Source organism: Seriola lalandi, unplaced genomic scaffold (assembly GCF_002814215.2).
Source record: "Seriola lalandi dorsalis isolate HSWRI2012SDOR001 ecotype SW California unplaced genomic scaffold, Sedor1 jcf7180002054256, whole genome shotgun sequence".
NCBI lineage: Eukaryota > Metazoa > Chordata > Actinopteri > Carangiformes > Carangidae > Seriola > Seriola lalandi.
Window position 1 is genome coordinate 813,582 of NW_019524809.1, and position 144,179 is coordinate 957,760.

Sequence of the window (144,179 nt, forward strand, 5' to 3'; positions counted from 1 at the left end):
CCTCCACTGCTAGAGCAGCCTTCTTCTCTCAGTTAATCAGTAACAATAAACACAATCACACATTTCTTTCTGACATTGTAGCTAAACTCACTCAGCAGCAGCCATCCCTTAACTGCTCACACGTAAAATAGACGAGATTAGACATAAAATCACCTCTTCTTCTCCAGTGTCTACAGAACCAGCAGAGCATTACATTGAGTCCCTGTTAACTTCTCCTTTAACAAATTTCAAGACACTGTCTCTTGAAGCACTATCTAAGCTGGTGTTGTCTTCTAAACCCACCAACTGTCTAATGGACCCTCTACCAGCTAAGCTCTCCAAAGACCTCTGGCCAATCTTGGGACCTTCAGTGCTTAACATTGTTAATTTATCACTCAATTTTGGCACAGTTCCCAGTAGCTTTAATATTGCTACTTAAAAAACCACACCTTGATCTAGGATCCTTAAATAATCATCGACCAGTCTCGGAACCTTCCTTTCTTTTTTAAAGTACTAGAAAGAGCTGTGTCTCAGGAGCTTTTGTCTCATTTGTCTAATAATAATCTGTTTGAACCGTACCAGTCTGCTTTCAGGGCCTGTCACTCCACTGAGACAGCGCTCGCTAAAGTAGTAGATGTTCTTCTGATCTCCATGGATTCGGACTCCACCCTCTGTGCTCCTTTTACTGGATCTCAGTGCAGATACTATAGATCATTGTATTCTCTTAGACCGACTTGAAAGCAAATTCGATGTTTCTGGCCTGGCCCTCACCTGGTTAAAGTCCTACTTATCTGACAGAACACAGTGCGTCTCCTATAATAATACTATGTCAACATAGTCTGCTGTGAAACATGGAGTACCCCAGGGCTCTGTTCTTGGCCCTCTGCTATTCTCTCTCTCTCTTGGTCAAATTATTCGCAGTCATGGAATTAATTTCCATTGTTATGCTGATGATACTCAGTTATACATACCTATAAAGGCTGATGATTCCTCTCAGATTGCGAATTTAGAGGTCTGTTTGTCTGCTGTGAAACGCTGGATGTCTCATAACTTTTTTGCTCCTAAGATAAAACTGAGATGCTGGTTGTTGGCCCGATCCGACATAGACACCAGTTTGATCAATTAACATTAACTCTTGATAACTGTGTGATCTCTCATAGTCTGACAGTCAAAAATCTGGATGTCACTTTCGATTCTTCCCTCTCCTTTGATCAACACATTAAAGATATCACCAAGACTGCCTTTTTTCATCTACGTAACATAGCTAGGATTCGATATTTTCCCATCTAAGACTGATGCTGAAATCTTAATTAATGCTTTCGCTTAATCAAGACTCGATTATTATAACGTTTTGTTTTTTGGCCTGCCATGTGCTCATATTAAAAGCCTTCAAATGGTTCGGAGTGCCACAGCCAGAATTGTTACTAAATCCAGAAAATTTGACCATATTACACCGATTTTAGTCTCCCTTCATTGGCTTCCTGTTCATATCAGATCAGACTTTGAGGTACTTTTTATGGCATATAAGGTTATAAATGGACTTGCTCCTTCATAGCTGTCTGATCTGCTTAAACCTTGTACTCCATCTCGTGCTCTCCGTTCCCAGAATTTAGGGCTCCTGTCTGTTCCCAGAGTTAAAAAGATGTCTCCTGGCTGCAGGGCCTATTCCTATTTGGCCCTTCTGCTCTGGAACAACCTCCCTGCTGATATCAGACTGTCTGACTTCATTCAGACTTTCAAATCTAAACTTAAAACATATTTTTATGCCTTAACTTTCAGTTAGCTTCCTATTCTTTTACAAACGCAGGCTTTGTAATGAGATCACTGTAAACTTTCTGAATATGCTTCATTCTAACCGTTTGCTTTTTCCCTCAAGCACATGAAGCGCCCAGGCTGTGTGCCTCTCTCTCTCCGTTTTCTTTCTCTATCTCCTCCCTGTTAATCTCCGCAGGTCCTCCCGCCTCCAGAACTGTAAAGTCTGGACCTGCAACTCCAAACCACTTACTGCCCCCATGATCCTGTTTAACATTTGCTGCTAAACCTGCTAAAGTTTTCTATAATTAATAATGATTATTATTAATGTTATTAGCTGTCATTACTATTTTTATCAGTATGAGCACTACAGTTGCCACTACATTACTATCGCTGTTACTACTATTACTGTTATTATATATATTGCTATCACTGTACATTCTTCTTGTCTGTGCTCTCTCTTCCTCTTTCTCTCTCTCTCTCTCTCTCTCTCTCCAACAAAACCGGTTGAGGCAGATGGCCGCCCATCCTGAGTCCGGTTCTGCTCGAGGTTTCTGCCTCTGAAAAGGAAGTTTTTCCTTCTGTCGTCTAGTGCTTGCTCTTGGTGGGAATTGTTGGTTCTCTGTAAACAATATTATAAAGAGAAGGTCTAGACTATTTGGAAAGTGTCTTGTGATAATGTTGTTGTGAATTGGCACTATACATATAAAAATTGACTTGACTTGACAAATAGTATTGCTAGTTGTAGAAGCAGCAATAGTGGCATTGCCAAATATACTACAAAAAGTAGTAGTACTACTCATGATGGTTTTAACAGTAGCAGTCCTTTGACGTCTGCAGTGAAATGCTGCACATGTTTTATCAGTCAGTGGTGGCCAGCATACTCTTTTATGCTGCAGTCTGCTGGGGCAGCAGCATGTCCAACATGAATACAAAGAGACTGGATAAGCTGGAAAAAAAGGCTGGGTCTTTGCTTGGCAGGAGTCTGGACTCACTCAGGACTGTTGTGGAGAGACGTATGCAATGTAAGATGGAGGCCATCTTGGACAATACCAACCATCCTCTCCACAACATTCTGGCAGGACAGAGAAGCAGCTACAGCTGCAGCAAACGTCTCATCTCTGCGCTGCAGAACAGAGAGGTTCAGGAGATCCTTTGTCCCCACTGCCATCTGGCTATACAACACCTCATTATCATTATTATTATTATTATTGTTATTATCAACAATGAGCTAATGGACACATGAATTTCACCTAGGGGATAAATAAATTATCTATCTATCAATCTATCTATCTATCTATCTATCTATCTATCTATCTATCTATCTATCTATCTATCTATCTAATAATAGCTGAGTCTTTAGGATCATGAAAGTCTTATGACCAGGAACTTTTATTTTGGGACAATCCACTCTTCTTCGCTGACAGTTAAGAGAGTATTTTTAGGATCATTACTCTTAAACAAGCCAACGACCCGAGGACTCTTTAACCCCACCTCCCTCTGTCATTTCCCCCAGTTTCTTTCCCATATTTCAATCACTCAGCACTGACTGGTGTGTGTGAGTGTGTGTGTGTGTGTTTTCTCAACACACTGGCCTAGCTGGTAACACCTAGCATGATGCATTGAACAAGCCTCCACTGACAAAACTACTGGTTGATGTTTTTTTTCTAGAATGTTAAAAGACACACAAGTATTTTTATTTTGTATTTATTTATTTTATTTATTTGTTTTTTTCTGTCAAACAAATTTCATACAAAAAGAAGATAACAGTGAGTGGGCTGGTGCATGTTAAATGATAACAGCACTGTCAAATACTCAAAGTGACATTGAAACGTTAAATACATTCTTTGGGCACGCAATTTTTATTAGTCTGCAGGTGCCGTTATTGACATTAAAATAGTAGAAACTAACTTGCTACTAAACATTTTATATCCATCCTTCAAGAATAATTAGTTGCTCTTTCTAAAGTTGTTTACATCTTTCTGCTGTGGTATCTTCTTCGTTTGTGTTTTCTGCTACAGTGAAATGACAAAACATTTGACTTAATTTTGGTTGACAGCCGGTTCTTTCTCCAGTGAGATGTGTCACTATATCATCCATGTATTAAGGCACTTTGTACTGTAGTAACAATCCACTCCATCACAACTACTCATTTTATCTACTGTAGTCACATTCTCCCAGTCTGACCTTTATTTTTACACATAATATATTTAATAGCTGTATGTTTATGAAGAGAAACATGCAAGAAACATTAACCCTTGGTTATTTGTCTTAAGTTAGCCTCCTGTTTAATATCAGTCCCACTTAACAATCCCACTGTAACAGGTATGGATAATTTCAGCCAAATATAGGGAACTGCGGTGTGTCTTAGCATTGTATATATCATTGTATTTTCAACAGTAAGTTTCCAGTTTGTACATGTGTAACTGTTGGTTGAGAGATCAATAGAGAGAAAATAGAGAATAGATGAATAGGAGAGAAAACAGTACAGGCAACTGGGAGAAATCCTACTTTTAAATGAAGGAAGAAAAACTTTTTAAACATGCATTAGACTTTTTAATGATCTGCATTAAAGCATTAAAATAATTAAATTAAAATATTCATCTAACTATTAACAATGTCCTTAGTGACAGAGAAAAAGTACAAAGAGACATGTCCTTAAGTTGCACTTTAGAGAATGTTCTCATACTTTCTTTTAGGTATGAACAGATTTTATGAGTGGTCCAGACCTGCCTTGCACTTGTTGAACGCAAAAATTATAATGCCTTTTGAATTTAAAGTTTAGGTGTGATACCAAAATTAACTGAATTAAAAACAAATAATTAAAATAAACTTAATTCAAAATGTGTACTGTTCTCACCATATCATCATCATTGCAATTTACTGTGACTCTTTTAAAAAAAAAAATTAAAAACTTTTTTTTATATAATAGACATTAATTTTCAACACATTTTTCAGCATCATAACATTTTCTTGATTTCAGTCATAGTATGGCCCTGCTCTGATGACACGTTGTTGAAGACTGTAATAATTATTTCTTTGGGTCAAACAATGTGACTGACACTACTACGTTTGTTATGTTTTCAGTTGCTAATTCCTGACAGCACAAGTCTAAGCTCTGCAGCATGACATTCTTGTTTTTACTCTTGAGTAACATTTTTGTGAATGAAACGTATATATAACTTCAGCAATGTGGGGGTGTAGGATATGCTAATGATAAAGTTTTACAAACACAGTTGCTCATTAACTGGTGGCATTTGTCAGGTTGAAACGGGATTTGTTCAGTTAAAGCTTGGAGAATCTGCTTTATAACACTCATATGAACAAGCCATACAAGGAAACAAGACATGAGGAGTTTGAGGACTAACCTATCATGAAATAGAGTTCACTGTGACCTCAAAGACAATATCATAATGGACTATGATGTAGTCTTTCAGTGGGTGTATGAATATGGACGTATGTGGATATTTTGGGGCCAAATCTGGACAAATTAAAGTACCTCAAGCATGAGTCATCCATATTGTAGACTTCAGACTTTTAGTAAACTATACCACTTCCTATACAATTTTACATCTCATTTTTGAACAAAAAGGCTAATATGGTGATAGCTACTTTCTTCATTGTTTGTTAAGGCTGATCTAAAATCATCTAATCAGTTTACTCATCAATCATAGTAGTTGATTTTTTATAGTTGCTATTCACTATTTTATATTATATTCAGAATTTGTGGTCAATCATTTACATAGTCCAAAGCTCTACAGCTCACATTCCTTCTGTTTTGTCAGTATTTCACTTATACAGTGGTCATTACTTTCAGTGAACCAGTGCGGAAGCGCAGGATCTTCTTCTTTAGGGCATGTGAGGCCTTAATCTTGACAAAAGCCTTGGGCTGCAGAGGTGCTCCAGGTGGGGCAGGTGGTGATGGGAGGGAAAGTTGAGGGAGTAGTTGTTGGGGCCAAACCAGACCACCACTTTCATCTGAGTCACTGGACAAAGAGCTGGAATCTGGAGAGTCAGCCTCGCTCATGCTCGACTCAGACTCACCCTGGCCTGGATGAGAGTAGTCCTCACTAGGCTTACACAGTGGCACTTGATCCCTCTCTAAATGGGACTCCAAGTGTTGATGAGGGTGGGAGTGGTGGTTGTGGCTGCGGTGTTGGTAGGTACATGATGCATGTGTAGAATGAGTTTTGCGTGTGCGCCTTGCACAATGTTCCCTTTGGTTTGAGGCTGATGAGCCTTGCATGGGTGCCTGCATGGGTGGCTGGTCAGCTTCATCTTGGCTGAGCTCAAGGGTGGACTGCCAGCGCCGGTAGCCACCACTTCCCTGCTGTTGTTTCTTGCTCCTGAATTGACTACTGCGGCTTCCCCTTCCACCGCTTCCACTTCCTCCACCGTCCCTCTCTACCGTATTGTACTTGCGCTCTGGGACCCTTTGCAGGCTGTTCTCTGACTGAGACCTGCATGCCTTCTTCCCAGGCTTCCTGCTGGCACCACTTCTGTCTTCATTCAAACGACACTTCTTTGGGCCCCCTCGGCATTTTAAGGGTTGAATCTGAGATGCTGTTGGATTCTGTTCTTCGTGATGATGACCTCTTTCTGGAGAAAACATGCTTTGGTTGGTTTTGGGCACCACAGCGCCCTTGTGGGGGTTTGAGTGATGATGGGCATAAGCTCTGGTGGAGGCTCGGCAGGGCTGGGCTGGAATATACTCTGCGTTGACCAGCTGCTCATCAGAAGATGGTGGATGGTGAGGCTTTGACAGAGCTGGAGGGGAATTGTAGTTGTGGAAATGTTGGGCTGAATCAGGCTCGCTGTTGCTGGAGTCTTGATGGACTTGCAGCATACTGCAAGACACATAGTCTGGTGAAGTTGAGTGGGAGGTGTTAACCATGGAGGCCTGCCTCGCCTTGTAATAAATCCCTGGTTGACGCTTTACACTTTGCTGGAGGTGGTATGGGTGTGATGCATCTTCATTAGATTCTATTCCTAGATAACGTTCCTGATCCACTTCATAGCAAACCTGTGGAGCAGTTCCCTCGGAACACTGGGATGGAGTTGAGATAACTTGAACAGACACCTGCTTTGGTGAATGTTGCTCCTCCTTGTAGCATAAACTACTCTGCCTCACCACATTGACAGCTCGGGCATCATGTGCAAGGCTGGTGCGGGGCTTTGAAGGGCGTGTAGGTAAAGCTCGGCGTTGGATCAACCCATATATATAAGTCTCTACCTTTTGGGTTTGTTGATAATCTTCCTGACTGGGATCAACATCCTTCATCTCCCCAAATGTATCAGTAATCATGGCCTGTTTCGTTGGGTCTGCCAAAAATGATTCTTCTGTCTCTGTCTCCCCTGTCCCCTCAGGGGCTGAGAGGGAATGTGGGACCACAGGGTGGTAATTTGATTCAGTAGATCCATTTTGCTTGTTTACCAGGACCTCTCCTGACAAAGAGAGTAAAGACAATGAAAATGACCAGGATTATTTTTGCTGTTACCACTTCAGTAAGCATATTCTCCTTTTGATGAACAACACACATCCTCTGAGTTGAGGGTGTTGAGGTGTGCTTTCTGTCTGCCAAAACAGCTATATAATCGCTACAAAAGCTCTGTATTTCCAAAATACAAAACAATTACATGGCTTTGTACTAAGGATATGTGCTTAGTACAATAGTTAGTAGCTGGTAGCTATTACATGAGTACTCAGTAGTCACACCTGTACAGTTTTGTGACATTATTTTGGACAGTTATGATGCTGCCATGGGGACAACATCTGTCCAAAGACAGAAAAACATATAAGTACCTGCAAAGTACTTAAAACCACCTGTGTGTTTTAATGATTACTGAGTGCTCATGTAATAATATGGTAATGACTATTAAGTACTTATGTAATAATGTAGTAATGACTACTGAGTACCTATCACAAGACGGTCTCTCCAGTTTTACTTGTTTACTTTTAAAATATCACAAATATGGACTCAGAGCTGTTTTATAGCAATTATCAATTGGAAATTGTACATCTGTTATTGAAAAACAACACAACAGTCTTTACATGTTTATGAGATAAATGGCAAAATAGTACAGCTGAAAAATCAGTACATACCCATTTGGTGAATACCATTTTTAGTTACTGTATATTCCACTCATAATACCCCCAAGTTAGTCACTTTCTATGCTACAGCAATTAATTTTCTTTCTGTGTACTCACACACACATTTCAAGCCATTTGTGATCTTACCAGACACAAATGTAGTTGAATAATGGTTATGTGTAACCAGCACCATGAGATCACTGCCTCAGTGTTGCAACTGATTGAAAGGATTGTCATTTTAAATCCTTGTGCACCCAGATGTGTGTCCCAGCTACTTTATAAAAATGGGCTTAGATGTGATGGAGGATGCTTAACCACCCAGGACGTGTAATAGATTTGTTTTCTTGATGTTTGTTTGCCAAACCCTAAACTGCAGACTTAATGACCACAGCAGGGAGAAAGAATCATTGGTCTTGATAATGACTGAGTTAATGAGTTATAGTGCACTACATGTATGTGTTGGTGCAACTACAGCATGAAATAACTAATGCTGACTTCATGTAGCATGGAGCTGATCCAGACTGTTAAATGAAGTCAGTATTAGAAAAATAATAATGAGTGATTAATTCATTTTGTTCAGAATCTGTATTCTACACACAGACAAAACAGACTAAGCTATTTCAAAAAGAGAGATAAATAACTGTTACAAAGTTCAAATCCTTGGTTTTTATGTTGTAAAATGAGCTGACACAGTGTCCACCTTCAAAGTGCATGCGCTTTGCTGTAAAATTTTTCTATTCAAAGTTAATGATTTTACCTGAACTGAGTTGCCTGTCCTCTGGATCAGTATAAGATTCTGCTGCTTTGACCTCAGTGTTCACGTTCAGCTCTGCCACCTGCTGTTCTAAAGATGATTTTATACCACAGGTAGTACACCGGACACTGTTCTGAAATACATAGAAAGAGACAGAGCACTAAGTCAAGAGTTTGCATTCTCTTAAAAGCATGATCAAAACACCCAACTGAACATGCAGACAAGAGACACATGTTTCTATTCTGAGGTCCTCTCCTTCTCTGTATTCATTCCAGTGCTTCACCACCCACTCTGTCATATTATAAAGTCCACATTCATCATTCTTCACTTCCATGAAAGTAAAGAAAACTGGTCCCTGTACACAATTTAATATTTGTATTGCATTCCATATAGATTTTACTTCCTACACAAAAGGGATCGGTAAAATATCAGTTTTGCTCTTTTGAGAAAACAATTGCAGCTAATTCTAATATCTAAATGCTAAAATGTGCTAAAACTGCATTGGAGGAATTATTTGAATCTCCCAAAATGAGCAGTAGAGATACAGAGAGCAACAACCTTCCCATTCACACTGGAACAATAACAACCCCTCCCATCCCCCACCCACAGACAGTGAGTCAGAACCACCCAAATGTAAGCTGAAGGATGGGAACAAATCCTGTTATTACACTTGAGGAAAAAAGGAGCAAAATTTGCATTACTGAAGATAAATATTTGTACTAAAGGACAGCTCTCATTCGTATTACTGTCACTGAATGAATTAAATTATTAGTCATTAGCAATGACACAAAGACATCAGATAATTCATGAGACACAGCAGTTGGTCATCTGGTTTCACAGCCCTCACATGTTTAACCAAACCCACATGTTTCACATTTGAGATGTTTTCACAAATTCCAAACCTACCCTTTGCAGAAAATCCATTAATGTCTCCCTATGGATGATTAATTCAATGTATTTGTAGCACTACTTTCACACAAAAGGACTGTTGTAAACCAATAAACGATGGAATGACATTATACAAGTACTAGTTAACCTTTTTTTTTTATCTCCTGCAGGGTTTGCTGAGGTGTATCACTTCTGAAAAATAGTAGCTGCACTATAAAACAAAATTTAAGTAAAGGTTATATATAAACTCAGTTGGGAAACATCTGTAGTACTTGTAGTACTTCAGTTGGACTGTGCCTGCCAACAATTAATGGATAAAAATGGATAGCTGTTGCTGTTGGAAATTTTCAGTAAATAGCTGAGGAACCCGTCCCAAACTTCAGATCCAATTCAATTTTCCAAACACCTGAACACCTGAAACCAGAAAAGAAGCTGTTTGGCAGAATGAAGAAAGAAAGAAGAGAATTTGGTGGGTGATGGGGTGAAATCATTGAACAGCAGAAATGCTTTTAAGTCCAACTCAAGTTTCAAGTCCGTAAGAGCCTGTCAGCTGAACATTGTCTTTTCAAACATGTGCTGGTCAAGGAAGAAATGGAAGTTTCTCCCATCTCCACATAAAATCTCTAGAGCTCAGCCAGAGGGACCATCTTTGTTATGAAGGCCCTGATTGCTCATTCTGGCTGAGAATGTGGCCACTTCTAGAAAAAGTCACGGTTGTTCCACACTTCTTCCATTTAAGAATGATGGCGGCCACTGTGCTCTTGGGAACCTTCAATGCAGCAGAAATGTTTTTGTAGCCTTTGTAGTCCATATGACTTGCGTTGTTGCAGAAGGAGCCTATCAAATTTTTCACAATTTTGACGGGATCATATTTTTATTTACGATTAACACATCATTTGTAGCTATGATCCCAAGTTTCGTGTCTTTGGCTCATTCTACCTCTATGCAAATTGAGCAAAGGCTTAAGATTGCACATCTTGATGAATAGGCCCCGCCCACTTTCATCAATCAATATGGCACTTCAGATTTTGCTTAATATTCAGAGCCAGAACATGTTTACCAATTTTAGTGAAAATCTGTCCACCAGACATTTTTGGTATTTGTTGGCAACACTAGATGTCAGGCTCAAAATACTTTGGTAGGCCAGTTCCCTATCAACGCTTGAAGATATCTACCCTGATTTATGATGATTGGACAAATAGTTGATGAGTTAAGGCTCAAGATATTTTGGTTGATGCCAGCCATGTTTTTTGACCAATCTTGGTCATTTGTAATCTCTCAAATTTGGTATTGCTAACCTCAATATTCATAAAGTTCTATTCATTTTACTGTTTTCCACATTATGCTAATTAGCAACAAATCTATCCAGGGCGACTTTTATGGTCCAGAGGCTTTTTTGTAGAGCACCATGAGTTGGACATGTGTGTCAAATTACAAGTCAATCAGACAAACTGTATGAGGGGCATGACCTGTCAAAAATATGATTTCAAATCCTTGATTACAGCACCACCATGCGATTGGGCTAATACTTCTTGAGCAGGTAATGCTCATCATTTCCAGTCATTGGTCACTGTGTGCTCTCAGTAGGCCAATTAAAGCAGCCATGCATCGTAGCAACCATCGGACACCACGCTCACAAGTCAGATTTCCTGCTTGAACTGTGTGGCGATGGACAACATGTATTGCATGTTTCTTTACACTCTTAATTGTGTCCACTGTGTGAAACCTGAGACCACGCAACAAGCACAATTTATGTTCCTGTATATCAAGTGTAGAGGAGAAAATGAAAATGTCATGTAAATCAAATGATGATTGTCCCTCCAGGGATACTTCCTGTTTTCAGTAGGTGGCACTGTGACTATAACTTCATATTAGCATGCAGATGTCTTCAGGGTGAGACTATCATCAAACAAGCAAAATTTGGGGCAGACTGAGGAATGCACAGCCGTGGCCAAAAGTTTTGAGAATTACACAAATATTAATATTCACAAAGTCTGCTGCCTCAGTTTTTATGACAGCAATTTGAATATACTCCAGAATGTTATGAAGAGTGATCAGATGAATTGCAATTAATTGGAAAGTCTCTTTGCCATGAAAATGAACTTCCACAAAAACATTTCCACTGCATTTCAGCCCTGCCGCAAAAGGACATGCTGACATCATGTCAGTGATTCTCTCGGTAACACAGGTGAGAGTGTTGACGAGGACAAGGCTGGAGATCATTGTGTCATGCTGATTGAGTTAGAATAACAGACTGGAAGTCATCATTGCTTTGCACAAAAAGGGCTTCACAGGCAAGGGTATTGCTGCTAGTAAGATTGCACCTAAATCAACCATTTATGGGATCATCAAGAACTTCAAGGAGAGAGGTTCAATTGTTGTGAAGAAGGCTTCAGGGTGCCCAAGAAAGTCCAGCAAGCGCCAGGACCGTCACCTAAAGTTGATTCAGCTGCAGGATTGGGGCACCACCAGCTTGCTCAGGAATGGCAGCAGGCAGGTATGAGTGCATCTGCACACACAGTCAGGCAAAGACTTTTGGAGGATGGCCTGGTGTCAAGAAGGGCAGCAAAGAAGCCACTTCTCTCCAGGAATAACATCAGGGACAGACTGATATTTTGCAAAACAACTTCCTTTCATGACTGTTGTTTCAAACTGTTGTTTTTGCACTGTCTACCGCTGGGTTAACCAAGATAAAGTGAGCTAGAGTGCTGTATTACACAACGGATAAAGTCAAACAGGCTACCACTCAGGACTCATGGATATCATGATTGATTAGAATTAAAATTAGATCTAATGAAGCTGTCTTCACTTGAAGAATAGTAGTTGCAAATAGAAGAATTTCCACTATGTACTTCGTTTGACATTCAAACTAAACTCAGTCTGTGCTTCACAAGACTCTTCAACACATAGGAACATAAGATTGAACGTGTGTGTGTGTGTGTGTGTGTGGGGGTAGGTGGGTGAAAAATTAAGATGTGCTTATGTCAGGCATGCACTTTATAAAAGGACCTGTGTGTGGGTTTTAGCATCAATTTATGTAAGGCTGCTGACTCAATGGCTACTTGTTTCCCTCCCATGAGTGCACGTTCATGCACAACATGCCCATGCCTTTGCATAGACTGACATGCAGTTATTCATGAATGCACACATACACTCCCAGAGTACTATTGAAGCCTTGCACTGTAAAATCTATAGTTGGACTGTCAGTGGTTCTGCAGGATGATTTGATGGTTCTGCAGGAGTCCCAGACAATTAAAATTCTGTACAGTCAAGTTGACTTCAGCAACAAAAACACACTTGGCAGGGAAACACGTTTGTGTGCAGAGTTAGCAATGTTTGTCATAATCCCTTAAATAAGCACCATTTGTTCTTAATTATAGTGTTAGTCTTGTTGGGTCTATGCTCTGCCTCATGAGTGGGACACCAAAATGTTGGACCTTCGGTTGTTTGTCAATTTATTGGCTATCATAAATTAAGAAAATATTAATATTAAAAATATAAATATTAAACTTGTTGCATGTACTTCACTCCTCATGTCTCAATCTGTACAAAGGACGTTACTTTTAGTTGCATTCATGTTATAGACACTTATCCTGACACTGACCTCAGTCACTGCAGGTGTCCCTCAAAAAACCTTTTGAAGCTGTCATGACTGGCCAAAATAACCTCACACTGATGGTTTAAAACCCTAATTTGTCCCCACAACCATAGCAAGACATACAAACATGTACATGCCCTAACAGAAGTTAATCTGTGATAAAGCTCTGTGCTTCTGTGTTTGGCAGTATAAATTGCATAATGTTTTGTTTTGTATTGCCTCTTACCATGTTGAGACTTTTATTTTGGAGGTTAATAATCCAATTCATGGAGATGGTGTTTGTGTGTTTCTGTCTACATATATATATATATATATATATATATAGACAGATTATGCCTGATTAAAGAAGACTACACAAGATGTTGGTAAACAAAGAAACTACTCAAAATGGCCACTGAGACTACCTGGTGAGTGGGGGAGGGAAGGTGTGAGTTTCTTTGTTAGCCTAGTTTATGTAGTCTAAAGGTACCAGCTGGAGGGAGAAGGTTAGCTGCATGCAGGTTCTAGAACTGAGGGTTACGGTTAGGGTTAGTTACAGGTATGTATGTAAACATGCAAGTACTCAATTAATTATACGAGTAACCACAACCTAAGCAAACATTGCAACAACAAAACATTAACCAACATGTACATGTATATTAACAATGGTCAAGAGTTCTGCTGCTTAGCTGTGCTGTGCTAGGTGAGGTTAGGCCCAGTCAGTTAACTTTACCCAGACTAATGGCGCCTGAACTGAATATGCATTCTACAAACAAGCTCTCTATTTTCACATTAATGGATCTGACAATAATGTACTTATTTTGGCAACAGATTTGATTTGTTGTTTTCTCTGCATGGTATAATGTGATTGTGCACAGTTGGATGGTGATTTCATGTTTACACTAGCCTAGTAAAGACAAATAAGATAAGCCATGAAATTTATAGTTGATACAGGATATTATTAATTAGGAATGTAAGGGTGTGATGCAATTTGAAATGTAAACTGAAACATAAGCCAGTTTGACACATGAGCACAGATAAATAGATAAACTACCTGTGTATTAGTGTATGGATGGGTATGGGGGTAGGGAATTCTGTCTCAATGAAAGGTAATTTCATAGTGGTGGACTTGCAGTTGTGCTGCATTTGTAATTACTGTTTATAGCAACATTAGACAAAAAATATTTAAGACATGGCAACGTGAAACGTCTGATTCAGCCCCTGGTGAATCTGAGGACTAGCTAGGCCCAGAGACTCCCTACAGTGCCCAGAGCGTGCAGGCACCATGAGCAACACTCCAAAGTACACCAGAAAATGGCCCGGTTTTGTGGCCTGCCACCAACAAAGAGTCAGTGTGGTACCAGTTCAACAAAGATGGACCCCAGAGGCCAGTGAGGAAAATTATAACAGCAAGGACACTGACCCTGACAGAATGGTTGAATGCACCACAGACTACATTAACTTAGGGCTGTGCAATTAATTGAATTTCGATTTCGGCTCCCAACGATCACCAAAATAGTACAATCGAGCTCTTATTTTGTCTTGCGTTCTGAATGACATGCGCACGCGCACATCCGCCCCTCCCGAAGCCACAAACTCTCTCAGCCAGAGGGAGGCAGGTCGTGTGCATATCACCTGCTGGAATTTAAAAACTCAGCGCGAGTAAAGATGGCAGAAGGAGGGCAGCTACAGCAGCGTTTGGTGAGCAAAAAAGGCAAAACCAACTCGGTTGTCTGGGAACAGTTCGAGGCTCCGAGGAATCCAACGACGAGCAGAAACATGCTATGTGCAAGATTTGCTACATGGTAGTGGCTGCAACGCAAGGGAACACCACGAATTTAGATGGCAAAAAAAGGTGTCTTTTTAATAAATGCAACACGTTCCCAAAGTCATGTGAAATAATCGTGTTACATAATCGTGATTTCAATATTGACCAAAATAATCGTGATTATGATTTTTTCCATAATCGAGCAGCCCTACATTAACTTCTCGAAACTGTAATATCAGCAACTACTGTACACTGCTTTCCAAACAACAGACCCTGGATAAATAGTAACATTAAGATCCTCCTCACCCAGAAAAAGGAGGTGTGTGCAACATGAGTTGAAGAGGAGGCAAGCAGGCAAATAAGGACTACAAAAGGGAAGCAGAGAGCAAGCTGCAGCACAAAAACACCAGATGTGGAAGGGGATGAGGCCCATCACTGGCTATAACGAGAAGAACAGCCAGGCAAAATCAGTTGATGTGGACATGGCCAATCGGTTCAAACTGTTCTACAACAGATTTGACACAGCTTGACCTGTTCTCTCTCCCACTGCTTCAACTGCAGCTTCTCCTACGCCTCACAACCGACACTGAAGCTGCAACTCCCTCCACACTGGGGTCAAGTCTCCTGTCCTTTACAGCGGAGGAGATGAGGGTGGGGCTCAAGAGGCTATGTCCTGGAAAAGCAAGATGTGTGTGTGCGTGTGTGTGTGTGTGTGTGTGTGTGCGCTTCCAAGGCTGCTTAAGGACTGTGCAGCCCAGCAGGCTGAGCCTCTCTGGAGGAGGATCTTTAACTAAAGTCTACAAACAGGGAGGGTCCTGGTCCTGTGGAAAACATCATGTCTTGTTCCAGTACCTAAAATAGGGTGACTGACTACAGACTGGTGGCCCTCACATTACACATCATGAAGACCCTGCAGGGGCTGCTTCTCTGCATTCTTAAAGACAAGTTCGAAGGGATGGGGGTGGATCCCTGCTTCACATCCTGGATTGTGGTTTACCTGACAAGACGACCATAGTACATCAAGCTGGGTAACTGTATCTCAGGTGATGAGCAGCACTAAGGCTAAACACAGGACCTTTCTGGCTCCATTCCTTCACTCTGTATACAGTGGACTTTACATACAACTCTGAGTCTTGCCACATCCAGAAATACTCGGATTAAAACAGCTGTTGTGTTGTGTATCAGGAATGGGAAGGAACAGGGGTACAGGGATGTAATGATGGCCTTCACTGAATGAAGTGACAAGAACTGCCTCCTTCTGAATACCTCCAAAAGCAAGTAGACGGTCATTGATGTTCTGAGGTCTAGGCACCACCCTTCAGCCAGTCGACATTCAAGGCAAGGACATTGATTTTGTGCGCACTTATAAATACCTAGATGTGCACCTGGTCAGTAAACTGGACTGGTCCCTGAAAATGGATTTCATCTATCGGAGGGGGCAGACCTGGCTCTTTTTTCTCAGTAGTCTCAGGTCTTTTAAATTCTGCAAATTTTATCAGTCAGTAGTGGCCATTGTCCTTTTTTATGCTACAGTCTGCTGGGGCAGGAGAATGAACACAAGGAGACTGGACAAGCTGTTCAAAAAGGCTGGGTCTGTGCTTGGCAGGAGTCTGGACTCACTGAGGACTGTGGTTGAGAGATGCATGCAATTATGCAAGTATCTATCTATCTATCTATCCATCTATCTTATCTATCTAGTTAACACTATCCACTAGTTTCAAGACAAACTGTACTCAATAAAGAATGTGTCTGAATATTAATATTGAAAATTTTGCTTAAGCCTTCGCAATGGTGTGTGCTGATCCATTTGCAAAATAATGAACAGTCTGTAAGCCTAGTTTCAGTGTGAATGAGGTTTTCCTGAATTTCTAAGTGTACATTCCTCTTAGTACCACCCACCAAGCATAGCAAGTTGTTGTAGCTTCAATGACAAGCTGGTCACAAAGAAGCAAAGGTTCTCACTTAGAGACTTGCAGTATGTTGGATAACAGCACAAACACACTGAAAATACATACAGTACACCCCAATACCAAATGAGCACATGCGCTCAGTCCAGGGAAGCCACAGTATTTAACTGTTGACCACTGGAGCAGTTGGGCATTTCAACAGCAGCTGCTGAGGAGGGGAGAGTGTCTCTGCTTACTTTCCTCATCTTTTTTTGCCAGCTGCTCTGCTGTTTAAAGAAGCAACTCTACACTCATGATCCTGTACCTCTATCATCACTTCACTATCATTGTGACTTCACTAATGAACAACATGTATTTATTTGAATTCTGAAGAGTTCAGATTTATACCTGATGCTGTTATTGAGGTCAACCAACTGCAATAGCCTCGGCTCTTAAAAATTGTTTATACATGTGTATGTATAGGTGTTTCTGCATGTACACTATTACGTACAGTATATGGGTGTATACCATATGGATATGCTATGTATGTATGAGTATGTATGCATGTATGTTCATGTTATGTAAACATTTATGAACATGTTATTCGTGTTAGCTAATGATGCAGATACAGACATAATATAAAAACACATGTATAAAAACACACACATATATTTATAATAGGGTATGATAGGGGTTTTTGTGATATGACTGCTATCTGATAGTGTGAGGATATAGTAAACATATAGAAAAGAAGAGAGACACACACACACATTGAATCAACATTTCAATGCACCCTCTGATTAGTACCTTGACATAAACAATGCCACAGTGAAGGTTGTCCTGCCTCTCCAGCAGCTGTCAGCTGTCACATGCTTGTCAGCAGCTCCTGCTGAGGGATAAATACATCTACTCCCTCATACACACACAAACATGCATTCCTTCTTTCCCTGGCTCTGTTTTTTCTGCATCACAGACAGGAGGTTTTTCTCTTCGTTCCTTCACTTTTTTCATCTCATCCACACCATGAACACATATACATACACAGGCAGGCATAAGGGGGAACTGCTACAGAAGGAATAAAGTCTAAATAGCGTTACAAAAGTGGACGTTTAAATTAGTCTGTTATGTGTCAAATGAAACATCAAACACATGAAAAATTAAATTTTGGCCCTTGATAGAGCTAAACCAAGAAGATCACCACGAAAACTTTGTGAGACATACAGTAACCTTAGTGAGGACCCCATCTTAAGCCCCTTTTCTACTGGTCAAAAGACTTGCTAACATCAGGCTTTTTGTCAGCAATGGAAAAGGGTACAATCAGTATTCAGTTCGGGGTCAAGTGACAGTGGACGTGGGTATTTATTGGCTCAAACTCCAATCCGCACTTATGTAAGCAAAAAACCTGGGTCAACAGTTTTCCGTGCTGTGACGGTGTCACCTGCCTAACACGGTACTGTTAAACCAGAAACACCACGGCTACACTGCACTCGGGGATGAAAGAGTGAGCACAGCCCCAAAATAAGTTTTAAAAATACATTGATCGAAGCTTCTCACACGTAGGCTCCAACATTGACAGGAGCACCAACCTGGGGTGATGATCCATTTTAACAGTCTTTATGTGTGTTTCTGCTCTGTAACTGCATGTGATGACATTGCTCCCTGCAGTTTTGTGTGTCCTCTCAGGCAAACCCGGCTAGCAGTGTAAAGGGAGTCAAGCCTTTTTACCGGGTTTATCCATGTTTGCTAATTATGGTGTAAAAAGGGTATTAAAGGTATTAAGGGGGGGATGTGACGGCCCCTGCCACCCTGCCTGCCTGCTACTTTTGTTCTGCTACTAGTTTTGCAGATACTGGGAGTTAGCCAATAGGTGGTGCTTGGAGGGTCATCTGTTCTACTTGCCCATCTAGGCGGAGCTTCCAGCAGTCATGAGGGACTGCCCCTCTGGCAGTCTAAGGGCTCTATTTTAAAGGTCCAAAGCGCATGGTCTGAAGCGCATGGCCTCTAGTGCGTTTAGGGCATGTCCATGTTCACTACGCCAGGCGCATGTTTCAAAAGGGTTGTGCTTAGTCTTTTAATTATTCATGGGAGTGTTTTGGGCACAACATCCAATAAACCAATCAGAGTGCCATCTCCCTTTCCCTTTAAAAGCCAGGTGTGTGTGAATGATATCATGGGAGAAATAAAAAGCTTTATTCACATAATATCACTCAGTGGAAACACAGACCATTCGTAATTGAGTTTTGTCATCTTTTCTAAGAAATCACTTATATTTTGCACAAAACTGCAATGGAAGCCCGGTTACTGTGTGTGAGTGAGTGCGTGGTATTAAATCACTCTGTTCCTTGATTGTAGTATAATTTTAGTTGTAGTTAATGTTTGTTGTGTTGTTGTTGTGTCAATATTTGTTAGTAGTGTGGAGTAATAAATGTTTTAACCCTTTAACACTGAGTGTGTCATGGACGACACATTTGCACTGGCGCACTTTGGATTACCCTAACTCTGTCACGGTTTGAGCAATCGGAAAAATTCCAACGGTTTCTGAAAGCTAAGACCTTGCGTTTTATAGGCATATAGGTGTCATTACGGTAATTTCACTCCCGCCTCTAGGGCTTATATATAAGCCCGGGAAAGTGCCCTTTCTTTACCGGAGAATACAGAGATAGCAGAGTGGAGAAATACAGCTAAGTTTTGATTGAAAAAGATGGTCCTCCCGTGTAACAAAACCTCTGCGGAGGTTCACAGCTGGGTGTGAGGACGAAGGAGCAACTGAAGGAGCAACTTCTGGGGAAAAAAGGTAACGTTAGCCGAGTTGAATTTCTAAGTTGAATTTCTGAATGAATGAAGCTCTCTCTAACTTTTCTCTATCTAGTTTTTACTTTCTTTACGTTATTGTATGTGTAAATCGACGCTTGTATTGCGTGGTGACTTTTTTAGAACAGTGTACCAAGTCTGTAAGTTTGTAGTATGTGTGTATTTGTACTTTTTATGGATAAATGTGCGCTTCATGCACTATGAAATATGGCGCATGCATTGTTTGTTTGGTGACTTTTTAGAATAGTGCAACGTTACGTTACCAAGTCTTGTTTGTGTAACAAATTATTCTGTGTGTTATTATATGCACGTGTCCACCACATTTTTATGTTTTGATGAGCTATTAGATAATTGAATTCCTCTTCGGGGATGAATAAAGTTCTATCTATCTATCTATCTATCTATCTATCAGAGGTCACATTCAGGGCCGTAGAGGGAGAAGCAGTGGGGATGCTGGAGGCTCCGGTGCTGGTGTTAGAGGCCGTAGCCACTCACCACATCATCAAAGGTGGAAGACTGAGGCAGAGCCTGATGATGGAGTCCCTCAACCACCGAGGTTCAACCCCAAACGCACCCCAGGTGTCCAACCCCCTCTCAATATGGGAAACCCACCACCAGGTGAAATCTTTTCCCACTTTTTTGATGCTGCAGTTTTCATACTCCTCTGCGAAAACACCAACAAGAATGCAGCCAAAAACCTGGAGAAAGGGAAAAAGTTCATCTGGACTGAAATAAATCCAGATGAAATGAAGAAATTCATTGGCATGTTGCTGTACATGGCAGTTTTGAAACTGCCGAAGATTAATGACTTTTGGCGTCAGCAAACAATTTTCCATGTTCCATTCCCCGCCACCGTCATGTCCCGAGACCGGTTCATGGCCATCTTGTCTAATCTTCATTTGAGTGACCCAGAGAAAAATGAGGAAAATGACAAGAAAAAGGGCACAGAGGATTATGACCACCTCCACCGAGTCAGACCTCTCATGGAGGTGCCTTGCGTGAATTGCAAGGCCATCTACCACCCAAGACAGCACCTTGCAGTCGATGAGAGGATGGTTGGGACCAAGGTCGGGCTCAGCATCAAGCAGTACATGAAGGCCAAGCCAACAAAGTGGGGGCTGAAGTTTTTTGTGCTTGCTGACATGAACGGCTACAGCAATGACTTCATGCTCTACACGGGCAAGTCCAAGTGGGCATCAGGGAAGGGGCTCTCATCTGATGTTGTAGCAGGACTGGTCAACAAAGACTATCTGGGGTCTGGATACACAATATACACGGACAATTTTTACACCAGCCCCCTCCTCTTCCGACACCTGAGGCAGCAGGGATTCGGAGCTTGTGGGACCTGCAGTTAATGTGCAATGGCTGCTCACTGCTCCTAGTGATGTGTATCATATATAGTATGGGTCAAATACAGAGAATAAATTCAGTGTATACAAGTACTATGAAATGACAAAGTAATCTTCTTCTTATACAGGCAGGGAAGAGTTGGTGTCCCCACCACCCAAGAAAATGCACTCACGAAGAAATCACCACGAGGCAGCATCCGGTGGATCAGGGACAGAGATCTTCTGTTTGTGAAGTGGATGGATGTGAGAGAAGTCTCCCTGTGCTCCACCATCCACCCAGTCTACAGTGGGGACACAGTGGAGCGCTGGTCAAAGACAGGTGATGGGCCACAACAGAAGATCTCTGTCCCCAGACCCACCTCAGCAACAGAGTACAACAAGTACATGGGGGGAGTAGACACATCAGACCAGATGATTGGCACAAACACTGTCCACCGGAAAACGAGGAGATGGCCTATAGAATATGTGTAATTTCCAAAATGGTGACTGTTTCCTTTAAATATAAGTGCTAACCATCAGTGTTAACTAGATCATATATACTGTACATTTCATGATATTTATCTGTAAATTGTTCATTTAAGACAGACTTCGAAAAGGGAACTTATCCTCTAAGGACTGACTGTGAATGAGTTTGTCATTCTCAAGTCTCTCTAAGTGATTAAAAAAAAGAACAGGATACAGAATGAAATCAATGTCTATAACAGAAAGAGGCTAAAAATTTTAAATTTGCATATATTTAAATGTAATCTAAGGGTCAATGTCTTTTTCTCTTAAATCTCCCTCTAGACAAATACTCAGCTGGTGATGATTAGAGGACAATCATGTGGTTCAGTTGTTTTGTGCTTATGCATTACAGCGTTTGGTTGTTGTTTTTCAAAGTTTCTTTATTTGTTCATAAAATATACTGCAAGAGAACTTCAAGAGAGGCGCAGCATGAAAAAAAAAAATTAAAATAACTGTAAACTTCTGGTTAGCTAAATTCAACTTCTTAGACCCAGTGCAAATTGCAAAGCAAGTGTCTTTGCTAATTTCAGACTGACGCAGTAATTTTTCCATCCAGCACCTACATTGTTTAAATAGCAAATACATTTGCGCTCATCTGTGGGGGGACATGGGAATGTGGGTCTGAAAATGAGGTGTGGTCAGGCACATTGTTGGAGTAAACGACCAACAAAAACCTAGTCTGAAGTCAGTGGCGCAATATTTTAATGTTATTTTAAGGGTGCATCTTACACATCTTACTCTCTTGTCACAAGAGAGTAAGATGTGCCAACACAGGGAGGCGCAGAGTGAGCTGAAAAGGCACATGTGGATAAGCCAAGTAGAACAAGAAAATACAGCTCACAGAAGGTTGGAGCATTCTTTGTGGCATATTGTATGTTGCACTAATTTGTGCCATTACTTCTTTGTAGAGCTGTGTGCAGCGCACTGATTAACTCAGCCCTTCCTTGCCCCTCAAGGCCACATAATAAGGCAAAATCACTTTTTTGCTGATTTACGCTGTTAAGAGTTCACTGTGAATGGTGCACAGTGAAGATTTCATTTGGTGTCCAACTCACTTTGATCTGTTCAATAATTATTTGACTTAAGTAAATTTGCACAAAAACGCCTTGCAGTGTATTATATTATTATATGGGATTTCGTTTTTTATTTAAGAAGCAAAGCTAAAGATGATAAAAATGTTTTAAAAGGAAGTTTTAAAAAGACATACAGTCCGGGGGGGGGGGCTTAGCTGTCTTTATAGTGTCTGAGGTGACGCTTACTTTCTCACTTTGAAAATGTAAACGTAAATGTAATAGCTACATAGCCTACTCCAAATATTTTACAAAGGCCAACCTGCAAGATCAGTAAGACAACATCCATGTCTGCCGTCAGTCCCTTCTCTTTTATCAACACTGTCCACTGAGGGAAATTCACACCAATGGTAATCTGTATTAGTCCTCGCTGTTGATTACTTTCTTTTTTAGACTGTGACCCTTCCTCTGAACACAGAATTAGTTAAAGTTAAAGATATGAGCATAATACCCCCGCTACCACCAAACTTCCAAGGTTCTCTCATGCTCCTAGCTGCGGTTGTTCCTTCTGACACCATGTTCTAGATACATTATAACACATCTGGAGGCTAGGGCTGAACCATATGCAAAAAAATCATTTTGCAATTATTTTGGGGAAGATATTGTGATTGTTGCATGAGTCACAGTTTCAGTTTGGAATGTTTCACTGAAAACATGTAATAATGATGATATGATTTTTGTTGGGGCTTATACCAAACAAGCATGTTACACCTTTAGAGAATATGATTTATAGGCTAGTGCATCTCCGTTGCACCACAATGCATAATTTATAGTACGTTGTCAATGAGAAATCGTGCTGAATAATCTTGATCTCAACACTGATCAAAATAATCGTGATTATGATTTTTGCCATAATTGAGCAGCCCTACTATCTGGTGCTTATTTGAGCCTCCAGATGTGTTTGCAATGTACATATAGCCAACAGAACACCCTCACTGGTTGGTACACAAAGCATTATAACCGATGTACAGCTCGGGAAAGTCGCCAAACTCAGGTATACTAAGGACTACAGAGAGATTTACCTGTAGCTGATAGGCTTGATCAGTATTGTGTGAACTTATTTGGCAACTGCTTCAATGTAACAGATGTTTACATATATTTAAAGGTCCTACACTCCCGCTTCAAAGGACTCAATTTGGCGTTTAATATATTAATTGTTACACTTCGTTGAGCAAAAAATTTAGGCCAGAAACACACTTGATGTGTGGCGTGGGCTGCAGAACGTCTTGGTTTTCATTTTGCTGCCCATCTTAATGGGTTAGAGCGAACAAACTGCCTGTGTAACACGTCTCGCGGCTGCGTCGCATGATCTAAATGCGTGACACGCGCATCAACAAGCAAAAATAAACAGGAAAGAGACCTGTTTACAGTCAGTTTTATGTAATGTTGCTGGTATGATGTCAATATGACATAATCCATAATAGCTGTCTATGTCTAGGCTGAATCTGAATATGTCACAGCCATGAAAAATTACAAATATATTTTTTAACCATTTTAGCTGCTTCATCTGCTGCATCCTTTTTTCAGGAAAACATTTGTCTCACTATTGCTACACAAAGTTAAAAGCTTGTATCCTCACCAACCCTTGGGGAAACTGCAAGTATCCTGGATCATATCAGTTTCATTATATGCTTAAATTTTTTTTTCAATTCCAATAATTTACAAAATTTTCATTAAGCACATGTGCAACTGTGTTCTTTGGTTGGGGCTGTACAACTCCTGCAGAAACCAAGTGAAAAATACACACGTCTCATTTTATTGTTGTAATTAAAAATCAAATCAGATGGCATCCAGTCTTGTAGGTCTGCTTCACTATCTCAAACTGCAGATGTTATTTCAGTGCTACATTGTGAATTTTACTGATATTATGTTGAAATTTCGGCAGCAATGTCATTTGCCTGCTTGAGGATCCAAACCAGTCTAATCTGAGGGTTGTCTTTCATATTTGTGAGCATCATCCGCTGAGGACATTAAGCTGATGGAAAACAGGCCCTAAAAGTATTATGTCTACCATAAAATAGGTTACTTTATGTTGTTTTCTACCAAACGTAGAAAAAGTTAATCTGGAAACACTGATGTTGATTTTGAAATAGATTTCAGAGTCCCAAATTGTTGATGCAATCTACAGTGTGGCAGTCTTCATGAAAAAACAACAGGGACCTCCAAGAAGAAACTGAAAGACGTAATTAACCCCTTACTAAATATGAAGAAAAGATCCCTGTCTGATGTCACTACCCCGACTCCGCACACTCCTCTGCCCACAACAAACGTAAAGGCCAAGTCATATGTGACAACGCAAAACCTTCTGATAAAACCAAACCTAATCAAGCAGAAGGGTTTTTTCAAATAAGTATCACTTCGTCCTTCAATTGCAAACACATCGGGAAACAGACAGGCAGGATATTGATTTTACCAACTTCAATACCAAAGAACCATCATCAAGCGAACAGAACTTACATTTGGGAGTCCGAGGCCATTTTCGTTGGACGCGTTGCCGTTTGGTGCGTCCAGGGCGCAACATGCCGACCGTAGGGCTCCCCAAGGCGGACGCCCAGGAATTGGAGCGTCCCCGAGGCAGAGGGCGCTCAGCACCCTGCATTCTTGCCTCTGTTTGAGCAGCTCTAACTCACACAAACCGGCCAGACTGGCCTCCAGCCGCTCCTTATTTCGACTGCGCTCCGCTTTCATGGGCAGAGAAAACGCTGGGAACATCACTGCAAAAGAGCCTGGTAGCTCAAGTAAAGACATAAAGCCTCCCGTTTTCTTTTACACTTTCCCAACAAAGGGAGGATAAATACATCCACCAAAGACTTGAATCGCTCCTCTTAGTCCCTGGTAACCTACAATGAAGCGGCATCGGCTGTAGGCTTCTGCTGAACTCACCGCTTTCGGACTCGAAACAATTCCCCCCACCCCCACTCGAGCTTGCGCTCTGCTATACACGAAGCCTTTACTTGGCTCTGCCAGACACCCACCCTCAGACACCTGAGTCCACTTTTGTCTCATATAACTCTAATGCTAAGATCAATAGAATACCAAACAATCTATCACTCAAAGATTTGCAACATAAACACACTGTCCATAATGTAATTAAAGAGTGATAGAATATTGGTGTGTCTGTGTTCAGCAGTAAGAGTGGAATTTTCTTTACTGTGATTCATTTCAGTCATTTCAGTATCAACAATGTATTTTTATCAACATTGCATTTATGTCCACTGCCTCTAAAGATAGATGGAAACATACAGAGGCACTGAAAGAAGTGCAGGATATGTGATGGGATATGCAGAATATATATATTGTAGATATTCAACACACCTGTGGCAGGCAAATCCAGGAAATGATGGTAAATATTAGCAAATGTGAATAATGAACAAAAATGCTATTTTCCAGTGATTTTGGGAAAGTAATCTAGAGCAGTCTGTATAGATTTAAAGCTAAGCACGCCACCCAGTGGTTGTGACTATGAACATTTCAAAGGTGCTATATTTATATTTATCAATCAGTAGTGGTTGGTTTCCTTCTTTATGCTTTTTTTTATTACATGAACACAAGGAGACTGGACAAGCAGGTAGAAAAGGCTGGGTCTGTGCTTGGCAGGGGTCTGGACTCACTCAGGACTGATGTGGATAGATGCATGCACTGTAAGATGCAGGCCATCTTGGATAATACCAAGCACCCTCTCCTCAACATTCTGGCAGGTGAAATGTCTCATCTTGCTGCACTGCAGGACTGAGGTTCAGGAGATCCTCAGCCAAAGGAAGTGGCTGAGGTAAAGTGGGCTAATTTTATTGAATTTTGTGTTTTCTTTATTCTTTATTATGTGTCTGCAATGCAATACCATTGAAGGGATATATTATTATTCTGCATACTTATTATGTGCCTGCAATGCAATACCATTGAAGGCATATATTATTAGTGTGAATGCTGAGGCAAACATTCAGTTTATTGGTGGGATTGCTGAACGAAGTAATCCCACTCTATGTTGTTGTCAGGTCAAAAATGTTTCTCTTTATTAGTGTGAATGCAGAGACACACTATTGTTCTTCAAATCTTTATTATTATTGGTGGGATTGCTTCATTCAACAATCCCACTATACGTTGCTATCAAGTCAGAAATGTTACTTTTTATTATTGGTGGGATTGCTTCACCCAGCAATCCCAATATATGTTGTTGTCAGGTCAAAAATGAAACAAACCAGCACTGTGTAAGTTTGTGTGTTCATGTCACATGTTCATGTGAGCTGTGTGTCTTCGGCTGCACACAGGTGATGCTCGTTAACAGCCTGATTGATCTCCATAAGTTTTACAAGCGCAGCCAGACACACACAGCCAGATTCACTCTCTCTCACACACACACACACACACACACACACACACACACACACACACACACACACAAACAGTCTGTCAATGGACTCCATTTGAAATCGCTGCATAGGCCACATTTTTGGCATCACAGACAAACAATTTATATGACTGCGATCAGCAACGTCTCCTCTCTCAGAAAATCATTAAGTTTACAGTTAAGTTTCACTGACCAGCCTCAGTTCGAGACGTATATGTCAACTGAATCTCTGTCCCTCTCAGTAAAACCTAAGCAGTCAAAATCACAGGGGCAACCTCTGAGTGCAGGAAAGGGGTTACTCTGGTGGATCAAATGACCTGATTAGAGACTCCTCTGATATCTGTGGTGTTTATCAACCACTTTAGTGACATTTCTGTCAAAGTCCAACTACAGACTGCTCCAACACTAAAAACAGACGATGATTTACACACATTTCAACTGTATTTACTGGAAATTTCTGGTTTTATTCAGGAAATATTCGGCAGTTAATCTCAGTTTGTCATTCTAACTGACTCCACATTACATATATTGTAATTGGTAGATTACTTTGGAGCTACTTTTGACTCCCCAGACAAGTACTTTATATCAGGGCGTTGAGTAGAGTCTCCATTCTCAGTAAATACAGGGCTTTAGCTGATAGGATTTGATAGTCTTTGACTGGCAATCTCAGGAATAACTATTGTTATTCAAATCTTTATTAGTGCCACAGGTGCTCAGCTCCAAGGCACTCCTCTACAGCTAGAATAGCTGAGTGCTTCGGGGCAGGGTCTGCACAAAATTTAAACGGGGGTGCCGAGTCCGGCAGCAATACCTGTCTCACTCTCATTGACACCTAATGTAATCGTCTTTTTTTTTCAAAAGAATCTCACTCTGTCTTCGCACTGAGCTTCCTCACTCATTTTAAGGAATATCTGAATAAAATAGAGACTGTAAGAAACTTCTGGCTTCAGTGTTTGTCACGGTGTTTTCGGTTTTTGAAAAGAAGTAACGGTTTTCTCATAATTTGCAGTTGTTTGAAGCCATGTAGAAGCCAAATTCTGGGCAGATTTTCACATTGCCATGGCAACGGCAGCTCCTGACCTGTGTGCGTTGTGCCTAGCAACCAGATAACCAACTCTCCAAGCGCCGCTAGCTTTACATTAGCCGCATGTTAGGTCTTAAATTACATTTAGTTAGGTCTTAAATATGTAAGTCCATTTACTGCTTCCTTCGTTGCTTTTTGTTTTGTTTTGTTAAAAGAGTGAATGAAGTTGTGACGGTCTCCGCTGAGACAGAGGAGAGGAGAAGCTACTAGCCCTCTCTCGCTGTCACTTCTAGCCACGTTGCTCTCCTCCCCAGTAATGTTAAATTATTATATTTTTTTCTGCTTTTTTTTTTTGCATACATCCCTTAAACCACTTCAGTTCTGCTCAAACCTACCAAATGTTTATTAGTTTTCCCTTCATAATTTTTCCTACAGAAAACATTGAACTATCAAAACGTTCGGCTTTTCCTGTAGATTATCGGATGTATTCAACTTTTTGATATTATTCATGAATTTTGTCTTGAAAAAGTCTGTGTTCTCATCTCCAAGGATGACAGGAAGGCCACAGACGACTGCTGTTCTCTTCGCAGTAACATCTGTACTCTGAAAAATCACAAACACATATAACTCCTGTGGTAAAGGACAATCAATTAATAGCTCTGCATACACAATGGGGCATTTTTTGTTCCCCACATGATAAAAAGAATGTATTACTTTGTATCTGAGAAACTTACCTCTGGTGTGACTTTTTGCAGATACTTCTGAAGTTTCTGGCCAACACTTCCCCCCTAGAAGAGAGTGGTGCATGACTGGGTCTGACTGTTCAACTAATGAAAGGTCAAATTCATCTGTAGTTTTTTTCTTAATGCCTTGTCCTGAAAGTAAACGTAGTGAACGTGTTAACCAAAAAATCAGAACACTCCCATTATAATCAATGAGGTTGTTTGAACAGGTTGCAAGCGTAGCAAGCAACGCAACATCTTTCTCCAAAGCGCCAACAGATGCTTGGTGTCTATTTTTGATGTATCGTGTTGCCTTTCCCCTGCTACTCACCAATTTTGCCATTGCCAAAGTCATATAAATCAAACCCATGGTTTGTTTTGACTTGACATTTGCAGTGTAGACAGCAGCAGATGTTGCAATTCCGTGCTGCCAAGACACACGGATGCAGTAAGGACAAGGTGTAACTGAAGAATTAGGCCAGTAACACACGACTCAAAATCCAGTACACTGACACTTACTGATAATAAGACACAGTAACTACAAAATGCACTCCATAGAGCGCAGACTTCTGCCAAGGAGGCATATCACATTCATAGTCACGTTTCTGTTTGTCCTTGCTTTATCTTTAGGGTCATTGGCATGAAAAGTTCTTCTTCCTTGGCTCAGGGCCGAGTTTCATGTAAATCCATTCTGAACTTTTTGGCTGGACCGTAACAGCGTGGCCAGCCCTACAACCGCAGTTATCCATGAGTGAGTGAGTGAGTGATGAAGCTACACCATTGGTCGGCCGGCCATTTTGGATTTTCCCCATTAGTCATTGCTCTTTCAAAATGAATCGGCGCGAGATGATGGAAGTGGAGGACAGCAGCGATGCAGAGAGACTGTGTTTCTGCTCCGAGCTCTGAGCTCTGGTGTTAAATGCAGTGAACTTTTGGATTATCATTTGGATTGGGCTATTGGTTTATTAAAGTGATTATTCATTGAAAAGCAGAGTGGTGCAGGACAGCTTAATAAGTACTTAAATATTAAATCCACATACATTTTTGAATGTGACTGTCACTGTATTCACTATGAAGGGGCTGTTTTGCACAGGCACACACACACACACAAACTAATACAGCAACATCCTATTTTCACATACCACTTTCTTTCTGTGAGCTGTGTCCTTTAGCTTTTCAGAAGCCTCTTCAAGTTCTGCTGGAGTCTTGAGTGGCCTGGTGAGCTCTTCAATCTCAGGATCATCAGACCTCATGCTTTTGGTTAAAATGGACTTAATGGTCTCCAGAGATTGTTCGATCTTGTCCAGCCTCTTAAAAATGGCCCTATGCTGGTGTGCAGGAATCATTCAAAATATAACAATACATTTGAGCAATTGTCCTATGGCCCTTTTTGACTACAAGAACTTAGCAAGGCATACTGTGTTTAGAAACATTGTGTGAAGCATTGTGGTCTATCATGTGATATCATAAGAGGGCTACTACACAACACTGCCTCTAAATCCTGCCAGGGCCGAACAACAAACTGAAATAAAATGGCAAAATGGAAATTGAAAGTTGGACAAACAAAGAGGTGCAGGTACTAATTGTTTGAATTTGGTAATTTTATAGTCTTCCTGTCTCAGGGCTTTTGATCCCCTATCTTTCTTCAGTGTTGTGGAAGGTTGTCGGTTGGATTTCAGGCTCCTACTGTGAGTTGCGCTGTAGCTGAAGACCCTCGGCTGGAACCCAGGTGGCTGTGGTTGCCGTGGTAACCCCGGAGACGTGGGATCTAGGTGGATTCTCCTGGAGGACGTGTCCCGTTATGTCCACGATGACGGATTCTGCCGGTGTCTCAGCGGTTCGGCTCTGGTGGAGTTTGCCAGGAGACTTTCTGTCTCGGGAACTCTTGATTTCTGCTCGGCTTCTCTGCAGGTGGTCGTGCAGATGTTATCTTCCGGCGTCTCTTGCAGGTTGATGCGAAATAAACTCTAATGCTCTTCACTTTGGCTGGATAACTTTAGAGGAGACTGGCGTTGACCAGATGACTCTAAAGTTGTCAAAAGCTTCAAAAATGAAAACTTGATGATGATTTAAAAGTTACAAAATTACTCTGAGGCACTTCTGTTGTTTTGGTTCAGTTGGTCTTGACTTATAAAAATAAAAGATCGCGCATGTAGACAAAAAATGATGTTACTTGGAGCCTGTGGCAAAGAAAAATAAAAGACACGAAAAGTGCAAAAAGGACTAAGAGCCATGAGTTTGTGGCTGGCAGCTTAGAGCTAAGAGTTTACATGGCTACAGAGCCGGGCTTTGAGCCGGGACTCTGAGTTTTGAGAAAAGTTTTGAGCTTCTAGTTTCTGCATCCTTTTTCTAGTTTCAGCTTTTCAGCCTCTAGCTTTTAGCTTCGTTTCTCGCATCTTCTTTCTTCTCAGCATCTCGCCGAGTTTCTAACTTTTTCTGACCTTTCCCTCCTTTCTGGCTTTTCTGACTTCTCTGACCTTGTCTTCATCTTCTCTTCATCTGACTTTGTGTGAATTGTTCACGACTGTTTTATCCCCTGGGGGCCGGCACATGTTTCAGGGGTGTCACTCATCTATTCCTGTGTTTCCACTTGGAGAAGAGAGTAATCTTCCACTGAACTTTTGAATAATTTAATTCATAGTTTACTTATAAACTTGCACATCAGTCTTCCACCATGACCACAAAACATTAAATGAAATAGCATATAAAACTACTTGCACTAATGATGACAGAGAGGAGTAATAGGAGTGTTGATTTCATATTACATCCTTCAAACCTGGAATTAGTCATGATACAAGTGGTTAATTGATCAAACAACAATATAAACATTTCCCAAAGGAAACAGTCTATAAATGTGGATTACACAGCAGTTCTTTGACTGTAATAATAATAATATGGACATTCTGGATGTCATGTAGTGTGTGTTACCTTGTGTGAAGGATGCTGACAGTATGGTCACATGAAGGACCTTGTCTTAAAGTCTACATGTTACATTTCAAACATTCTATAGGATAGAAGTTTGGGGTTAAACTATCGCATAGGAACATCTCATGAGTTACAGAACAGCTAGATATTTAATTTTACGTTCTTCCTCAGATCTGTGTCTGTGAAGAGAGTTCTGCTGGTCACTACCCAGGATTAGAATGTGGGTTGTAGTTTATGACTCTTATCTAGAGAGGGGCAGAGGAAGGGAGGTTGGTGTGTGTGTGTTCATGCATGACACAGAGAGGCCAGGATTCACACCTTAGTGTTAATCAGTCCTTTTGTTGTTACTTGTCCTATACAAGAAACAATCAAATATCATTAGACAGAGTTTTATTATTACGAGATTTTGCCTATATTCTCCAGTTGCCTGGTGTCTATTGGTTGATCCTCTGGAGCTGACCCTTTGACCTTTGGTCTGGTTGTGTGCCGTTCAGACATGCTAAAAGCATTGACTGTTTGTGGAAGAGGGGTCCTTTGTCTCTGTTTCCTATCAATTTGATAGTTTGATGGTGGGAAGAGTCGCAAAGTGTGAATTGTGGGTCTGTAACTCTGCATGTCCTTACAATTAACTTCTTCAATGGCTTGTGACTGATGCCAGGCCAGGTATGTACGCTACACCAGAGAAAACACAATTGTTCATTTGTGCTCTCCTATCGCTCCGAGCAGTTCATTATGCTTCAATCATTGTGTTATGGTGTCATTCTGTAAATTTGAACTGAATTGTCTCTTTAATTTGTGATTCTCTCCAGAGAGCCTCAGGATGAGGTTTACTGCCTATCTGAGAGTAAGTCATGACTACTATGAAGGAAAACATGCTTTCATATCAGAATGTACTCAGTTTGATCTAACAAAGCACAATTCATATATATATATATATATTATAATTTCTGCAAGAACCAATCGGGTGATAATATTTGGATATCTTGTAAATCTGACAAAAAAAAACCTGACAAAATGAATTTCACTTGGTGTTCCAAATATATGACTAAGCAATCAGGAATAGATTTCTGGTTAATATCTTGAGAATTAGAAAAACAGGTAACGGATGTATATATTGAGCCATCTGTACTCACTTATCAAAGGCTTATTTACAAATCAATAAGTCTAAATAAGACATTGGGAGGAAAGAAACCCAACACAAGTTATTGGAAATCAAACAACATAATTTAACGGGATCCACATATAGATGCTGCTAAAATAATAATTAATGAAAGTTGGACTAAGGCTAAGGTATTGAAATCATATACTGGACACTGGGAATTTATAAAATATAAAATCAGAGGATTGGCTATTCATGGGGGAGAGCAAATAGCAAATGCTGAACGAATAAAAGAGGATATATAATTAAAGAAATTATTATGATATATGGAAAGCAACATCTATGTCAACAAGATAAAGATAGTTTAACAAAATTACAATTAGAATTATAGAAAGTTTACAAAGATAAGGCAAAAGGAGTTTTTGTAAGATCTAGAAGGAAATGGCTGGAAGAAGGAGAAAAGAATACTGAATATTTTTTAACTAACTTTTTAAACTTTAAGTTTCAGAAAATGCCAACGATAACTCTTGATTTATTACATCCTTTTAGGATGTTTTTCTTATGTTATTTTATTTCAGAAGTTGAGATTGTTTCCTCCATTTTCAATGTTTTATAGCTTTAATAAGATGAAATGGAAAATGTTTTAAATAAAAAAGCATTAAAAAAAAAAAACAGATCCAACTGCTGCAGCCTTGCTCCCGCGAGGTTTTAATGTCATGTGACGTGATGACGGTCTGGTCACCGGAGGAAGTCGGACAAAATTCTAACGAACATGCACTGTAGTCCAGCAAGAGCGAGCATCACGTCGGCGCTACGCACTGCTGCAGCTCACCTTCGCTCATGCGCGAGATACCATCTGCCCCCATGGTGCTTTTATTCTGAAGGACACTTTTATTCCGAAGGATTCTGACCATAAGAGTTGGAAGTACAAGTTGTTAGCCAAGCAGACCAGTTGTTAGACAGTGACTGAGTCACCCTAATCAAGGTTTGTAAACCTTTATTGAGTTGTTTTACTTCGTACTTGCTTTTACACATACATCTGATGCTACTGACTTCAGAACTGTGTCCTGTCAGGAGGTTTGAAATTTGACCTCTTGTTAGCTGTCGGCAGCAACCTGTTGCTAGCTAACTAACCTTAGTTCGCTAGTCGGCTATATTGGGTAACGTGCTGCTCTGCGGGAAAATACTGTTGACTGGGACTTGTTGACAACGACGCAGGCGCTGTCAATAATGAGCCTCTGGATCAACGCATTTAGGGTTTTCCTTTGTAAAGTTGCGATGATAATGCGAGGTAAAACGAGTTGTGAAGAAGTTGATCTACAGTATTAGTCATGGTATGGCCCCTATGCTAAAAAGCTGTGGTTGCATGACCGCTAAATTTTAAGACATTTTCTTCTTAGTAATGTTTAAGAAAGTAAACCCAGAGACCACTCTGAAGATGAAAATGGGACATGATGAACTCTGCTGATATATGCAACGCAATCAGCTCTGGCAATGAGCAGTGAGGGCTCATAGTCATACTAAAGCCAGAGGAGTGAAATTTCATAAGGAGAAGACAGCGAACCTCAGCATTGCACTGTACTGACCACGAAACGTGAATGCTGTCTATTATAGAGTGGGTTGAAAACTTCGGGGGGGGGGGGGGGGTTAATTAAAAAAATATCAAATATATGTTATACACTTTTTTAAAACAAATATAAGAAAATAATATTAAATCAACAGCCTTAAGCTAACTTCAAGGACCCAAGCTGAAAGTTTTCTGCAACCTGACTTTGAGAAGAATTATATGACAATATGACATGAATATTGAGAGCACATTTCTGGACTGTATATTTCTGGAATGTATAATCCATTCATTTTTAAAAGAAAAAGGAACCTTCCCAATGCTAATTGGTACTTGAGAGATTGTTAACCTTTTCTCTGAAGCATGGTTACGTCATCTGATGAAAAAGCAAAATAAAGAAGGATTTCAAGATGCTATAGCCACATTTTAAGTATGTGATCATATATTAATGGCTCATCCTTCTCGTCCATGGTCCCACCCACCACCTAGATGTCTGTTACGTTGTATTAACAATTAGCCTAACCTTCCTTCCTGTTGGCCACTCCTATTTATTTGATTATTTATTGTTATTTCATTGCATGAAATAGATGCATGCATTAAAATTTAGAGTTACTTATGCAGGTGCATTTGAAATCTTTTTGCATCTCAGTGTTCCTCAGTCAGGTGTTAAAAGCACTTATAAAACCAAGATGAAAACACAAATGAGGAGGATGCTTTATAATGTCAGTGAAAGATACTCTGGATTTCTGACTAAGTAAATAATTATTTATGCTTAAACTTGAAATTTTTGCTTGTACAGGTGTTTTCATATGATGATGGCTTTCACTTTGTAACTATAGGAAATGTCCCAGGTCCCTAGTCGTGATGCGGCATTCATGGAGGTCATCAACAAGAACATGCGTGTCCCAGAGCACCTGAGTGTTGGCCCAAGGCAGCAGCAGTTTGTGGAGGAAGTAGGTGAGGCCATGAGGTGGCCCGAGGAGCACTCACCTGCTTGCACTATGCAGGTCCCCGATAGGCTGACATACACAGGTAGGTTCCCAAAAGTGTTTTGAAACTGCTGTGCAAAGACTGAGTGATGTACTGTATTGTGAGTGTAAGAGTTTTCAAGTTTCAATTCAGTTTTATTTATATAACACCGAATCATAACATAAGTTATCTCGGGTCTAGACCATAGAATACAGCAGAAATGCAGATTCCACATAAAGATGTAGAATGATAATAAGAGCAATAGTAATAAAAAGACAACAGGGAATATGTCAAATAACAGCAATAATGAGACTAATAACAAAAATAATACGTCTAATAATAATAACGGGCCCTTGCACTCCTGCGCACCTCGGGGGGCTTGCAGCGCGGCATTTGAAGCAGTCATACATCATAACAACCGCTGGACACTGCACTCACGGGTTAAGATTAATTACACAGACCATGTGGCTGCAGAAAAGATGTACAGCATTTTTATATGCATTTTTAATTGTAACCACTAGGTGGAGCAAGTGACAACACAATAGGCACACATGAGGCTCTGTATCATACTGTACAATGAAAATGTCATGTAAAGCGCAACTGGTCACTGTTCGGGAACACACGCACAAAGCTTCGCAACAGGCTCACAAATGTGAGAGTGGAAAAACTGGTGGCCGTTCGGGCAAACCTAAGGCTCTTTGAGCCTGACACAGAGCCATCCTCAACAAGGCGGGACAATGACACTGAAGAGGAGGAGTCGGAGTTGGATGTTGAGGAGGTGAACATGGAGGATGTTAATGAGGCCCAGGAAGAGGCCATTGCCTGAAAGGGTTTGGCAAAAATGCAGAACATTTTTTTTACTTTTTGATTGGGTGGGGGAGGGGGAATGAGTAATATTTTATAAAACATTCATGTTTTTGTTGTTCGATGAAAGAATTGATTGTAAAGTTCTAAAAAAAAAAAATCTACTCAAATAAATCTGTTGAAATGTCATGTTTTTTAATTGTATTATTTTGCATGGATGTCTGCTTAAAACAAAATGTTTATATTTATGTATGGATATGATACAGTTTGTTTAAATTACCTCAAATTTCCAGTTAATTCCCATAAATTTCCATAGAATACTTGAAATATTTCCAAATTTACTGAAAATTACTAATAAATGCCTGGATATGATTAGTCTCTGTGAAACATGGCTTAAACCAAATATTATTCTTCCTCTTATTGAGGCTTCCCCCCCTGATTATACTAATGCACATGCTGCTCGAGCCACTAAGCAAAGTGGGGGTGTGGCTTTAATCTGTGACTCAGATTTCAGGTTAACGACTAAACGGGAAGTGACCTTTAACTCCTTGGAGGCTCTTATACTGAAATCTTCTTCATCAGCTAAGATTAGCCCTCACCAGGATGTCAGACTATGACCATTTCATCTTGTGGTACTTTAAAGACCACCTAGCCCTTATTCAGAGTTCTTAGAAGAATTTATCTTAGTTCTTCTCACTGACACTGACGACATTCTAATTATTTTGACTTTAATATTCACTTGAATAAGGCCTGGGATCCTCTAAGTAAAGCCTTTCAAGCAATTATTGACACTTTTGGTTTCATCCAGTTTGTGGCTTAACCAACTCACTGCAATGGCAACACTGTAGGAGCACTACAGTTGCCATTACATTACTATTGCTGTTACTGCCGCCACTATCACTATTATTAATATTGCTATCATTTCACGTTCTTGTTCTTTTCTTCTGGGCCCTACTTGCTCTGTTTTTTGATAAAGGTTTCAAGTTTTTGTGGAATATATATGTTCTTTTTTCCCATTCCTTTCACATTCAACATTTTATATAGTATTACTGCAAGTAGATTCACATAGCATTGTGCACGTTGCAAACAGAAAAAAATTTGTAGTATGTTTGATTACCATTTTACAGCCAAGCTCTTCCAGAGGTTTTGTGGACGGTGGGTGGGTCTGATTTTAGCCACTTCCTTGCGACAGCCTTTTTGCCTGCTGCCAGAAATATTCAGATCAGTTTCTCATCATTGATAGTCCACCCTGGCCTGAGATGTCACCCATTTGTACAGTATCACATTCTAAAGGGAATGGTGACTCCAATTACATTATTAATATGTTTATGAATTACCATACGACAAGGAAAAATGTTAAAATTTTCCTTCTCCTTCCACTTCTCTTTACATGTTGTGGATTTGCCGAACTTAAAGGGATCTATAGAAATCATTTTGTTCCAGACAATGTTTTTTTCTCAATGGTTTTAAAACTCTGAAATACCCCCTTGTGAACAAATGTGGAATAATTCAAGCCTTTTGTGATCCATTTTCAAAATATATCATCAGATCTATTACGAATAAATTCCGTTTTGTAAGCACACCACCATATCAGTTTAGACGAATCACCTAGGCCACATAATTTTACTGTGTCATGCCAGGTTTTTAATACTGTATTAATCCAAGGGTTATCTTTAATTATCATTTTATTTTGTAATTCAGTATCTGCTATCATTGCTGCTTTTGGTAAATAAAGAGTATGTTCATTCATTGTCTAGGCTTGACCAAACAAACCGGGCTTGATTTCTTAATTCTGTTGTTGAAACCTGGTTTTCTTATGTTGGTTTTTCCAAAATTAAAATCAAATCCATGTAGTTAAGAACCAAAACATAGTGCTGCATGAAAGTGAAATCTTGTCTTCTTTCATCACCCACAGAAGCCCCTGATATGAGCCCCAGACCTCTGTTCAGCCCGTCCAGACCGATAATCTGCAGCCCTCTGGGTCTAGAACCATGCTGGGAGAGTCCATCTGGAGAGGTCTTCTTAAGAGAAACATCGCAGGTACCTTCTTCTGTAATGAGAAGATGCACAAAGGTCATCGTTCTTATGTGCAGTATATCACCAAACAGCAACTTTGGAATGTATGAAATGTCTGTAAGATAACAAACAACAATGATCTACAGTATGTTGAAGATATTTATAGGAATATTCCAGTGCGGTCTTATCAAAATTAGAATAAGTGTATATCAAGCACAGTGAAAGCCTGATGACATGTTACTGTAAGGTTATGATTTGGAACTTGTTTGAGAATAATGGGGCTCATTGACCAATATCGTCTTTTGTACTTACTTAAATTCTTTCCTAAGTTGTTCTTAAGAAAGTAATTAAGAAAATCTACATCAGATTCATGAATGTGTTCTTAAACCGCAGAATTGTGCACACCTGTGTTCTTAGATTGATGAATGCAAATCTCCTTGTAAATTGAAAGTGTGTGCCAGCTGGCCCTAATAAGCATAGGTAAAAGCCCTAAAATGCCTTTAAAAGGGCGTGAGACTGAAGGGTCATGTGCAGACACAGACATAAGTCGCAAAGAGGTAACGTAAGGAATGGAAGGAATGCTTGCAGCACACCATTTGAAGCGGTTGCACATCATATCGTACTAGGTGGAGCCAGAGACCAAGCAATGGGCACACATGAGGCTCAGTATCAGACTTTACACTGAAAATGTCATGTAAATTAAATGATTGTCACACAAGAGTTAATTCCTGTTTGGGGAATATTGGACAATATACAATAGAGTTAAAGCCACTGAAGATTGGGGATTTTTCCTTGTATTCTCAAATACGTTCCGCAAGGTGGAAGCAGAGGATCAGAGTAAGATCAGAGGCAGAGCAGAGTCCATCATGCATCAAAATTGAATGTGGTCCAGAGTCCACACCGTTCAACTGAAACTCACAATTTTCACAGGAAAGCATCATCTAGGTCTAAAGCATACTGTGACCACGTTCGGAGAAGATTGGACAAAGTATAGTATAGTAATGGTAGTAAGTTTGATGGCGAAGGATCGAAGTTTGCCGCGCCACCACGGGCCAATGAATACTCAAAAGCTGTTCAGTGTAGTGTTGCACCCGTCTGAAGATGAGGATAAACCAACAATGATCTTGGAATTGGACAATATGTGACATTAAGCTACTTCCTGGTTCATATGTAACTCACTGCCAGAGCCACGTCCTTAAGTGAAAACTTAAAATTGACATCCATGAAGCATCAGCATCTTCAACAAATTATTTTCTGACCCTTTTATTGAGGGCCAGGAAATAATAAAGAAAAAGAAAATCATATCGCTATGAGTATAACTAAATACACATAGGTCTGTTCAGGGGGAAACTCTTATCATGTTTATGAGCCATGGGGCCATATGGACTGTGCATGGTGGAGTTATAGCGATTTGAATTTTCATGGGGAAGGATATAAGTCACAGTTTTCACTATTGTGCATCATCAAATTGTTAAGCATTTCCTGACCATGTCTAGGTCAAGATACGATCGCAGTATATGAAAGTGTAAAACTGGACACTTCCTGTTTCCACAAGGAGGCGCTATGAGTATAACAAAATTGGAGCATAAAAGTGTGTTCAGGGCTGGACTGTTATCACACACAGAAACTTTGGGGTCATTTGGAGATTTTGTATTGGAATGAAAGAGAGTCAAATTTTCAGGGCGAAGGATCGAAATTCGCTGCGCTGTAGCGGGCGGGTCCTATGATGAAAACTCAAAAGCTTTGCAATTTAACTTCACAAAGGTCTTAAGATGACACTCACCGATCAGCAAGTCGATCGGATGAATTCCCTAGGAGTTTGTTAAAGTATGGCGTCTTGAAATCGCATAAATTGCAGATTGACGGCAAAATATTGGTTTTAGGGTATGGGTTGGAATACGTTTTTTCTGGGTTTTGAAATGGTACATGTGCCTGCCAAGTTTTGTGCAAGTAGGTGAAACCCTGTGTGATTTGTGCAACAATAGGTGGTGCTATTGAGCTATTTTGCTGTGACCATGGGGGAGACCCATAAAATATCGAAATTTACACCAGACTGGACTAGTGTGCAAAGTTTTGGTGATATGCAAATCCTTTGATAACTTTTTGTCATCATCGTCTCAAGATTCTATCTGCCAAGTTTCATGCCAATCGGACTCAATGCCGAGGAGGAGTTAGAATTTCATGATTTTGTGAAAATATTTTACAGACGCAAATGGGCCTATGTCACGAGTTTCAGCTACTTTCACTGAACACGCCCATATAAGGTTTTTGAATGTGCCATGTATGGTTTGGGAGTCAGAGGCCAAAACGCTTCGTCCTCATTTATAGTGCCACCTATTGGTGGACATGGGTCATTCTTGGTGTCCGAGGTACTTGCAGGGATCTGTACCAGCCCTTCAAATTTCATGCCATAATCTCTTATCGTTTAGGCTGCAGTACCACTTTTACCAACAGAAAAACAATAAAAAATAATATAAATCTTTATAAATATAATTTGCCGGAACTGGAAACCACACTGCCTTGCTCACTGTATTGCTCACTCTCATGTATGTGATAAAGCATTTCAATCTTCTTCTCAAGCTCCATTATCCTCTCAATAAGTCGTTCACAATCCAAGCATCTTACTTTTTTTTTTGCAGGGTTTTCGATTATTTGTCTTTTGCCGGTTAGAGAAGCTTTGCCAGGCTGGAGTAGTAGGTGAGTTTGTTTTGGGAGCGTGTCCAAGAAGTAAATTTTCAGCAAATCCACTATAGAGGTTTTCGTTAATGCTGGTAAAGACAGTAATTATAGTTCTCTTTGGAAAAGTAGCCTATAGGAAATTAAAATGCAAGCACATAGCATATAGAAAGCAGAGAGCTGAGGAAAACACGTCTGCACTGTAGCACAGCATAGGCATAGTTTAGCCTTTATTCACCTCAACTCCAGAACGTAACAGACTTGTATTAGAGACAGGTCTTTATTTCGAACTCCCTCTGTAAGTATGAAGTCTTGTTTCCAGTCGCTTGCTGTGTCAAAGTTACTGTATTACTTATTAATACAAATACAACACTTCCTTTAACCGTCCTCTGCCTCCTTTAGTAATAATGATACATTTAATGAAAGGAGTTTATTTGCTGTAATGGAGGCAAGGTGCATTGGAAATGCTCCACTTCCCTGCAGCTTCCAAGCAGCCAGGAATCCAGAGCAGCTCGGTTGAGGTGTTGCCCTAAGCCCCCGGTTGGCATCCATACATGGTCCAGGTTTACACCCAGTCTTATTTGAAAAAAAGTCTCTAAATCTAAAGACGGTGAGTTGGCAACACTGCAAGCTGTAAACACCCTGTTACAGCCTCCCTAAGAAAACAGGCTCAACTGGAGACTGGAACATATGAAGGATGCCAGACAGAGATGCCAAGAACAAGAATTTTTTTTATTTTAAAGACAGGAAAAAACATACTCAGAAAACTAAAGAAAACAAAAGAGAGATGGAGATCCCGGCCAAAAAGAACAAAAGAAGAGGAGGAGCTAAACCAGCCACTCCATGGGCAGTCACAATCAGGTACTCCCCTCTCAACTGCCTAACGCGAACCAAACTAAACCAAAACACAAACCGATAACTGAACTACCAGTGATCTCCAAGCCAGAAACTAACATAAGAAACTAAAACAACAAAACCGAAAACCACATGGGGAGGAGAGTCCACCCCTCAAGCAGTTCGCAGACGTGTGGCAAATGAGCAGCAGCGCTCTCCACTCCTCAGGTCCCTCCATTTATGTCAGGATCCATAATTGACATCAGGTGCTTCACTCCCATAGGAGAAACAGAGAGAGAGAGCACCAGAGGGAGCAACAGGCAGCAAGAGTGAGGGAGAGAACACAACAACCAATCATTTACATCTTAAGAAATACACACAACCTCAAATGTAAAAGCTATTAAAAATGATATAAATAAGGTAATATAAGTTTAAAACGTTGCAAATACGGCAATAAAAGCAGCTAAAACTAGACCTCCTATAGCCATTATGTACAGCCAAACAACTACGCAGCGAAAGCTGACAGCATGGCTCACATAGTTTTGGGGAAGAATCTCCCTGCTTTCAGTTCTTGCTTTGAGGGAGCAGATCTGTCTATCAGAAGGGAGGTAGGTAGGCTAGATTGTTGCTCTTACACCATGATGCCATCCCCTCCACCTTGCTCCGCTAGGCTCTCTCATTGTTATCCTTAATCAGCCCCTCCACCAGTATGTCATCAGCGAATTTCACTATGGTGATGGAGTACAATCATGTTTGTATAGGGAGAAAAGTGACCAAAGCTGAGGGTGCATGTGCTGGATGTGCAGGTGCCGGCCTACACCACCTGTGGTCTGTGTCTGGGGCAGAGTGAAGAGCCCAACCCCAGGCTCCTGAGCTCAGGGATCAGTGCGGGACAAGGGTATTAGAAACAGGAGCAGTAATCAATAAAAAGCGGGCATACGTTATTCCCCTTGCTGATGTCCAGGTGAGAGAGGGTGATGTGTATTAAACGGGAGATGACGTCGTCTGCACTCCTGTTTGGGCAATAAGCAAACTTCAAGGGATCAAAGCAGCAATCCAAGGCCCTGATGATGACAAACGACAAAATAAAGACTGAATGTCTTCGGTCTGTGTCAAATGGCTACAGGACATATATTGAAACATAAACAAAATAACAATTTACCTTTAGTTTTTAGCAGAATTATGAAACTAAAACAACCCCTCCCTTCAGAATTGGTCCATATTAAGAACAGGATTTTCTGTTTTTAAATTACCAATGTAAAGAGCAGGTGTTGCTTCTTTCAAAGCTCTACAGATGTATTACACCTTTAAAGAAACCTGTCTGCTGAATATGTCTCTAACTGTTTGACAGAGTCCCATACGGAGATCTTACAGTGACCAAAGCTTTGGCAGGACGCCGCCTAGCACACCGACCCAGCTGAAACAGGCTCTGGCAGTGCCCAGACATCCATCAAGCTCGTAAGTACTGTAAGATTACCCATGTAGTTTGTGTGAATAATTTTTTCCTGCTATTTAGCATTGATTCGGCTGGAGCAAATCAGTTCTGTTTATTTAACTATGATTCTACAACAAATGCTGTGTCAGAATTTCTTTCCTTCACTTAACAGAAATTTGGAGCGCATACATGCATATAAGTGAATAAGAACATTTGGACACACATGCGTGTGTGCGCGTGTGTGTGTGTGTGTGTGTGTGCACGCATGTGCGTGTATTTAAACATATACAGTGGGGTCCAAAAGTCCATGGCTGTGGGGGCTTTCTGTCTCCTCCTGCAGTTACTCTCTATTGTCTGTTAACAGCAGGGAGAGCCAGAGTTCTGCTCTACTTTCACAGGATCTCCAGGTGAAGCCAGAGTTTTACTATAGCTACAGTCATGGCCAAAAATATTGGCACCCCTTCACTTCTTTCAGATAATGCACCATTTCTCCCAGAAATTTATTGCAATTAAAAATGCTTTGGTATTCAATGTTTATTTCTTTTGTCTGCATTGGAACAACACGAAAAACAGAGAAAAAAAGCCAAATCTGATATCATTCCACACAGAACTCCAAACATGGACTGGACAAAATTATTGACACCTTCAACTTAATATTTGGTAGCACACCCTTTGGAAAAAAATAACTGAAATCAATCGTTTCCTGTAACCATAAATGAGTTTATGACACCTCTCTACTGGAATTTTGGACCAGTCTTCTTTTGCCAACTGCTCCAGGTTTCTCAGATTTGAAGGGTGCCTTCTCCCAACTGCTGTTTTGAGATCTCTCCACAGGTGTTCTATGGGATTTAGATCTGGACTCATTGCTGGCCACTTGAGAGCTCTCCAGCGCTTTGTCTTTTTTAAAATTCTCTTTTTATTATGATTTTACATGGTTCACATGTTCATTAACATTACAATTCACCATTCATCTGTAAACTACAACTGAATCACACAGCAGTATATTTGCGATTCCATAAATAATACAGGGATGAATGATTGGTCCTTCCACCAAAATATATTAGAGATGAATTCTATAAAATACAGAATAAGAACTAAACTCCCTAGAACAGGAATGCTGGGGTGCACCTTTATGATACTAAAAAACCTTCACAAAAGGGTTGAAAGAAAAAAGAAAAGGGAAAGGGACATAAAACTTAACATTAGATAAAAGGTGGTCTTACCGATGTGACATACATAATCCATCTTTCCAATTTTTTTCAAAAACACACCTTGTTGTAGTCTTATGGCAAAGGTAATTCTTTCCATCTTAAAAATGTCATAAATGATGTCAATCCACTCATTTACCATGGGTTTTTCTAGTTTTAGCCACTTCCTCGTAATGGCTTTCCTACACACCCTTGAGATTGTCCATGCTTTTCCACAATTTTGGTTCTCAAATCCTCAGACAATACTTTGCTCTTCTTTCTTTTCTCCATGCTCAATGTGGTACACACAGATGCACAACACAATGGTTGAGTCAGCTTTTCTCCATTTAAACTGGTTGCAAGTGTGATTTCTATATTGCCAGCACCTGTTACTTGCCATAGGTGAGTTTAAATACAAATTAAAGGAGCATCCCATGCTTGAAATCCTATTATTTCTTACAATTTTGGAAAGGTGCCAATAATTTTCTCCAGTCCATTTTGGACCGTTTTTTTGTGTTGTTCCAGTGCAAACAAAAGAAATGTCAATACCAAAGCATTTTTAATTACAACAAATTTCTGGGAGAAATGGTGCATTATCTGAAAGAAGTGCAGGGGTGCCAATATTTTTGGCCATGACTGTATATATGACATCTGTGCCTTCAAAGCTACTGTTAATCTGGGTCGATCCAGCATTCCTGTTTGTGTCTCCTTCTGTGTGAACTATTCAATAAACTGAAAAACAGACTTGAGGTTACCTTTGAAGCACAATTTAACCTTAGCAGCTGACTCACATTTACTTGCTAGTCAGCTATGTGATGTGAAAACTAAAAGTAGTGCTGGGTGTTGGCCTCAGCTCTTTTTGAGGTGCAGACCAAAATGTGTCTGTTGCTTTGAGTACGAAGAACAGTCACATCTAGAAAGTTGGTATTTAATGCTTGGTTAGATTCTGTGGGTTTTTTATTTATTTAGGGTTGCAACTAAGAAATATTTCCATAACTTTTTTGATTAATCCAGTAATCATTTAGTCATAATATGCCAGACAATAGTGAAAAATGCCCATAAGATTCAGGTTACAATGATATAATATGAAGAAATGTACATGCTCAAATTGGTGAAACTGGAAACAGAAAATGTTAGCCATTTTTGCTTGATAAATAACCTCAAAGATTTGTCAATTGTCAAATGTATTGATAAATTTTCTCAAATAAGTTAAACACGACAGCTTGTCGAGGCAAAGCAAAAAACTAATTGTTTGGTATTGTTACAGAAAGCCTGGCTACTACCCAAAGCAAAAAACAACTATAAGAATCCTAATTTAAATTAGAAACCCTGATCCTAGTGCTGTGATAAAGGAGGAGTGAAACACCTGGTTGTATTAATAAGTAGATGGTAGGTTTTGCTACTGATCTAGTAGAAATAAGGCCAATTCAGTGTCGGCTCCGAACCCTGTCGAATCCCAGTGCTCTCTCCATAGTTGGACTCGTGAGACAAAGCCTAGTTGGGCCACTGCATCAATGGACAGTAAAACTATCTGTTAAATCAGTACCAGCCAGTTCCAGGGCTGAATTTCCATGGCGCTCTCTATCTAGTGAATGCCTGTCTGATGCACTTGTTTTTATCTCGGTTTCTGTCATTCTCCCTCTTCACCTTCTTTGCTTCCTCCAACAGCGAGACTCTCTTTCTTTTGTTGGATAGTTTCCACAGTTACTCCTGTTCTTTTTCCACTGCCCAGGGAAAGCTACTGAGAGCTACTAGAGAAAACAAAAGCACTATTCTCTTTCTGTTTTGGTTGGGCAATGGCAGGCACACTTGCTTTGTAAATCAATCCTTCATTTTTCTGAGAAATTTTGTGCCTTGTGGCAGATAGAATTCCATAATGAAAATGAGCCTTATAGGAAACCAGATGGTGTCATTCTATAGCCATTAGATTATGCAATTAACATTTATTTATTTAAAGGTTAAACCAAATAAGTTGTCTATTTTCACATTAAAGGAATCAAATAAAAGGACTATGCTCTATTTCACATCTTAGGCTGTGTTTTGGATGATCTGCAGTTTTCTTGAATTCCAAAACTTATTTTGAAATCTTGGGCCGCCATAGCAGCTGATGGGCACAAAACAAAACACTTCTTGTATGCACCTGTATGCCATTAGCGTATTCCTCTCGAATTGGTATTTTTCCACCTTCTCTCCCTATCCTCACCTCTAACCCTCCATTCTCTGTTGTTCTCTCCACCTGTCTTTTTACTTCCCTCTTCCTCTTTTCCTTACTTTCCCTCCACCTGCCTGCTCCCTGCTGTACTTTTCCTACATTCCTCACTTATTATTTTCCTTGTCTCTTATCTTTAATGTCAACCTATGTTGATGTTCTCCTCCTCCTCCTTTCCTCTGGACTCCCTTTACTTCTCTTGGCTGTAGTCGAGGTTCAGGTCGCCATGTCCGCCAGAGCTGCACTGCTCCTCTTTCCACCCAGACCACCGACCCCCAGACCAAGCCTTTCCCTGCCACCCCCCTGGGCTGCCAGTCTCCACACTCCATGCTGCAGGCAGCCAGGCAGCTGGGCCTGCAGACTTCACAGCACCTCCTGCAGATGGTCAGCCAGAAATACAGGTCTGAGTCATATTTTAAAGCATCCAAAGAGCCTCTCATTCTATCCCAAAAAATGCAGGATTCATCTCTAATTGAGAAATACTTGAAAGTGAAATTATTTCACTTCCAAAAAGACAATACATTAAATTATCCGGCACTGATCTATGTAGAAATGATGCCTTAAAGTAATTGGCTAAAAAAGTAAATTATATTATGCTGTTTAGAAGCTGTTCAGAGTAATGTGGAGGTTGTTTAGCCCTTTTGGAGTTCAGTCACCCATTCCTCATTTGGAACCTCTGACCTACCCCCTCTTACTGATATAACAGAAATCCACACTGGCCGAGAGAGCTCAATGCACTGCAACTTCAGAAAACACATGCACATACACACAACACAAAAAAGGTTGTTTTTTTTTTTCTGAAGTTGCAGCATGTTGAACCTTGTAGAAGCCACTGTAGAAGTTTCACCCTACAGTGAACTTTGTTTTAGTTTGTAAGCTAATTATACAACATTAACATTACTCTTTGTTCTGCCGGCTAGAGGCACACATATATGCATTATGCATTATGTATTATGTAAATATGTTAGCTAACCCAGAAAAAAATATAGTTATCTTATTCATTTATGGGTCTGGGGGAGGTTTTGTCAAAAGTTCCAGAAATAAGTTTTAAGTCCGGGAACCCACATATAGAAAGACATACAGGTGCAGATAGTAAATCCTCTGTGTTAAAACTTCAGTGTCTCTACTTCCTACCCGTCTGGCTTATAAACACTTTTTATAAACACACTTTTTTCTCCCAATAGAAACAAAAAAAAGACACTTTTACATTTGCTTATGTTACTAAGTGAGTGCTCCCTTCATGTTTTATATTATAAAATTTTATTTTTTTTTATTGTACATGTGTTGTCTTCCACGGGTCCTTGTCGGCCACTCATCAAGTCTTGCATTCATTTTGATCTTAGATGATCTTTTAGCCTTGGCAGCACCCAGTAAATGCCAATTCATACCTTCTGCTGGGTTTCACTTAGTGTAAATGTTGTCACCCGCCCACGTCCGCCAGAATTTGCGTGGACTACTATGGGGACATCCACGCAGCCTAAAATTTGTGTCTGCGCAGAACTATACACATAACAAGTGCGCCGACTGTGCATGCTGCAGATAACAAAATGGATTCTTGTATTGAAAAGAGTTTGCGTGAGGACATCCAGTGTAAGCCACATTTATATCAATACTCTTTGGAAGTTACAAAGAGCCAAATGGTGTTGAACTCCTGGCTGTATTCTCCTATTCTTGTTAGCTGGCGACACATTCCTCTTGTTCTCTTCTTCTACATCTTGATTTTTATAGCGGTTGGCAAACAACATTGTGGTCCATTTCTGCCACCAACTGGAGTGGAGATCGGGAAATGTGCATGCGTGGAACACCAGACCCACACAAACCCTCAATTGTAGTTTGAGTGGAAGTGAGTGCGCATCCGAGCGACCAGAGAAAAGTCACTGCCACTGTCTGTGGAAAGTATGTCCATGCCTCAGCTGTTAGCTTCATGTTCTTATTCATGATAACATCACTCAAGGATCCAGACACAGATCTCAGGTCAAATATTTTTTGTATTGGTAGAGATTTGCTGATGATGAAATCATCTTTTCTGCAGTTGGTAAACTACCCAGCTAGACCATGTGGAAAAATCAACATGCACCTGCTTCGATTTAAATCGTAATGTCTTGCTTGGTGGTGTCAACAGATGTTTGTAAGGGATGAATTCTGTGACAACGTGTCCTATTTTCAATCATTATCTGCTTTCATTTACTCACTGCCCACTACTCTCATCATGCTCCTCTTCATCTGTCATCTAACATCGCCCGTCACTAGCCACTAAAATCTTTGCATTGTCCCTGCCGGTTACCTGTCATGTTGTTGGAGTGCCAGACTGCAGTTTTTCTTTCTGTCTTGTTGGAATTAAGGTTTAACAACCAAGAGAAGCCTCCACCAGTGAGAGTCATGCCTGAGGTCCCTGTTTCAGCACGTGTGGATCAAAGTGAGAAAAGGTGACTGAAAGGAAAACTGTATGTTTCGAAATACTCTCATGTTTGTGTCATAATGTACCACCCAAACTGCTGAGTAATCACTGCACTGCATCTTTAGTGTGTCCTGGGTGTTGCTTTTTATGCAGTCTGTGGAATCATAATGTTATGGCACCATGAGTGTGTCTCCATTTCAGACAAGTCGTTGAAACACTCTGGTGTCCCACAATAATTTCAATGCAATAACTTTATTGTCATTGCACAGTGTACAATGAAATCAAGTGTATCCTGTGGTACATACAGTAAACATAGCAACATAGAGTAAACATAACTATAGACAAGTAGACACGGTACAAAATATATAAATAAATATAAAACAATAAATAGTATAAAAACACCATATGGGTGAGAATACTTTCAATGTTGCAATGATAGAAAGACTGAAGCAGCTGTTGGGATAGGTTGGCTCTTTTTAGTGTCCTGTCCTACAGCCGCTTCTGTGCTTTCTTCATCAGAGAAGTGACGTTTAGGGTCCATGTGAGGTCCTGGGAGATGCGTGTACCTAGAAATATGAAGGAAGATGCTCTCTCCACTGTGTCTCCTCTGATGTGTAATGGAGCAGGTTCCACACATTTCTACAGTTCCACCATTCTGTCAATCTGCAGACTTCATCCCAGCAGACAGACTCATCACCATTAAGTCCAACCACAGTGGTGTTGTCCGCAAACTTTATTGTAGTGTTTGTGCTGTGAGTTGGTGTACAGTCATACTGTATGTGTAAAGGGAAAACAGAAGACTACTCAGCACACACTCTGGTCTCCAGTGTTGGGTGTCAGGGAGGAAGAGTGGTGGGTTTCCCCCACCTGACTGTCTGTGATGGTTGGTTCATAAGTCCTTGATCAAGCTGCATGTGTACTGGCTCATGGTCAGCAGGTCCAATATTTGGACTCCATTCTGCTGGGGATGTTTGTGTTGAAGTCCAAAAACAGCATCCTCACATATGTCCCAGGTTGTTCCAGATAGGACAGTGCAGTGTGCAGAGCTGTGTTAATGGCATTCCCCGTTAACCTGTTGGCTCTGTAGGCATGACATTCCTTTGTCGTGGTGAAATTCACTGCACCTCCATAGACACCCTGTTCAATGACCCTGAAAAAGCTTTGCAATCTAGCTTCGCAAAGGTTTTAAGATTATACTGACCAAACTTGGAGTTGATTTGATTAAAACTGTAGGAGGAGTTTGTTCAAATATGATACCTAGAAATGGCCAAAAGATTCACCAAAATTGCACACTAAATTCAAAATGGCGAACTTTTGGTTGGGTTTAGGGTATGGGTCCAAGAGGCATTTTTGTAGAACTAAATGTGATATACACCTACCAAATTTAATACATCTAGGTAAAACGTACAAACATCGCAAAGGTCTTGAGATTAGACAGATGAAATATGATGTCAATATGATTAATTCTCTAGAAGGAGCTGACTTCCTGTTTCATGGTGAAACATCAAAATTGAAATCTCACAATTTTCACAATAAAGCATCAGTGTGGTTGTGGTGAACCTGCTAGGAGGAGTATATCAAATAGTAAAACATGATGTTTTGTGTTTCCATTTGTTGGCACTATGAGTATTTCTAAATATAGGCATGTAGATATCGTCAGACCGGGACTCTTGTTTGAGGCAGTTTGAACAATGCATGCTGGAGTTACAGCGAGTTGGGGTATAAAGGGCCTCTGTGAAATGGTCTAGAAGACACATAGAGCCATTTTGCCACACCCATGTGCATAAAATATGTACATTTTCACAAGGCCTGATGAGTGTGCAAAGTTTCATGATTTTTGGAATATGATGCCTGAAAGGCGATTCATTTCGGTTAAAAATAATAAACAGTTTCAAGGAGGAGTTTGTTAAAGTATGACGTCTTTAAATCACAAAAATCTAAAAAGCTAATTTCCTGTTGGGTTTAGGGTATGGGTTGTAATAATGTTTTTTGTAGTTTTTGGCATAATACATGTGCCTACCAAGTTCTGTGCATGTAGGTGACACACAGTGAGAGTATCACCACAATAGGGGGCGCTATCGCGTGAAGACTCATAAAATATCGTCATTTTCGCCATGCCTGACCTGCAAAGTTTCATGAGTTTTCAGGCATGATAAAGCCCTCAAAAAGGCAATTTTCATTCAGGATTAATAATAAACACTACAGTTTCAATAGGTTCTTATAATAATGATATGTATCTGTCTCTCTTTTCTCTATTCAGTGCAATGGAGAACTGGAGCCCAGAAGAGGAGGGAGGAGCTGCAGTTGAGTTCATCATCCTCAGGAGACAGGTAGGCAGTGGAAAAGCCCATTTGGCTCATTCCTTGTTTGTTCACCATCACTTTTCCCATCTCTTTCTTCCGCACTCTGTCTGTCTCTGTATACCTGTGTAGGTGATGAAGATGAGTCGCCGGCTGGCAGTACTTGAGACACACAATGCTGAACGGAGGAGTACAGAAGTCATACAGTTCTCCTTGCTCTTCTCCGCCTGCCTACTAAATGCCTGGCTGTGGATCCGCAGATAACACACACACACTGACACACTGATGAGCTAAAACATTATGACTGCCCCTGTGTAATATACTGTTTGTCCTTTGCGTGCTGCCAAATAGTTCCTATCTGCTGAGGCATGGACTGGCACCAAAATGTTTCCAGCACATCCTGTAAATTTTGAGGTGGTAGCCACTGTGGATCAGACTTGTTCCTGCACATCCTCCAACACCCTGTATCAGGTTCATGGTTCTGTTCCTCCTTGGACCACTAGCTAACTACATTTAAATTCAAATGATGCGCTGGCAACAAGTGGCAGCAAGTCCACATAGCTCGTAGTTTTTTGCAATGCATTTGTATATATTAGTATATTTTTTGTTGATTGATGTTTTTATTCTACGTCGTTGTTTTGTCTGACAAAGGAGAAAATAATGTACACAAAGGAAGAACTCCTGGCTTTAAAGTTTACCAGATATGGAGTTAAACATCTCATACTGGCTGAGCTGAAGAAGTCGTACCGTGGATGCAGAGCCGCGGCTAAGCTAAAGGCTAGGAGATGGAGATATAAGCCATTGCTACGATCGATCCTCATGGGAAATTTCAACTCCCTGGCTTAAGAGTATGAGGAACTGGAGGCACTTGTGAAGAACCAGCGAGCATATCGTGAGTGTAGTCTCATGTTTATCACGGAGACCTGGTTAAACGACAACACTCCTGTCTGTTGTGTGGATTTACCCAGCTTCACTGCAGTACGAGCGGACAGAGACGCCAGAGCAAGTGAGAAGAATAAAGGTGGAGGACTGGTTCTGCTTGTGAACAATAGATGGTGCAAACCCGGTCATATCACAGTGAAGGAGAAGATCTGCTGTTGGGATATTGAACTGTTGGCAGTTGGTCTTAGACCGTACTATGTACCGAGGGAGTTCTCACACATCGTTGCCATTGTCGTTTACATTCAACCACAAGCAGAGCCTGAAGTCGCATGTGACGTCACTCACGAGACTGATGCGAGAGTACAGACCCAGCACCCTGGTGGGAATGGAGACAGGGAGAAGCTCAGGTGTGTGCAACATGAGCTGAAGAGGAGATTAAAGCAGGTGAAGGAGTACTACAAAAAGAAAGTAGAGAGGAAGCTTCAGCACAACAACACAAGAGAGGCATGGAAAGGGATGAGGTCCATCACTGGCTATAAAGAGAAGAACAGCCAGGCAACATCAGGTGATGTGGACAAGGCCAATGAGTTCAACCTGTTCTACAACAGGTTTGACAGCCTCACCTGTTCTCTCTCCCACTGCTTCAGCTGCAGCTATCCTACGGCATCTCCTTCACAACCTGACACTGCAGCTGCAACTCCCTCCACACTGTTGTCAAGTCTGGCTGGGTCTGTGCTTGGCAGGAGTCTGGACTCACTCAGGATTGTTGTGGAGAGACGCATGCAATGTAAGATGGAGGCCATCTTAGAAAATACCAACCATCCTCTCCACAACATTCTGGCAGGACAGAGAAGCAGCTACAGGTGCAGCAAACGTCTCATCTTACTGCGCTGCAGGAGGTTCAGGAGATCCTTTGTTCCCACTGCCATCAGGCTATACAACACCTCAGCCAGAGGAAGTGGACTATTCTAATTATTATTGTTTATTTATTATTAACTGGTTTTATTATTATTATTATTATTATTATTATTATTATTATCAACAATGAGGTAATGGACACATAAATTTCTCCTAGGGGATAAATAAAGTATCTATCTATCCATCCATCCATCTATCCATCTACTGTATCTGTAGTGATCCTCACCATTGCTGAGTGGGAGCACCGCACAAGTCTTCACAGCTGCTCCAAATGACTGTTCATGTAGCAATTAATATATCCCAGACCTTGACATACAGTATATGAGATGAATAGCTTTATTTACTTCATCTGTGAGTGCTCATAATGTTTTGCCTCATCTGCCTACATGAACATTTGTTTGACTAAACTTGGGATGTCCACATTCAACCCGCACTCCATATCCTTCAAAGAAATATCAGCTGTAACATTGTTGTGAGTTGGAAACAGTGATGTGCCTCTTGCATTTCTTGGTCATTTTTTTCATGTCAGAGTGTTTTGTTCTTCTGTTTTGGTTATTATTGCTTTATCTTTTCATCAGAAAATTAGCAATTTAAAATGTCAACCATAAATTGAGAATCACTGGGGAAGGGGCTTCTTACTACACCCAACAGTCACTAATGCAGGGAGAAATGAATTGTAGTGGTGCAGAGACAAGTTTACACATCCACAGCAACAGGAAAACGACCAGAATGCACTGCAGCTGTAGGACAGTTTGGGATTCTTGAGGCAACGCTCAAGGTTTCTGACTGAGGAAACTGACTGTTGCCATCACTGTCCTCATGTCTCGTTTCTCCTACAAATGAATATTTTATTGAATGCAGAGGCATTGTTAAGAGGGATTCTGGGAAATGTAATTTATCAAATGTCTTCAGCACTTCCTACAACATCTGTTTACAAAATTTGTCACAGAATGGTGTTATGGAGGGTGTATCACACTACTAGCCCTGCTGTTTCCCTCCTCAACTTGAACCTAATGTCAAACATGTCTCAGCCAACCTGTAACCTGAGAATAACCCCTGAGACTTGGACTAAATGACCTCAGTTAGTAAAAGTAGCCTCCCTTTACTTGTCAAAAGTGGGTTCTCACAAGAACAGCCAAACAAGTGTGTACACACACTTACACACGTTGTATTTGGAAACACTAGTACCAGGCATATTGAGTACAGTCCTGTCAGTTACAGCCTGAAATTCTATTGTTGTGTTCAGCTATGATCATCACTGTCCGTCACAACTCCACACAAAAGATAAATACAATGTAAAATAACATTTAATCAACATTTAATCTAGTTTGTGTTGATTTGTTTATGCTGTGTAATCTGTTTATAGGTTGATTGCACTGTTTGGACTGAAGAATTTAGTTACATTCATTTATTTTAATTGTCTTCATTTAAAAAAAATACATGAATTCTAGTGAATAACACAAAACTGTTTGGAGACGTGTGATTTTCTGTCTGCTGTGTTTGTTTGATTGGTTAAGATGAAGTTCTTGTGTGAGGGTTTTGATCTACACACTCTAGATGCCATTTGTGAGTTTGTTAAAAATATTGGCAGAGTTTGTCTATTTATTTTTATCAAAGCTCTGCCATTATTACTGTTGATTTAATAAAAGTAGATTTTATATTAAAATTCAATGCTCTGTGAAATGTTTTTTTATGCAAAAACAAACATCTGATTACAGTGAATATGAGACCAAATGCTGGGCAGGAGGTTGTGATTGTTGGGTTGGTTCCATCACACTGAACAAAGAGAGAAGAAGTCACTAAAATGAACCCATGTTTGTTGACAGGGCAGCATGATCAATCAGAGGTGTGGATCACTTAGTGACTAGAACAGAAAGCATGTGTTAATTACAGCCAAAAAGTTCCTTCATATGTTTCCCTATAGTTTGTGTAATATAGTGACTAATATGCACTAAGCAGTAAGTGAGCTCATGTAGATGTAACTAAACACCAGGAACAACCAGTCTCTGCATTAATTTATTTAACAAAAGAATTAAGTTAATCCCAACTTAACTCATTTATATTATATAACAAACAATTGGTTATTTTGGATTTTGTCAGAAAAGGAATACAGAAAGAAAACTAAATGACTTCATACCATATGACAAGAAACTACGAGATGAATGTTGTAAACGGATAATTAATCAGAAATTGCTTTTATGTGACCTGTGATTGTACAGCAATGACAAATTAAGCAGTATGTATATGAACAGACTGGAAACACATAGCCTTAAACAAGAATCACTACAATACAGACATTGACATTTTTACTGCTCCACCTTTAGAGTTTCAGTGTATCCATTTGAGCCATCAGTCCTCTAGCGGAGATCTCATAACAGTTTGAACTGAGCTTTTCTTTGCAAGGCATTTGTCAGATTATGTACACTAAGCGAGTGCAGTGGATGACAGCTGAAGATTGTCTACATGCTAACAGACAACAATGCTGCCAGTACAGAAACATAAACAAGTTCCTGGTAAAGACAAACACAGCTCCTGCACCTCAGATTTTCTACATGTCCAAAAAATAACAGTCACTTGTATAATGTCAGGTGTAGAGGCACTTGTAACATGATTTGAGTTTTTAAGGAGTAACTGTAAAGGTTGTAGGAACCAAGAAAATGGCTTCAAAGTTTTACATCCTTACACAAAAACAGTTACTCAAAATCAGTAACATCTGTACGTTAGAAAATGTTCCAGTCCAAATTTTTCAGATGGTTAAAAACAAGACTCAGAAACATCATCAGCACTGCACAATAAATGGACACTTCTGATTCAGACACAGTATGGGTGTGTTACATTGTTACTAACCTCATGCTAACACCACATATTGCTTTAAAGGATGAATGCCAACATAACATAAAGCAGTTCATGTAAGTGCAAGAACATTTCCTTACCTATAGTAATTTTCAATGTGCCTTGTGGAAACACCCTGCAGGACTGAAACTATTCATTGAATGGAAATTAATTGCAACCATTTTGAAAGTTGTTAATTGATTTGTTTATATAATAATAAGCATACCATAAATGTTCACTGGTACCAACTTCTCAAATGTAAAGATGTTAGTTTTCTTAGTCCTCCCTGAAACTACCTACTACTGTAGGTCTGATGAGAGCCGTCTGTATTTTCCAGCTCATTATGTGATGTTCCTTGAAGCTTTTTAAACTCCCTATGTTAGACAATGAGACAAAGAACCCAGCTGATCCCAACTGTCCTTTCATTATTTGGCATTTCATCTTCCACAACTAACTATGAAAAGATATGTTATTATTATTATTATTATTATTTTGAAATGTCCTGGTCTGGTTGGCCTTTACCCAAAATATTCAGTCACATCAGAACATTCAGTGAAATGTGTTTGTTGAAGGAAACACCAGCAACAGAAGAGTCAATTCAATTTTGCTGCTTTGGCACTAAAATAAGAGCTAGTTTTTGCAGCAAGAAAGCAAGCTTCGTAAAGGATGGCTTCATGAAGGTTGCAGTCTACCATCAGAAAGCTGCGCTGATCTCACCTGAGGCCTTATGATTCGCACAGGGTCCATTGTCTTCAAGTTTCAGCTGAGCCCAACAAGACACATGACAACGCTCAGACAGGTATTTTACAGTACCTCTATAAAGGACACTTATTGTGCTGGTGATGAAAAAAAGCAATAGATAAGAGGACAACAGTGAACTGTGTTGACAGCTATAAACATTTTTCAGTCAAAATACAGAGTGCTGCATGTCCTGTGCCAGGAAGCAAAGCATCTTGATTTTCAAAGGATTTCACACAAGAAGATTGTTGATTTCTGTAATGGAGAAAAATGACACCAATCATTTTGGCTGATGAGATGAAGTAGTGGTCTAAATCCTTATACTCTGCTCAAATGTCACGTACACTGATCAGCCATAACATTGTGACCACTGACAGGTGAAGTGAATAACATTGATTAGCTAGTTACAATGGCACCTGTCAGTGGGTGGGCTATAACAGGCAGCAAGTGCACATTTAGTTCTCAAAGTCGATGTGTTTGAAGCAGGCAAAATGGGTGAGGGTAAGGATCTGAGCGACTGTGACAAGGGTCAAATTGTGATGGCTAGATGACCGGGCCAGAGCATCTCCAAAACTACAGGTCTGGTCGGGTGTTCCCCGGTCTGCAGTGGTTAGTACCTACCAAAAGTGGTCTAAGGAAGGACAACCAGTGAACCGGCGAGGAGAGTCATGGGCGCTTAAGGGTCACTGATGTGCGTGGGGAGCCAAGGATAGCCTGTGTTGTCCGATACCACAGAAGAGCTACTATAGCGCAAATTGCTGACCCTTGTCCACGGCCGAAAGCGCCTACAATGGGCACGTGAACATCAGAACTCGAGCTGGCACTCGAGATGCACTATGGGAAGAAGGCAAGCTGGCGGGGGCAGTGTGATGCTTTGGTCAATGCTCTGCTTGGAAACCTTGGGTCCTGCCATTCATGTGGATGTTACTTTGACACGTACCACCTACCTAGACATTGTTGCAGACCAAGTGCACTCCTTCATGGAAACGGTATTCCCTAATAGATGTGGCCTCTTTCAGCAGGATAATGCGTCCTGCCACACGGCAAAATTGATTCAGGAATGGTTTGAGGAACACAACGTGTTGACTTGTCCCCCAAATTCCCCAGATCTCAATCCAATCGAGCATCTGTGAGATGTGCTGGACAAAAAAGTGTGATCCATGGAAGCCCCACCTAACAACTTACAGGACTTCAAGTATCTGACGCTAACGTCTTGGTGCCAGATACCATAGCACACCTTCAGAGTTCTTGTGGAGTCCATGCTTCTACGGGTCAGTTTTGGCGGCAAAAGGTAGAATCTACACAATATTAGGCAGGTGGTCATAATGTTATGGCTATATATTCAATTACAACATATCAGTGCTTTCCTGATGACATTCTTCTGATGAACTGGTCTGACCTCTGACCATTCTGAGCTTCTTTGGTCCAAAGTTTTTGGCTTTCAGTGGGTATCTTGAATCTAACTATAAACCTCACTGGAAATGTAATATTTAATTACATACGTTTAAAAACTATTGATTTTTTAAAGGATGAGTGATCTTGACTTTGTGGATTTTCGGTGGAGTTTTTTAAGTTGCTGCTGCAGCCTGGAGCAGGTTTAATGCCTGTCACCACCACAAAACTTCATAGGTAGATTATGTACAGTCCATTAAACTATACAGTTCATGCTAATATCTTGAAATGACTGGATCGCTTGTTGTTTGCTCTGATTGAACACTGAACATGTGACCCCTTTTTAAGATGGTGCTATTCTTGAGTTCAGGATTTTATCTACAGGGATGAACACAAATCCATTCTGAGACCCTTGGTCAACACTCCACTATGCATAGTGTAAAGTAATGCAAACTTGTCCTAGCCTGGTAACTGACCAAATCATATTTAATATGCCAAGGGAAGAGCAGACTTTGTCTAGCATTGCATAACAGTAACAAATCAGGCCTCAAGTCAGTCAAATGGTGTCTGGAAATAATTTTCCTGGTTTGTCTTGATCTTTTACCAAGTCAGGTGGGAGGTTGGTATGGTAACACAAGTGGCTGGAAATTTGAATATTCACAATAACATGTACGTCTGTCAATTTTATGATATCATGTGCATCATACTAAAAGATAAATCTGTGTTCAAGCATGGGAAAAGAAATACTGTATTACTCTCTGCTACTTGAGATTGACCTCAGCCAGTGGGGTCATACAGGCAGCCAAAACACTGTCAGACTCTCACCAGCTCACTAACTCAATAACTCTGGATATGTAACACAGCTGTAAGGTTCAGCTCTCAGATCCCTCCGCGGCACAAAGTAACACAGGCCATTACAGTACATATACAACGTAAATACTCTATATATACAGTTAATAATGTTTTATAGTTTACATCATTTCTGATTACCCAAGTGCTGTGTCTAACTACAGTATAAAAACATTACACATAAATACAATATCTAATGTCAGAAGTCTTAAAGTAATATAGCAAAAAAGAAACACATAAAAAAATAATTAGTGCAATAAATGCAACAAAAAAGGTAGCCAAGACATTTGGTCAAATTGGAGCTAACCGGCCTCCAGCAACACTGCACAGGGGAGTTTACAGATCTCTATCACATGTCCAGTAACAAGCTGCTTTCTCTTATGGCTAAATCCTTGTCCCCAGTTTTTTAATCTTCATTTGCTCACATGGCGGTAGGGAAAAATGCTACATGCTAAAACCTACCAAATCTGCTGAAATGCCACTGGTGCTGCGATATGGTCATTATTAGTCTGCACACACAGAAACAATGACACTTAACCCCCCATGTCAAAAACTAGTGCATTTAAACAAAGCCTTTGTCACCAACCACAGCAAGTCAAACAAAAAGAGAAATCCTTCACCTTAAATGTAAAAGTAAAAAATACATTTGTATATGTGGGTGTGGATGTGTTTGTACTCTATGATCAATTTTAATAAGATTTTGGCTTTCAGCTTAGTCTACTCTTATTTATATTCCCCATCTGATGAGTGTTAATTATGTCAGCTTTTACTTGAAATACTCGAAAATACTTTACTTTGATTCAACTTCAAACACAAGTCACCAAAGTTGAATCCATCACCATCACAAAAGCCAAAGGCACCAGGAAAATAAATATGAAGCTATGAACTTCCACTTCATATTAAAGACACACATTTAGGAAAATGATTTCTGGGTTTTCCTACCTTGATGATAAACAGTGATTCAGTGATGGAATGAAAGAAATGTGTAAAAACTCTGGTCAGGCTGGAAGTGTCTGAATGAGCACACATGTAAACATAAGAGTTTGAAAATGTGTCTTGGTGTGGGTCTGTCGACACAGACACAGCTACAGGTTTGATGAGTTACACGTCTGTCGCTGCATTTACTGTGAGGAAACTGATATATTCTTTTACATGGATAGTTTTTTCCAGAGGTCACTGGGTCAGATGAGGATCTCCACCATATCGTTGTCCACTTCCTGTTGGCTGGATGGGGTTGAGGGTGGGGGGTGTTGCTGTGGGTGGGACTGGACAGGGAGCCTCCGCTCCAGGGTGCTGCTATGAAACACTGCCACATCTACACAGAGATGAAAAAATGTCAGATTCTGATGATCCAATCTGTCTGTTTTGTGAACTTCTAGTCTTGTAGGTTAGTCACACAAGGATATAGAGCAGTGAACATACAGAGCAGTAAAAACAATCCTGAGAGATGTCAGGTGTTAGGGCTTGACCACATGTCCTACAATCTATATCACAATAAACTCACATTTACATAAGTGATCGTACATTTAACACCAACTCGCTTCGGTGTGGGTTCAGTTCTCTTCTAAGTTCCTGAACTTTGACTTATGAGTCAAAAAATTCAGAGACTTTCTGAGACTTTGCCCAAAGTCTCAGTATGATTGTTCACTGCCAACTGCAATGAATTTTGACAAAAAAGGACTAAATTAAGAGTCCATTGTGTTCTTCTGTCACTCTGCATGTATTTTACATAAAATAAGTCATTACTCTGTGTGGTCAGTGTAGGCCTGACATTGGTGGACTGATGAATGGCTATGCAGTAAATCATAATGAACCATGTCATTGGACAGATGTCGTGACAGTGTAATTATGTGCCTGTAATGTAATAGCACTGAAGGCATATATTATTACTAGAAAATTCCTTCACTTCTCGTTTCAGTCTTTACAAAGGACATTACTTTCAGTTTCATTCATGTCGTAGAGAGGAGTGAAGTACACGCACCAAACAGCAGGCACAGTCTAAATTTCTCTAGGAATCTGGATTGTGATTAGAGCCTTACACATCCCTGAGCTTGGACAGACATGTCTGACAGACAGTGAGAGCTGACCTGCTATGCGATCAGGGATGTAGACAGGGCTGGGACTGGACAGGCGGGCAGGCAATGTCATGCTCTGAAGTGCTGGAGTGCTGGGCTTGCTGGTGTCCTGATTCTGGCCCTTTTCGGTCTGCGTGCAGCTGTCCCTGCTGCCCGTCTTCGAGTGGCCTGCAGTCATTGGAGTGGAAGGAAGCACTGGGGAGGGAGATGATGAGATAGACTCCGTCCTGAGAGACTCTGTGCGAAACTCTGGACCCAGTAGAACCCCTGGACAAGCATGAGAAGAAATAATTGCTAAAAAAAAATGCTGACAGTAGTGACAAGTGACTGTCTATCACCATTTCTCAACCATAGTACCATTTCAGCTGCTGTGTCACACATGGTAAACACTCTGCATTAGGTGTAACGACTGCTGGTTCTTACCCAGACTGCCTTTCCAGCTGGTGTCTTTGCGTTCTTCGGTGATGGGTGAACTGCTGAGTCCTAGGCTGTGAGAGAGCAGTCCTGAACCACCAGAGCCAGTGTTAGAGATGGACATCAGGGACTTAGAAGGCCTCATGGCAGATGGCAGGTCTGACTTGATGGGCTCCTTCCTCGAGCGCTGGTGGAGCACCTTGATCATGGCATCCTTCTCTATAATCTGGGCATGGAGATTCTTTATCCTGGACCAGATAGGAGCCACAGTTACTGCAGGACAGTGAGCACCTGTGAGCTACATTTGTGCTTTCACATCTGGACTTTAGTTTATTTGATTAAGGATTAAAAAAATACTCATTGTTGCCTTTTAGTTCTGGTCCACTTCATGTTCACACTGGCTTCTTAAAGACAAACCAGTAAACATGAAGTCCTATGGACTGACAAATAACTCATCCATTAAGCAGTTTTGGTGATGTCACCCTGCACTGTTAGAACGAAAGGTGGAGAGACCAACAACAGCGGCACATAACAGTGCCTAATGTTTTTGTTTACCTCCTCTAGTGTCACAATGATGAAGAAGAGGCATCTAATTAACATTAATGTGATCACTAAGTTTGACTTTTTAATGAAAAACTGCAAAACATCTCTGTTTAAACCCCTGTCACTTTCTGATGGGTCACGGAAAGATTTACCATGGTTACTGAATGATTTGCTTGTACAGGATGCCTATTAGATCTTTTTTTCTGACAGATCCCAATCAACAGATGGATTCAATAGCAGTTTAACTTTTGAATTCCTGCCAGAATCACACAACCCTGTGATTGGTCTGCTTTGCTTTCACACCACAAAGAAAAATTTCATCTGAAACTGACTGAAATCCCTCTCAGTTGGTCTCTGTCCAGTTGTCCAAACCAGCAAAGACACCAGAGTTAATTGGAACTGTTGTGAAAGCAGGCTGAGAATGAAATCCACATGTGTGCTTTAGCATGTCTTTGAACCACTATACCCGCTAGTCAGTCCACAGTGAATTATGGATCATAACAACATCTTTTCTTTGTTTGTTTGTTTACACCTGGAAATACAGTTATCAAGACACATGGAAGAAACTTAAGCCACCATCAGAAAACAAAAACTAATCACTGGGAAACTTCATGAGATAATCGTCCAAACTAAAAGGAATATTTACCAGGTTGCCACCCGACAACAGGTCTAAGGGACGCTGCATGTATGTGGAGAGAGCTTTACCTGCTTTCCATGTCCAGACAGCGTCGATTAGCCATGAGAATCTCCTCTTCTTCTTTCTGAATTCGAGCCTCCACCGACGTGTCGTAGCTGCTGCTGGGAGAGTGGCTTATCACCGCTGCCGATGTATCCCTGCGAAACAGGAAAGAGCCTCCATTAGACAACACTGTCCAGAAATAGCTCATCCACAAAAAAATAAATAATTTAAATAATAAAATATAAAAAGCCAATGATGTCGCAAGTAGAATTTATTGCTTCTGAATGCTAATTTCTACTTTTCCTATAAGGGAACATTAATTCTGATGAGTCTTGACACACATGTGTCTCAGTTGAGGTATTTGCTCATCCAGGCTCCATCCCATTGTTCAAGCCAAGCCATTTAACCATTAGCTTATGAACATTTGAGAGACATCAGTGTCTGAAACAACTGGCTTCACCCGAGAACATTTTTATATTCTTGTCCTCAATTTCTCATACTTTTTTCTGTGAGGCTTCCAAGTTGGATTCACCAAACTCTCTTGATTGAAAAACTTGTCATAAATCACTTCTCTCAGACTAATGAATACCACCTGTACATGACTTACTTATTTGCATTAAAATTGCCACATACAGGGTGCTGCCTGCTACAAATCAGTAGTCAGTAGTTGTAGTCGCAGTCGCAGGACCGAAAACTATTCAAAATAATAATAGTACATCTGTCAGTGACGAGTCATCAGAGCAGCGCTGTACTGCGATGGAAATAAAGAGGAATAACTATCCAGACTACATGAAGTTAGAAGCTTTCTAAAGCACAGAGGTCCATGACTAATATGCGAGGGGACAACAATCACTGAGATACATATATATATACTAGAGACAATTATAGCCTGCAGCAGGTGATATTACACTGTCAAATGCAAGGGAATGATAATGCATAAAGACCCTGATTCAAATGTCTCTGTCAATTGGCTAGCTATGATGATCATACCGTGAACAGAATATTCATTTTGCATCAAGTACATCGTAATTTTTATTCATTTTAAATCAATTTTGATTCATTTTAATAAAATAAATTAATTAAAATTAATTAATTAATTAATATCATATTTATCTCTAAATTCATTCAGATTAACCCACTATTATTCTTTAGTCAAATGAGTGTGTTTTCCCCTCTGTTCTCTGGACCACCTCTGAATCTCATTCATACCTAATAGAAATTGGTGAATACCACAAATTCTCCTAAATCACTTATACTTGCCCCCTTAAGAACTAATCACTTTGTACAACTGGTTCTTCCATGAGGCCCAATGTCTCACAGAATGAACTGCCAATAACAACACACTAACTATAACATGAAGATTTACCTCTGAGTGGCAACAGAGGCTGCGGCATCTAGGGCAAACTGCCTCATCACACTCTCCTCCAAGTACTTTTGCTCCCACTTGGTCATGTCAGCCTCCAGAGCCAGAATCCGCTCCTCCTTCTCCCTGAGGTGCTCCATCAGCACTGTGGCGTTGTACTCAGACGGGACCACACCACTGCTTTGAGAGCCTCCCTGACGCTGGGAGAGTAACAGGAAGTGTGTGTATTAACACATAATGCAGAAACATTAACAGGGCAAACAGGAGCAGATTAGAACAAGGCATCCTACAAAAATACCTGAATGACCAATTATACATGTAAACAGAGGAAGTTACAAATAAAGACCTCTTACCTTATACAGGTGAGTTAAACAAATGCCCCAGTCACTATTTGAGGAAATGTGTCGTTTGAAAACTGTTGCATATTCACTATAAACCATCTGTGATGACGTCACAGAAACCATCAAATCGAAATCATTGAAAGAGCAACGGCCAATGGGAAAAGTCCACCACTCAAGTGACGTGGAACTTGATGACTCTTTCAACTCGCTCGCTCGCTCACTCACTCACTCATGGACATTGACAGATGATGCGCTGGCCCGTGGTCAGTCCAGACAAGGAACGGGTGTGCAAATAACAGTAACAGATTGGCTTTTTGGGGGCAACTGGAACAGGCTGTGAACACAACAATTAAAGACAACCCCTGAAAGAAATATCTGGCTGTTTAACTGCCACTATGTTCACCAGCTGCTGGCTTGACTGTGTCTGTCTCCTGTTTGCTGCTCAGCAGGTAGAGGACAGCTGAAACCAGCTGCTGCTGCAGCCAAAAATTATGCTATGAAAGTATAACAAACCAGTAACATTTGTGGCCTGGATAGCTAAACCAGGAGCTGAAACTTGTTATAAGAAAAATGAAAAAGAAAAGAGAAATCTGTTAACAAAATTGCTGGCTGTCAGAAATGTTAAAAGGTCCTCTCCTTGCATTGATTAACCCCATAAAACTCATCTCTGTTCCACAAAATTACATATTTAGAAGTTTTTTCCATGAAAAAATACCTTCATGGCCTTAAAATGACTTTGCCTGATTAGCCCTGACTTTATCTCCACCCACACTTCAGTCTCTTGCCTGCAGCTCTGACTTTGCTCATCAAACACCCTAAGATGAAGATGAAGAAGAGCGAATTGTACAAGGTCACCTTCAGGTCAAAAAATGTATATAAACAATATTTTTAAATGTTTTAAAACAAAACAATCTTCAAAAACATTCAAATGTTTTCACTATCACTGATAAGACAATGATAGGATCTTTTATGTTGTTGCAGGACCACTTTGACACCAGCAACAACATAACTTAAACTTGTTTGCTATCTCAGTCTGATTGTTTGTTTGCTATCTGAGTTTGCTATCGCAGTCTGATTGTGCGCTAAAAGATTACATCCATAGCAAAAACTGGATTATTAAAATGGGTAGCTGGTTAGCACCAGGAATAACTAAAAGGAAAGAGAGTCAAGAGATAGTTGTGAATCTACAAGTGATCTAACAAAAAAGAGAAATTGAGCTTCCTCTGCTTTCAGTTCAGTCCTTAATTATCATTAAAATAAAAATTGCTCTGAGAACGTATTATTGGCCCTCGTATTGTTATGGGGTTGGATTTCGTTTTTTTTTTTGTTGAGATTTTAAAGCGGCCATGAGTTAGAAAAGGTTCTGCTCTAAACTCTGGAACAAGTTCACACCAAATTTCACAGATTCCCTCTGAGATTCAGCTCCATGTTGACGTGATTGCATCACATCATTTCTGCAGATTTGTTACAACCGTTATTTTCCTTGAAAAGAGAAAGTGCTTTTTATTTATAATCTCTCCAGCTAAATGAAGGAATTTTATGTCTCTGTCCAGCCACTGAAACTGGGAGAAGAGTACAGTCTGTCTGAGGGCAGGCATCAACTGACATCTAACTGCTTTCACCTTACTTATCAACATCAAGTTCTACTCATCAAACTGTTTTTAAATCTGTAATTAAACGCCACAGAAAACGCAGAACAGATCGAGGTGTTCACCATCCTCCTGTGTCAAGAGTCTGACCTGCATCACATCAGTTCTGCAGATTTGTCAGCTGCACATTCATGCTGCCACATCCCAAAGGTGTTCTACTGGATTCAGGTCTGGAGACTGGGGAGGCCACTGAAGTTCACTGAACTCACGTCATGTTTATGAAAGCAGTTTGAGACTTTTGCTTTGTGACATGGAGCATTGTCCCGCTGGAAGTCATTAGAAGATGGTAAACTGTGGCCATAATGGGATGAACATGGGCACATTACTCAAGACAGGCGGTGACACTCAAACCATGAGTGATGAGTATTAAGGGGTTCAAAGTGTGTCACAAAAACATTCACCACACCATTACTACACCATTTTTCTTGTGCAATTAGAGAATGTACATAAAAACAGCTGGTTCCCAGGTCCTGATACACAGACTATACTTTAGTGAGCCTGTATTATAGGCTACACAGATTTGGAAAGATACTAGTGTTACCACAGCAGACTGATGAGGATTTGTATAAAATTCATAAATAGGTTTTATAGATAGTCTGTATATGATCGCCAGTCAGCACAGGCCTGGTGTTTTACCTGCTGCATGCGTAGTGACTCCAACTCTCTTTCCAGTCTTGTACGGAGTCGATGCTCGAGTTGTTCTCTCTTCTCACAGGCCGCCTGCAGCTGAGCCAGAGCCTGCTGCATCCTCTCCACCTTCTCCACGTAAACCTGCTTCTTCTTCAGCTACACACACAGAGAGAGGGAAATATTTACATCATGGTAATGGTGCTGTGCTGATTCACCTGCAGATAGGACTAAATCGTCAACTCCAAGTATCAAACACACCAGGGTCTTCATAAAGCACTGTTACAGAGTTAACTGTTAACAGAGGTGCAACCATATTATAGTAGAGGAGGTCGGTGGTTTGATCCCAGGCTCCTCCAGTCCGCATGTCGAAGTGTCCTTGGGCAGGATACTGAACCCCAAATTGCCTCTGATGGTTGTTCCATCAGTGTATGAGTGTGTGTATGTATGGTTAAAGTGCTGTATGAATAGTAGAAAGCGTTGTAGGAATGTGTGTGTGAATGGGTGAATGTGGCTTGTAGTGTAAAGGGCATGATTGGTCGATAAGAATAGAAAAGTGCTATAAAAGTGCAGTCCATTTACCGTATATAGTAAGTGAGACCTCTGCTGACCCACTGAGTTGGAAGGATCTGGTACATTAACATATTATTATTATATTCTTTAGTGTCCAAACAAATACAGATCTGGACCGATTAGAGGCAACACACTTATCATGCTTACAGCACATAAATCCAGGCTTTGTGTCTGTGAGGTGTCTCCAGTGAACAGTTTAGTTTGCTGCTGCTCAACAGACTGATTTAGATTACAGTGATTATCTGCAAAAACAGGGGAAAAAAACACAGTAGAGAGAAAAGAGGGGAGGAAGACGGGAGGAGCTGAGAGAAGGCAGTCAGAGGGCCAAGAATCTGAAGACTCTTACATTTTTGAAGAGAATGACGGAGCAAGAGAAAAGCTTGCAACTCCTTTGTTCTGACAATAAGCAGGCGTTTTGTGTCAGAGCCCAACTTTGGCCCAGCGCCAACCCGTTCCCTGTCCTGTATGGGACCTCGGTTACCCCTCCTCAACCCTCCCACCTCAAAAATATAATACCTCCAGCCACATCTGTCGCTGGCAGAGTTGGAGAGACAGAGGAAGAAGCAGAAATATTGAAGAGATAAAAGAGAAGGAGCAGAAGATGATAGAAAGGGGGAAAAATGCAGGAAGCGTAAATATAAGAAAGGAGGAGGGAATGTGGGAAGAAAGGAGAAATGATTCAAAACAGAAGTAGACAGAAACCCAGAGAAAAACAAATAAAAAACAGAGCAGGACAGGGAGGTGGAGGATTGGAAAAATAAAATAAACACACAGATTCGCATACAACCTCCCTCTATTGGGCAGTTCTGTTGTTGTCTTCTTCAGCCTTTAGTTGAGATGTTCAGATTGTAATATCTCACTGCTGGGTGAACCACGACGTCTGCCACAGATAATCATGGCACCCAAAGGATTAATTGTACTGATATTAATGATCTTCTGACTTTTCATTTAGGGACATCATCAGGTCAAAACTGTAACATGTCCAATATTTTGGTTATATACCAACTACCTGTAAAGTAAAAGACTTTCCATCAGCCTCAGCTGTACTTGTGTTTAGTGCTAATTAGCAAATGTTAGTGTGTTAACACATTAAACCCAGATGGTGAACATGGTAAACAATGTACCCCCAGTCAGCACTCAGGCAGGTTAGAAACAAGCCTCCAGGTTGGATGAGAAAATAAAGGTGAAGGAAAAGTTATGAGAAAAAATGCTTTCCTGTGCAATGAGCCATTATCACTGTCTGACTTTCAGTATGACCTCTGTTGAAACTGTTGTTTGCCTTATTTACAACCTGTATGATTGTGTTTCATAACTGATGGCAATGATAATGAAGTTGAAGCAAACTGAATGTGGAATGGTATGTTAAGTTTCTGAGATTTTTGTTTATGAAGTTTCTATGTATGTTTAAAAATGTAGTTTGCTTCTCTCCTGTATATAACTACACTTTACTATTGTCTTGTTTTGAATATTACAATGGAGCCAAACTGTCCATAGCGCATGAACGAGTGTGTGCCATTTGTTATGTATCAAATCAGTCCCTTGTACATATTTGGTGAATGATACGGACATAAAACTATAATACAGGAAAGAAATGAAGACAGACCCATGTACCAAATCCAGAAGAATAATGACTGATCAGACTGAGAGCAATTTGCTCATCCCATCCAAAGCCACCAGTGGACATGACAGTATAAAGGACATTCACTGTGTCTAACTGACAGGTCAGCAGAGCAGTGAGAACACACTGGTGTCAGATAGCAGGCCAACACCAGGCCAGCACTGAGGCAGCAGCATTGAGAGGTTTTCCACTAAAGTAAAACATTGGTAACCAGGATACACAAGCAACTCGCCAAGAATCCAAACAAACAATAAAGTGACCTGATTGTCAGCTTTTCTTCACACAGAGCAGCAAGGGCTCCTCAGTCCTTCACAATTGAAAATCAAAAACAAATGAAATAATCAAACATATATAGTTTATTCTAACTTTGCTGGGAATCGCTTTTTACCTGGATCTCAGAAAACCTGTTTGTTCAGCTGTTTCCTTCAGTGATCATTTTCAGTTATTTCATTTTACCAAGTTTGAATCATCTCACTTCTAATATCTTGGCGTCAGGGTCTGCTGACAAAACGCTCTACTAAATCCTCGAAAATGCCCCAAAACAGTGAAGAAAAGAAATCTTTGCATAATTTCTGATAACAAACTTTATTTTGATTGACAAATTGGTTGATTGATTGATTCATTCATCCATTCATTTCTTTCTATTTGCAAAGTAGCATTGTCTGTGCTTTTAGCATATTAGACCCTTAATGGTTCTGTCTGAGTCAGTGGGTCCTATATAACCCTCAGGCTCAGAGAGCAGCAGCAGGAGGCTCCTAAGGTAAAGTGCACTAACGGCAGCTACATGTGAAGGCTCCCCTGCTACATCAAAACCCTGTAACTCACAACTCACTGTCCTCCTATGTGCCTCTAATGTATATGGCATACACTGCAGCTGTGGCTCGTTCTGCCCTCTACAACATCTAAAGCTGTGGTAAGAAGGAATCTGTTTTCTTTATTCTTGATCAGCAGATATTATCAGCAGGGTATGAGATATCCTCGCAGCTGTTGTCTGTTGAGATTCTAGTCCTGTAGCCATCTGACAGCTTGTTGCACTTATTTTTGATTTGACTCTTGTTTGATTAAGAAAATATCATGGTGGGAACTTTTTTGGAGTGTTTTTTTTTTTTGATGTATTCAAATCACAGTCGGTGAAGCTGGTTGCTGCTTCCACCTCAGCAACAACTGGGCTTCTTCATCTATATCAGCATTTTCTGGCTCTGATGAAGTTGACTACGTGCAGTAAAGTGTAGCAGTAAGAGTGACAAGTGACTCTTACCTCCTCCTCCAGCTTCACGACTTTGGCCTGGGCATTGTTCAGTGCCTGGTCTCTGATCTCAATGTGTCTCCTCTGGTCTTCAGTGGTGGAGCGCAGCGCAGTCAGCTCCATCTCCAGCTTCTCCTTCTCACGTAGCGTTTCTTTGTCTGAACACACACAAACACATGAGCCCATGCACAAACACAATGCTACCCTCCATGTTTTTTGAAAAAAGGTTGCTGTTATGCACACCACAGATTAGTCATCTTACATTCTACTCCATGCATTAATTAACTAATTAAAAAGGAAATTAGCCGGGAGTTAGACGGAGTCCAACACTGCCAAGATGACGATGGTGGAGCAGCTCACTCAGAAACCTGTGGGTGACGTCATGGAGGCTCCGTCCATCTTTACATTGTCTATGACATCGTGCCTGACAAATGCCAGGGGATGGGATGTCACACGCTCTGTTTGTGTGTGTGTGTGTGTGTGTGTGTGTGTGTGTGTGTGTGTGTGTGTGTGTGTGTGTGTGTGTGTAAGTGTAAGTGTTGTACTCACTCTGTGTGAGCAGCTGGGAGATGGTTTTGCGATTGTCCTCTGAGCCATCACACTCTTTCGCTGCGAGCTGCTTATTGGCCGTCTCCATGCGCTCTTTAGAACACACAACAAAAATTATTAGAACAAACACACTATAGGTGTTGACATCGGCTGGGATTAAACATACTGGGTACACAGTCAAGTAACTTTCCTTAACTTGCCCTGATCACGATACTTTAAAGACCCACTCTTTGTTAATCTTGTTAACATCTCCATATGTTTTTTGTACAAGACATATCATGAGCAAAATAATCAGCCAACACAATGACTGACTATTTCCACCTTGGACTGCAGTGAACTAATGACTCACAAAAACAGATTCAGTCATCGAGGGTTTCATACATCACGGGAAAAATAAACCTGAAAATTGTCAGTACAGAGAGCGAGAGTTTGCATAAACACAACCACTAGCACTGTGTCAGCCACTGCCAGTTACAAGCTAACAAATATAAACAAATAAAAGATGCTAACTACACTAGTTAGCTATCAGTTCCCAGATGAGGACAGCACCAAAATCAACCAAATATTTCCAGTCAGGCTCTTTGCATCCTGTGCATACAACTGATCATTTCTAATATTGGCAATTTATTAGGAACATTTAGCAAAAACTGATGGAGTCTAATAAATAAAACAGTCCTGCAGTAAATCCTCCTTTATGAAGTTTATAATGTTCAGTTTATAATAAAACTGTTTTAGACAGTTGTTGATTTGATGTAGCGTGTGGAGCTGTTGAGCATTGTTGCATTATGCAGAGGTGTTTCTGTTATTTGGCCTACTTACATCGATATAAAAGGGGTGGAAAAAATAATGGAAACACCTGGACACCACAGCCGATGCACAAGTGAGTACCAGCAATTTTTTCCCACTTCAAGCACTGGTTCTAGCTGTGGCTTTGTGCTTCTACAGTTAAACCTGATGACACCCTGTGGGTGCAGCTTCTTGTCCTGTGAGTGCTCATATAGCACAAATGAGTTTGCTGCTTAGTTGTAGCTACTAAAACTTAGAACTAAAGGACGCCACAAAGACACTGATACAGATAGGAAAGGTATTCACTGACGTTTTGAGTGTTATGGACATTTGAAAATGAAATCAACAATTCAGAGCCACAAAACAGCCTGAATCTAGTTAAACTGTGCGCTTACATTTAAGATCAGCAAAACAGTGTTTAGCTTTATGCTTACAACTCTTCAAATAAACTGCAGTGCAAAACGTTTGTCACATGTTGGCACATTTAACCTCTCACCACTCTGTCCATCAACATTTTTTTCAATTAGTGTAAAAGTTGTGTAAATGGCAAAACATAGAGGACATTAGTTTCACTAGTGTGGAAATATGTTGCATCTCTCTCACCTCTGAGGTCCCTGTTGAAGTCATGCAGCCGTCGCACCTCCAGCTCTAGCTTGTTCCTCATGGTTTTCTCCAGGGACTCCCTCTTGGAGGAAGACTTGGCAAGGTTTTCATAAGCCTCTGACACCAGCTGGATCTCTGTTTCCAACTGTCCACAGACACAGGGGTAATGAAGGGACACAGGGGAAACAGGGAGGATGAAGGATATGCATCAAACCTTTTTTTATTAAAATGTAAAATTTATTTCTATGCTATATTTTCAATTTCAAACTATTGACATGTGTGAAAACCTGCATCACTGAAAGCATACGACAAACAACACTGTGTTGTTTGCTGGGTCTGTCATCCATTAACAGGTGCAGCTTGGTGTCTTCCCTAAACTCTGGTTACAGCCTGAGCTTCACCAAATGTGAAGGCTTAATGAACTAACAATCAAAAGTCAAATCGATTTCAACCAAAACACAAAAGGACAACATCAAGAAGAAAATAGCTGACAAACTCAAGTCATCTGAACTTCAAGCCTGATCAGCTTTTTTTCTTGCAAACTGCAAAGTATCTCTTCAACATCTGCACAATGAACATCTGTTCCTAAAAGTAATACCAGAAACACTGAGTCAAAGTGTGGAATGTGAATGTGCATGATAGTTGTAGTGCTGAAATATTTGATCTTTGCAGGACACATATTTAATCTCTGTTCCAGCTCCTCTCCACTTTACTTTGTAAAATTAAAAATGTGTCCATAGTGTAAATTCAAGGGAGTAGGTCAGAGTTTATAAAAACATGCCCCATGCATCAGCTGAATGTTACATTCATTTGTCAGAAGCTTTTGTTCAAAGCAACTTACAGTTCTTCCCTTTGCATCACATTTGATCACTAGCTATTGTTATGTATTATTTACATTTCAGTGCAACTGTCAACAGCCTCAAGTACAAAATGTTTTTCTTTGTCACTTCTGGGCAGGGAAACACTGCCTGTGGAAGAATTTCAAACTAAAAAACTGTGACTTTGGCAAACACCCATTTGCTTTGTCTCATTCAAACCAGTGAAGTCTCATATCAGCTTCAATTGAACCTACTGTGGATTTAATCCATCACCATCCCCATCACTTACAATGAAACTGCTTTTAGAAGGGGTCTCTGTTTGGACAGGAGGAACAGTGACAGCAATAAATAATCTGTAACTGTACATATATATATATCCATATGTACAGTTAAATAGTGAGTATCAACTTTAAAAGATTTTGAACCTGTCCTTTAAAACTCTTCTGCAGAAGATATTACCTTGTGCAACTTGGTGACTTTCTCGCGGCAGGCGTCCATCTCCTGCCTAAGCATCCTGTTCTCCTCTGTCAGCACATCCACCATCTGGTGGGCGCGCGCCATCATAGCGAAAGGTTCCCCTTGTAGTTGGGAGTAGGAGTGCGGGTGGGGGAAATGTCCGGCCTGGACAGGCTGTTGGAGCTGAGGGGATGCCGGCCCTTGGAGCTGCTGTTGCTGCTGTTGTTGTTGTTGTTGATACTGATGGTGCTGTTGCTGATGATGCATCCTGGGAGTGGAGCCGTAGGGGTCATATGCGAATCCATGACCTCTCTGTAGGGGTGGGTGAATGGGCCCCAGGGTGAAGGGCTCACCTGTATGGTGGGAGCCAGGACTCTGTGGACTGCGGGGCCCCATGCTGGGGAAGGGTTCTCCCTGGCTCTGAGGGTGCTGGTGGGGGAAGGAGTGGGAGGCGCTAAGCATGCTGCTGAGGGTGGAGGACTGGGCGCGGGACAAGGATCCCACAGAAGTGACTGAGGAGGTGGGACTGTGCTGATGAAGGGTCCTCTGGGAGTGAACCGAGCCCTCCTTACTGGACCTAATAATAATAATAATAATAATAATGATAATAATAATGATGTGGAAACCAGCCTTTGGCTTCACAGGCTGGTTAAAACACATCATTGTAACTCACAAACAATAAATACATTAAATTAGCACAATGTGGGACGTTCAGACAACAATAACGGCCATGATTCCAGTGTGAATGATGCTTAAGAGTTCAACAAAGTTATTGCATTTGGTATAAAGGATTTTCTGTAAATGTTCCTGGTTGTTGTTGCGGCTCTACAGTGTCTTCCCAGGGGCAGTTTAGTGACTTCTTTAAAAAGGGGGTGAACAGGATCAGACACAGTTTGTCGATCTCTCTGTTCATAATAAACTGTCAGTCTAGGAGGAATAACAGAAGAAGACTGAAGGATCAACTGCAGCTTGAACTGCGATGCAAACAAAGTCGGTGCGAAGTTACTTTGATTTCTTCATTATAACCCTGAGCTCACACACAATTACACTCACGTCACTGTACACACACATAAACACACACACACACACTTGCATGTGAACTTGGAAAGTCAGAATTACAATTTTCCTTGTGTTTAAGTGCTTCAGTAGAAATAAAAAGGTCTTAGCGCCATTTAATTAATGTAAAATTAATTAACTAAAGCTAAGCCAAACTAATGATTCTTTTCAGTTCATCTGCAGATTATTATTAATCCATTAATCATTTAAAATGCCCATTATACACCTGATGATGCCTGTAATGTTCCAGGTTTTTGATGACACTGTCATAGATGTGTTGATTCAGTTATATGTTTTTGCACTGCAGTCATAGTTAGCGATAATAATAATAACAATAATAATAATAATACATTTTATTTGTATAGCACCTTCCGTACAAGAAAGGTGCTACATATTGAACTGGACTGCATTATATACCAAGGTGTTTTCTAATGTTCTGCACCTTCATGTCTGTACAGGGTGGATAAAAAATTAGGAACACTTTTGTGTCCAGTACAACACCATCTGTAACCTTGACCTCAAAAACAAAGGATATGTGTAAATTCAATTAATTTACAACAAAAAAGCAGCAAATACTCATATCTGATACAATGAGACCATTTGGCATTTTAGCTTGAAAAATCATTCATATATTTGCAGATAAATTTTCTGTCAATGGACTAATCAACTGAAGGGTTATTGTTTCAGTTCTAGTTACTTTGGATTCTTTTGTTAAGTGAAATAAGCATTTGGTAGAAAAAAATATTTATAAAAAGGACAGTTCTGATATCAGCACTGAAACTGAAACCCAGGTAATAACACCAGTGATAACGAGAGGAGAATACCTGGCATGATGGCAGCTAAAACATATGACTGAAAATCAGCAGGAAATGTCTTGATACTTGATTAAGTTGTGTATGACATCATTGTCAGTTTATCTCATCATCAATCGAATTGCTGTATATATGATAACAAGCAATCCCAGTGCAGCTTTAACAAGGATACTTCATTTTGAAACTGTCTCTACTCCAAAGCTGACCTTTACATCGTCTACTTCACTATTAATCTAAAATCTCAGAAAGCATTTGATCCAACAAAGGGGCATCCTGTGTCTCTGTGTCCTTTCAACTCTAAGTGTTTAAAACAGTCAAGGTAAGATATAATTGCTACTGTGGCTGATTAAATTAAGTTAAATGAAGACAAATGAAGGCTTTGTAACATAAATGTCCTTCAGCCTGGTCTGATTCACCTGCTGTTTGTGGAACTTGTTTTTGAGTGAGGTGGGAAAACCCTAGCTGTCAACTGGCTTTTCAGCAAGCATTCCTGCCATTAGCCCTCAAAGGAAAGTCATCAAACCCACACAGATCATGTCCTAACTCGTCCTGCCCTGATGATTAAAATTCTGTGGTATTCATGGCTGTTTGAATCCGGTCTGCTCTGAGGTAAAGAGACTTGTGTGAAACAGGCCCAACAGGCTCTGTTCTCACTGTCCTGAAAAACACTATTGGGAAACTATGAAAATATCTCACATTTTACCTTTTCAAATGTTTTTATTATTTTGAACTTGGTTGTTTTCTTTTTTTTTTTTTGTCCTTTTTGTCCTTTTCTGTGAGTAAACAAACCCTGAAGCAGGTCTTACTTCATGATTGAGGAATTAAACTCCACATGAACCTGTTTCCATTTCAATCTGTGACACTGTTTGTTTGAGAATCTGCACGTGGAAAAGACCACAGGAAAAACAGCTGGTGTTAATAAGTCTGCTGGCGCCAGGCAACAATTTAACTGATTGATAATTGATCATTTCAGTTCAGAAGTTGGAGAAGTCAAAATAAAGCTGTGTGACGATCATGGGGAGGCAATAATGAATGTGTGTCTTTGTTGATAATCTCAAGCTCAGCATTTTTATCATTTTCTTTCATTTCAGTTCAAAGATTTGTTTGAAGTTTTGTGGTCTTGTACTTGCTGTTGTTGCTGTGGAAACCACTCAGATGACTTGTGATGGAGACACAAACTTAAAGTAATCAAACAGAAAAAGATTTAACATTTAAAGGCACACTAAAAAGGCTTCCAACACTATTAACTACTATAAAAACTGAAATCTTCATGTATGAAGGTCAGAGATCAGAGCAACTCTCCTTGAGCTGGCAAGGACTCAAGCACAGTTCAGGTTGCCTTGTGCTGCTCATTATTTTACAGCTCATTTTAGTGGCTTCATGCCAATGTAAAACTATTTGACAGTTGCCCTTCAACTATCCAAACAAACTTGTGTACTGTATATAGATTAAGTTATGTCCACAAATAATTCCAAAGTCTGATGTTGTATAAAACTCAATAAGTATGGATTTTGACCCTGTTCATAGATTTTATTCAGTGTCTTTTTTTTTTTTTTTTTTTTAACAGCTGGACTTTCTCCTGTAGGTTTACAAAATTTTTCTCTTTCTTTCTTTCTTTCTTTCTTTCTTTCTTTCTTTCTTTCTTTCTTTCTTTCTTTCTTTCTTTCTTTCCACACCTTCTGAGGGTCTGGGTTTTATTTAGGCTCTTAGTGTCACCCAAAGCTGGATACTACCAAGTGTAGCAACAACCTACATTAGCATATAATGTAATAGGAGAAGTGATGAATGTGAGACTGAGCTGATGAGAGGCTTGAGTCTCAACATGCACTGAACACATAACTGCAGAGCTACATCTCTGAGTTCGTCACTTTGAGTCACATCACATGTAGACAGTTGATTATTGGAAAATAATTATTACTGATGCAGCCTTAAGTGTGTCTATTTAGGGTTGTGTGTATGTGTGTTCCTTACCTGAATGAGCCGTACTCAGGTGGGGGCTGGTATCGGACAGGGAGCACCTCCCTCGAATGTTCCCTCCCTCTCTGCTCCTGGTAAAAATGGCCTCCAGGCTCCTGCTGCTTCGAAGGCGAGCCCATTCCTTTGAACGGGTAGTCTGGAGGGGGACCGCGATGCTGTGGCTTGTAGTAGTCGCCCGGCGGCCCTGGAGGGGGCAGCTGGGGGGAGAGCGGGGCGCTGGTGACGGGAGCATGGGCCTTCACACCGCTGGTGGCCAGAGAGAGCTGCATAAGTCTTTCACTGAGAGACCGTACATGGCCTTGCTTCAGGTCCTTCAGCCCATCATCCTGGTGCACCTTCCCTGCACCACTCACTCGTTGCACAGTCGGGCGACCCTCGGTGCGCACTTTGCCACTGGTCATCCCAGTGACATAGAAGGCGGCACCCACCGAGGCTGGGAGAGGAGGCTGCTGGGGCTGGTTGTTCTGCTGCTGAGGCTGAGGAGGGGGACCATGGCCCCTGAAGTACTGTGACTGCACTTTGGCCTCCTCGTACGTAGGGAGGTCCTCGGGGTTCGGGCATTGACCTTGGCCGCTCCCACCACCTCCGCTGCTGCCGCCTCCTCCTCCTCCAGTCCCCACACCTCCTCCTCCTCCACTGCTCCCACCCCCTCCTCCAACTCTGCCAGAGCCCAGCTTCTCCAGGCCATTGTCTGTCTGCAGCTCCTGTCCCTGGGGTTCCTGGCGGGCAATGTGGGGGGTCATTGAGTGGTCATCAGAGGGGCCTACCTGTCCCTGTACTGAGTAACCTCCTCCTGCTCCTCCTCCTCCTTGCTGTTGTTGCTGTTGTTGCAACACATAATTCCGGTTCATCTGCTCCTGCAGGAGGCGCTGCAAGACGGTGCTGCCACCTCCTCCTCCACCTCCAACACTGTTGTTGCTGTTTGACGACTCCTCGGCTGCGGCCCTCATCTCTGCCTCACGTTGGTCACGCACCTCATGAAAGGACAAGCTCCGACCACGGTCCACACTCCCTGAGAGGAGGAGAGAGTGAAGACAGAGCAAGAAGAAAAGGATGGAACAAGAGTGAAAAGAGAAACAATCCATGACAGCGACAGAAAGAGAGAGTCAAAGAGATGAAAAAATAGAAAGGAACAGAAAGCACTTAGATCAGAGATGCACATGGACCATCTACCACCATCAATGCTCCCCACACAAAGCCATGAAAGACCCACCAATGCATGATGGGACAGAACAATGACAGTGGAGGAAGAACACTCTCTGAAAAACCTGAGGAACCAAACCACCAGCAAAGCCCTGAACCCCTAAACCACAAATATCCAGGATAAAATTTAAACTCAACAGGTAACCATAATAGCTGTGGGTTAATGACTAAAAAAGGCTACAGAGCGTGGGGATTAAAATGTTTACTATTTCTTTTTTCAGTGAGTCGATGAATCATCTGATCTATAAAATGGCAAGAACTAGTGAACATGCCAATCATAAGTTCAAGGTAACATCTTCAAATGTCGTATCTTGTCCAACCAACAGTCAAAAACAAAGATACTCAATTTACAATGAAACATCCAATGTTGTCAAACTTGAAACCACCTGGGATGTGTTTGCTGTGAACATCAAAAGAGGTTTACACTCAAAACTGTTCCTAATGTCTTGTTTCCAGTCCAGAGAAACAAGTGAAAAAATGGTTATTTGACATGTGTGTAGATTTAAGTTGTTTGTTTGTTTCTTTGGGGGGGTGTGGTTCCTTCTGACAACACTGAACATTAATAACTCCACTGTTTTACACCTTTTTTCTACAGAGTAAAGAAAAAAATTATTACATCTAGTGCTTTCTGTCATTCTTCTCATTCTCAAGGAGGAAGATGCTTTTTTGCGAAACATCTGTAGGTAAATAAAATCATTTGAGACAAATGGAAAAATGTCAGCTTTGGTGGGTGTCAGCAAATTCTTCAAGCTGAAAAGACAGAGAAGAAAAAAGTGTTTATGGAGTATAATTGGCTGGGAAGTGAAAATTCAGATACACAAAAGATCATTTTATCTGTCTATTGATTCATTATGATCATCATTTTAAACTAAAGTAACTTCCACAAAAAAACATGAAGCTAAAGCAGAAACCCAAGATTACAAACCTTTCCATTAGACACTGGCACACTTGATGTTTTACAGATACAATACACAACTAATGTGGAGCTGAGTTCATACTGCTCTGCACTATTATTGGCACAGTTGTTTCAGACCTATGAGACCAGTGATGTGTTTGGTTGAGAGTGTATTTGTTTATCACCACACCCTCTGACCTACAGTCCAGCCCCTCAGTGTTTGACAGCGAGCTTCCACACATTCAATTAAAATAAATCAATGGATATAACATTAAAGTGCTGAGTGTCAGCTTTAATTTCAGTAAAGAAATAACTGTGTGGGAGATACAGCTGTTTCAACACAGTTCCCAACTTGTAAGGGTTTAACTGCAATTGGACGCTGGTCTGGTAAATGTTTCTTAGCCAGATGTGCGTTTCAGTGTTAGTTCATGCACAAAGAGCTCAGTGGACTTAGCGGTGAAAGACTGAGGTGGAGCTGTCTGTCAGTCTGAGTTGACAGACAATAAGGAGGTGACCACACAACTAAATGGTACAAGTACTGCACTTATTACACTACAAGCCACATCTATATATCCCCCCCTCACCTATGACACATTGGGGTGAAGTGAAGAAAAGGCTCAAAAAAAAAAAAAAAAAGCTAAAGTCTCCCAGAGAGATGAAAGAGGTCGTTAGGCTGAGGGCTAGTAGTCTAGTAGATTAAAGAAAATCATTTAGATAGTCACAGAAAAACCTATTTCTGACCGCACAGCTAGTCAGTCAATAATGCTGTCCAGGATGTAGGCAGATATGTTTCAGATGTCAGAGTTCAAGAGAAGAATTCATGACCAGAACCCCAGAGGATTCACCACAAGATTCAAACTCCTGGCAACCCTCAAAAATAGAAAGGTCAGGTTGCAGTTCACTAAAACACACAAAAAGAAAGAGTTTTGGAACAATGTTGTATGAACTGACAAAACAAAAATCTACCTCCCTGAAAATGATGGAAGGAAGGACGTGTGGAGAAGATGTCAATGTCAAAGGTCATTGTGACATTGGGTTCTTGACTTATGGCCAAAAATATCACAAACTCTAATTATGTCTCAATTTCATTTTTCAATTGTTTAAATGAAAATATGACAATTCAATGCTGTTACTCAGGAAAGAAAGGTTGTGATCATATTTCCTGCAACTGGCTGGTTCATGGAGGAAACAACCACAAGGCAGAAATTCTAGTTTCCAGAAATATTTCCAAACTACTCTTATTTGTCCTTTGCACTCTTGTAAAATCAAGAAGTTGTAGCAGTTCTCATATCACCATACTACTGGCTTCACTACATTGTAGCGATGTTAAATTTCTAATTTAATTAAAAATCTTAAATATAAAATTATTATTATTATTTTTAACGCCAGACTTGGCTCCACCATATTTCAGTTTCTGATCCCATACGGTTCAAGCAAACCTCTTACATCTATGACTATGTTACTGGGCAGTAGTCTAGTGATGATTTTTACTTGTTGATAAAGTTTGTTTGCTTCATATTTGTATTTGTGTATTTGCAGTTTTACTGGGGTACTTCTGTTATCTGGAAGGAGGCACCGACTCAGAGTCTACAGGGAACAAAAGAGTCTTTGTGCAGGAAACACCACAGATTACATGAACGATTGCAACATGATTGAATGCAGCAACATGTGTATTGATATGTATCTGTGGGTATTTATAAGTAAGGTTGGGGGTTATTTACTTATTGTTGTTTTTTAGGTTGCTTACTGATATCTGCTTTACAGAGTCACATTCTTTTCAGTGAATCAAACTGGTGCTAACTGACAGCTCTCTCCCCAGAAAAACAGCTGAGCCAATCAGAGTTTTGCAGGGCGTTGAGAATGGGGATGTCACCTTCCTGTGTCAGAGCCAGAAAAGTAGCTACAGACCAATGTGGTCTAATCTAGTGGTTTAGGGGTTCAAGTTCCGTTACGAACCTTTGTTGCGTGTCATCCCTCCTCTCTCCCCTCATTTCCTGTCACCTCTTTACTGTCATTATCAAATGCAGGAACAAATTCCAAAAAAAGAAAAATGAGAAAAAAGAAAAGTCGCCATGAAAATGATGGTAAGTTTGGATGAAATGGACAATCGGGCTGTTTTTAGTCGACACAACTGGCAATTCTTACATTCTGTATATTTTTGGTGAAAATAGTTCTTCTGTTACTGTAGCATGTGTGTTGACAAAAACTGACCATGGTGGGACAGACACATTTCCTACTAATTTGTTAGAACAGATAAACTCTCTCCCAAACATAAACATCATCACACCGGACACACAGTCAGACTGAATACTGTCATGAATCAAAAATGCCTATACAGTCTGATTATCAGTTGGCATTTTTATGTTAAGACTGAACAGAATGTCGTGTGGGTTTGTTACATCTGTGTGTTATTTCTTGAATAAATTATACACAGTTCAGTCAAGGCATTTACTTTGAGGGTGTGACTCTGCTGATGTGACGCTTTGAAACAAATCTGAGCAGTTTGACATCCTGAACATTCCTGAACTCTGAAACGCCACAGGCAGAGCCTGAGATACACAACATTTAATGTACATCAGCACATATCATCCTAGACACAGACAACATTCATGTACAAATGACTGTAAATACAAGAGGAGGCTGGGGAAGAAGAAGGAGTTAAACTTGTGAGGATGCTGAGCTCAGAGTTGTTGTAAGCAGATTGAATGAGTGCCAAATGATGACATGGACCGCCTCTGAGAGACAGGACATATGTGAAGGGAGGCTGTATGGAACATGTGACGATAAAACAAGTTTGATGAACTCATGCAGATAAACAGATAGATGAACAGACAGATAAATAAATGTCTGACAAGTGACAAGTCTGACAGTTGTCAGCACTGGCAGTGCACTCAACTGAAAGATTTCTTTTGGCATATTGTGTGTTGTAATCTTATTTTACATAAGCTTACAAAAGATCAGTATGATCATGTGTTTTCTGTTTCATTAATGTTAGTTTGTAGTGTTAGTATGTAAAACGTTGCAAACTGTAGCTCTAAAATATGATTCCACTGATTTCAGAAATAGGCTACAGCCATGATCTTTATAGTTTGTCCATTCCCCAGTCACCCAGACTGCACATGTAAACTTTCTCAAATATACTTCAGCTGCCATATCCTGCAGCTCATCCCAAAAATATTCAGCTAGCAGCAGGACAAGAGGAGGAGAAAAAGAAAACAACCGGAAACACAAAAGATTAAAAGCTCTGACACAGGATGAGAAGGCATCACTAGTAAAGGGCTACTTGAAACCACGTGAGAACTTCAGGGGGGAAAAATCAGTTTGATAACTGAGTCTTTTTGTAAGACTTCAGAGCTCAGAAAGGTTGGAAACCACTGTTTCCATCTTTAACAATGTGCTGTATTTTAAATATTATCCAATGTGTTATATCTGCCACCACTCCACGTGGTGGGGTGGAAGTGTGAAGTAGCATAAAATTGAAATACAATACAAGCACCAAAAGATTGTACTTAAATAAAGTACTTGGGCAAATGTACTCAGGTTATGCCTGGTGATGGAAAGTAACTAACAACTCCTCTGTCTTTCCTCTCTCTTCTCCCTCCGTTCTCTTGACTACCTCAGTTCCCTCTTTCCTTCCTGCCTGTACTCCTCCTCATCTGTTTCCAGCTTACTTTCCCAGATCTCAGTCTTGTCCCTCACATACCTACCTGTATGGTTGCTCTCACTCTGCTCTCCTCGGGGTGTCAGTGGCAACTGCTGCTCATGTTGAAAAGCTGCAGTGGGCTGACTGGGAGGTCCGGATGAGGCTTGATCAAGATAAGTAAGGGGAAGCAGGAGGATGGGGCTGATGATGTTGTTGTGGGTGAAGGTAGTCCAGTGTAAGGTGATGGTAGCCTCGTGGTGGCAGGTGGGTCAACTCCTAGTCCTTGCCTTCCTGCAGACTCAGCAGGTCCTCAAGGTGCTGCAAGATATAGAGGCACTGGTCGACGTCGCCAAGAACCAGACGCTCTACAGAGGAAATAAGTGGAGAGAACTTTTACTGCCATGTAGTGTTTTCACCTCATTCATTCAATGGAAAGAAACAGCAGAGCAGCGGGAGAAATGAGACATCATGACACGTAGCCATGTGTTCTTCTATTTTAAATAAGAGATAGAGAAACTGAAACTGATCCAAAACAAAATGAAAAAATCGGCAGGACATTTGACATTTGATTTTAAATTCAGACATTTCAGGATGGAAGAGCTGTGCTCTCTCTCTGCCATGTATATGCAGATTTACAGTAACCAGATTGATACATGTAAACAAACTGACTGTGGTCTGGAAGAAGCTCAACAGAAAAATATTCAGACTAGTTTTAGGATACATCCCTGTTTATCCAAAATCATAAAATATTAACCATTTGTGTGGAAGTTTGTCATAAAGACTTCAGACATGGCTAAAAACCGTTTTGTGCAGTAACAGTGACCTTGACCTTTGACTTTGGCTAAGCAAGGTTGTAGAGATATCCCTCTCCCCAGCAACATTTTCCAGCTCCTTCTGGAGGATCCTGGGATGTTCCCAAGGCAGAGGAGATGTATAAGCTGTCCAGCATGTTCTGGGTCTATGCCAGGAGGAATCCTGGTCAGTTGCCTGACCACCTCAACCAGCTCCTTTCAACACAAAGGAGAAGCAGTTCTACTCGGAGCTCCATCTGAGCTCCTTAACCTATCTCTTAAGCGTGAGCCTCATCCCCCTGCGGAGGAAAAACATTTTTAGCCGCCTGTATCCACAGCCAAGTTCTTCTGGCCACTATCATGACCATAGGTGAGGTTTGGAAAATAGGTCAATGGGTAAACCGAAAGCTTCGTCTTCTAACTGAGATCCTCTTACCTCGCTTTCTTATTGCCAGTGTTTAAAAATAACAGCATATGCACACTAATGTTGGTGCAAAAAGGGTATTGGAGGTGTTGACTCTGCTTCTAACTCGATTGCAGATTGCCCCAGTGGCCAGCTGATTAAGCCAAAAGAACCACATCATCTGCAAAGAACAAAGAATAAATTCTAAGGTCCCCCAACTGGACACTCTCCTACCCCCAGCTATACCTTGAGATCCTATCAATGAAAATCACAAACAGAATAGGTGACAAGGGGCAACACTGGTGAAGACCAACATCCACTGAAAACATGTTGACTTTCTCCTGAGAATACGAACACAGCTATAAAAGGAAGCGCTGTTCCTGTGGAGCCTACTGCAAGCTAAATGTGAGCACAGATCCCAGTAGAATAACACTGGACTAGTGGGTATGCTGGAGGGAGTAGAGCGTGCCTGCACAGTTGTTGCCCAGATACTTAAGGAGCTCCTCAGCCTTTATGAGAAACTACAGCTGGATGGGTCTGACTGTGCCCCATGCAGCAGACCAGGCAAGGTACAGGTACCAGGTACATGTCTCCCATAGTCACAACCGGATTCTCCAGCACTTGAAGGAAACAGGGATGGTGCACTTACTATGCCACCATTATTACGAAAAGACAAGGCAACCCCAGAGCTCTTTTTTTCCACTGTCAATAACCTTCTTCAACCAGTTTAACAATTTCCTCCGGCTGCCTTTACAAATCTCTGCTGTGACTTTACGAACTTTATCTAGAACAAAATAATTTCCATCTACAGAGCTACAGAGTATGTCCATGAAATTTAATGTTATCTCCCTCCCTTCCCCGTCAGCTGTTTTTCGACTTTCTTCCCTCGATGAGCAGTATGTAACTGACCTTGTCAGAAATCCAAGGTCTACCACGTGCCCTCTTGACCCCAGAAAACATTCCTGTTTATCGTCTGCCCCCTGCTGACACATATCATTAATACATCTCTCCTATTTGGATTTGTTCCTTCCGGTTTAAAAATGGCTGCTATCACCCCAGTCCTAAAAAAAGCCTGGAACTGATATGGACAACCTCATCAACTACAGACCCATCTCCAATCTTCCATTCCTAGCAAAACTCCTTGAGCGCACTGTGGCCAGCCAGCTCCAGGCTCATATGTCTGAATACAACTTGTGGGAAGAGATCCAATCTGGGTTTAGGACAAAACATAGTACAGGAACTGTCCTCACCAAAGTGACAAATGACCTGCTCATAGCCTCAGATTCTGGTTATCTCAACATCCTCATCCTGTTAGATCTGACCTCTGCTTTTGATACACTCCGCCACAACTTCTCCTTGACCTATTACAACATTTACTTGGTGTCACCAGCACTACACTATCCTGGTTCATGCCCTTCCTCACAGTTAGAAAGCAGATTGTCTCCATTAGCAACCTCAGGTCTCCCACATCCCTTATGGTGTTCCCCAGGGCTCAGTTCTTGGGCCAATAATATTTATCATTTACCTTTTACCTCTTGGACACATAATTCATTGACATGGCCTTAATTTCCACTGTTATGCTGACAACACACAAATCCTTTCCACACACAGCCAACATACACTTTGCCACCATCCTACCTGACTGTCCTTATATCAATGCATGGATGACCTGCAATTATCTCAGTCAACCTAGATAAATCTGAAGCTATCCTCATTATTTCCCCCAGCAACATTTAACACCCACTTAAAGCTCACCATCCCTGGGTATATTACATCTATAGCTGAAGTTAGAAATATTGGTGTAACTCTGGACTCCACCCTCTGTTTTGACATCTCCAGATTACACCCCTCTCTCTCCCATTCTGTTGCAGAGACCTTCATCCATTCATGTTTTTTCATCTCAACTTGATTACTTTAACACTCTTCTCCTCGGTGCACCCTCACGGATGATAAATAGACTTCACATTGTCCAAAATTCAGCTGTGAGAATCCTGTCACACAGTCCTGGAAATGCATCACCCCACACTTGTCTACCAATCTCTACATGGTTTGGCGCCTCCATACCTAACCGATCTTCTCCATCCCTACAAACCCTCTAGATCCCTCCATTTCACTAATGCCCAATTACTCTTCACTCCCCCCTCGAGACTGCGCACAATGGGTGATAGGGCCTTTAGTATAGTTGGCCCTATCCTCTGGAGTGCTCCCCCCCAGATTCTGTGCTAATGCACATCTGTTGTTTCTTTTAAGTCGTCACTTAAAACCCACTTATTTAGGCTAGCCTTTCGTGGTGCTCAGAGAAATGTACATTTTGTAGTTGTTTCTTTATTATGTGTGTATATGAGTATGTATATGTGTATATGTATGTATATCTTGCTTATGTTTCACAATGTTTTTGTTTGCGTGCAAACTGTCCTTGGGTGTCCTGAAAGGTGCTTATAAATAAAACATATTATTATTATTATTATTATTATTATTATTATTATTACTGTAGCTCATCTATCTGTGGCAAACTCGGCCTTATCCAGTGTAAAGTTGTGTCACCAAAACCAAATATGATCAGCAATAACCCACACTGCAACAGATGAAATTAGGCTCCGGCAAATCTCTCACATATGTTTTGGTCATTTCCATCTCTCATATACACTACATCTGCTTTGAAAGGAGCAATTATTGCTATCCTCACTCTGCCTTAAGCACTCAATTGTAATTAAACAAAACCTCGTCCTGAAACCTATCTCTCTCTGTAGGTGCCATTAGTGTGAACTAGAACCAACCCAGCACATCACACATTTGTTAACATTTTCAGACTTCATCCACTCTTTCATACCCTGTAGTAAATGTCCTTTTCATCTTTGCATGCTCACGGTGTCTCAATGGCTAGAAAACCATATTAAACCCCATTTACATGGATAATTAATAAACACAATAAATACTCGTACATAAGGTTCCACACTCACATAATGTAAATTAAAAAGTTCTGACTTAAAAAAGTTTGATTGAAATTTGAGGACTCGCACAGATCATAGTTGATATATCGTCTTAAATTACAGATACAATAAAAATTAAACTCTTGCAACTGTTATTATGTGATCTGCTGGAGCGAAAACCTTTCAGTGTGTGAGCAACTACAGACCTGTGGTACAGCTGGTTAATATTTGCATTTTTCACAAGAGAAAGTGATGGTCATTAGCTAAAATAAGAAGCTACTGTCTGAGTTTAAGTGAGCTTTGACAATGAGAAAGAAAAGCTGGAGTTCAGTGAATCTGTTCAGCTGAGAACACTGTTCACAGATGACATGACTTTTTCACGCTGCCACATTCTTTGGTCATCACTCATTTAATTGCTGGCTTGTTGTTTTCTTATTGTTTTCATTCTAGACTTTTACCAGGAACTGTAACTGAGAACATTTTTCCTACTGCTCCTGAAAGATTCAACTTATGAATTGGAAATCTTTAAATATCTTCAAGTTTGTGCTAGAAAAGTATATAAAACTTTTTCACAGGCATGAAAGTACCACTTTTACCACAAAAAAAGATTTAAAAATGGGATTATCAAAAACACTGATGTATGGTCCTACCTGTGTGGCTTCCTTAGAAAATCTCTATATTCTCCTAAAACCAAGCTGACTGAGCCTTGGAGGTAGTCCAACATTTGTCTGATCCACCGTGTCCACGTTCTATAAAGTCTACCTGTTTTGTGCGGGTTTTAGGTGGCGCACCTCTCTTTCCACCTACCTGCCCCCATCCAAGGTGGGGCTGGGAGGAGACAGGTGGATTTGGCAACCATTCAGCACTGTGTCACTCCCTAATACCTGCACGCTGGTGTAACTGCCTAACGTTTACTCTTTCAAAGAGATAAATACTGTCTGAGAATGTAACTTCTACTTTCATTGCTTGTGGCTGTAACAACAGGATGGACTGTTGGCTGATGTTGTTCCTCTTCATTTCTGTGATTATAAAAGATAAGTAGGAACATTCAGACCAGACTGTAACATGACCTGCAGCTTCTGCTTAAACAGCAAACAGCAGTCAAGGAGAGGATGCCGTGGTCTGATGATGATTTTTTAAAGATCTAATAATTATTGTGGAGTGAGGAACTGACTTCTTGCATGTTTGATATTAAGTGGAAAACGTGAGCTGTTTCATGTTCATGTTGTGTAACTCTGACTTGATTAAAATTTTCATTATGCTGTGGCCTGAGGGCAGACACAGAATCATGGCCACCGTGTCTTATTCACGTAGGTAGGTACAGCAGGTACAGCTCCTCACTGTGTCTGGCTGCCCAAACTGTACAAAGCTCCTGCAGCCCTTTATTTAAACAAAAAATCATTTTCTTATTTAGGGTCGCTCCAAACGGACTCAATCCCCATAGACCCCATAGACACAGCGCTGCCCTGCTAATCGTGCTGCTCTGGAAAGAGAGGTCATAGAGTGGCAGACAAAGGTTTTCCTCAAAGTTGAACTCAGGATATCACTTTTTGTAATAGTAGCTTCAAATTTTCCCAATTCAAAGCTACTATTACAAAAAGTGATATCCTTCTATGGGAGCACACACACGTCAGTCAACATTCACAAGTATGGACACTGTCAAGAGGAGACAGAGAGACCAGGTCATCAATCTACATCTTCAAGGATTTCTTCCCACACATAGCAGTGGACCACTCATATATATCCCAAAAACATTCTTCTGATGGTTTTTATAATGTGTCATTTCAGAGGGTGCTGCAGACCCTCAGCCCCGTTTCCCACAGTTGAGTTAGTTGAGTATGCACACGTTGGGTAGTGTACTGTGAAAGCCCTAGCAATCTTCACTGGATTTTCCTTACAATGATTATGGAAACCAACTTCCCCACAAGTGCATGTGATGGAACTTCCTTTCATTTCCATGAATTAAGCAGAGCACTTTTCTGACTCTTTATCCTCGTGTTCTTTTAAATTGGAGAAAGGAAACTAGACAGAAAACCACCACAAGTCACCCATAGTAATACCTCCTGGTCTATTCCTTTAAAGTTATCCATTTGTAAAATCATGTGGTATTTCCTGGCTTTTCCAGAAAAAGTCTTAAATCCTGATCTTCCATTGCAGAAATCTATTCACAGTCCTGGTTGAAAAAGCTTTCTGTTCACTACAAGATTTAGTCAAGCCAACAAGCCAGGACTTTGAACAAAAAAAATAAAAATGCACAGAGCAGATGACAGGAAGTTTGAGAAATTTGGGGGTGGGGAAGGGGGTGGGGGGGGGCAGAAGCTGAAAGACAGTGGTAAAAGTAGAAGAAGAAGAGAAGTGTTTATATCTGAGAGAAGCAGAGCAGTGAGAGGAATTTCTAGGCTCTGGGTCAAACCCAGTGGGCCTCTCTGTCTCTGATCTGTAGGGGGTTTTCCATTCACACTCAAATATTTCATACATGGAACTGGGAGACTCTTGAGGGGCTCCTGCAACCACGCAGATGGCAACCGCGGTCGTCACTTGTGTAGCCATACTCGTGTACTTTAAGCAGGTGATCAGTGCAGAACACGAATGTCTACAACAGACAGACAAACATGGTGAAGATGTAGCAAACTCCCTCAAAATGACATATCTTTTGATTATACCCTGAAAGCCCCTCAATACACAACTTACTTTCCAGTTTCTATATTACAATTCTATTATTATACCATTTCAATTCTTGAATGTGTAGATCTGCATAACTGGAAAAATCATCATGAATGTGATGACAGTTCATCAACATTCTGAGAAAGAACTGAATTGTGCCTTCTTCAAGACTGCAAATAAAAGAAAGATAATGTAATTTTAAATAGCAAATTGATAATGAAATGTATACTGTGCTTCATTTAATTAACCCTTAAATGCCCACCTCAAGTCTTTAGTGTTAAACCCTGTCTAATTCATTCATTTTATTCAGCTAACAGCCTTTAACAGTGTTCTGGTATCTCAATGTGTCTTTCTCTAAATAGTCTTCAAGATCACAAAGCAAACCAAAGTATGTTCTGTGAGAGTGTCACTTTTTTCTGTGTCCTGGATTGCAAGTGATAGTAGGTATCATTGTTTCCTTCAGTTTGACCTCATGATGGCACTGTTGTCTCACTGTTTCTACAAATGAATACAGGGACAATGATGAAGACATTCATTTATTGACACAGGAACCTGATGAATTAGTTTCTGTGCAGTTCATAAATCAGATCATTTAAGAGCAGAACTGCAGCATGAGAATAACAAAACTACCTCCGATGAAGTGCAGTCCGAATGGCACAACGGTCGACATACATCCAGGTACCATTCCCAGCAGAAGTAAGGACTCACGAGGGAATCTCTGCCCTAAATCTGCCTCCATAAAAGAGCAATTAGTTTTTCTGGCCAAATTTCCAAGTTAATACACCAGAAGATCTCACAAAGCATTCTTCTGGAAAATCTGGCACTAAGCTGTTTTGGTCTTGGCTGGAGAAAAAGAAAGAGGTGCCACGACTTCCGGGAACTGGTGGATGTTCTAAAAGTCTGAAAAATTCATACAAATGCTGGACCATTGTCCATCCACACGTATAAGTGGTCTATGAGATAACATTCAACAGCTCACACAGCCAACAGCAGTCCGTCAGCTGTAACCATGCTAGCAGATTAGCTCACCAGCGTTACGGCTAGCTCAGCTGACCCCACTGGTAAAAAGTTATAGTAAACTTTGGGAAATGGTCACTGGTGATCTAACATGTGTGCTAATTGTAGTTGATGAGCTATAACATGAAAAATCTCCACAATAACTGACTTTTAAAAATGACTCCTAACTGTGGCTGAAAAGCTCATTTCTAGCTTCTACAGTAAACTTGTGTTTGAGGTGGCTTTAAGATGTATCATCATGTATCGCATGTGTGTGTGTATGTGATGTGTGTGTGTGTGTGTGTGTGATAGAAAAGCAGTGTATGAATGTGTGAGTTAATGGGTGTATATGGCTTGTTGAGGTTGAAAAAATTAGAAAAGTGCTTTAGAAGTTCATTTACCACTTGACATTAAGAACAGATGGAGTGCACACTGGATCAACACAGAGAGACATCCTTCTTTTAACAGCTTTAATAAGGGATGTCTGTGTCTTTAAAATGTGTTAACTGAAAAAAAATAGATTATCTTATACTATGGTATTATGTCTCTGTTTCCAGGAAATATCCACATTATAGAATTGTGTTATTTAACATTATAACACACTATTTCTGTTATATACCTACCAGTACAGAATAGTAAATAAACTCCTGACAGTGTCTTGTCAAATTCATTCTTTAAACTCTGGTCTTCACACTGCTCTTAATTCATATCTGCATTATTTCGTGCTTGAGTTGGGAATTTTGCTGATCAGAATGATTTATCAGTATCACTATTATCGAACAGATTGATTTTGACCATCAAATCTTTTTAATCTAAAATGACAACACAAGAATATATGTGCAAATAAACAAAGGCCGGAAATTCCTTTGTTTACCAAACCAGTGATATGGATGAATTTTCTACCAGTCACAGTTCACCTGATGTAGTTACCTGAATGTTGCATTAATAACCCCAAGAACATGCTGCAGTGTTGACAGAGCAAACCTGTGTTAACTATTAGCTATAATCATGTTACTGTTAAGAGTGTTAACTGTGATAGAAATCTCCAGATAAGCAGATTATACTGCGCATGTTAAGGTTCTCAGTGAAACCTTGTGTACATGAGACCAGTCACAGAACCATGTCTCTCAGGACCCCCTGGAACCATCAAGGACCCTTTGTGTGGCCCCACATGGGAAAATCTAAACTTGAAGCTGAAAAGCAGCAAACAGGACCTCTGCTAACACAGGATACACCCACCTACACTTTCCATTATCCAGGCTTCAGTTATCGGTATGTGCAGAAAATACCAAGTCATTAAAAATCATTAACTCACAGAAGCCTTCAATGAATGAAATACGAACCAGGACGAGACATACGGATTAGATCACAATAATTGTCTGAAACTATAAACCACCCTCTCCTCTGGCTGCCTTCATGATACAACAGAAAACTGCCTGTAACTTTCCTGCGGGGACAGATTGTTTTCTCTTCGACATCGGTTTGTAATTTTCTCAACTGTGATACGTGAATACGCTAAAGTGGGAACCGAGCACACAGTTTAACCAACTTTAGTATCTTAACAACATGTCCGTTTTACCTTTCTGCAGAGATCCTTCCGTTCACTTTTTCGGTCCTCGATGAAACATCTTTTCTGTTATTTCACTCCGGACTGAAGCGACTCCTCTGGCTGCACAGATTCTTCTCTACAACATTACTCTTTGCCGCCGCTTGATCGCGGGCTTCGCAGCGGAGTTTAATCCTTTCTCCCGGAAAAGGTGTTTGTTCGCGGCCAAAAACTTTCCGTCCTTCCCAACAAATTTCATATTTAACCGTAAAAAAAAAGGAAGCAATACAGGAGAAGAAACAGGAAGCTCCCCCTGCCTGATCTGCAGTATGAGAGGAATGTCCCCCACCTCCCCCCTCATTCGTCTTCCTCCAGCTAATGCAACTAGAGGAAAAAGTTTTTTTGGAGCAGGGAAATCCCTCCTCCTCTCGTCTTCTCTTGTTGTGTGTTTATTAAAAGCGTAAATCCAATTATTATAAAGCAGATGTATAACAGACCAGCCCATGAATGTGACAAATACAAGACGGAACGATAGGTTGAGTTCAGGCACCAAGTAAAGCACAGAAATACAGCCTGAATATGAAATAAAATTATTTGTTTTATGGTGAAGTTCCAGTTTATGTTCAACACAAGCAGTAATTTATAACTTGTTCCAAAAAGCTCCTTTTAGGAATGAAACGTAGAGATCAGAAAATGAGTCCCTTTGTACTTTTTCTTAGGTCACTGCGGCTGTTTTGTTTTCGATTTCTGTCATGAACTCAGAGAAAAAGTAAAAGTTGAAACAAGAAACTGAAGGTAGAGAAAAAAAAAGGAAAAATGACTAGAGTTTTTACGAATCCGAGGACAGACTATGGGCTTTTCTGCTGCCTTCGCGCGCCGTCGGAAATGTAGGAATTTTGATCAACAGTGCACTTGCCAACTGATTGATCTCTAGATCTACATTATTATCAAAAGTACGTGGACACTGGGCAGTTAACCTGAAGCAAAAGGGAATCTCAATGTTTAAAGGCAGGACATCTTGGTACCTGCAACATATATCCCATAATTTCTGCGGCAAAACATAAACAGGAAGTTGGAAGATTATCAGGGAGAATTTTATCAGCAGAGCTGGGAATTGTAGCACAACCTTACCCAATTTCAAGGTGTATAGAGGAGGGGAAAAGTCTGATGAGGTAAAAACAGCAGTATAAAGAACAACAATAAAGTTGCACATTATATTACAAGTGTTATTGGAGTATTTATCTCTCTGGTCAGCAGAGCTGCCATATTGCTTTAGATACTATATTATATACAATTATTAAAGCAAAGTTAAAACCATTCATGTTGTTTGTGTGGTCTCCTCTCATTTCATCGTGTCAGAAATTCCAGTAACTGAGAAAGCATGTCAAACTTCAGCGCTCAGAAGCCCTTCAGCTTCAGCCAGCCAGCGATGTAGCCACTGTAGATACAGGTTTTCCCATTTTTGTATCACCACAAAGTTAAATAAGGAGGATGGAGCAGTGCATGAAAACTGACAAACTGCTGTTGGCCACGGGGAAAGAAGATCCTGTCCTCAATTTACTCATGTTTGAGAACCCAGCTCACGCAACTACAGCCATTTGGTAACTAAGGTGAATGAACACTTGATACCCCGCACAAATGTTATAAATGACCATCCATGTTTTCATTAGAGCTCACAGTGGCCCAGTAAGTCTGTGGAGGATTTTGTGAAAGGATTATATGAGTTGGCAGAACAGTGTGACTTTGGGGATACAGAGGCATCACTGACCATGATGTTTCTGAAAAGTAGCAGATGGAAAGCAACCTGAGTCTAGATAGAGCCATCAATACTGCCTGCCAGTTTGAGCTAATCAAGTTACATACATAAGTTAAAGCAGTCTAGTCTTGCTGCCAAGAAAAGAGGCATAAAAAATTTGTATGGAGCAGCAAAAAAAGCAGTCAAGAGGGAAACGTCCATGCTTCCTACCTTGGAGCAAGCATGTTTTCCACATTGGATGCATCGTCCATATCCCTCTGGACCCTGAAAGTGTCAAGCTAACCACCTTCATCACTCAAAGGTGTCACAATCCGCCTCTGTTCCTACCTGAGCTCTCTCTCACCCCACTGGCTGGCCACACTTACCTCATCAGCACCTTCAGCTCCACCTTGGGCTCTCAGCTGTATCTCATCACTCATCAAGTCAGTATATATGCAGCCCCAGTTCAATCACTTGTTGCCAGATTGTTCGCTGTACTCCTGCAAGACTTTCCATCTCTGGACTGACCTCCTGGTATCGACTCTGCTCGTCTCTGCCCCAGTAAACACCTCAGTCTTCTGTCCCCGACCACGAGTTCTGCCTGTGCACTTCCTGGTTCCTGTCTGCCTGTCCCTGTGGCTGTTTGGCATTCTCCAGCTCCAATGTTGCAATGTGATGTGGTTTCCTGGTCCTTTGTCTGGCTCTGATTACCCACCTGCCTGCTCCTTCCTGGTGCGTCTGCCCCGCTGACTGCTCACCTGGTTCCGATCCTCCTGCTCCCTCAACGACGTCTCCAGCTTGCTTCCTAAGGTAGCTTTAACCATCAACCACCTGACGGGGAGGGCTCGTCTCTGGGGAACTGCCAAGTGGGAGAGACAGATTACAGCCTGCACCTCGTTCCAGCTCTTCTCCAAGGAGCTCCGCAAGGTTTTCGGCATGTGGGCCTTTGGTTCTGACGCAGCACGGGGCCTGATGAGCATGTGTCAGGGGGACAGGACGGTGGCTGACTTCTCCATTGACTTGCGCCCCAAGGCTCACCAGAGTGACTGGAACTCATCTGCCCTATGTGACGGTTTTCTTCATGGCCTCGCTGATTATATGAAAGATGAACTGGTGCCACACGACCTCCAGTCTACATTGGATGGGTTGATCGAGTTGGCTACGAGGAACCCGGGAACCTTCGTATAGAGAGTCCTCCTTGCTCCCAACCATCACCCCCGATGAGGCGCCTTCCACCTCCAGGGACGGGCTGTCATCTGATGACTCTTGCATACCATCCTGCTAACATTCAGCCTCCACTCTTGATGGCTAGTTCAGCCTGCTAAGCCCCAGCTTGCACCCCTGTTGGTATGCTATCACTATGCTAGACACCAGTATGATGGCATACTATGGCAAGCCATTTTAACATTTAATTGTTACCATATGTATAACAGATATCTGTAATTCAATTCTTCCTAGTCAAAATGAACATTTTAGATATCCACAATGACATTCTTCCTTGGACGAATAACGTCACTTTTCCCATTCATGTGTATGAGGTTTCTCATTACATGAGATCTTTAATTCAATTGTAGATAGCCACAATGTCAAATGTGGATATCTGCTACTAAACTATAACTATCCATAATTCCAGTTTGAGATATGCACAATTTAATTCTGACTAGGCAAAATGTACAATAACAATGTGTAACCAAAAGAAAAAAACTGTTTTTTCCAGAAGTTACACAATGTTAGCTAGCAAGCATCCTATTAGCAGTGTTGCTAATTTGCCAAATTATTTGGATGCAAATTTATCTTTGTCACATGTATTCTGGGACCTTGGGCTGTATGAATTTTAGTTAACACTATACTGCCACTACACCATATTTGATACACTACATATTTTGATAATGTTGACTGTTGCTGTTAGCAACAGGTGACCCTACATAGAGGATCTTTTTGATAGCAATGATTGGAGAAACCAGACCTAACAATGTTAGGTAACTTATATTCTGATCCTTTGCTGAGATGCAATATTACAGAATAAAAATACTTATTTGAAAATACTCAAAATAAAAGCCCCACTACAACAGTAACATTTTAGGGTCATTGAGTGGTGCAGTGGGTTGAGCAGGCACCCTTTATGTAGAGCCTACAGTCCTCGCTGCAGCAGGCCCTGGTTCGAATCCCAAATCCCCTTTACTGCATGTCATTCCCCCTCTCTCTGCTTCCCCATTTCCTGTTTCTCTCTACTATCCCATCCAATAAAGGCACAAAAGCCCCAAAAATTATACTTTAAAAAAAAAAGAGTAACATTTTATTGGATCAACTTTAGATACACTGAACAACTTGCAGAGAACAGTTCAGATGAAATTAAAGTATCTCCTCTCTCTGTGCTGTATTGCAAGAAGACAAGATGTCATCAAGTTTTGTGCTTCCAGTCAGGCCCCATGTGACAAGGTTTGCGGGGCTTGGAAGGACATTGTAGATGCTGTGAAGGAGGAAGTGCTGGCCTCCTTAACCATGTCACCCTATGTGATCTTCCATCTCACTGCCTCCACTCACCCTGTTGTCCCATCCTTTTATTAACAGACTGAAAAAAAATTAAGCCCTTTCAATAGGCTAAACAGAGCAAATAGTCTAATAAATAAAAGGCTATATGTCTCAGAACATTAACTAAGAATAGGATTTCAAATCAGATATATGCTGCATTCAAATTGTAAGTATTTTATCTTGACATGCATTGCAGATGGTGTAAATTGTATCCCATCAATCAGTGTCTATCCTTCCTTCTGTCATGTGTCATGTGTCCTGTCTCTCCTCCCTCTGCTGCTGATGTAACTGACTGCTGGTAGGAGTAAGTTTAGACACTTTTGAAGGGAATCCCTTCAGATTTGGCACAAACATTCCCTTGGAGTCAAACATGTACAAAATGTACCAAACATGTTATGTATGAAAGCACCAATAAAGACAAACTAGCTGTAACAAGTTTGACCTCACTGGCTAATGACAGTGCCCTCTGCTGGTCGACCAGATGAAACAAGTTGACTGCATTGCATTTCCCCTGTCCTGTTCATGTGGGTGTCACTGGAGGCCTACAAACTCAACTGCACAAATACACTTTGGAGGGAAATCTTACCAAGTTGGAGAAACTGCTGAAAAAGGGTATGAAACTAGTTACAGTAGATAGTACAACTATTATAGTGTATCTATACTATAAAACATCTAGTTTGGCAACATGCAAATAAAGATTAATTCCATACTCTTCTCTAAAAGATTTTTGCTATTGCAGCATAGCCAACCGTATCATAAGTAATAAGTAAACTGCTGTTAATGCTGATGTTGACTATGAAGCAATACCAAAACATACAAATATCTCCTTTAAGTCAAAGGAACACTTGCACTTCAAAATGAAGAACAACAACAAAGACATGGTTTCAGTGTTTTCTGATGTGTTCCAGGTGTTGATGTGAACTGTGTGAATCACCTGGGTCAGAGTCCACTGTTCTGTGCTGCTCTCTTGGGCCAAGTGAAGGTGACGGAGCTGCTTCTTCATTATGGAGCTGACCCTGACCAGTAAGTCTCGGCCTGGCACTCACTGCAAAGATACTTAGCTTGCCCATTGTGAAAAGGCTTGCTTCTGGAGTCTTGTTCATATTGATGGAATGATTTTGTATTAAAAGCAACTTTGTTACTAAGAACCAGTGTATCCTAGAGATGTCGACATCTGCACATTTGAACATTAAAACATTCTTATAACTAGAGTTTTTCTCTCTCTCAGGTTTAAATGAAAAACGTCTCCCATAGCAAATTATAACAGCTGTATCTCATGTTAATGGTGTAAGTTATTTGTCAAAAGACAAGAATTAAACATTTGGCTGTTGTCTCATTAATGTCAAATCATTTAGATTTAGCGCAAGTAGCTCATGTATGAAAAATAGTAGGATACTACAGTGTGTCAGGTACATATTTAATCAATGCACCATATCTTCTGCTCATCCCATTATTAAAGTGGCCCTGAAGTGCAAAACACAACAGCAAATCAGACAACACAACAGCAAATCACAAAACACAACAAATCACAAAACACAATAGCTAATCGCAAAACACAACAGTAAATCAGAAAATATAACAGCATTAGAGAGACTCAAACCGGAAAAGTTAGGTACATTTTTTTGTTTTTTTTAAGAGGTAGGTAGGAAGTTAGGAGCTGGAACAAAACTATTACAGTTTTTGCCCGTTGCTTGAACACTATAGACCCATGCTTAGACTAAAGTAACACAACTTGAAGCTTTTGTTACCATACCTCAAACACATGTACCCATACCTTAAACAAAAGCGCTGCTTTGCACAATTCTGCAACACACTTACTCCTTTATGCAACACACTTGGTCCTGCATACTACACTCTATTTCATACAAAAGACACTTCGTTCAAAAATGAAATCTCAGGGTGCCATTTGGAAAACACATGTATCCAAAATGCAAAACACATCGGGTAATTGCAACCACTCAAATACACACCTGAAGGCACTTACTTGCAAAACTGAACACCAATCAGCCAGCTACAAAAAGCTCTCAGTTTAGCCATTTCAAGAACTTTGCAAGCATGGATGGAGGGAGAGCGAGAGGCAGAGGTAGAGCAAGAGGAAGAGGAAGAGAAAGAGGAGGAGGAGGAGGAGGAGGACAAGGTCAAGGCCGAAGAGGCCATGCACGGACCCCTATTTTTGATGATATAAGAGCAACTTTGGTGGACCATGTCATCAACCATGGCCTGACTATGAGGGAAGCTTGGCAGAGAGTCCACCCACATCTAAGCCGCTTCACAGTGGCATCTGTAATAAGAACCTTCCGACTGGAAAACAGGTATGTCTTCACCTCTCTACCTTCTACTCTACTCAGATGGTATTTACAGTACTGTACTACAGTATATCACATTACCACATCACATGTACAGGGTATTGCAGGGTGCTAATGCTCCTTTTGCAGCCAAAGTGGTAGTTTTTGTGAAACATACCATGATTACTTGTATTGAGATGTTTCAGTACAGTGGATGATACAGTATATACAGTAAAGTACAGTATATATAGTACTGTAAGAAAAAGAAGCAAACCAATGACAATGTGGTTGTATTTCTCTAGAATGACTAGAAGACCTTCTGGGGGAGGACGCCAACGCCTGTTCACAAAACAGCAGGAACTTGCCGTTGTGGACCTAGTGAGGGCAGACAATGCCATCCGTCTCCACCAGCTACGACAGAAAATACGTAAACCATGTGAGCATCACCACCATCAGACGCATCTTGGGAAAACACAACATCACAATGAAGCAGCTTTACAGGGTCCCATTTGAGAGGAACAGAGTCATCAACATTCAACAAATTAAGTGAATACATTATCCCCCAATGAATTATTAATTAAATTCATATATATAATAATAATAATAATAATAATAATAATAATAATAATAACAGTAAATAAATAAATGAATAAACAAGATCACAGCAGTGCAGACATTACAGAAAGTTTCAGATTAATTACAATTAAAAATCATGAGTTTCCAAAAAGTGTATGTAAGGATTCCACAAGTGAGCAAAGTTCTTTTCTTTCTTTTTTACAATATACTGTATGTTAGTCTCTCCAGGGCTAGACAGGCCATCACTTCCTTTGTCCACATTACAGTAGAAGGTGTATCCATACTTTTCCATAACAATGTGATTATCCTTCTGGCTTGTAAAAGTCCAAAGTCAACAAGCAGCGACTGCCATTGAGTCATAACAAAGTCTTCTGGGTATATTCCCAGTATACAGAGTTTAGCTCGCAAAGGAACTTCCCTTCCAATTATGAGACCTATACAGTCTATTACACTCCTCCAGAATCGTTGTATCCTTGTACACTCCCATAAACGATGAATTAATGTACCTTTTTTTTCTCTGCATTTCACACAAATATCAGGGCCATTAGGGAATATGTGATTTAACCTACTAGGTGTAAGATAAGTACGTATCAACCATTTATATTGTAATAACTTAAATTTTGTGTTAATAGACTTGGTCTGAGCCTTAAAATAAGCCATTTCCCAATCAGCTTCAAGAATATCCTCCTTTATGTCAATTCTCCATGCCTCCAGCTTTTTGGAAGATGACTCTTTTGAATAACATTAGGTCATAGAACAATGAGAATTGTCCTCTCCAATTCATGTGGGACAGAGTCAAATCTTCAATCTTAGACAATGGAGGTAAAGACAACAATTGTTTATGCGTGGATAAAATAAAATGTTTCAACTGCAAGTATTTAAAGAAATGTTTTCTTGGAATATGATGTTGCTGTTGCTCCTTCTCTGACAAAGTCTGGAATTTCAATTGATCTATAAAATAATTTTGTCTCTCTAAATCATTTGAACACTCTGATGCATACAGGGACTTGTAAAAGTCCCTAAATGTGTTATTGATTACTGCCGGTTCCGATGTCACATCACCAGTAGGTGTCATGATGCTATTGATTGCCTTGTCTGACTGTTTTTTCCTAAGTTGCCAAGCCAGTAGTTTACCACATTTTTCGCCTTGATCATAATAAGACTGTTTTAGCCACATTAACCTTTTTGCAACTTTGTCTATGGATAACTTATTATATTTAGTTCTCATAATTTGCAATTCCTTTGCTTTCTGCTGGTTGTAATTATTATACAAGTCTTGTTCCAGCAATCTTATTTGGTTTTCAATTGTTTTCATTTCCATATGCTGTTGTTTGGCTTTGGATTTCATATAACTAATAATTTCCCCTTTAATGTAAGCTTTGAATGCCTCCCATCTAACACAAGCATCAGTCTGATCAAGATTGATTTCAAAATAATTATTAATGCGTTCTTAAGCAAATTTTATAAACTCCGCATCCTGCAGCAACTCAATAGGAAATCTCTATCTCCTATAGTTGTAAATAAATGTATCTATATGTAAATTTATGATACAGCTGCATGATCACTTATGACAATGCTATCGTACCAACATTCTTTAATCTTTGATGAGAGTCCAGAGGAGTGAGTGAGTGAGTGAGTGAGTGCCATGCGTGCTTGAATAACAGGAGTATTCAACTCTATCTGGGTGTGGGTCCCTCCATATTTCAATCAAATCCAAATCTTTATAAGACTGCAGCAACATTTTCCTTGTCTGTATGTGAGTAGAGTCGAGGCTAGTAGAACGATCTTTTGTGGGCACTAAAGTGCAATTAAAATCACCACCGATAATGTACATGCCTTGTAGGGTAGATAGAGTAAGGAAGACGTTCTAAAAAAATTGCTGGGTTGTCATCATTTGGACCATAGATGCTAACCAGGTTCAGCCTATGTGTGGATATGTTACCCTGGACGATGATATATCTACCATATTGATCACAAATAACATTAGTAATTTGGGACAGTAGAAATTTATGTATAAGTATGAGCACACCTCTAGCATGATTACTGTATGGAGCACACAAAATCTGACCCGACCATCTTTTTTGAGAGTATTACAGTATAGTTATATATTATGGTATTAATATTAAAAATTAGTCATTAGTATTACATTTGAAGCATTTTTTTTGCTCATTTGATCCAAGTATTTACAGTAGTTTGCGATTGTAGATCAAATCAGTAGAAACACTCTTGGCACAACTGTTGCCTCATGAATGAACCTCCAGCTGATTGTTCCTGTTCAGTGTCAGGCCTCAATCAGCTCAATCCACTTGAGCAGATGAACATGAAATTGCAGGATTATTTAAACTGCCTGTAGCTGAGTTGTGGTAATTGTGTGATGAATGTCAGCTCCAGTGATGACTGGTCCACCACCTAAATGTCTCAACTGGTAAGTTTAGTAAGACTCCTATTTGAATAAAAATAAATTATTTTTCTAAAAATTAAATCATAAATAATTATAGCCACAAGCGTCAATTCCCATTCCAATACTATATTCCTGCAGTGCAGTTTCAGGACTGCAATTTCTAAGACCACCGTTTCTCGTGCCAGTGCCACCTCGCGATTAGGAGGATGCAGTTTCAGGACCATATTTAACTCCCATAAAGGTTTATTCCACCAAAATACTACTTTTTATCAAAGGATCCATTACACATCTGGGTTTTATGGTTATATTGTTGTTTGTGGGTCCAGCAGAGATTTTAGAAGGGTGGAAGAAATAAAAGTGAAACATAGAGGTAATGGTCTCGAGGTTATCAGATGTTAGTTACAGAACCAGAACAACATGCTATATAAGCAGTTCAAGTTTTGTCATTCAATGAGGGACTTGGTGTACCCTGCACCAGATCTGTCCTTTTGTGCACAAATAAACCAGCCAAACTGAAGAGTTGACTTGACACTTTTTCATCTTTCAGTCAAGAGAAATCATCTTTTCACACCCAAATACTACAAATAAAGATGGAACCATTTGCTATGACCTGTGCAGTCATAAGATGGCAAGACGCAAGGACAACTTTTGGGACAGATTCAAGATTATATACTGTATGTATACTGGGGGAAAGAACCTCAACAACTCCTGGGAGAGAGAGAGAGAGGGAGAGAGAGAGAGAGAGAGAGAGAGAGAGAGAGAGAGAGAGAGAGAGAGAGAGAAAGAAGAGTAGAAATAACATGTTATTGAAATTTCCCTTTAGGATAATATACAGTACAATTATACAGTACATGATGTGACTGGTGTAAATCTCTCTGCCTTGTGACTGGATGGATCTATTTACTCAATAGTATGTGACAAAACCTGATGGGATTATTTTTTATGCTGATAAAGCAGAAAGCGAGGTACAGTGCATGAGTGGCAAGCTCCATTTCACTCAGCTCTTCTCCCCAGGGATGAAAGATTAGGGCAACTAAAATCAGTAAATACATTATAAACTAATACAGTTTGTATATAAAATAAGAAAATGACCAAAAAAGCAGCATTAATACTAATTTTTTTAATCCGAATTTGCAAGATACTACAATTTAATATCTTAATGTTGCTAATATATAGCATAGCCTCTAATAAGTTATAAGACACGTTCCTATAGTACCAGAGGCTGCAGTTTCAGGACCATAGGACCATAGTCAATTAAACAATCGACATAAATTCAAACAATACAGAGGCACGCTGCTTCCCAAACCTTTATAGCCTCAGTCCCAGGTAGCATCCACTTGATGCGAGAGCCGCTCTGATCAGGACCCAGCAGCTGGAAGAGGGGGCCGCACATCCTGTTTTACCTACAAGAAAGGGTTAGGCACATGAGTGTGTGTGTGTGTGTGTGTGTGTGTGTGTGTGTGTGTGTGTGTAAAAACAAATTAAAACAAACAATGGCAAGCAAGTGTGACAGTAGAAGTCCTGTAGGCAAAAACAACATTGCTATCTATCTATCTGGAAACTTTGTGGAGTCGCTGTAAACAACTGACATCAACATTGTGTTAACATTCAGTCTAATGTCAGCTGGTTTCTGCTCTTTATCTGTTTGCTTCTCTCCTCCTCTCTGTGCTCACATATACAGTATTTTAATACAGCTGAATCCACAATGAAGTTGTTCTCATCTACATTTTTCTGTTTGTGTTGTCAGACAACGGAACAAGTTTGAAACAGTGACTTAAACGTGGCCCATTACGACTACATGTTAACCAGCAGTCACTTCCAAGCTGCTGCTCTGCTGTTGTTAAAATCCTGATTTTATAACCACGATGTCATCGGACAACATCACCAAACACATCAGTTAAAGAAAAAGACTGAGCTGTGATTTCAGCTGTATTTTATGTAAAAACGATCACTCACCGATGTTGGGTCTGAGCTCTACCTCATGAGCTGGACACCAAATATGTTGGATTTCGGTTGTCTATCAATTTCGTCAAAGTCGGCTATCTAAGTTAAAGGGAGCAGCACTTGAATTAACAGCCAATTCTGACAGCTTTATTAGATAGCATTGAACACGTGGTATTCAAATGCTGAACTGAGGTTCTTACACTTCCTACAGAATAAACACAACTGGAATTGTTAGCAACAATAGCAGGCTCTTATTGTGATACCAAAGGCTTAAGTGTTAGCTATTAGTAACTGGAGGATGTCTAATATTGCTTCAGCTAAAATTGGTAAACCAATTCTCACCACAGTGCACTTGTTTGTAAGTACACCTGGAGGTTTACTCTTGTGGTGGACTAAAATTCTTAGCTCTAACCTTTGCGGTTTTGGCCAAATTATGAATTTAATATTGCACAATTATGAATATTTGCCAACAGTACTTTGCCTCACACGGGGCACCATTATGTCTGGTCTCAGCTCTACCTCATGAACTGGACACCAAATATGTTGGATTTCGGTTGTCTATCAATTTATTGTCTATCATAAATTAAGAAAATATTAATATTAAAAATATTAATATTAAATAATAACTTTAAATTAATTAAATTAATTAAAGTCCTCGGGGCACCAGCCAAAACTAATAGGCAAAATATGGTTTCAGTCTCAATTTATTACCATTAATCTGGAACTCTGATTAACAATTAGAGTTTACTAACTATAACCAAATTACCATATCAACAGTAAGTTAATGAAGGATTGGAATTCTACAAAGTAGAGGTTGGCAATATTCACGCGTGTGCAACATTAAACACACCAGTAGTTATACTTAAAGGCATTTATTTACAATGGAGCAGAGTAAAACTCAATGTCTAATCTAGTATATACAGGTGTGTGTATGTGTGTGTGTAGGGGTATGTGTGTGTGTCTGTGGGGACACAAACAAAGGCAAGATGGCCGATTCAAAGTTGTCACTGTGACCACATGACCTGAACAAAGAAGACTACACAAGATGGCGGTAAAAACCAGTCCTTGGAACAAACAAAGAGGTCCTTTCCAGTGTTGTTGTAAAGTCCAGTGAGTTGGGAGGCTTCCTGGTGGAGTAAAGTCCTGTCTGGCTGTGTTGCTTTGCTGTTATTTCCTTTGTTCTCCTCACAGAGTTAGCTGTTCCACACTAACTCTGCTATGACTCCTGTTGCTTGGAAAATTAGCTGGACTTGTGTCGTAGCTGCTGATTCTGAAAAGAACTTGGTTCACTCTGAGTTAATCCGAAGCAGGTCACTGCTGTTGAGAAGAGCGTTTGCAGGCTGCTGTGAGCAGGCCGGCGAGAGAGCTGGTTTCTCAGGTAGCAAGGCTGACCTGGGCTGGGGCCTTGTTGCCCTTTGAGGAGCCGAGAGGAGAGAGCAGGAGCCAAGAAGAGAAGAGAGAGAGAAGAGGGACAAGAGACCTGGTTTTGTTTGGTGACCCCCCCTTGGGGGTCACATGTCACATGCTGACCCCCATTGGCCAGTGAGGTCCGTGGGGGGAAGGGTGGTCCCCAGGTGTGAACAGTGGGCAACTGTGGGGTGTGAGTTCCTTTGTCCACTGGAGCACAGAAACATCTGGTCTCTTGAATGATGAGTCCCAACACAGAGATAGTTAGAAGAGACACAATATCTTTCTTATTGTGTCTCTCACAGCCTCTGTCTGGGTAACAAACTGCTGCTCAACTTCTCTACCCCAATTCATTTTGAAACAGCAACGACAAATGGAGAAACTCCAACTTAGTCACATGGTTGAAATATGATCAGTCAGTCAGTCAGTTAGTTGGGGACATTTGTGATTATAGGGCTGGCTCTGCTGTTGTGGTCCAGTCAAAGATGAAGACTTAATTATGGATTTTGGACACAGAGAAAACATCACAGAGAACATCAGTAAATCAGACGCGATGAGAGTGTTGAAAGCTCGTACAGACCCCTGGGTAAAGAGTTCACCTTCTTACAGAGTTCTTACAGGTTTCAGACCTTTTATTTGCTGCCTCAGCCCATCAATGACAGACACAAACTGAACACTCAGTAAATTCAAAGATTATTGAAGTAAAAGGATTTCAATTCTTTTTGAGTTACACAGAATAATTAACTAATAACTGTATCAGAACATTGTTTCTGCTTTTACCATAATTACCACCAAATTACAGAGTAGGAAATAATGACAGGCCTGTAACATGTTAAAGTAAATCACAGCTGAAACCCTGGATTTGTATGATACACACAGAAAACAATAAGTTCTACACATTGTGTACTAGCTGCCAACAGTGTGTGTGTTTCTTTTATGGAAACAGGACACTAGGACTAAACAGCATACACCAAGAAGACTAAATGACTGATGTGTTTACAGGACACAGAGTATGTAGCCATGCCAGTGGCTCTGTACACAGTGCTTCAATCATGTCCACATGCTAATCTGTTAAAAATACCAACATGCTGATGTAAAGCAGGTATCATGTTTGCCATGGTTACTGTCTTAGCTTAGCATGTTAGCATGTACAGCTGAGGCTGATGATGATCATTAACCAAAAATTTACAAATAAGATGTCCACTAAATGATGGAGCTAGATGAAAGTCAGCGGATCAAAGTTATTACATTTCATCCTGAGGGAAAATGAGTGTTTGTGTAAAAGCTTCATGGAGATCCATCCTATAGTTGAGATATTTCAGGTGAGACTGAAGTGGTGACTGACCAACAGAAAGATCAGCCAAGAGAGTGACATGCCATCTCTACAGTATTCAGAGCAAAGGAGTAGACGTGAAGGGACTCACTCACTCAGTGGCTGCCGTTGGCCAAAGCTGCTGCATCAGGAGGCACCTGGAGGAAATCATTTACTAATTTAATTCAACAGCAGCAGAAATAATCAACCACACCCTGCAATCACCATTATGATACCGGACTCGTATAAATTCAACTTATGTTCACTCAAAAATAAGAACACTTTATTCAAAATTCACACTGACATTTGTTATAACACTAACAACTAAAATCCAGCCTTGGGGTAGAGCCATTCAGAACACTCTATTGTGTGGCTCAATTCATTTGTTTAAATCAGGGCAGCAGTTTCTTTTGAAAAACAAATAATATTAACTAATATTGTTGTTTATCCCATATTTCTGCCTTTAACGAACCTCATCTCCCATAAACTCTTGGCCCTTACGGGCCAAACTTCAGGGCTCCTGTGCAATGCAGTAGTCTCTGTGGTTTAGTGTCACTCCTCCTGATGACATCTCACTGGTCTCTGACCTTGTGCCTTGCTGTTCTGTCAGAGCTGTGAAGTCTGCTGTTGTGTTAAACTACAATTGGGGCAAAGCAAAGGCTGGTTTCTAAAACATTATGAGCTCACCACCAGCAAAGCATCAGACGGCTTTTGTTGTGTATCAGCCAAGGAGGTGCTGACTGTCACAAAGGTTACAGGTAAACACAAATAGTCCTAGAGCTAAGGTCCTACCTCTTTTGTGGTCTGACTGTCGGCTGAAGCCAGGAGATCTGCTGATTGTTGCTCTGACTCCGTCAGCGGCTGAACCTGCAGCATGTTAACGAGGACACAGTCACAGTTTGTAATCAGGGATGCAGTTTATTTGTGCATTATGAAATGCCATTGCTTCTTGTTTTCTGTTACATCACATTTTTATTTATTATGCAAATTTTGTAGCTATTTACAAGACAAATATACACACATGTACATGCCCTAACAGAAGTTGATCTGCAATAGAGCTATACCACTATATCCCTATATAGAAAATAGCTTCTAAGATCGAACTTTAAAGATCTACCCTACCACTTACCTTTTTGAGACTCTTATTTTGAAAGTGTCTGTGCCAATCCAATTTGTGGAGATAGTGTTTGTGTGTTTCTCTCAATATATATGTGTGTGCACGGAACATCAACTGTCCGCCTCATGAGGGACATGGGAGTAACAGAAGCAAAAAAGCAGAAGGCCCTGAAAGACCTGGCTGAAGAGGCTGAGAAGTGCAGCTTTTGGCTCTGGCTGAGGAGAAAGGATATGAGTTGTAACACCTAGCGCGGGGTTGGCTGCAGGGGTGGCAGGGAGACGTCCCTGTCACTGCCCCTCCACCAGGACACGTTCTGGGTTTAAAGGGGTGAAATGTTGTGGATCGGTGGTACCCGGCTGACGACCCTGCAGCCAGCCGACCCAAGGGCACCAAAGGAGGTGCATCAGGCAGTAATGCCACAGCAGTTCCCAGGAAGATCCCACAGTCAAGGCTCAGCTTCCTCATTAGGGCAACGTATGACACACTCCCCTGCCCACTGAACTTGCACCTGTGGTTTGGCCAGGAAGAGTGCTGCCCCCTCTGCAACAGCCTAAATGCAAGCCTCCACCACATCCTATCATGCTGCAAGAGGGGTTGGAGAGACGCAGGCTGGAAATGAGCAGAGGTCATCCCCCACCAGCAGACCATCACATCCAGTTTGTCAGAGAAGGTGGGGGCAACACAAAGACAACACCAAGAGCTCCACCAAGGTCAGTTCTTGCCAAACAAGACTGCAGCATGAGAGTTGATCTCGGCAGGAAGTCTCAGTTCCCCAGAGAGATCACCACCACAAGCCTCCGCCCTGGCATAGGGATGTGGTCCAAAAACAGTCAATGAAGGTTGGAAATTGTGGGATTTAAAAAGAGTTTGTCTGACTTTATTTGAGGGAAATATTCAGGGATAGCAGTTAGAGTTCGCAGGTAGCTACAGTTAGCGATTGGAACTGTGCCTGAAGTAAGACAGCAGACATTGCTGAAGATGTAATGAACATCACAATCCTTTACACTGTAGTTACAACAACACCACACCAAGCAAGCGAGAGAGAGGGAGAGAAAGAGAAGCTAGTGCTTACTGCTAAGCTAAAGTAACTAGCTGATCTGAACAGCATGTAAACAACTTCTGAGTTTGTGAAAGTCACTAACAGGAGCAGCATGTGTAAGTTTAAATGTACAGCAGGTAGTTAGACACTGTGATGAAAAAAACAGCAACATTAACTGTGTTCAGACAGAGCAGCAATAAACTCTACCAGTAACAGAAATGGGACACGACACTGACGTCAGCACGTGAACGGTGTCACTACGATAAGTGAAAAGACATCAGTAGAAATAAATCACTGTGTAAAAATGTTCACAGTAAAAAAGTGAGTCAGTTAAAGGTGTTATTGCATTACATTTGATAATTTGACAATGATATTTATATTATTATTTATTTATATTAAAACTATAAAATTAAAGAACATCTTTAGGTTACCAGATATATCAGTTCCCAGGGGAGAACAGCAACGAAATCAACCAATTAATTGCAGTTAGGCACTTTGGAGCCTTAGCATACACCTGATAATTATTAATATACTCAGTTGGTGATTTATTATTAAAATAGTTTTAGACAGTTTTTGATTAAATTGATCACTGTGGAGGATGTAGTGTTTATTACATTATACATCAATATTATAATGTTTCTGTTATTTAGCCTACCTCAAGTGATAAAACGGGGTGGTGGGGTGATGATGGTGGTGTTGTGTGTTAGTGTGTGTAGTAGTTTGTTTTTCAACCTGACAACAACATATACCGGGATTGCTTCATTCAGCAATCCCACCAATAATAATAATAAAGACAAACTGACAACAAGATAGAGTGGGATTGCATAGCAACATAGATGTGGGATTGCTTCATTCAGCAATCCCACCAAAAATAAAGATTTGAATAACAATAGTGTGAATGCTATAGCATTCATGTGAATGGTAGTGAATGGTATGTATGATGTGTACAGTACTGTGAGCCTGCTGTTGTAGCTGTTGTAGTTACCTCCACATCGGTTGTCTGCTGCAAGTGTTGGATCAACTTCATGACACTGCCAAGGTTGTTTCTGATGGAGTCCATGGACTCTTTCTGTGCAGCTGTGATCTCCTTCACCTGGGAGCACAGCTCTGCATGTTTGGCCTTGATGGCTGTCAAGTTCTCCAGCATCACTGCCGGGTTCTCCTGCAGACACAGTATTTGTATATATAGCAACAGAACAGAAAATATGGGATTTCCAAGATTGATTGTGAAGATTATCAGAACGTGCACAACAAAATTGTACACAAGTACTATTAAAATGTAAAAATGAATTCGGTACTTCTTTTCATTTAGTGTGGGAATGGTCTATTGTTTCTCCTTTTAGGACACTGGTATTCTCCCTAGCTGTCATTATTAGGGGACAGGTGTCTCCTGCCATCACATAGACTTCCAAACAAGAAGTTGGACTTGATTTGGAAGATTAAGTCTTAACTTCAATGTCTGTTCTCGGTCACTGGAGGAGTCAGACAATGGTTCATGAATGAGGAACATTTCCTCTTTGGAATCTTTCATTGTGCCCGGGTTTGTTTTGTTCTGTTTGTTGTGTTACCTGTTCTTAATTGATTTACTGCAATATTTTCTCGTGTTGCATTATGTTTATGTATTAAAACACTGGGTAATACATTTCACTCTAAAATGTCTTGATAATCTTCAGATTTCATTATTTCTTTGATATATTCAGTGCCACCAGTACCAGAGGCAGCAAAGCTGAACCTCCACCATGTTTTACTGTAGATACGTGTTCTTTACTTTATGAGATTCATGTCGTCATCGCCTATAAACTGATGCAGTGCATTCCCACAAAGCTCTGGAAATATCACCTCCTTTTTATGCAACATAAGCATCATTCATTGGTTAATTCAGGTCTTGTGGACACTGAAGATTAAGCATAGGTGAATTTTTTTGTTTTTTATTTGGCTTGAAGAACTAATTTAAATCAAACAAAAGGTGCTAATAATTTTAATGTCTTTATTTTTAATTTAATAAGTGGACATTTTATTAAATATTCTCTTTATACAAAACTGGTTCATTTGCATTTATTTCTGAGAGATTCTGAATTCTGTAGTTTGCCAATAATTTTGACCAGGACTGTGTGTTTGCACACAAATGACAGACCTGCCATCATGTCCTCAGTTTCCTGTGGACTGGGGATGGTGTCCTGTCTTAACTGTATGACAATGTTCAGAGAAACGGTGTCGGTGGAAGTATAGTGGTTACCTCAGCAGGAGATCCACTCTCTGCAGTGCTGTTGATGAAGTCCAGCCTCAGTCGCTTCTCAATGTATTCCAGGTCAGCCTCTGACTTCAGGAACTGCAAGGACACTCAGCTTTACACTTTAATGGTACATTGGCCAACTTGAGCTGCTTCTTTCTGCTCAAAAGTAGAAATTCAATACTCCTGCTGATACCTGGACTAACAAAATGATTATCAAAGTCAGCAACCATATGATCAGAGAATCAGTAAGCAAGACTACAAATCTGACCAGTTTAATGTCAACTTTCAGTGCTTTAGTACAGTTTCCAATACTCATTGCTACAGACACATTTCTGTTGGTAGCATAAAAATATAGATGAGCCGTCCTTAATGAAACCTACATGTTCTTTGTCCTATGTATCTTGTTCTGACCTGAAACTGAGTTTTTAAAAGTATTAAAAATGCCATAAAAATCAATAAATAACACACTGTACAACTGCCAAGACTGATTTCAGGTGGTATTTGTTTTAAGTGAACTTCAGATTATCTGTTAAGACATGATTACTTCCCCAAATCAGGCCTATTGTCAGGAAGTTCCTTTGACATGGCAATGCAGCAGTTATCTCTCCAGGGGTCGTTCACATTTTCCAGAATTCTTAGTAGATTTTTCTGGCAATATCTGACATCTGAGTTCAAGTAGCTAGTTTATTATGTAAATAAATTGTTAAAATTGTTACTGTTAACATGTGTGTTACATACTGACTATGTATGTTATTACAGATCATTCAGAAAGTCTTCAGACCCCTTCACTTCTTTCACATTCTGTTATGTTGCAGTTTTATGCAAAAATAATTTAAATGAATTTCCCCCCTCATCAATCTACATTCAATATCCCATGATGACAAAGTGAAAACAGAATTTTAGATTGTTTTGCAAATTTATTCAAAATTAGTAGAGTAGAGTAGAGTATTCAGACACTTTGCTATGAACCCTTGACTGGAGTTCACCTGTGGTAAATTCATCTGAGTGGACATGATGTGGAAAGAAACACATGTAAGGTCTCACATATATATATATATACACACACACATATATAAAATACAGATCAGAGCAAAAACCATGAAGAGGAAGGAACTGCCTACAGAGCTCAGAGACAGTATTGTGTCAAGGCTCAGATCTGGAGAAGGATATAAAAAGATTCCTGCTGTATTTGAGGTTCCCTAGAGTGGCCTTCATCATTCTTACATGAAAGAAGTCTGGAACAACCAGGTCTCTTCCTACAGCTGGATCCCTGGACTAACTGAGACATCAGGGAAAAGGATCTTGGTAAGAGGGAGACCAAGAACCTGATGGTCACTCTGGCCGCAGAGATCCTGTGTGAAGATGGAGAAACTTCCAGAAGGACGACAATGACAATAACTGCAGCAACCCACTGATCTGGGCTTTATGGTGGAGTGTCCATACGAAGCCTCTCCTCTCCTCTCAGTAAAAGGCACATAAAAGCTGCTTGGAGTTTGCAAAAGAGCCACTTTAGGACTCTCAGACTGTGAAGATTCTGATGAAACCTAGATTAAACTGTTTGGCTTCAATTCTAAGTGACATGTCTTGAGGAAACCAGGCACCACCTATCACCTGCCCAACACGATCCCACCGGTGAAGCATGGTGGAGGCAGCATCAAGTGGGTTTTTTTCAGCAGCAGGGAGAGGAAGCTTGGTCAGGGTTGAGGGAAAGCTGAACAGAACGAATGAGAGAGAGATCCTTAATGAGAATGACTGGGTGTCTGAGGCCCTGAGTGCTCTGTACCAGTCTGGCATCCACCAAATCGTCCCAATCCAACCTGACAGAGCTTAAGAGGATCTGCAGAGAAAGAACTGCAAAAAAATCCCCAAATCCAGATGTGCAAAGCTTGTGATGTCAGACCCAGGAAGACTGGAGGCTGTAATCACTGCCAAAGGTGCTTTAAACAAGTCCTGAGTGAACTCTCTCAACAGTTATGTCAATATGATATTTAAATTTTTCCTGTCTAATTCTTATCATTGATAAATTATGTTTTCACTTTGTCATTATGGGATATTGATTGTAGATTGCTGAGGGAAAATTTTATTTAAATGATTTTAGCATAAAACTGCAACATAAGAAAATGTGAGGAGTGAAGGGGTCTAAAAACACTGTGTGCTGCCAAATAATTGCCAGAGGACTGTAGCCAGGTACTGTAATTCATACAAATCAATTAACACCTACCCCAAGTTTAGTGCACAGCATTTTATTCAAGCTGCAAAGCTAAAACTGTGCAATGTTATTAAATCGTTGTCATGTAAATCTAAATGACTGTGCACCTTCACCCCCAACATTAACACAAGGGGAGTTAATGTATAATTCAGCAGGGAACTAGAAAAGAGAACTAATTTTGCTCAGCAAAACACGCTCTCTCACACAGTGGTAAATATTTTGGCTGTGCTGGCTGCATGCTTTAAAACCCGTGAAAAATTTGTACTTTAACAAACACAATAGGAGCAATATTCTGGAGACACAAATATTTTTGCATACTATTTTCTTTTTCCATACTTATCCAGACCAGGAAATGACTAAAATCAAATTCCACACTTTTCCATACTGCACAGGAAACCTGTCTATCAGTTATTATTCAAAGCAGTTTGGAGGAGTCTGACTGTTTTACCTTGTGTAGTACAAGACAAAGTCAAGACAGATTAAGTTAGTAGCCAACACACTGATACACGTATCTGTTTTCAGTGTCTCAAATTGCACACTAATTATTTTCAATATATTCAACATATGCGTAGTGCACTCTCACCTACCCATCTATCATGTTTACTTGAATTGATACAGTCTAGATATGTAACAGTACTCAGTGCAGCTGGTCTCTGCAGTTTTCAGATGCTTTGACAATACTATTGCACTGCTAGCTGTCTGATACAGTAGTGCAATGAAGTCAGAGCACCTGCCAACAGCTGGAATCTCAGAGTTTGGAAACTTTTCCTTTGCTTGTAACTATTTCTGGCCAATGCACTTTTAACATTGCACTGGTTTTCTAGCAGTAGTACAATGTAAAAGGGCACTGGGCAGACGGCAGACTAGCTTAGCTAAAGGCTATATTCTACAGTGGTATGCAAATGTTTGGGCTCCCCATGCAAATAACTTATCTTGTTGATTTTTGCTGTGAAAGGAAAGCCATGCAGCAAACAGATTTTCCACTATTGTTTGGAGCTGTGCATTGCATGTGAAAGAGTAATATGCATCAACAGCACACTCAAAAACTGACCATATTTAGTCTAAATTCTGTCTGCTTTAAAAGCTAAAACTCTGCTTAGAATCAGCAGTGTGGATTTGTAACACAGCAAGTGACATACTGTTGAAAGGTCTGGAAAAAGCTTGTAAGTGGACCTTGGGTTAAGACTGTTTGGTCAAACATTTTAAACCTGCTTTACTGAGCTATCTGCTTCTCTCTTTACAAGCTGACAACTCACTACAGACACAATTATGTTAGCTATTCACTGCATTTAAAAATCATTTTAAAGCCGCCCTGCTCTGCTTCCCATAATAATTACACGGGAGGAGTACAGGTAATTTTTTAGAGAGGGCTACTGTTAAACCAACACTGAAAAATATTTGAATAAAAAAAATATATTGAACTGTACTGAATGTGAGTGCCTTCGATCCACATGCCTTATGGTGTTCCAATTTAACTGGTGGTCATGTTGTCTGCTGATCTTTGTTTATATATTTCACTTCCTGTGCTCCAGATGTTGTTGTTCGCAGTTTCGTAAATTTTACCAATAGTAGGCCTACCTGTGTCTGTGAAGTGTGAGTCAATTTAAAATGCAAATCCATGTCAATGTGACCTACAAACAACAATTCGAACTGAACAATATGAAAAAATATAAGTATTGCGCAAGCCCTGCAATGGGATTCGAAATTGTGTTTCTGTGTTATAAAGCTCAATCAGATGTCTTCCTCATTGCGCCTCCAATCTGCTCAACAAAATTCTGCTTTAACTACATAAATCTGGTTTAATCTGTCAGCCGCTTAACACTTGTTAATGATTCAGCAAATTCGCCCGTGTTAACTGGTGACAGTAACAACACAGACAGATGCTGCCTACTTAAGAGCAAGCCTTAAATGCAAATGATTGCCTTACACAGCAAAACAAAAGGTGTTATGAAGAATACACAAGCCTCAAAGAAACTGGCTTTTGTTGGTTGCTAAAAAGTTCACATAGTGGTCTTTACAATGCACATACCAAACCCATGTCAGGACATATATTTTACACAACCACTCACTGGTTATGTAAAAGCATCACTGGCATTATTGTGTGTATCAAGTAAGTTTTCATCTTTCATGAGTTCAGATAAACAGATCACTGGATTTGTTCAGCTTCCATGTATCCTCAACTTTTTTCTTGTGGAAGTTGGCAGATAGGATTTTAAAGGAGGAACTGGTGGTTGCTCCCTCTGATGAGCAGGGGACCAGTCATCTGAGAATGGAAATGGCCGAAAAGTGCTACTTACTTACTTACTTAATAACATGACTATCTGTACTGTGTCGAGTGTGTGGTCAACATGACACACGTCAAAAAGGCTAAAGCAGTTTGGAGCACTTGCAGTTGATTAATGTCTTGATGATGGAATTAGCATGCATGTTTTTTCATTTATTTTCTGCCAGATTGAGTGCAGGCTTTGTGAGAACAGGTTGCACTGGAGCAGTGTTGATCAACCAGCTCCTGATGGAGACTTACTGCCCTGCATGTGCTTAGCATTTGAAGGAACAAATAAAAGAGTCCCTTTCCAAATTAGGTCTATTCAATTTGAGTTTATTCAGTGATTATGTATTTCATGTTAAATGGATTCTGTTTGCTGAAATGACATAGTTTTCACTGCTCTCAAAGTGCATTTGATAATTTGGTGTCTCTTTTCCATCTGATGTACTCCACTTTGTCCTACTTATTATTGTAATGCAACAGGATTATTTAAGTGTTCAACAGCATAAATAAAAATGACAAAATAACGTTCAAAACCTATCAGAGGTCTTCTTGCAACATCAGGCTTCAGGTTCACCGTGTAGGGCGGGTTACAGGCAGTCGAGTCGGTCCTTCGACCAGAGGGTGTGAATCCAGTTTAATTACTTTGCTTTTTAATACTTGCTGAAGGTTTATATTTTCTTAAATTAAAGTTTATGATGCGAAGAACTAACCGTGTTGTTTTTATAGCCTCCTGTCATTTTAAAGTCAGTCTGTCTAACACAGTTTACATGAAAATGACGAATCTGCGAGTCAACATCTGGAGTTTGTTCGACAGACCCAACCGTAAACACAGACCATCAGACAACATGGCCACCCGTTCACCGGGAACAACGGGAATACGTTATAACACTGGACAACAGCCATATATTTTAATGAAGGTCATGTTATTAAATGTTGAAGACTGTTTGACGCTGCTTTAACAGCATACGTCTAAACTGGCCTCACACTGGGCGTAGTGGTCACTTCATTAAGTTAGCCTGTAAGCGAGAGTGTTTCAAACGAGGCTGTATCGTTTGGTGCTCTAACGGGCATGTTGAATGGCGCAAAGGAGTTTTAGGTGTTTACTGATAACGTTACAAAGAGAATATTAAAACATGACTGCTACTGATTTTCTCTGTAATTATTCAAGTGGGTTAAAAGCAATTTAAGGAAAAGAATATAACAGACAATAAGAGAGTTTTACACTGCGCTTACCATTGCCTCAAGCTTATCAACTGTTGTCTCCATGTTGAATAGTTTTCGATCTGATGCGGGCTCTGTGATTGGCCAGCTGGAAGGAATGGAGAAAGCCAATTGGGCAGCAGTGTGTGGAAAGAGCCTTCACTCCGCTCTGTGAGTGTCGCTGCCATGGATGTACTGGACTCAAAGATGGCGTGGGGTCACATGACTAAAAACCATGGATGTATAATAAGAACTGGATGTAGGACCTAAAATGGCGCTTATTCAGTTCAGCCCTATAGGAATTACTCGCCTGGCAAAAAAAAAGAGTTTCCGGCATCCGGGTTATGGGTGCATCCTGCCCACTGAATATGCGCAGTAGTACTTCTCCCATCATGCTGGGCTGTGAGAACCAGCAAACTCAAACTGCGTTTTGGATCTGACGCTGCACGTTCATGAATGCAATGCTAGTGGTCAAAATCTCACCAAAAATCAAAGATCAGAGAAATATTCTAAAGACTGAAAAACGATTTGTAAATCAGAACTTTGGTTTTTCTTCTTTCCTCTTTCATTAACAATCTGCTGACCCCTCAGATTGATCTGGTGTCCCACAGATTATATAAATTAGTTCAAACCAGCTCCAGCGGCACAACAGTAACATGATGCTGGCACACTGACTTCCCATGATCTGCCCCACTGTTTATAGCAATGCTGCCACTGCAGCCACCACAGCAATATATATAAAAACACATATCAAACTCAGAACATTCATACAGATTCTGCACATTCTCCAATTAATTGATTGGGCATGGGATTATAAGTACTATAAATAGATTTTATTTAGTATGTTATTGATTAGAATGTATTGTATAATGTAAAACAAATATACAAACACACACACACACAATGTTTGTTGTCTCCTGCTGGCTCCTCTGCACCAACACAGAGAAGATAAGTGGATAAGTGATTGTTAGAGGCACAGGCTGTTTTTAAATTGCCATAGTGACATAACAACTTAAAGAATGACCACTAAGTGCTTTATAGAAAACATCCTTCTACTAGAGACCCAAAATCACAGGATGTAATGACCCAATTGCCACTCCACCTGTGCTACTGTCATGTATTTAAGTATTTTCTGACAGGCTCCTGAAACAATAAAACAGATTTCAAATTTTGTCAGATAAAAGCTTTTATTTTTCTGCTGATTTTACTGCCAAACAATATTTAGATGAAAATGAAAGACTGACATAAAGTGTAGTTTCTCTGTTGCAGTAATAGCTGACCAATCACAGATCTCATTATATTGATAAATCTCTGTGGCTGAGTGAACATGTGAAGTAAAGAAGATAAGCATTAAATGCTGAGAGAAACTAACATGTTGAGTTTTTTTTGTATTATTGTCATTATTTTATATGCCCCCCCTGCTTGGTAGGCTCAAATCAAATTTGCTTTATTTTCAGATCAGGTGCCCAGAGGTTAAAAGCTCTGAAACGGTCATCAGCTGACAACTAATGGAAGTTTTGACACTTTACCAGTAGAAGATTGTCCAAACTGCGGTACATACCATAATGAAATTAAATAAAAAAAACAAACAAACTGCAGGGTTTGAAGGGGTTTCACAAAAATAATTTAAATATATAATTTTCCCAGGGTTTCCCAACCTTTTGCACACAATTGTAAAGTTTCTTTCTTTTCCCAAAGGTTTGAAAAAAACTACAACAGCTGGACACCCATCTCAGCAGTGGGGGTGGATGAATAATTCCTTATTTTAGTTATGTAATTTTTGTCATATTAATGATTCTTACTGGTAGAAACCCCATTATGGCGTTTTGCACAGCTGAAGTACACCATAATCATTCCTCAAAAGAAAACAAGAATCCAGTGCAAGCAAAGTAAGCTAGCTATATTTACACAAACATTTATTTGGCCACATTGTCGACATATTCACATAGATTCTCAAGGTTTTTAACTTGCACATGAAAAACAAGCCTTTTCACCTTCTGTAAGTCAGTGTAGAAAAAACAGTTCCCATATTTACAGAAATTCATGACAACCTTTTTATTTTGTGTAGCTTTTTACAAATACAGTAGTGACATACTAACAACTGTCCTAATGAGACTTACACACACAATGTTAAGTTGACACTGAAAAATAAAATAAAAATCAGTTCAAATCAAAAATTAAAGCCAGATGTTAGAGCAAAGTGTGGTTAACTGGGGTAAAAGAGTCTTTCTAACAGTGCATCATTTTGAGAACACACCATCATAGTGGCCACATATAAAAACTATTTATGTAAAAACGATTCCTCGGATTTTTGAAGGAGAAATCGATGATTATGATACTGTAAAATGAAGGGTGTGGTTTAAGACTACTATTCCTGTTTTTCATCATGCAGAGCATCAATGTGGACCTTGTAGTATGTTGGTCACTGAGGGGCTTCATCAGCAGCTGTCTGAGGCTCTATTACAGGAAGCTCCAGCTTCTCACACACTGTCAGCTTCAGGGTTAAATGCTGGGCAATCTCATTGGGATCAGTGTAGAGAGAAGCAGGGACATTCTGGAGGAGAGAGTAACATCTGTTACACTGACAATAATAACTACTGCACTTCATGATTTTAAATCCATATTCTTTTAACATAGGCTTTACATGAAATCTGCTGATGAATGAAGGCGTCATTTAAAAGTGAAATTATAATTAGTCATCAAACAAAATTATAGCTTTTATTCAAATACATGCTAATGCTGTACCATAGGTAAATTTAATTGGATATAGTGTTTTTCAAATACACCACATTGGAAATATACAACAACTCTGAACAGAAAGATCCCTGACCAGAGTCAGGGATCTCTTGTCATTAGGACATAACTGACCTTCAGTTCTGATATTTTGCTTTCCCTTGTGCTGAACTCTCGTAGCATGTAATTCTTCCCAGCCTGGAATCAAAAACAGGATCACCATTCATTACTCGTTAGAGCCTTGACCGTGTAATATAACTTGTGCCACATTTAAATTCTATGACTCAGTAGAAAACCCTGCACTGTACTTTGTTTCTGGTTGGAGGAAAACAACTTGCCTCATGATACAGTCGTGTGTCATTTATTCTAATCAGCACTCCGTCCACTCGTAGGAAGAAGCGCAACAACAGGAAAAAACTGGTGGGCATCACCCTCTGCATCATCAACAAGACACACAGCAACATTATATCATGATTCAATGAGTTAATACAGACATGTAAGAAACAAGTTTTGGAATCAGTCAGGAACATTTCTTTTGTGAGACAATTCCCACCATTGAACGTTGCCTGCCGAGCTCTCCCACTCCTCTCCCAGAATACAACTGTGGTGTGTAATTATAGTCAGATTCCAGGTGTGAATGTGTGCACCTATGTGAGTATGGTTCCTGCAAAGAGAGCTGGGCTCTGGGTGGCTTCCCTGAATAAATGAAGATTTAAAAGGAGCTACTGCCTCAGTAAATTAGGCTATAATTATATACGGACTGAAAGATTTGTCTTCCTCTTGTGTTAACAAAAATCTGGTCCTCATTTGAATCAACAGTATCAGCTGTTGGACATAAAGACAGCACTCACAATTTTGACACTGATCATTGAGACTCCGTGGTCATGAAGCTCGTCCTCGAACAGTAGTACGTCATCAAAGAACATGATCTGTTCCCGAGCCTTCAGCTTCTCCATGTTGATACGTTCTGCCGTCTCAGTCACCTTCAGAACAACAACAACAACAACAACAACAGGTAGAAATACAATATATAAAACAAAATGAAACACATAACACAGGTGTGGATGATATGTGTTCCATCACATTAAGGAAAGTGAACCACCTGTATCTGCACACCCTCTCCTATCAGAGTGCCTCTGTAATCTGTGGTGTATGTCCAGTCATAAGGTCTCACCACCTCTTTGGAGTGTTCAGAATCAGCTCTGCAAGGAGATCACAGAGATTCATGTTAACAACTCAGAGCTTCACATTGCGTCAAATAAATAACAACCCACACCAACTCCAGTCCTGGCACACGCAGAAACACACTCTCATGTGTACAAATGACAGTTGCACAAAGAGGGTCAGCCAAGACACAGGACGGTAAGAGCTTTATGGATTTTTTGATGCCCCACTGCTGAGGCTTGATGCTCCCAATGGCCAGTGTCACTATGACAGACAGGTCCATTGTCAATGAGTGAGTGAGTGAGTGAGTGAGTGAGTGAGTGAGTGAGTGAGTGAGTGAGTGAGAGAGAGGCAAGCAGGGCCTAAGCGAATCAATATCAAAATCAAAACACTATGTGGTGCCACAAGTAACACTGTATGGGAAACACTGCAGTAACTGTTCTGTAAATTCAATGTAGAAATGGTTTAAAATAATCTCCTGTTATCTTGAGTTGGTTGAGACATCCCCTGCTTATTGGGGAGTCCCATTTTCACCCATTACTATTATTATGTTTGTATACCTGTATTCTATGTTTTATTTCTGATTTGTGAGATAAAATGAAATGAATTTCCTTCTCCATCGTTCTAGTCAATCTCCTCTTATGCAGCTGTTGGCAGACCAGTTCAGAGGTGCATTACTGCCACCAACTGTCGCTCTCGTGTCACGTGACAACATGGCAATCTTGCTGCACAAATCATGTTACGTTGCGAAGCAGCCAGATTCATGAGATCACTGCCTGCCCCAAATATACAGCACAGACACTTAAGGGTAGGTGCCTCAGTGGAAACGGCTTTGCCAAATGGACGGACGGTATATACATCATATCTCAAATACGTGATTAAACTGTGTGTAGAGAGACTGCAGTCATTCTGAGGGAGGGGACCAACAGAGAAATATCCTGATGTCAAACAGGCTGCACTGAAACTACTATCAATGTTTGAGAATCAGTTTTTCTATTATCTACAGCTGTTCTTTGCTCTCACATATCACATTTCACAATTCAAATGTTAACAAATCAACCCTCCAGCTCTGGCCTGGGTAACACACGGATGCTCATCTTGCCTGCTCTCCTGCCATTCCTGAGCACAGGCCACCTTGACAGCATCCTCCATGTTGTTAACTCTCTTAAGGGCATCGACGGCATTGAATTCAATTCCGTAGCCATCTGTGTGATGGATGCGCAGGATGTTGTCCCCAAACAGCATCTCTGGAAGGGGCATGCTCATCTCTTCTGCTAACCTGGAACGACAAACAGCAAACAGCTGAAACCAGGACACAAACAACACTTCAGTTCAAGTATCATCAATATAACTGTAGTTTTTGTATTAAAATACTTTTACCTGTTAAACTCTTGATTTTCTGTGTGAGAACACAGAATATTCTATATCTGCCTTTTCCCCGGCTTCATTCTGGATAATGATGTGTACAACGAGTGAAATGTATAAATACCCACAGGATCCATTTGCATCATGTGATACAGCTGTGCTCCAGCTCAGTCAGCAGTCAGTCATGGTTTCAATGTCCACTGTTCTTCCATGGAAACTTTTCTAATTTAGAGTTTTTGTGCTGACATTTTTCCTGTTGTACTCGCATAAAAGCATCTGGATCTCTGGAAGTGTATAGAGTACCCTTCATCCACATAATTGTCTCTCAATGGCTATGGCATCATAGCCTCCTATTATATCCCATCGTCAGTGAGTATCACTGATCACACAGTGCAGCTGTTGTCATTAACATATACTCATGTTGAATATGTTGTGACCAGAAAATAATTATAAGATCACTGAATCTTGTTTGTTTGCTGGTTAACATGTAGTATGAGCTGCCATTAAATCCTTATTTCAAACTTGCTTTAGTAACTGACCTCAAAAACAGAAACATTTGTAAATGAGCAACTAGCTGTATTAAAACACAGCATAATAGAGAGGGAGAGCAGGGGGGTCTCAAAAATTAGCTTTTCTATTAATTAATGATATAAGAAATACATAAAATCCAATTAAAATCTAATGTCTTGTCATCTGTAATCTTAAGTGTGTGCACCTCTGCTTTGCTCAGATAGCCTTACTTTTTCTTCTGTCAATAAAGTGTGAAACACAATTGATTTGTAAATAACAGGGTGTTTTTATGTATCACAGCTCATGAGCTGCTTCGTTCTGTACTCTGTAATTATTGTGTGACTTTGGTGTCAGATCAGCAGCTGGACTGCACGTCATGGCCTCCGTATAGTGAAGCTGCAGTGATGACTCCTCATCACGCTGCTTTGTGAAGTTTTATGTTAACCACAAAAACAAGGATGCCGAATACAATGGATGTAGGATACTAATTACAAATAAATCAGCACTCATGTTTATAACAGCTGATAAGCAACAAGAAATAGGTACCTGAGCTATTTTATTACCAGTATCTTCCATTAGTCCAACAACCACACATCGGTGTAACTCCACTGTTGGCAACACACTAACCCCAGTCAGCTGACCACTGAAGAGCAGAACAGATTGAATTTGACAGATTGTTAAAATAGCAAATACACTTCTAACCAAGACCTGTCTTATATCGAGGAGTAGTCATGTGCGTTGTTGGCACATTGTTATCTTAAGGTGATGGAAAGGGGCTGACCGACAAAAACCTGGTCTTCAGTCAGTGGTGCAGTATTTCACTGCTATTTTAAGGGCGCATTGTCAAGAGAGTAATATGCACCTGCAACGGCAGGTGTGCAACGTGCCTGTGACACACAAGCAGAGTGTGTTGAAAATGTGCTTCATATGGTTTGGATAAGTCAAGAGGAACATTAGAGTACAGCCTCAGAAGGTTGAAGTATTCTTTGCGAGATATCACTACGTTGCCGTGCGGTGTCCAAGAGACATTCATGACTGTCTCTTGGACATCCATGACACACGAGGCTCTGGTGTTTTTTCTTACTACCTGGTAAATCCTCCACCAACAAGTAAAAGTTAAAAGTACATACTAAAGTAAATGGAACATCTCACCGTTCAATGTCTTTGGATTTCATGATGTGGTTTTTGGCAGCAGTCACTTTCCATGGTCCAAAGGTGAAGTCCTGCTTACTGCTCTTGAAACCATGTGACATCATTGTGGACAGAGAGGCCAACATCAGCTACAAGAGAGATGATCAGCAGATTGGACTAACAGAGGAAACAGTCGGGCTTGAACTTTACAGTCAAAGGAGGAAGAAAAGATACAAATGAAAGAAATGAGGCATTTCACAATGACATACCTTCACCTGTGCCATCTGTTCGTGCCCACCCACACTCACATTTAAACTACACTGATGCTGAAGGAGTTTATAATTGGTAAATGTTGGTTGTGATTAGTCTTGATCTCCATTACTATATCTGTTTGAATGCTGAAGGACCACACACCTTATGTTTTGTTTAAAAAAAAAAAGGAAGAAAGAAAGGAAGAAAAGAAGAAAAAAAAACGTTCAAAAATCGCTCTCTACAACCTCCTGTAAAAACACAAAGAAATTCACTTTATCATTAACAATCGCCAAACGTCATCAAACTCAGCATATAGGTACTAATTTGAACTAAAATCAAACTTTCAAATGAATCGTTCGTTATTTATCCACCACACATTATCGAACACACATTTGCTTGGTTGAACTGATAAACCAAAAATACCAATTAAAAACTATTGAAAATGTATTTCCTGCTATTCTCGTAAAGAAATGAAATGTAACAATTCCAGATGTAGCAGACTTTGCTATCGCCTTAGTTTGTATCATGCAAAATCACAACATTGAATTAAACGCTGTCGGCTCTGACTCAGACTACAATGTTGACAGCGGCCTACAGTACGTGGGCCGGAACATTACAGACAACGAACAAACACCAGAACAAACACCAGAACAACTGAGAGATACAGCCTAGATTAGTAGAAATAAATCCGTTTACCTCGGTGGTGTTGTCAACTATATCATACATTCATGTCATGGCGGGTACCTGGGTGCGTCAATAAAAACTGTCCGGTCATGTTAGCTACTCTTACGCGTTAGTTCCATGGTCTACGGGCTTTATGTGCACCCTGCTGTTACCATGGCGCTATTTCCCATGATTCCTCACTGCAAACATTTTGTCTGCCCGGGGTCGTCTATCATAAATCGCATAACATTCGACTTGGGCTGACTATTACACTATTAAATATTCAAAGTGGAAGATACCATCGATCAAAACTTCTGAAATAAGATACATGATAGAGAGGATATGGGCAATACATACAAAATACAACCAAATTAATAAATAAAATAAAATATAATGCAACACATAAATAAAGAAAATGAAATAAAAATATTCAAGGTATTAAAAAAAAACACCCGCAAAACTATATCTACAGGGTTACCATCTAACAAAAAAGTTTCTGTTTTTATTTATTTACTATTTTTCCATTGATCCATGTGATGAATCAATATAGTGTCAGAATACTACTTTGAATTGTGTTGTGGTTTTATTTTTTACAATCAGTTTCATCATAAATTTAAAAAAAAAATTTTTTTCTAAATGAATAGTTGAACCAAAACTATTTCATACACAAGGCTTTAATAAAATGATAATATGCGTAATACACATTTTCTGTCAATATCGTCACAGAATCTTGAAAGTATCTGGGTTACAGGATAAATCAAATGTATAATTTTAAATGTATATATTTTATATTTTGTATTTCTAAAATTCCAAGCTGACGTCCTCTTAATATTTTCAAATCTAGAGTTCTATGACAACTAGGCAGGAGTTATGAACCTCTGGCAAAGTAATTAGTAAACTAATATGACTATTATCACATTTTTTTGTGCCAATACCATGCCAGTTCATTGCATTATTCTCAAGAGACCAGTTACTTGAATTCCATATTTCTTGAGGAATTCTGTATGTCAGTAAAAATCTGTTTTCATTTGGTAATTGTGTCACCAACAGTATGTCATTTTTAATCCAGCTATCAATATTTTATTTTTAAATCTAATATTTTTATTGTTCCAAATTAAACATTTATAGGGAGAACATATGTATTTATAAATAATTAATCATGGGGACAATGACACTTGTTTATGGTAGTTAGACAATTTAACAGGGATTTTATTTACATCAAAATTGCAGTAGAGGAGGACTTCAATAGGAATCCTGACATAATACCTGCTACTTTTTCAAAATATGTCAAAACAGTTTAGATTTATACATTATTAAACTCTGTATTATTCATTCTTACAACTTGTGGAGGTAGGCTATACAGTTCAAAAGTGGATTTTTAATGGAATTCCAATCTCCGCATAGGATTAATTTAGTAAAAGTTCTCAGAATTGTAGAAATTTCCTTCCCCAACTCTTTGAAAAGATTTCTATTCCTGGAACAAGAATCTTGTTCCTCCTGCTCTCAGAGTCCTTCAAATGCTGTTTGACAAACTCCAGTAGACTGTCACGTTTCCATCTAGTCTCTCTACCATAAAGGCTTGACTGATGGAGAGCTGCTGAGATCCTTCCAGCAGGTTCTCTCTCTCTGTAGAGGACCTCTGAAGCTCTATTAGAGGGACTGTTCGATTTTTGGTCTCCTCCCCTGACCAAGGCTTTTCTTGCTCAGTTGGTTGCTTCCAGACTTCTTCCATTTCAGATATTGAATAATTCATACTCCAAAGCTTTAGAAATGGTTAAATACTCTTGCCCTGATCTAAGGCTCTCCACAATTTTATCATGAAAAGATCATATGTAGAACTCTTTTTTTTTTCATTCATGACTTCATTTTCATATTATTTTGTTTTTGTTTACCTAAATGTTTTTTATTCTGTTATTCAGACTGCTCTCTTTCTCATCTGATGTCCCTTGTTTGTTAAATGTTTTTCTATGCCTTAATGCTTGTACATAAATCTTTCATAACTAAAAAAAATAATAATAATTTACATCCCCTCTTATATAGAAAGTAGGAGTGAAACAGGAACATGTTCTCTTCCAGAAGTACAAGAATGCCATTCAAAACTGATGTTTGTAATAAAGCAAACAAAAAATAATCTAGACTTGAAACTAACACAAGGCATGTTGTGTGGTGCAATCCATACATGTAGATAATGGCTGTATCAAATACTGTTGTTTATTCCAGTTTCTGGTCTTAGTGGCCTTTAATGAATTGTTTCAAATAAGCCTTTGGACCATTGCAGGTTAAGGTGGATTTACACTTGTGTACAGAGGTAAAACTGTATACCTTTTATGTGCTCTGAGGTTAAACAGCCCAGATAAATATGTGTTATTATAAATCATGTGCTTGTTAAAAGTATATAGGCTCATTATGAGTTATTATGTTGGTGTGGTGAGCAGGAAAATCTTTGGTTGGGGGCAGCACCATAGATGATAGAAAATAAACTCCTGAAACACACATTTAAAAAAAAAAAAAGTAAAACAGGTGAAATAAAAGCTGAAGGAGAGATCGCATCAAAGAAGCTGGTGACATGAGATCAGAGCTTCAGATCCTGCACTGCTGGAGCTGTGCCAACTTTATTCAGGAGGGAAACAGAATAAGGCGAGGAGAAAACATTTAGAAGGATTTGTAAAAATCAACATACGTTGATGTAATACTTCACTTCAGTCATATTTTCATGTAGTGGTGTGCTACAGCACCTCCAGCAGGCTCTCACTCCAGAGAGCCAGGACCAGACTGAGCTTGGCCTCCTGGGTGGGCAGCTGGAGCTGGGCCACAGCCAGCTGCTCGGCCTGTTGGAGCTGTCGCAGGGCCTGGAGGTGGGACAGAGGGAACTTCAGGCCCTGCAGAGACAAAAAAATAAGTTTCTGGGTTTGGACAACTGGGGAAATTATCAACAAAACATTTACGCATGCATCACATATATCAAGGACTGCGCCTGGCCAGTACTTTATGTATTCACCTAGGTACAGGACAGAGTGCTTCAGGTATTCATTTATGTCCACTGCTATCAAAATCTACGTCAGCAGTTGTGACCACAGACTGAGCCAGACTCGCCGACCCCCCTTTTTTTTGCTGTGCAATGGCTAACACACCCTCACCACCCCGCACTGATTTGTGACAGAGTCACTCAATACTTCCTGACTTTCTACCATGTGTAAGGAAGTCAGCCCCAAGTCCACATATTCTTATCCTGACCTATTTCGTTTAATACAGACATCATTCATATATAGTTTCATTTTTGGCTGGACCACAACAGCAGGGTCTTCGTCCCACACTCACTCACTCACTGATCATATCTCCACCATTGGTCAGCCAAATGCCACGTGACTGAGTTTCCCCATTGACCGTTGCTCTTTCAAAATAATATGGTACAAACAGGTTTTATTAGGGGGCATTTACAGTCTGCGGTGTTTCCAATTTAGCACATTTGTCACTAGATTTACAGACTTTCTTTCAAATAAGACTGGGTATAAACCTGGTACATGGCTGGTCCGTGTATGGGTGCCAACCGTGGGCTTAGGGGTTAGGATTACACAGTCTCTATTATGAATTATTTTGTTAGCTTAGAATTAATTTCTTAATACTAAGAAGTTTGTTTAGACAGCACTTCATAAGCAAAATCAAGGGGGTGAAAAAAGAAAAATCACCGTCATCCTGTCAGCGCTACAAGAACCGCAGCAAGAGAACAGTGAGTTAACAGCTCACCTTGGAGACATCATGTTCCTCCTCTTCATCACAAGCTTCACCCATCATGTGGCTTTCCCTCTGGTTCTTCAAAGAATGTAAGACAAAGACAACCAGCTCTGTGGCCTCATCCTGGAAAACGCACACAATTTTTTTGTTGGATATCTGACAATTGCTGGCAGGATTCTGATAATTGGAAAAATTATGAATATCTGATTCAATTATCGCCTAGATCCTTAAATTTACGGCCTTAATGGACTTACCGTTCTTTCTTGACTTTGCTCCACTGTTACTACCATGTGGTCTTTACACCTCAAGCACACCATATCCTCCAAGGCAGGAATCCTCTCAGCTGAGAGAGAGAGAGAGAGAGAGAGAGCGAGAGAGAGAGAGAAAGAGAGAGAGAGAGAGGCAGACAGACAGACACACACAAACAAAATGAGCATGTCATATACGGTCCCCCTGTAGATACTGGAACACACAATAACCACAAACGGACTCACAAGGTGTGAGCAGCTGCTGGCTATATGGTGGCAGCCTGTTCATGATAAAGTCTCTCTTCATGTGAGTGGAGCGAACTTCCAGCATCCCCGTTTCCAATTCAGCAGCCAGAGATCTGAGGGCAGTGGCCAGCCGACTGCTGGTGTCTCGGCCTTCACTGCTACCCTACACATACAAATACACAGGTGAGAAATCCAGATGGACCCAATGTGAATATTTGTGATGTGAATAAATACTGGTATGTGTTATTCTGAAGAGGTCTGTATTTGTGGCTCCACCAACTATAGCCATAAAAATGGCTGTTTACACCTTTGGTTGAGATGAGCAAAGGCAAGTGCAATTTTATGGCAAAACGACTCCCAGAATCCCCTTGTGTTGTCTGACATGTATAAACATTATCTCAGCTCACCACCCCACTAGCCTCAATTTGGGTCCATTGCTTCCCATGGAAACAGCAACTATTGAGAGTGAGTGAGTGAGTGAGTGAGTGAGTGAGTGAGTGAGTGAGTGAGTGAGTGAGTGAGTGAGTGAGTGACTCTTGGAACAAAAGCTTCAAGCACAGCTAGCAACAAGTTTCTAATAAAACAAAAAATATTGCATATTCTACACAGACACATACATATACACACCATTCAGCCACACTGTTAAAACGACTGACAGGTGAAGTGAATAACATTGATAACCTTGTTACAACTGCACCTGTCAAGGGGTAGGATATGGTGGGCAGCAGGTAAACAGTCACCTCTTAAAATTAATGTGTCGGGGAAGTGTAAAGGTCTGAGCCAGATCTTCACAACAGTTCCCAGTATGCAGTGGTCAGTACCTACTAAAAGTGGTCCAAGTAAAGATACTGGTGAACCGGCGCCAGTTTCATGGGCGCCCAAGGCTCATTGATGTGTGTGCGAAGCAAAGGTTGGCCTGTAGCACAAACTGGTGAAAACTTAAATGCAGGTGATGTTGGAAAACTGTCAGAACACACACTGCATCACATCGTGCTGTGAATGAGGCCGCTGCCCATGCTGACTCCTGTCTACCACTGCAACCGCCTACAATGGGCACGAGAGTGTCAGAGATGGACCATGGAGCAGCGGAAGAAGGTGGCCTGGTCTGATGAATGACATTTTCTTTTACATCATGTGGATGGCTGTCGTTTACCTGGGGAAGAGGTGGCAGCAGGATGCACTATGGGAAGAAGGCATTGTGATGCTCTGGGCAATGTTCTACTGGGAAACCCTGGGTCCTGGCATTCATATGAGTTACTTTGAAACGTACTGTGGCAGGTCAAGTACACCTCTTCATAGCAATGGTATTCCCTGATGGCAGTTGCCTCTTTCAGCAGGATAATGTGTCCTATCACATTTCAAAACTTGAACATGACAGAGTTCAAGGTGTTGACTTGGCCTCCGAAAACCCCAGATCTTAATCCGATCAAGCATCTGTGGGATATACTGGACAAACAAGTCCAATCCATCGTGGCCCCAGTTTACAGGCCTTAAAGGATCTGATGAAGTCTTGGTGCCTGATACCACAGGACAACTTCAGAGTCCAGGCCTCAACAGGTCCGGGCTGTTTTGGCATGCTACAATATCAGTCAGGTGATTTTAATGTGGCTGAACACATGTAAATATGACATATGTGTAATATGCACTGTCTTTGACAAATGTTGGGATCTTGGACAAGCTCATCAAAACAATGCTCTACAGTGCCACCAGTTGTCATGAACTCTACAGGGTATTTTTAAGTTGTTAATTCTGAATTCAGCCCGAAGTGATCAGTGAATAATGTCTTAGGATCCAGTGCCAGCTCATAGATTAAAGGTCCCTTATTTTACACTTTTCCAGTGTTTTATTTGAAGTGTTTATCCATAAGAAGATATATTTGAGGTTTTAAGAACCAAAAACCATCTCAATGTAGTTTTACATCTCCTCTTTCGGGCTTCTCTCTGGAGCTCTAGTAACAACAGGTTGGTGAACTCACTGTTTTCTGAGTGATCTAATACAATATAGCAATATAGCAGGTTAACACTCTGTTGCTGTCACACTTTGTTGTGACATCACAAAGTTACAGAAGTCCTGATGGCTCGTTTTGAAGCTCAGTTTATGAATAGAGGCTGTGTGCATCTCTCTGTGGACTGAGCGCTTTGATACTTTCACAGTATTAATATAGAACCCAGACTTGCTTTATAATGAAAAAAGACATGGACATCTCACTTTTACAATATAGGACTTTTACAAAACAATACATCAGTCTGGGAGTGAAAGCATTTCTTAGTTCCTAATTGTGATGATGGGGTGAAACTGTCATTTGCATCTGGATAACTGTTGAAGGCTGGATGTTTTCCAAAATCCATACAACTTCTATTACGCACATGGACATGTTCACATGTGGGTATGGTGCTTACAGTCCATAAATCTGGACTCGCAAGGATCCGTGCAGGTTCTTCCAGATGGCAAACTTTACATCAAACAAACCCTTCTAGGTACATAGTTACCAGTAAGAGTCTTCTGGGCATGCCCTCTCTCAGGCTGACTTCAGTCCTGCTGCTGTCACATAGAAAGCTGGGAAATATGTCCAACATCAGATCTCCCCATGACCTGAGGTAAGGACAGGTAGAAAGGACAGGTGAGAGAGTGTCACTCTTTATCAGCCACATCACAGACGGACAACTAACAAGTGCCAAGATTTATTTTCACACTTCCATACACCTGCTGGTCACCTGTCTGAACAAAACATGACTAAACATGTTCAAAAACTCATGAAACTTTGCAAACATGTCTAGCCTGGTGAAAATGTACACCAACAAAATTTCAACTAGGCCGTTCCTATCCACGCGGTTTTGCCTATATATACAAAAATTGGTAGGCACATGTAAAATTCCAATAGATGTTAGAAAAACATTGGGATAAGCAGTGACTCCACTGTACTGACTCTCTACTGTACATGAATTCGTGCAACCTCAATCATATTTTTATGCTTCAAGTCTGTTTTCTCGTTTTACATACAGAACTACAATGATTGCGTTTTGGGTGAAGATGTGCACTACGCCTCCTGTGTAGACGCAACGTTAAAGTGAGGGAGAAGGGGAGCTCTCTTACATTCTCTGGTAAGTGCTGAGAGTCAAGTGGGTGGAGTGGTCCACTCCTGCTGGAGTGCTGGCTTGATGGATGGTGCCTCTGGGAAAGTACAGAAGATCTCCAGCCTGTGGAGAGAGAGGATGATTGATACTCACATGATAAAGTTGGATTGCTGAAGTCTCATATTAGCTTTGACTGAACGGTCTGCCTCCCATTTCTCTTTCTTGCCTTCTATGTACTGTGACTGTACTGTGTTACTGTACTGTGTTAGACTGAGCATGTGTCTATTATTTTGTCCACATTAACAGCACCAAACCAAGTTTCAACATGGATGGATGGAACTGTACCTTAAGTATAATTAGATGGAGCTGTACCTTAAGTATAATATCATGGGTAGGGCTGCCGATCCGCTCCACTGATTCCAGGCTGTACTCTGCTGCCAGTCTAACAGTAGGATTGTAGAGAAGCCACCGTTTCTGTCCCTCCAGCTGCAGGATAAATACCTGGGCAAAGAGCACCATCAGCATAAGGACAAAATGCACTGAGACCTCCAAGTATCAGCTGATCAGGGTATGTATTGCAAACTTCCCACATGCAGGATACAGAATTCAGGCTTATAAAACATTATAACCTTCATGAAGAAAGATTTATTGCAGGACATCAGTTTTGGCTAGGTGTTCCTAATAAACTGAATGAAGGTATGCTGTAAATATGAAGTCAAGTCACAGATTCATTATTGTACCTCAACATCATCATAGTGAGCTGGAAGACCCTGGGACTCCTGTGGTGTGATGTAGACATTGGATCCCACCAAGGCTCCAAAAAAACTCTCGAGCTTCTCCTGGATCCTCCACAATTCATCCTGGCAACACACAGGAAAACCACATGAGCTACTTCTGACAAAGCTTCATTGAAGTGTCTGATCTGAGGTTTGTTGAAAAGATTTTCACCACGTTTATTTGACCGCATTAGGCCGAATACACTTACTTTGAATGTGCTTTATGAATGTAATGTCATTTAGAAAAATATCAGCAGTGGTATATATTCTGGTCTGATACATGCTGCTGTAGGAAGTCGTCATTCATTTGCTGGAGGTTGGGATATCACTGAGATCATGTTAAATTTTCCACTGAATGTTTCATCATTCCAAATCTTGTTTATCTGCAAAATTCTTTTGTTTTTTAAATTTTTTTTAATCTTGTATAGAATACTGTCCATTCACATAACTGCTGCTGTTATTTTTCAAGTAGTTGGATGAAATAACCTTCAGTTATGGGCTGAGTTAAATGTGTTGGATGATGTCAGTTTTATCAAACATTTCAGGGCTGCAGAGTGCGACCATAATCTGTCTAGTGCAACTAAACATTTTTATTGGTCGGTCGTCTGGCTTTCAACAGGTCTGTGTGTGTGGTGTTATTTTTTCCCCACCTGCATTCTGCAAAGACTTGCCCCTAATCTGCCTTTGATTGGGTCTGACCCTAATATTCAGTGTGTGTGTGTGTGTGTGTCTCTGTGAAACTGTGCCGTGGGCTCCTCGAGCGACATCACAACCTTAAAACACACCTCTAATTCAATATAAACAAAACTACTGAATGTTTTTTCATCCAGACAAATTCCGTGGTGCCAGTCACACTTGTCCCTGACCCTGAAGGGCCCAGACCTGACATCATCAGGAGGTGGTAAGTGCTCTACCACCTAAATGAAGACGTGCACCAGGACATATTTAAGGTACACCGAAACTTTTTCACCACGTAGCCAATGAAAACAGTTAGTCCTTTATTTTGTCTGTATTTCTGCTTCAGATTATTGATGTCATAAGGTCTTAATTTATTTATTAATGAGCACTTTGGTTCGCCACAGTCCTCCATTTTGTAGCTTGCTTGCTGTGCAATTGCATTGTGGGAGAATAGTAAATCGAGTGTTTTTTTTGTTGGCATACTGATATTTTTCAGTGTTCTCAAGTCAGTGAAGTCAGTTTTCAAGAGTGAACACAAAAACCTTTTAGAATGAGTCTATAATACAGAAGTGAAGCACAGCACCTTTTAAAGTCTTTACGGTGAACAGTTGTCAAGTTACATTAGTATTTATTTAGAGCTGTGCTTGTGTCCTCTTGATGAATCCAAGTCCAGAAAATACACGTGGCTCTCAACGCTCCACTATGTTCACCTGCCAGTCTTTACCCGTGTCTCCTTTCTAGTGCTGAGCAGGTCGTGTTCGGTGGCTAAGTAGGTCGTGGGAATATAAGCTTTGGGACTGACTGCAGGGAAAAAAGAAAAATCACTCTTAAAAGGGCCGATGCACCTCCACTCCATAATCTAAACAGCAGTGTACAGCAAAGCAAAATAAAAATGTATAACTACAACCATGTACCCACACAGACTGGAGATAAAATATATTCTCTATGAACAAAATATTATTGTCAGTGCAGCAAATTGAGATTGAAACAAGGATCAGGTTTCGGTATCTGATCATTTTGACAGATCTAGTGTCCGTGTTAGAATTATCCAGCGGAGTGGGATAGGACACAAATTCACTGCTGTAAGTCCTAAACATCTTGAGTCAGGACATGTACTATAAAAGATGTATGAGAGGAGCTGGCTGCCCATCCTACTGATTTCCCATCAAGCCAACAGTGACATAAATCAATTAATTCTCTCTGAGTGTTGTCTAACACCTTTGTCTCATTTTATTGTTATATAACTTATGATTGCTGTAAATAAGATTAACTGACTTACTGTCATGGCATGGCCACACACAGTATTATGAAGGGAGCAGTTACCTGTTGCTGTGATATGTCGCCTCTACTTAACCCTGAGGTAAACTGTCCTGTTGGTACATCAAGGTAACTGGTGAGAAGTGTTACTGACCTGTCTCCTACTACAGGGAGTCGCAGCCCTGACCTGCCCCTCTGATCACAATCACTCACTAGTCACTGGCCTCTAGTGAATCAAATGTGCCCATCCAAACATATTTCCAACCACCAAATATCTCAGCAAGTTTGTTTATAGATTGTTATAATTGTATTTTATATACAATGATGACAAAGCCAGCAGACTTTGGAGTTTACTGAAAGTTGTCAGTTTTGGTTTTCAGTGAATCATCTTGAAAACTATCAAACACAAGGCAAAGTTGGTGAGTCAATGACATTTAAGTTCAGCAGCAATATCCACAAGTGGTGCTGGTTCATAGATGATGTATTCTTTGTCTTTGGTGAAGCCCCCAACCGTTCCTCTAGTGACAGCAATGGACATTTGTTTTGACTGATCCATACACTCACCGACGAATAAATATCCCCCACACCATTACACCACCACCACCACCACCACCACCACCACCAGCAGCCTGAACAGAAAGCGAGACTCATCAGACTAGGCAACGTTTTTCCAAGCTTCTATTGTCTAATTCTGGTGCAAATTGTAGCCTCAGTTTCCTGTTCTTAGATGACAGGATAGCAGCCGGTGTGGTCTTCTGCTGCTGTCGCCCATCTGCTTCAAGGTTCAACGCGTTGTTCGATCAGAGATGCTCTTCTGCATACCTCGGTTGCAATGAGAGGTCATTTGAGTTACTGTTGCCTTTCTATCAGCTCGAACCAGTCTGGCCATTCTCCTCTGACCTAACAAGGCATTTGCACCCAGAGAACTGCCGCTCACTGGATATTTTCTCTTTTTTGGACCATTCTCTGTAAACCCTAGAGATGGTTGTGTGTGAAAATCCCAGTAGATGTGAAATACTGAGACCAGCCCGTCTGGCACCAACAACCATGCCACGTTCAAAGTCACTTAAATCACCTTTCTTCCCCATTCTGATGCTCTGTTTGAACTTCAGCAGATCGTCTTGACCACGTCTAAAAGCCTAAATGCATTGAGTTGCTGCCATGTGATTGGCCTATTAGATATTTGCGTTAAACAGTTGAACAGGTGTACCTAATAAAGTGGTCGGTGAGTGTATATCTCTATATACTGAATGTATATAAATGAAAACTGATGCAGGCATTCACAGAATAAATTATTATATATTTGATGATACTGTTGGTTTTCTTAAAGCTCCATCACAGAAGCAAACATTACATTTGAACACCATGTCTAAATATTTGGAAAAGATGTAAGAGCTTTGTCACTATGTTTGACCCTCTTCACATTACACAGTGTCCTGCTGTCAGTATACAAATATTAATTAGGTGCAACTTTAAGGAATGTATTGTAAGTAATTAACTGACAGATGGATTAACATTAGCAGTAACATAATTTGGCCCAAAGACAACATGATATTCTCTGTGGGCAGCACTCTCACCTTGAACCTCTGTGGCTGGTGAAACTGGATGGTGGCCTTATTCTGAACCAAGTACTTATTGAGAACACTGCTCTTCACTTGCCCTTCCTTGTTGAGCACTTTTTTCTTGCCATTGATGCAGCGAACGACATTGATGTCCCTGTAGTAACTCAGACCCTGAGAGCACAAGCTCTGCAGGTCAGAAAGCTGGAACAAAGACTGGTAGTAGGATGCTGTGCTTGAATCAGACCTCTGAAGATGGAGAGGTTTCTTCTCCCAGTACTCCCTGAAGAACTGCTCTGTCCCCATTGGCTGGATGAGGCTCTCGAACAAGCTGACAGGGCTTTGGAAGCACAGAGGGGCCGGAGTGTCATTTTGCTCTACCCTGCTCAGTTTAGGTTGGAGCTGCTCATCATCACTACTCCGTCTCTTCACATTCTTTGTTTTGCTTTTCTTTGGCATTTTAACCTAAGGAAAAGAAACAAAGATACCATCAGTGTGATGCTGGCATGAAATAAGGCTGAATCTGGTGGTCTCCCTCTCCCTCAGCTGAGTCTTTGTCTTTGTCTTCCTGAAGGCCTATGGTTTGGAGTCAGATGCACTACTTCATTCCTGCTGGTGCCTTCAGGCTCACCATGTAGGGCGGGTTACAGGCAGACTAGTCGATCCGTTGACCAGGGGGTTTGAATGCCTTTTAATTACTCTATTTTTTTTATTTTTTATTCCTGCTGACGGTTTATATTGTCTAAAATGAAAGTTTAGGACCGGAGAACTGTGTTGTTTTTAGCCTCCTGTCATGTTAAAGTTAGTAAACACAGTTTACATGGAAATTACGAATCTGCAACCACGTTTGTTCGACAGACTCAACCGTAATCACAGATCACCAGACAACAAGGAGCATCACACAGCCTCACAAGTGCAGCTTTGCTTTTGTCATGACTAACAACTCTGTGCTGTCAAACTGGGCATCTTGATGACAGTCAAGATTATATCGTTGTCAAACAGTATTTCTTAGAAATACTTAAAATATTTTGTGGTGTTCCTCCCTGTGTGTGTGTGTGTGTGTGTGTGTGTGTGTGTGTGTGTTGTCGGCTGACAGGCAGAGGAAACTGTCAGCAACACCCGATGTTCAGCCAACAACCTGCTCCACTCTGTATGTTGTTGATGTCAAAGGTTTGCATTGGGGACATCTAATAACCACAATTACTCACTCACCTTCCCATCAACGTCTGAGATCAGCCGTGTCCAGACCCACGTGAACCGAGTTGTGTTTCCCTTAATATGTCCGACAGGAAACTTGTACTAGCGTGGTGATAGCAAGATAAGCCTCTTACTGCAGAGAGCAGTTCGAGGCTGTACTTACTCCAAAGCGCCACTTGGTGGAGGAAGCTGAACACTGCAGCCAGAGTTCATATTAAACCAGCACGTTGGCTGCATAAGAAGATAAGGTGCAGATGCTATTTGATGTGAAAGCTGAATTAAATGAAATTATACAAAGATATTGCTGGGTGCACTATAAACAGTATATATATTTTTTTCCATCTAGTATCCCTTACCCATATGCAAGTAAGCCAGCCTCCTTTGTCTCTACCAGCTACTCAAGGGCTTATTCAAATGGTACCTAATCATCTGCCACTGGCTCAAGTGCCACCATGTCTCCTCCCCCCTTGTGCTGCCACATCAAGTGTACCCGTCTGTATCAGCCCAAGGGCCTAACACAGGTCAGACAACCCATAACCTTCATAGTAAACTACCACAAGCACAGGGTCCCATCCTATTCAATAAGATTCCACCCACCACTGTTCCTCATGTTTTGTCAACTGGTTTGAGGCATTCTGCCTCCCTTCCACATAATATTGCTCCATACCAATATCAGAATGTACTTCAGCAGTCTGTACTGCAGCCTCAATCATAATATCTTGATCCCCAGTTTCAAACGCCCTACAACACAATGGAGTTTCCCCTACTCTAACCTTTTCTTTGCCTGTGGTTCCTGTACAGCAGATGACGGGTTCAAGATATTCACAAGTTGAGGGACCCTCATTCCCTAATTTCAACCATAACACGCCCTATGAATTTTTAATGTTGAAGATGACCCTCACTAACCTACCAGTAGAGGAGCCTGAACTGTACAAATATTATATCTTTTTGACAATGTTAAATCTCCCTTAAGTTGCTATGGAGATGCTGAGGGGTTTCACAACTTTGCAATTAGAGTGAGATCATTAGTGGGAATGCTGCAGCCATCAGCCACCATTCTTCACTGAGCTACACTGCACCAGAAAGGGAGCCACAACTTCATATAAGGTATCCCTGTGCATATTGCCAATCTACCTCTCATTACCTTACCAACTATAAAAATCTGAAAGTCTTAAGCAGTGGCAAAATGGCTAAAGGAGCGCAGCAGATGTTGGATATGTGGCAGAGATCATAAAGCAGCATACTGCACTTTGAGCAAGCCTTGCTCTAAATGTAATGGCCAGTACCTAGGCATATTGCATGATGTTAACAGAACTCGAACAACATCCAAAGTACTGTACATGAACCCACAGAGTCTTTCACCCAGAATACTACTTAAAGTAGTCAAAGTAAGACTTAATCACAAGTATAAGACATTTGATACATATGCTATCTTAGATGATGGATCTGAGTATACTATGTTGCTGCCAGTGTTGTGCCAGTTCACACTTAAAAATAACTAATTCAAAGTTCATTTCATACAGATGAAAATGAACTTCTTCACGTTCATAGTTCAATTTTAAAAAATTTTGAACTAAGTTCACAGTTTCAAAAATTAACTAGTTCACGTTCATTTATTCAATTTTTTTTAAATAAATAAAGGCCGATATTCTTTTTCAACCTCCTTCAACCCATCCATCACCAGCCCCAAATCATTGCTACTCCAAAACTAAATTAATTATTGTACACCACTGAAGAATCGCAGTCATTAGTTACATTTAAAATCTGTAAATAAATATAATCCGTCTGAGTCTTCACTTGTTTGTTCATAAAACTGCTTCAAATGCTCAAACTGGCTTCAGTAGTAGATGCGTCTGTACCGCCTGCACCGCCTGCACCGCCTGTACCGCCTGCACCGCCTGCACCGCCTGTACCGCCTGCACCGCCTGTGGAGACGTGACGTCTTTATGGAGACGTCATGTGGCGCGCCGTAAAACTGTTGTAAAATGATGCTCACGTTCATCATTTGTAAACTGATTCGTTCAGTTTTTCACTAAAAATATGAACGCATTCATTCAGACAAATCTGTAAAGCTGAAAATTTCTGCTGCTGCTTCTTGCTCTGTATTTTTGTTTTTCTAGTTATTATTTTTTTTCTTCCGACCTGTTTTTTGGCCCGATACTACTCCCACACCGTTTGTTGTAGAAACTCCATTCAAACATCAAAACGTGTGTTTCAATCAGAACATTCTGGGCATCACTTTTCTCAGCGATATGTCTAATAATTTCTGAAACATTGATCACTTTGTTGCACTTTTTTACAATGGAAGTCAATGGAGAGAATGTTCAAATCTTTGAAACCTTTCTCCTCTTTGAACCTCACCTATTTCTTCATACTTTTAGCTAGAGACTTAATTTAATCTTTAAACGGGTCCCAAGACTTTCAGCTATTTAAATTGAACTCAACTTTTTGATATCTTGTACGGTTTTTCCTTTATTGCAGTTTTAGTTTTATCCTTTTTCTGATCATTTTTGAGTTTATAATGGGTGTGTGTTGCATGGATGCTCAGGGCTAGAGTGGGTGACATCAACGCTCGAGAGAGAGAAAGGATTAAACTGTTAAAAGAAATCCTCTTGAACTCGTCCTCCAGGCCACAAATTTAACTCAATGCTCATGATTATTTCTCACCCACTAGACAAACTTGTCGGCTTTCAGACAATGTGACTAACAAAGCAAAGAGACTCATAGAATTTGAATTGTGCCCTTTCAAAGTGGCAGGTTAACATCTAACTGCCCCTTTCAGTCTAATGTAAAATGAGAGCAGAAAATCAGGAGGAAACAGGGAGGGAGGCATTTTTTAAAATCGCTGTTTTTACTGGAAATATGTTTCAGTCCAGTTTTAATATTAGAATAGAATAGAAATATTCTGCAGTTAATTTCAGTTTGTCATTGTAACTGACTCCACATTACAGCATGAAACAAAATTAGCACTGTGTAAGTTTATGTGTTCATGTCACATGTTCATGTGAGCTCTGTCTTCAAGCTGCACACATGTGATGCTCGTTAACAGTCTGATTGATCTCTATAAGCTATACAAGGGCAACCAGACACACAAAGCCAGATTCACACACACACAGCCAGATTCACACACACACACACACACACACACAGCCAGAGTCACACACACACACACACAATGATTTACACACATTTCAACAGTTTTTCCTGAAAATATGTTTCAGTCCAGTTTTATTCAGGAAACATTCGGCAGTTCATTTCAGTTTGTCGGTGTAACTGACTCCACATTACATACTGTATATTGTAATTGGTAGATTACTTTGGAGCTACTTTTGACTCCACAGACAAGTACTTTATATCACTTCATTGAGGAGAGTGTCCTTTCTCAGAAAACACAAGGCTGTAGCTGATAGGATTTGATAGTCTTTGATTGGCGAGCCAGAGGTTGAAAGGTGTGTCTCAGCTGAGACCAGGTCTCACTAAGTAGGAACTAAGCACCTAGGATCACCATGGAAACCTCTGAGTGCAGATGGACAGACAGATTCAGATCAGCTAATTAGACAAATTCTGTGATGTCTGTGGTGTTTACCAAACATTTGACTGATATTTGTCAGTTTTTATGCCTCCATGCTTGCGACAGCCAGAATTGGAGGCATATTGGTTTCAGGATGTCCCATTCTGGTGGACACGATATCTCAGTAACGCCTTTAAGGAAATTCATCAAATTTGGCACAATTGTTCACTTAGACTGATTAGATTTTGTTGGTCAAAGGTCAAGGTCACAGTCACCTCACAAATCATGATTTTGGTCTCGTAAATGCAATATCTCCAGATCTCCTCAAGGCAATCCCTTCAAATTTTGCACTAATGTCCACCTGGACTTCCAGATGAAGTGATTAGACTTTGGTGGTCAAATGTCAAACGTCAAAGGTCATGGTCATGGTGACCTCTGCTTACACTTTTTAGCCATTACTCAAGACTAACACAGACATTGTTAGTGGCAACTCCATTTTAAATGTTAGTTGCAGGCATTTAACAAGAAGCTCAGCTTCAGAATTTTCTCAGCAGCCAGAAACGCAGTTTAGCTTCAGCTTGGGCAGAAGCAGCAATCCCGCCGCAACTTCTCAGGAAATTGCATTGTCTAGTTATTCTTATGCTTATGCTTCCGCCTTTCTCTAACTACTCCTTCATACTTTGTGCTACAAAGACCATTCATATGTCAAATCCCTTCAGCTTGTTCAGGGCTTTCCTGCTTGTATTCAACTTTTTTCTACTATTTATACTTTTTAAAATATTAATCTTTTTCTGCTTTTTTTGCCATTCAAATAATGGAGACCATGTTCAAATCCTTGAAAAGTTCAGCCTCTTTAAAATTTAACTACTTCAGCATACAAGCCTTTCAGCTATTAAGCTTGCATTCAACATTTTGATATCTTCAATAGTTTTTGAATTATCACAGTTTTAGTTTTATGCTTTTTTTCTGGCTAGAGTGGATGACATCATCGCTAGAGTGAGAAAAGCTACAGAACTCCTCTGAAAAAATTCAGTTTAACTCGTCTTCACGGCCACATATTTCAATGTTCACACGTCTTGGCTTCCTCAATAGTAGAAAAATTTGTCCTGTTTCATACAATATGTCTACCTTAGCACAGAGACCTACAAAATCTAAAGATTAGCCTCAAAACGATGGGAGCCTCCCCCATCTCTCCCATTAACTGCATTTCAAATTCAGGCTCTGATTTCCCCAAAAATGCAGAAGGGACATTTTTCTGTAACTCGTTCCTTTGTCCACATTCTTGGCTCTAGAAACACCAAAGCCAGATATGCTGTGCACGAAGATCTTGTGACGGTCATGGTCCGCTCATGGTTCTGATAGGAGTTGCCGGTTTTTCACAGATAGCAGTCGTTTGAGAGGCTCGTCGAGCCAAAATCATACACACACACACACACACACACACACCACCACCACCATCACCACCCCCTCCCCCACCACCCCATTTTTATCACTGACAGTAGGCTAAATACATTTTTTTTCAATTGCTTAAACAGGTTTTGGAAACCAGGGCCCGGTTTTTCAAAACACTACACACAATTAGCACAACCACACACCCAATTATCAGAATATCTCAGATCCTTTGCAAAATGAAACGCTCTTGTAAAAACACTACACTAATTTATAAAAAACATACGTGGGAAGAACCAGCTTGAATGTCGAATCCATCCTTGCACAGCTTCAGCGTTGATTTGGTCACAGCCCTCCTCCATGGCCTGAATGAGGGGTACCTGAGCCTGGGGCCGGAGATCGTAAACCCTCCACCACCATGCAGAGAAAAACTCTTCGATTGGGTTTAGAAACAGATAGTATGGTGGAAGGTATAGTAATGTAAACTGTGGATGGTGTTGAAACCAGTTCTGGACCAGAGCAGAGCGGTGGAATGACACATTGTCCCAGATGACAATGTATTGCATCTGGTGTTTTTGTTTTACTGCTGTGACAATGTTGTGCAATCGGTCCAAAAATGTGAGAATGTGAGGTGTGTTGTAAGGGCCCTTATTGGCATGACGGACAACATGTTCAACTAGTGTTGCGTGAATTTCATTTGATAAATTTGGTCCTCTTCTTATTTGAACACGTTCTCCTCCTGCTTCAGGTCTTCTTCTTCCTCTACGTCCACCTCCGCCTCTTCCTCTTCCTCTAGCCCAGTGTGCTCTGATTGGTCAGTTTGGGCAACTACCATGGCAACTATACGTCACATGTCTTTTTAAACAAACGGCTTCGGTCTTGTTTATAGTTTTGAGCAAGAGTCTGATTCTGAACCAGAAGTTGACAGACCTGATCCACCTTTACAAGCTGGACTGGAATGAATTAAACTTTAGTTCGCATAGTTACTGAAAAACAAACTCAGCAGTTAAACTGTGGATAATTTATCTGAGCTAACGAGGTACAGCATGTCAACACTGACAAATGTTTAAGCATTTATAGCTTCGCTTCGCTGCTTCATACTAATGTGATCAGGTTGTGACTCTGGAGACCATTTACATGCATAAAAACCTATATAAAAAACACACTAAAACTCATAAAATGAAACAGGTGTTGGTAGGACCCAGTTGCAGCACAAAACACTACAGGTAAGATTGGTAATGACTTTTATTTACAGGAACTAGGATGAGCAACAGTATAGTCCAGGTTTATACACAGGTAAGTAGTCACTTGGGGTGGGCCTGAGTTCGAGAACCATGGGCCAGGTGAGTAGAGCGAGGTGACTGAGCTCACACACAGGGGAAAGTTCATGGACCCGGTGGGGGGGAAGAGAGAGAGAGAGAGACACGGACAGACAGACACACATGCGCACACACACACGCAAGGGTTTGTAGGAAAGCATTGGTACAGTTAGGGAGCAGGCTGGAAACATCATCGAGGGAATCAGGAAACCAGCAGGGCAGTAGTCACAAGACGAAGCCATGAAGACAGCTGGTTTGACGAAGCAGGAGTCTCTGACGGTGAAGATCTCACAGGTAAGATGGTAGGGAAACTCACGTTGCAACGTCAGAGCTGGAGAATGCCAAACAGCCACAGGGACAGGCAGACAGGAACCAGGAAGTGCACAGGCGGAACTCGTGGCCGGGGACAGAAGGCTGAGGCGCTTAGCGGGGCAGAGACGAGGCAGGATGGTCAGAGACGAGCAGAGTCAAAACCAGGAGGTCAGTCCGGAGATGAGTACAGAGAACAATCTGGCAATGAGTGAATGAACCAGGGATGCATATATACTGGCTTGATGAGTGATGCAGACGGAGGTTGGGTAAGTGGAAAAACACTAAAGCAGCAGGTGAAGGCAGAGCAGGCTGTGACAGAAAGGCATAACAGGTCCCCTTAAAATTAGTCTGGGCTGTGTTATACAATATGCTGTATTACAAAAGTCCTGCCCTCCCTTTGTAATGTGAACATGCAGAATACTAGTTGTTTAACTAGTATCTAGTAAGTATTGAAATGCTTGTTGACATTTGATGTTTAAAAAAGTGGATGGTACACGCATTGATGGAATCCCACATTCACCTGTGTTGAACTAGTTTCCACCTTCATTCATGTTCCAGTGCTGGATGCGCATTGATTGATATGTATTTGATAGCCAATGCTCTTTACCTTTAGGGGAATAACCTGTGTTTTTGCTATTTAAAAGGCAGCTACACTGTATGATTGTGACGCTGATGAAGTCCAGGCGGCTGAAGTTTGTCTTCTGTAAATAAAGTGATTTCTTGTTATTGACCGGGATCCTCCTCTGTCATCATTAATTCATATTGTAAGAAGAATGCATCGTTTCAGAGCCCATCACCCAACCAAAATGTGCTTTCTGAACATGGCCACAGCTCTCACTCTGATTATATAAGTCCAGCCCCTCTCCAGGACACTAGCTTCACATTCAGTTGTGGAGTTGAGCCCAGCTATTGCTCCACCTCCTGCACTGCTCTGGTTCGTTCTCCACCAAAGATGATCCACATCAGTACAACCAGTTTAAAGTACTTGGTTCCCAACCTCT

At 40.5% G+C, this 144,179-nt stretch overlaps 6 protein-coding genes across 15 annotated transcripts; 1 reads left to right on the top strand and 5 right to left on the bottom strand.

Annotated features, from left to right (window-relative positions):
* Positions 1–3,425: 3,425 nt before the first annotated feature.
* On the bottom strand, positions 3,426–25,312 carry LOC111654030 (uncharacterized). Its single transcript, XM_023404856.2, has 3 exons — positions 24,887–25,312; positions 8,580–8,709; positions 3,426–7,176 (listed from the first exon to the last, which is right to left on the bottom strand). Exons 1-3 carry the CDS (start codon positions 25,175–25,177, stop codon positions 5,525–5,527), a joined length of 2,073 nt encoding a protein of 690 aa, XP_023260624.1. The 5' UTR covers positions 25,178–25,312; the 3' UTR covers positions 3,426–5,524.
* Positions 25,313–33,313: 8,001 nt separating this feature from the next.
* On the top strand, positions 33,314–54,407 carry LOC111654054 (uncharacterized). 2 transcript variants are annotated; one of them, XM_023404909.2, is made up of 8 exons: positions 33,314–33,529; positions 34,948–35,140; positions 37,797–37,921; positions 42,759–42,865; positions 46,448–46,639; positions 48,581–48,664; positions 50,897–50,966; positions 51,069–54,407. In XM_023404909.2, exons 2-8 carry the CDS (start codon positions 34,951–34,953, stop codon positions 51,198–51,200), a joined length of 900 nt encoding a protein of 299 aa, XP_023260677.1. In that variant the 5' UTR covers positions 33,314–33,529; positions 34,948–34,950; the 3' UTR covers positions 51,201–54,407. The 2 variants fall into 2 exon arrangements, with proteins under 2 accessions (XP_023260677.1, XP_023260678.1); XM_023404910.2 differs by lacking the exon at positions 48,581–48,664.
* A 332-nt stretch (positions 54,408–54,739) lies between these two features.
* amot (angiomotin) lies at positions 54,740–92,161 on the bottom strand. Of its 4 annotated transcripts, none has more exons than XM_023404689.2 (14): positions 91,837–92,157; positions 82,538–82,838; positions 78,552–78,612; positions 76,727–77,744; positions 72,891–73,464; positions 71,614–71,758; positions 70,225–70,317; positions 69,688–69,833; positions 66,248–66,397; positions 63,625–63,821; positions 62,285–62,413; positions 61,046–61,284; positions 60,635–60,889; positions 54,740–59,862 (listed from the first exon to the last, which is right to left on the bottom strand). In XM_023404689.2, exons 3-14 carry the CDS (start codon positions 78,610–78,612, stop codon positions 59,729–59,731), a joined length of 3,141 nt encoding a protein of 1,046 aa, XP_023260457.1. In that variant the 5' UTR covers positions 82,538–82,838; positions 91,837–92,157; the 3' UTR covers positions 54,740–59,728. The 4 variants fall into 4 exon arrangements, 3 of the variants coding, with proteins under 3 accessions (XP_023260457.1, XP_087029692.1, XP_023260459.1); XM_087173566.1 differs by lacking the exon at positions 91,837–92,157 and adding an exon at positions 87,248–87,337; XM_023404691.2 differs by lacking the exon at positions 78,552–78,612 and having other exon boundaries at positions 91,837–92,156.
* A 10,276-nt stretch (positions 92,162–102,437) lies between these two features.
* On the bottom strand, positions 102,438–116,251 carry ska2 (spindle and kinetochore associated complex subunit 2). 3 transcript variants are annotated; one of them, XM_023404829.2, is made up of 6 exons: positions 116,096–116,251; positions 110,388–110,480; positions 109,137–109,313; positions 106,788–106,862; positions 106,112–106,153; positions 102,438–102,735 (listed from the first exon to the last, which is right to left on the bottom strand). In XM_023404829.2, exons 1-5 carry the CDS (start codon positions 116,126–116,128, stop codon positions 106,112–106,114), a joined length of 420 nt encoding a protein of 139 aa, XP_023260597.1. In that variant the 5' UTR covers positions 116,129–116,251; the 3' UTR covers positions 102,438–102,735. The 3 variants fall into 3 exon arrangements, with proteins under 3 accessions (XP_023260597.1, XP_023260596.1, XP_023260595.1); XM_023404828.2 differs by having other exon boundaries at positions 106,108–106,153; XM_023404827.2 differs by lacking the exon at positions 102,438–102,735 and having other exon boundaries at positions 103,402–106,153.
* A 1,701-nt stretch (positions 116,252–117,952) lies between these two features.
* tiprl (TIP41, TOR signaling pathway regulator-like (S. cerevisiae)) lies at positions 117,953–124,023 on the bottom strand. Of its 4 annotated transcripts, XM_023404859.2 has the most exons (9): positions 123,914–124,023; positions 123,235–123,379; positions 122,987–123,114; positions 121,062–121,238; positions 119,898–119,997; positions 119,647–119,778; positions 119,134–119,229; positions 118,931–118,993; positions 117,953–118,616 (listed from the first exon to the last, which is right to left on the bottom strand). In XM_023404859.2, exons 2-9 carry the CDS (start codon positions 123,247–123,249, stop codon positions 118,485–118,487), a joined length of 843 nt encoding a protein of 280 aa, XP_023260627.1. In that variant the 5' UTR covers positions 123,250–123,379; positions 123,914–124,023; the 3' UTR covers positions 117,953–118,484. The 4 variants fall into 4 exon arrangements, with proteins under 4 accessions (XP_023260627.1, XP_023260626.2, XP_087029693.1 ...); XM_023404858.2 differs by lacking the exon at positions 123,235–123,379 and having other exon boundaries at positions 123,914–123,936; XM_087173567.1 differs by lacking the exon at positions 123,914–124,023 and having other exon boundaries at positions 123,235–123,886.
* A 2,436-nt stretch (positions 124,024–126,459) lies between these two features.
* riox2 (ribosomal oxygenase 2) lies at positions 126,460–136,731 on the bottom strand. The gene is made up of 10 exons (XM_023404877.2): positions 136,663–136,731; positions 135,469–135,915; positions 131,921–132,040; positions 131,553–131,681; positions 131,200–131,303; positions 130,596–130,698; positions 128,107–128,269; positions 127,867–127,955; positions 127,625–127,735; positions 126,460–126,759 (listed from the first exon to the last, which is right to left on the bottom strand). Exons 2-10 carry the CDS (start codon positions 135,907–135,909, stop codon positions 126,607–126,609), a joined length of 1,413 nt encoding a protein of 470 aa, XP_023260645.1. The 5' UTR covers positions 135,910–135,915; positions 136,663–136,731; the 3' UTR covers positions 126,460–126,606.
* Between the last annotated feature and the right edge of the window lie 7,448 nt (positions 136,732–144,179).

Bases quoted from the DNA above. Each gene is read 5' to 3' on its own strand.
- ska2 (XM_023404829.2), bottom strand. From the start codon at position 116,128: ATGGAGACAACAGTTGATAAGCTTGAGGCAATG. The intron at 106,863-109,136 runs GTAACTACAACA...AACATGCTGCAG, and splicing joins AGCAGACAACCGATGTGGAG to GTTCAGCCGCTGACGGAGTC. The intron at 106,154-106,787 runs GTAGGACCTTAG...GATTTCCTCCAG, and splicing joins ACAGTCAGACCACAAAAGAG to GTGCCTCCTGATGCAGCAGC.
- LOC111654030 (XM_023404856.2), bottom strand. From the start codon at position 25,177: ATGTCTTTACTTGAGCTACCAGGCTCTTTTGCAGTGATGTTCCCAGCG. The intron at 8,710-24,886 runs GTAAGTTCTGTT...TATGTATTTCAG, and splicing joins ATGGCCTCGGACTCCCAAAT to AACAGTGTCCGGTGTACTAC. The intron at 7,177-8,579 runs GTAAAATCATTA...TCTCTTTGTCAG, and splicing joins GGACAGGCAACTCAGTTCAG to GAGAGGTCCTGGTAAACAAG.
- LOC111654054 (XM_023404909.2), top strand. From the start codon at position 34,951: ATGTCCCAGGTCCCTAGTCGTGATGCGGCATTCATGGAGGTCATCAAC. The intron at 37,922-42,758 runs GTACCTTCTTCT...ACTGTTTGACAG, and splicing joins TCTTAAGAGAAACATCGCAG to AGTCCCATACGGAGATCTTA. The intron at 42,866-46,447 runs GTAAGTACTGTA...TCTTGGCTGTAG, and splicing joins CCCAGACATCCATCAAGCTC to TCGAGGTTCAGGTCGCCATG.
- riox2 (XM_023404877.2), bottom strand. From the start codon at position 135,909: ATGCCAAAGAAAAGCAAAACAAAGAATGTGAAGAGACGGAGTAGTGAT. The intron at 131,304-131,552 runs GTACAGCTCCAT...CTCTCTCCACAG, and splicing joins CCCATGATATTATACTTAAG to GCTGGAGATCTTCTGTACTT. The intron at 130,699-131,199 runs GTAAGAGAGCTC...TCCTTACCTCAG, and splicing joins CTCAGCACTTACCAGAGAAT to GTCATGGGGAGATCTGATGT.
- tiprl (XM_023404859.2), bottom strand. The intron at 119,230-119,646 runs GTGAGTGCTGTC...TTGATGATGCAG, and splicing joins CAATGATCAGTGTCAAAATT to AGGGTGATGCCCACCAGTTT. The intron at 118,994-119,133 runs GCAAGTTGTTTT...TTTTGATTCCAG, and splicing joins ACACACGACTGTATCATGAG to GCTGGGAAGAATTACATGCT.
- amot (XM_023404689.2), bottom strand. From the start codon at position 78,612: ATGTTTCGCAAAAAAGCATCTTCCTCCTTGAGAATGAGAAGAATGACA. The intron at 73,465-76,726 runs GTAAGGAACACA...TATTATTATTAG, and splicing joins CCTGAGTACGGCTCATTCAG to GTCCAGTAAGGAGGGCTCGG. The intron at 62,414-63,624 runs GTAAATCTTCAT...CCTGTTTCGCAG, and splicing joins GCCTCTGTTGCCACTCAGAG to GGATACATCGGCAGCGGTGA.